Raw genomic sequence first — 144,179 nt, 5'->3', positions numbered from 1 at the left:
GGAAGATCCCACATGCTGCGGAGTGGCTGGGCCCGTGAGCCATGGCCGCTGAGCCTGTGCGTCCGGAGCCTGTGCTCCGCAACGGGAGAGGCCACAACAGTGAGAGGCCCACGTACCGCAAAAAAAAAAAAAAAAAAAAAAAGGGAGGGGGGAAGAAGGAGATAGGAATCTGAGAAAGAAAGAGCACGAAGGGTGGTGGGAAGGAGAAGGCATCTATCTGGTGGGTTAAGGTGTTGAAACATCAACACCTGTAGCTGAGTAGGTGTCAGGGCTGGGACAGTGCTGGGGAAAGATGGCCCAGTCTTTTGAGGCAGCAGAAGTCTAGGAAAGGGCTGAATGAACAATGGAACAGGGCAAAGAAGGGCCAAGTCTCTAAAGCTTGTTACAGAAAGATGAGTCACTGCAGCACACAAAATTCACTCGAGCATTTTGTCTGAAGAAAGACATGGGGAGGCACAGGTCCCCACAGCCCTGGTATCCATACAGGAACCTGTCACCTGGAGAGGAAGAAAGACAAGAGGATCTCTGGTTTGTGGCCTCCAAGTTCAAGTGTTTGCCACATAAGAGGTAAACAATAAATCTTTGTTGAAAGAATGAGTCCTTCGGGACTTCCCTGGCAGTCCAGTGATTAAGATTCCACACTCCCAATGCAGGGGGCACGGGTTTGATCCCTGGTCGGGGAATTAAGTTCCCACATGTCACAGTGTGGCCAAAAAAAAAAGAATGAGCGCCTCAACTAATGAGGAGAAAGAACACATTGTCCTGAAGAGTCAGGCAGCCAGGTAGGAAAGGATATCAAAGCCATGCTGATTGACATGGGCCACCAGTGGGCCATCCTCTCCCAACCCCTCATCCTCTTGGCACCAAGGCCTCCCGTTCCCAAAACTGCTACCACACACAAGCTCCAGGGGAATATTTAGAGTGCAATTGCTGTCCTCCCTGAGTATTTACGGGGACTACCCAAGGATCCAGGGACCCCCCTCAGCAAGCACTTTTTCTCCTGATAGGTCTACTGGTACAGTCAAGGGCCAGTGGCATTCCAGCACCAGATCCAGAGCACTCTTTTCTAACTTTTTAGGAAAACAAGCAAACAAACTCTCCCACACTCTCCGCTTTCGCCCCCAGGGCTCCTGAGAGAGCCAACTCCCTCAAGATCAGGCTGAAGGTCACCCAGGAGACTTCTCAGGCCCCACCTACCTTCGTAGACCTTCCTCAGGAAGCACTGCTGGCTGCCTTGAGTGTGGCAGAAGCTTTCCCTGTTCTCGCAAACCCCGCTGGCGTTGACTCGGTGACACTGGAAACATTCTAGAGCTGGAAAGTCAAAGCAGCATAATAAGGCTCTTCCGGCCCAGCATCCCGGCTGCTCAGGAGGGAGCACACCTGTGACCCAGGTGCGCATGGACACTGACCAGCTCCCAGCGCCTGAGGAATGTGCTGAAAGCAGGTCATTTCTCCGTGCTTGGCTTGCACCTGGGAGGAGGCGTGCGCGCCTCTAGGCACAAGGTCTGCACCTGAGCACTGAGGGCTCTGCCTGTCCCCCCAGGGATGGGCTGTGCTGCTGGAGGAATAAGGTCAAGCCCTTCACTGACCCCGCTTCTAGGGCTCGTGATCACTCCTCCTTCTGGGAACAGCCCACATGCACCACCCACAAAGAACCTTCTTTGTCCCCTCTCAATTCAAATGTAGGGCTCTCAATAAGAAAGGTTGAGGCATGGGGGAGTATCAGGGATTAGAACTGAGGTGGGAGGGAGGCAGAGGCTGAAGTAAAATGGGGGAGTGAGTAGGAAGAAGAAAGGGAAGAGGAGCAGAGTGGGGCCCAAAGTGGAAGACGCAAAGGAGAGAGGGGGTGGAGGAGGAAAGAGAGGGGTGGGGTGAGGCTGTGGTCACCTCCAAGGCTCAGGTTAGGTCCTTGTGCCTTTCTCCCCACTCCCCCATGCCCATCAATCCACAGCCCCCGTGGGTCTGCCTCACCTAGACCCAGTCCCCACGGTCCTCCCAGATACCCGGCAGGGGCTCACCTTGCAGGAGGCCCAGCAGCGAGGAGAGGCCCAGCAGCAGCAGCAGGAGGCGCGTCCGCATCTCCGATCGAAGACAAGGCAGTAGCAGGAGGTAGGGCAGCTGCAGGCGCCCGGACCCTGAGGATCTGGCTTTATTACCCCGGCAGGCACGGCAGCCAATGGGAGCCGAGGCGAAGGGCTGGGCTTCCCCAGGATGCGGAGTGAGCCAAGGGCCCGATGGGAGCTCCGCGCTCCTGGTACACAGGCTCTGCTCACCTCCACCTGTCCTGCTGAGGGAGCCACGTTCTTTCAAGGCTTCTTTTGCTCCCATTTTAACTAGCTTTTAAATGGGAGAATCATGTCTGCCTTACTCGGCCAAAGGATTTATGAGATCCAGGTGAGCTAATAACCCTGGAGGGGTGGGGCACACACCGTGATCTTCCGTACTTCGGAGACTATTTCCTTGAATAAGGTTTAAGACAAGATACTGAAATCTTTTGATTTCAGAGAAATTAGGGGACTTCCCTGGCGGTCCGCGCTTCCACTGCAGCGGGCACGGGTTTGATCCCTGGTCGGGGAACTAAGATCCTGCATGACGCGCAGCACGGCCAAAAAATGAAATAAAATGACAAAAATAAAAATTAGAAGAAGTGGATACTTGCCTAGACTGTTGCTCAGTAAAGCACTAAACACAAAGTAGCAGGTTTGGGTTTATCTTTCAGGCAGGCTGCACTACAGACTAGAGATTTTTGTTTACACTGCTTGACGAATGTAATTTAAAAACACTGATCTGGAGGGAAAAGTGTTGTACCTTTGGCTTCAGGCTCCCTTGCAGCCCTAGGCCCACCCCAGATCCTGGGTCCCCCCTTACCCAAACATCAGACTTCAAGAATGAACATATACCCCCGCCCCTTGGCTTTAACCTTCAATCCCAGCTTAAGAACAGGAAACCCACTAAAACGGAGGGCTTATTCCATAAGGGTATAATTATTCCCCAGCCCAGCTCTGAAGTCTGAGGAGGTTGTGTCACCTGCTTCAGCCCAAAAGAGCATGACTGACAGAACATGCTATGTACCAGACACAGTGCTAAATATTTGAACAATGTTATTCGATTTGATTCTCACACAACAGCCTATCTCCATTTTATCGATGAGAAAACTAAAAGGAAGCAGTTAGTCCCAGGTGACAAAGAGGATAACTGGCAGATTCAAACCCGGATCTGCAGACTCCATTGACCCTGTGACTTTGCCAGGGAAACCTGGCAACTCTTCTCGGTCCCAAGAGCCACCAAATTAGTGTCTGAGGACTGTATTCCTGCCGCCAGACACGGCTCCTTTAGACTCGGAAGGTCCCTAGCACCAGCGCCACATCATGAGCAAGAATGGATGTGTTTCCTCAGAAATAATTTTTTGTAATCTGCTAAGAATAAGGTTTTTAGTTAGTGGGTTTTTTTCTGGGACTCCCAGTTAGCCCTAGTCCTAGAATGCTCTGGGATTCTAAGGGGAGGAGGGTGGGCCCCGATGCCTAGCCCAGTCCCCAGGGATTCTCTTCTCTCCACTCCCTGAAGCTTCTCCCTGACCCTCCTTCCAGAGAGTCCAGCTGTCCCAGCCCCTCACCGAGGCCAGGGACTACCCCAGCTTCTGTTCACAGTCCTTCCTGCTGTGGAAAAGATAGAGAAGACCCATTTTAGCCTGAGGAGTGCTGAGGGACCCCACATTATGTATGGTGCATGAGTTAGGGGTGGGGACAGACAATGTCTGAACCTTAGGGTGGGAGGACATGTCATTTAATAAATATATGAATACAGTTAATATAATACACTCTATAAAAGAAAGTAAAACCTAATTGCTTTCTTAGTGTACACTGTACAAAGCTTGACAAAATCATCTTAGCCCATAGAGGTATCAGAAAGCAGTCAACCCCTTTCTCAGCCACCATCAAGGAGGTTTAAAGGGGGCCTCCTTAGGGTAGAGTAAGATTTTATATGTTTACCCAAAACGGTATGCATTTTTTTTTTTTAAGATTAAGAAACACTTCTCTGTTTCTTACAAAAGAAACACAAAAGACTGTAGACGTTGGTCTCCACCATTAGTTTCAATTATCGTTCCCCTTCTGGCTTCAGTCACAGCAGAATTCCAGTCTGTTAGTTTTAAAAGCTTTTAGCAGTTGCCCTGTCATAGATGAGTTCCTATGCTAAATAAGTTTGCAAGATTTCTGTGTTCTGAAGAGAAGTCGATCATCAACTTTCCTAGGTTATAAGTACGTGGGTTTAGTCCACTGGTGTGCTGGTAAATGTTTAACAACTGGCTTGTGGGGTGAAGGAGGTGGGGAGAGTCCTGATTTGTAGAATTTGTAGATTTACATGGTGTCAATGGCAATTTCAAGCTACCATCCTGACGTCACTGAATTAAGTTAAGAGATGTGCACATCATTTTACAGTATTTCTAACACAGAGATACAACAGAATTAAATAACCTTAACAGTGCAGATTAATAGTAAAATGTAGTAAAATAAATAAGGAGTGATGAGGTTTTGAGTATTTATCTTTGTTTCTAATATAGTTTGTCAGTTTATATGTTAATTTTTATTAATACCTGTGTTCAACCACCAATTTGTAAAATTCCTGAAACTCTAACAATCAGCTCTCATAAGCCAGTTGAAGCCAGCTCTCAGCACACCACTGGTTGAGTCACAATTATGAAAAGCCAGTGAAGGGAAAGGTAGAAATTGCTGTATCCTTTTACTCACACAATTCCCAGTGATAATATCCTTCCTCCCATCCCTGACTTGATTTGTTACAGAAGGGACAAATATTATATGGCCAGCCAAACAGAAGATTTCCCCCCTTTTGAACAGGCTGCTGCTTTTGGGTTCATGCAACCTGACGATGGAGAAGGCGTTGTCTTGAAAGGATGGTGCAGAAGTGTCTAACCATCTGTTTGCAGGCTGAGCTCCTGTGGGGATGTAAGGCTATGGCAGCTGAAGCTAGAGAAGCTCTGATCTGAGAGACCCTTATTTGGAGTTTCTGCAGAACTTTATTACTCAGGATTTTAGTTTTAGAAGTCAGTTTTGGCAACAGAAAAAAAGAAAGTTCTGATGAGGACAACAGAGGCCGAGAGGAAGTTGTTTCAGTGGTCCAGGGAAAAGGAGATGAGAGCCTGAACTTGGGTTATGCTGGTGGGAATAAAGAGGAGCTGATAAACTAGTTTGAGGTGAAACTGACATAATATGGAGGTGAGGGCAAGGGGGAAGTCAGTTACAGGCACACCTCGTTTTATTGTGCCACACTCCCACCCTTTATTGCGCTTCGCAGATACTTTGCTTTTTACAAATTGAAGGTTGGCAGCAACCCTGCATTGAGCAAGTCTATCAGTGCCACTTTTTCCAACAGCATTTTCTCACTTCATATTTTTGGTCACATTTTGCTAATTCTCACAGTATTTCAAAGCCTCCACCAGCAAAAAGATTATGACTCACTGAAGGTTCAGATGATGGTTGGCATTTTTTGTCAATAAAGTATTTTTAAATAAAGGTATATACATTTTTTAGACATAATGCTATTGCATGCTTAATAGACTACAGTATAGTATAAACATAATTTCTTTTTAATTGAGAAAGATTTTTTTTAAATTAATTTTTATTGGAGTATAGCTGATTTACAAGGTTGTGTTAGTTTCTGCTGTATAAACATAACTTTCATCATGTGACTTGCCCAGGTATACCTTGGAGGTTGTGTTCTGGATCACCACAACAAAGCAAACATTGCAATAAAGTGAGTCACATGCATTTTTTTGGTTTCCCCGTGCATAAAAACGTTATGTTTGTGCTATACTGTAGTCTAGCAGGCATGCAATAGCATAATGTCTAAAAAATAATGTACATTTCTTAATTTAAAAATACTTTGATTAAAAAGTGCTAACCATCGTCTGAGCCTTCAGTGAGTCGTAATTTTTTGCAAGAGTAACAAAAATCGCTGATCACAGGTTACCATAACAAAGTTAATAATAATGCAAAAGTTTGAAATAAGACAAGAATTGCCGAAATGTGACATAGAGGCATGAAGTGAGCAGACGTGGTTGGAAAAATGGCACCAATAGAGTTGCTTGATGCAGGGTTGCCACAAACCTTCAATTTATATAAAAGGCAGTATCTGAGAAACACAATAAAGTAAAGCACAGTAAAACAAGGTATGCCCGTACCAAGCTAAAAGTCCCAGGAACAGAGCTGGAGTACAAATGATGAATTCAGTATAACAAATGTTGAGTTTCAAATGTTCTGGGATATCCAGATAGAAATGTCCAGCTGGTAGTTGGATATATGGGTCTGAACTGGAAAGAGAGGAGTCTATGGGCCAGATTGGTGGATTTGGGGAGTCTTCAATTGGTAGGTGGTGATTGACATGGATTAAGACTTCCCAGGGAGTGTGTGAAGAGTTAAGAATGAATTCTTATCAGGAAGACTAGATGGAGAAGTACAGTTTCAGGAAGAGGGGGAGGAGAACCATGAAAATGCAGAGGGCATTGCATATTCAGAGAATAATTAGAAGTTGTGTATGGATGTGGCCTGTGATGGAGCTTGGGATGAAGGTAGAGAAAGGGAAGGGGAGGAGCGGAAACACAAGACAGAGAAAGTACATGTGGGGACAGATTGTGCAAGGTCTTGATGCCTTCCCCTGGCAGTAGCAGTGCACAGGTGAAGAAACATGCCTTCCATTTTACTGTGCCCCCTCTGACTTTCAGGAAACTTCAGAATGGTTACCACAGCTCTGACTCCTTTCTAGGTTTCTTAACATAGATCACTATGCTAGGTATCACATAGACCTCCATCCTGGCCACTGTGAATTGCATGAAAGACCTGTGTGGTAGCCTGGCATTAGAATTTTGTGCAAAAGGGATGAGAATGAGAGGTTAAGCCATTGAGATTTTCTCTCTTGAAAACTGAATGTCAGAGTCAAGAATGCCTATTAGGACCAAAGAATAGACAAAGGCACATGTCAGGGAAGTCAGGGGTCAGCATAAGCCGTGAATAAGCAGAAGTCATGAGTAAGCAGAAGTAATGAACATTCAGAAACTCTGAGTGAGCAAAAGTTATGAATCATACAGATGGCCAATAGACACATGAAAAGATGCTCAACATCGCTAATTATTAGAGAAATGCAAATCAAAACGACAATGAGGTATCACCTCACACTGGTCAGAATGGCCAACATTAAAAAGTCTAAAATTAATAAATGGAGAGAGTGTGGAGAAAAGGGAACCCTCCTACGCTGTTGGTGGGAATGTAAATTGGTGCAGCCACTATGGAGAACAGTATGGAGCTTCCTTAAAAAACTAAAAATAGAGTTACCATATGATCCAGCAATCCCACTCCTGGGCTTATATCCAGAGAAAACTCTAATCCAAAAAGACACATGCACCCCAATGCTCATAGCAGCAGTATTCACAATAGCCAAGACATGGAAACAACCTAAGTGTCCATTGACAGATAAACAAATAAAGATGTTTTACATATATATATATATATATATATATATATATAAATATATAAATGGAATGCTACTCAGTCAGAAAAATAATGAAATATTTCAATTTGCAACAACATGGATGGACCTAGAGAATATCATACTAAATGAAATGTCAGACAGAGAAAGACAAATATTACATGATATCCCTTATATGTGGAATCTAAAATATGATACAAATGAACTTATTTACAAAACAGAAAAAGACTCATAGACATAGAAAACAAACTTAATGGTTACCGAAGGGGAAATGGGGTGGGGAGATGGAGGGATAAATTAGGAGTTTTGGATTAACAGGTACAAACTACTATATATAAAATAAAGAACAAGGTCCTACTGTATAGCACAGGGAACTATATTCAATATCTTGTAATAAACCTAATGGAAAAGAATATGAAAAAGAACATATATGTGTATGCATGTATATAACTGAATCACTCTGCTGTATACCACAAATTAACACAACATTGTAAATCAACTATACTCCAAAAAAGAAAAATGTTATGAATCAGTAGGAGTTATAAGTAAGTGAAAGTCACAGCATAGAGAGTAGAGGAAAGTCAGTTTAGAACAAGAGCAGTAAGAACGTAGGCAGGAAGACTAGAAGAAAAAAAGGTCTACCAGATAGCTATTACTAGAACTGCTGTGTATCCAGAAATGTTTCAGGTCACAGACTGTGTTCAGGTCTCCATGAGGCCCAGTCTGAGTGGTGTGTATTCTGACATGTATATGTCTAATTCCCCATCGTTTAAGGTTAAGGTTAAGGTAAACCGAATGAGGCCTGGTATCTCTCATCTCCTCTGTACTCTTTTCTCTCTGTTACTTTCTCCCGGACTTCTCAGCTTACTTATCCCCCGTTTGGCCCCAAATAGTGGTCTCAGCACATGAGTCTAAATGACCTTTCAACTCAGCTCCCCATAGCTAATTTTCTCTGTCTCTCTGTGTTTCAACTGCATATTTCTAGGAGAAGACTCTGACTCAGTTCATCTTTTTTAACCAGGTCACAAACATTACAGGGGCTGAGTTGGCTAGTTCTTTGGTTCATTTGGGGCATTAGAAGTTGGAGCATTAACTCTTCTGGGCAGGACCCGGAATACCTCTGGATGTCTTAGCTCCAGAACTGTTCAAGTTCCATAGTGAATTCTCCATCACCACATGGGTGATGGAGCTCTATGATGAGCTCAGATACTCACAGGTTGGACTTTAAAGTGCCAGACTACTGGACACAGGGAGAAGATTCCCAAAGTGGAGCCCAGTGAAAGTCAGCCTGGGTGGGGTTGGGGTATAGTTCTGTAAAGACAACCTTAAGAAGAGGGAGGAAGAAGTTGGAGGATGAGGTTTAAGGAGAGAACATTCAGGCTTTAAGGTCTTATCTGTTAATATTGTCACTCCTGGGGAGGCGTGAGGCAGGGATGTCCCAGAAAGTTCTGATAATTACAAAGAGAGCTGCTGGCATACTCTAAACTGGTAGGTGGTATAGATAGCACCTCTTCCTTTCCACTAATTTCTACTGCTTCTATCAACAGAAGTCTGACTGAATGTGATCTCAGCTCCTAACTCACTCCACATCAAAAAAAGGAACTATTGATGGCATTCTGTGTCATGCCTTTCTCTCCTCCAGAGGAGTTGAGCCGCAGACCTGGAAATCCTAGTTTTGTCCTCCCACTCAAGCCAAGTAGGGTCGGCCTCTGCAACTTCTGATCCCTGAGGTCCTGCTTTCTCCCATTGACCCAGAATCTTCAGCCAGCCCACTCTAGGGGCTGTCTATACATCTTTCTCCATGAAGTAGAGTGAGGTCCAGAAAAGATAATTCATTTATTCCTTCATGCAGGAAAAATGCACCTGTTATGTGTCAAGCATGCTGTTAGGTAGTGAGGATACAACAGTGATCAAGACAGACTGAAACACCATTTTCAAGGAGCTTAAAGTCTAATGGGGAAGGGACTTCCCTGGTGGTCCAGTGGTAAAGAATCCACCTTCCAATGCAGGGAACACGGGTTCGATCCCTGGTTGGGGAACTAAGATCCCACATGCTGTGGGGCAACTAAGCCCACGCACCACAATTACTGAGAGAAGCCTGCACACCACAACTAGAGAGAAACCCAAGCAGACGGTGGGCTGTAACGAAAAGATCCCGCATGCCTCAACAAAGATCCTGTGTGCTGCAACTAAGACCTGATGCAGCCAAAAAAAAAAAATAATAAGGAAAATAAATACATAAAATAAATAAATATTTTAAAAAAGAAAGTCATCACACTTGCCTGCTATGTGTATTAAAAAAAAGTCTAATGGGGGAGACAAGCATTAAATAATTATAAGAGTGACAAATACATCTATTCTAGATCCAGCATTCAGTGGTACATGTAACAAAGTGGTCCAAGAGAGGTGGGCAGGGAAGAGGGAGGAGATGGGGGCTATGGTAGCTCTGCCACCCAATCCCCCAAAAGTTCTAGCTTAATACCAGGTGGGTGCTTCACTGCATCCATCTTCTCAGCACTTACAGCTCAAGGCACAGCTTTCAAATATGTCTTGTAGATCCCTTTTCAATGTCCATATCACGTAAATTCTCCTGTTACCCATTTGAGTTTGCCATCTGTTTCCTGCCCAAACCATGATTGATATAGGTCATTATGAAAATACTATTAGCAGAAGTGAGCAGGGTTAAGGAAAAAATATAATAAAGTTGGGGCATCCAGATTTAGCAACTGCAAGAAATCATCATCATTCCTAGGCCTGAGGGAGCAGGGGAAGGAAAACGTGTAACCATAGCCTGGTGGAGAGCTGAAGCCATGGAAGAGAGGACACCCTTCAAAAACTGTCACATCAAGACACATCAAGAACTGTGGCAGGAAGGTAATAGGAGGGATAAATACTTCCATCTCAATCCGTATGTATGTGTGTGTGTGTGTGTGTGTGTTCTCTTCTCCAATCTTCCATTGGCTAAACACAATCTAAAGCCAACCCCAACCAGCACTCAGGTGATCAACTCAAGAGAGATCATCCTTCTGGGGTCCAGGACCAAAAGGAAAAAAGGCTGATTTAGAGAGTCAAACAAAAAATAACCAGCTAATCACACCTCACTGTCAAGAACACTTTAAAAAGAGAGTAGATAGATTTTAAAATTTGTTACATAGAGTATATGTTATTTTGGTAATATGAGTTTTTAAGGTAGGGCAGAGAGCCCCAATATACCATGGTGCATGAGCCTTCACACTACAATTTGCCATGGGTTGCCAGAGGTCCAACCTGCCTGATCGGGAGACATGAGAACCTCAGAGCACAACACATTGTGATGAATCATGGATTGTTTCTGAGGTTCTAGAATCCCAGACTCTGTGGCTCAGCACTGGGAGCTTCTGCTCACAGTCTTTTTCACGGCTCTCGGGTGCCCCGCACCAGGGTGCCCTCTCTCCCAAAATCCAGATGAAGAAATGTCTTCTGCTAGTGAGTCTGTATCTGCTTGGATCTGCCAGAGGTAAGTCCTCTTGTCTTGGTTCTGGGTGGACATGTAAGAGGCACCTTTAAGGCATTTCAGCCCTTGAAGAAGGAAGGCCAGTATCTTAGTTACCCAAACTAATCTAACTCAGAATTAGGAGTAGCTGAACAAGTTCAACTCTGAGAGCTACTGAACCGGTGGTGGGTTCCTCCTAGTTATGGCTTCACCATCAGAGACTGGCTTAGCACAGTCTCGTTCCTAATACTTTCAGCCACTTGACATTGTATCTGATGCTCTGTGAAATGAGAAGATTGGTCTAGGGGTTCTGCAGAGGTCCAGTGAAGGTTTGCCCCCATGAACTGAGTGTAGGGGATCCTTGTGTAGTTAATGTAGGAGGAGAGACATGAGGAGATGGGAGTGTGGTATGCCTGGAAAGTCATCCGAGAACACAGCATGGCTCTGGGCCAGAGACCTTACAAGCCACTCTTTCATTGGTCTATCCATCCAGTGGTATTTCCTCTTTCAGGACCCCCATTCAGGGTGGGCTCTGTTCCCTCCTTCCTCCTACAGGAGAAGTGAGAGGCCATGAGCTCTGAGCTGCCTATTAAATGACAAAGTGTTTTCTGTAATGTCAGTTCTCAGAGATTTGTCTTTTGCTTTCTTAGCCTTTCAAAAGTTGACTGAGAAACGTAGCTACATAGCTACCAGATGGTAGTATGTCCTAGCCACTTTGTGAGGCAGTGAGTCATAAACTATAAGCATGACAAAGAAATTAGTGTGTTTTTCAAGCCTCCCTTCCGTATCAGAAATTTCTTTATTAAAACTTCTGTTAACTTTTGAAGGATCAGTCAAGAAGATGATATTTCTATAACAACTTTTTAAAATTAAAAATTCCTTAAAGCCTTAGTAAATCTTACCTTTCCTTTATCAACGTATTCTAATGCTAGCCTTTTGAAAGTTATTGATTGTAAGGTCTTCAAATCACTCAGAATACATACATACATACACACACACACACACACACACACAAATATATATATTTGCAGGATTCTTACAGAGCTAGAGTATTTTGGGGACTTAGGCCTCAAAGATCCTGTAATTCAGCTTTTGGCTAGGATTAATAATTTAGTCATTATAGTCTACTCACCGCCCTTCTCTAGGTTACTCAGTCTAAATCAGTTACTCAGTCAAAGAGTAATAATTTTTAAAAAAAGTAATAATCAAATTGTCTGCTTGGTGCTACACTTAATAAAATGAAAGTTGTATTTAAGGATATTTGTCTGACAGCCACTAATAAGCTGGATTAAATGTAGAAGAGAGTGGTCAGAACAGAACGACCAGCTAAGAGTTTTGTAATTCCAAATGCAAGGTCAGGAGGAGGGAAAACTAAAATTAGCTGAGCACTTGAGCAACGGACTAGGCACTTCACAGTTTCTCTTATTGAATACTCATGACAACTCTGTAAAGTAGGTGTAAATGATATGTCACAAGGAATCTCAATTCAGGGATATAGAAGCAAAGATTGTTTTTATCTTAATAATTAACAGCAACTTGGCTTTGTGTCCCCAACTCACATGGATTGGGGTTGAGTGTGTGAAAGAACATGAACTTGCCAAGTAAAGGTGTCTTAGTGCCTTCTGGTAATTTTTGTGGGTTCATTAGATATTTGTCATCTCTAGCTTAAAATTTATCTTGTCCAAAGTTTAAAATCTTCCACCCTCAGTTTCAGCTAGAATTACTCAGCTACTGAAACAATTTGCTTTCTCTCCCCCTTGTATCTCCATGCTTACCTTTCACCCACAGAGGAACTGGAGGGAGGCTAGTGGTGGACTTCTGATTACATGAATGATGGGACATTGATTTCCTGATGTTGGCTCTGTCAGGGAGGCACAGTGCTTTTGGTGCTGGGTGAGGAGGCCCCCATGTGCCCACTCAGGGTACACAGATCCACACAAATGTTGTGGATCTTAAAATTCTTCCCTTCAATCACAGAGGTGGTCTCTGTGTTTCCTTAACACCCCTGTCCTTCATGGTCTCCCAGGTAATTGGTTGACTGCATCCAACATCTGCAGTATCTTCAGAGCTTGACCTAGGCCCCCAGAAACCTAGGAACCCCACAACATTAGCCTTGCTCCATAGGAAAGAACTCTTTATCCAGACGTCCTCTCTCACCTTTACCATCTCTCTTCTGTTATTTCTCCATCTCAGGAGCATCAGGTCAATCTGATGAGCTTCCTGGCTCTCTGGACCATCAAGCTTCAGTTCAGCAACCTTCAGGTGACTACTTTTCACTTGAAAACCCTTCAGATGGTGAGGCTTTATATGAGACTTCTTCAGGCGAGAACACTTTGAGTGAGCATGGTTCAAGTGAGCACACTGCGGTTGAACACACTTCAAGTGAGCATGCTGCAGGTGGGCATGCTGCAGGTGAACACGCTTCCAGTGAACAACCTTCTGGTGAACAGCCTTCGGGTGAAAAGACTTCTGGTGAACGGCCTGCAGGTGAACAGCCTTCAGGCATCCCGCCTTCAAGCACAATTTCAGGTGAGCCACATTTGGATGGGTGCCCATCCTTGACTTCAGGTGGGAAGTAGGTAACACATACAGAAAACCAATTTTAAGGAGTTTAGAAGAAAGAATAGTTCCTACACTTCACAAACAGCTCTCCCAAAGAGAGCTGTTTACATTTTACATCTCTTTACATTTCTTTACAATAATCCCAGGTGGCAAGATCCAGGTTTTGTGGGGCCCTTTGGAGGTTAAACTGTTCAGAGGGCCCTCTTTAAGAAAAACTAAACAAATATAAAAGTACCAGCAGTCTCTCCAACTTCACTCTATGTAAGAAATTGTGAATACAGATGCCCACAGCTCCCCTGGAAGGGGCTCATAGAAGAAAACTTTGGTGAGCTTCATGCTAAATCTGCCTCTTAACAAACTATGTCAAAATGCTTTGCAAACCCTCTAAAGAGATGTCCAGCAGTGGAGCTGGTAGATCTTGGTTTTCATGTTTGAACACGGTGTCAATGGAAATAATAAACAATCAATAATAATAATAGAAAAGAGTTTTATTTGAGCCAAAGTGAGGACTACAGCCCAGAAGCCAGCTTCCCAGATTACTCTGAGAAACTGCTCTGGAGGAGCAGAGTTTTCAGCACAGTTCTATATCTTGTCAGAACAAAGAACATTAAACAAGTCAGGGATACATTTCTTCAAGGTTAAAAACAAACAAACAAACAAAAAGACCAGCACATACATGTACAGTGTGGCCTTGGCACCTGGGAAGGGAGTTTTATCATCAATGGAGTACTGGAACTGGCATCCCATGAAGAGGGGTATTTAATCTTTATTTTTAACATGGACATTTTTTACTTCTGGTTAATGTGACCTTTTCTCTAATAATTAAAGCAGTTGTTCAATAGGCCACAAAGAGGCTGTTCTAGTTAGCATAAAATTCAAGTTAACTAATGTATAAGCCAGAATAACTTCTCCATACCTCACTCAATATGTGAACATTTCTTTCATCAATGGAAAGTAAAGCATGCTGACACTTTTGTCTGTTAGATCCGGAAATAAGTTCCCAGGACAACTGCAATTCTTTGGCTCTTACTCCAAAGGGGTTCTTCAAGGAAGGAAAGCAAGATCCAAGTTTTAATGTCTCAAGTTATTACCAGACATAGACACTTTATATTTCACCCCATTACATAAGTAGCAGTATTCCAAATTTTCAGACGAGAGAAGTTACATCATCCGGCTAGAAAGTAGCAAACCTTGGACTCAAACTTAAGTCTGACTCCAAAGCCCATATTTTTTCCACTTTATGCTTCCTTAATTAGGGAATTGGCAGTGGAGGTAGAGAGGCAATATGGAATCGCTTCAAAGAGACTGTGCTTTGTGACAAACTGACCTGACTGAAGGTCACTTTGAGAATAGAGAATTGATGTAATGTTTGCAACATTACAGCATTCTAACACAGCTTATTAATCAGTCAGATTTCACTGCAAGTGTTTGTGCCTTGTGATAAGTGAGAGTATGATGGGGAGTAGGAAAGGGAGCCAGTCACATGAGGAGTTCTATTGCTCCTATTGAGTTAGACACGGCAGAAGGGCATCTAATGATAAATGTCCGGGAAGCCACTGGGTGATGAATTAGAATAAAAGTCAGTACTAGAGAGATAAATGTGGGATTCATCACTAATGAAAATCATAAATGAAGCAATAAGAATGAAGGCATTTCCTTTGGCACAGAAGAGAAAATATGCTCTTTCAGACACAGAGCCCTCACATCCCTAACAAGAACCAGGAAATGAAATGTGTTGTATCCACCTACTTGTTGCCCATCATCCCTCCCCAGATGAGTGACTCAAGGCTATACAACCTGGATCCTAAGGTTATTTCATCAGGCTGATCTTAAATTTTCAGGCCCAGTATTAAATTGCCACACATGCTCTTATATGAATGACCAAGGAATATGTCTTCAAGGAGAGGGAGTCTGTTCCACTCAGAATTCCCAGCAGTGCATGTTAAAGAAGATCTTTGAAGGTATGTGGGGACTTCATGAGCCAGTCTTTGCCAGAGAACACATCAACCAGCTTGAGTACTGATGGGGAGGAGATAGGGTGGCAGGGGCCGAGGAGGGAACAAGCTGTGATTCCCCAGAAACTTGGAGATCCAGGAGAACCTTATCCTTTCAAGAATCAAGAGCAGAATTCCAGCTATTGAGGGAGAGGCCCTTCCCAGCAGGCTTATGATGTCTTAAAAAGAGGCAGGGAGATTGGCTGTCTCTTCCTATTAAAGAAATGTGTGGGTTGCCCCTTGAGACATTGACAGTAAGCTCAGGAATGTGTCTATCTTGTTCACGGCTATATATTCCTAGCACTTAGCACAATGTCCAGCCCATGGTAGGCATTTAGTAAATATTGAATACATGAGTTAAGTAATAAACAGTTGTCCACCAGTCTGTGTTCACAGGTTGGCAGACCTGTATATGTGTCTTCCTACACCTCTCTACCCTTACACTCAGTCCTCATCCTCAAAATAAGGGATCTTGGTTACTTCCATCCCATGAACTTCCCTTGTGGTTTGTCTGGTCCCTCACTAGAAAGAGTGGGCAACTCATCAGGGGAAGGGCCCAGAAGAAGCAGATGGAAGGGAGGAAGGAAAGAATATACAAGTTGGAGGACCTGGTCGTGCCTACATAGGGACACTGGGAACCATGGATGAAAGCTAAGATTGGAGGAGGAAGCTTTCTGCTCATTACAGTCTGCCTCTGCTTCTTTCAGGTGGAAAACTTCAATTCATTGTCCAGGGCTGTGAAAGCATGTGCCCATCCATGAACCAATTATCCCGTGGAACCAGGATGCAAGTTATATGCTGTCGGAATCAATCTTTCTGCAACAAGGTCTAGAAGCCTGTGCCCTTGCTTCCTGCTCTGAGTCAGGCAGCAAAAGTCCTCCATCACCCTACTGGGCTCAATTTATATTTAGTTTCTTCCCCAGTCAAAAACTAATCACATCTTCCTCTGCCTGACTATCAGACAGGAAGTTCAAATATCTTTCCTCTCCTATCCATGCCCGGTTACACATTCTTCTCTGGCCTCCAACTTCCCTATCCCCTTACCCCATCTCTCAACATTCCTTTCTTTTTCAATAAATTCCACATGATTAAAGAATATAGACTCCAGACAGAGTCTTTTCCCATCAACCAGGGGCAGGGTCACTCTGAGCTTCCTTCTGCTCCACACAATAAAGTAGATCCATTTTATTTCTTTATTTTTCCTTTTTTTTTTTGGAATTTTATTTTATTTATTTTTTTATACAGCAGGTTCTTATTAGTCATCCATTTTATACAAATCAGTGTATATAGGTCAATCCCAATCTCCAATTCATCACACCACCACCACCCTGCCTCTTTCCCCCTTTGGTGTCCATGTTTGTTCTCTACATCTGTGTCTCAATTTCTGCCCTGCAAACTGGTTCATCTGTACCATTTTTTAGGTTCCACATATATGCGTTAATATACGCTATTTGTTCTCTTTCTGACTTACTCACTCTGTATGACAGTCTCTAGATCCAGCCACATCTCAACAAATGACCCAATTTCGTTCCTTTTTATGGCTGAGTAATATTGCATTGTATATATACACCACATCTTCTTTATCCATTGATCTGTCAATGAGTATTTAGGTTGCTTCCATGAACTGGCTATTGTAAACAGTGTTGCAATGAACATTGGGGTGCATGTGTCTCTTTGAATTATGGTTTTCTCTGTGTATATGCCCAGTAGTGGGATTGCTGGATCATAAGGTAATTCTATTTTTAGTTTTTTAAGGAACCTCCATACTGTTCTCCATAGTGGCTGTATCAATTTACATTCCCACCAACAGTGCAAGAGGGTTCCCTTTTCTCCACACCCTCTCCAGCATTTGCTGTTTGTAGATTTTCTGATGATGCCCATTCTAAAAGGTGTGAGGTGATACCTCATTGTAGTTTTGATTTGCATTTCTCTAATAATTAGTGATGTTGAGCAGCTTTTCATGTGCTTCTTGGTCATCTGTATGTCTTCTTTGGAGAAATGTCTATTTATTCTTCTGCCCACTTTTGGATTCGGTTGCTTGTTTTTTTAATATTGAGGTGCATGAGCTGTTTATATATTTTGGAGATGAATCCTTTGTCCGTTGATTCATTTGCAAATATTTTCTCCCATTCTGATGGTTGTCTTTTCATCTTGTTTATGGTTTCCTTTGCTGTGCAAAAGCTTTGAAGTTTCATTAGGTCCCATTTGTTTATTTTCATTTTTATTTCCATTACTCTAGAAGGTGGATCAAAAAAGATCTTGCTGAGACATGTCAAAGAGTGTTCTTCCTATGTTTACCTCTAAGAGTTTTATAGTGTCCGGTCTTACATTTAGGTCTCTAATCCATTTTGAGTTTATTTTTGTGTATGGTGTTAGGGAGTGTTCTAATTTCATTCTTTTACATGTAGCTGTCCAGTTTTCCCAGCACTACTTACTGAAGAGACTGTCTTTATTCATTGTATATCCTTGCCTCCTTTTTCAAAGATTAGTTGACTATAGCTGCGTGGGTTTATCCCTGGGCTTTCTAACTTCTTCCATTGATCTATGATCTAACAGATCTTCCATTTCTGTTTTTGTGCCACTACCATATAGTCTTGATTACTGTAGTTTTGTAGTATAGTCTGAAGTCAGGAAGTCTGATTCCTCCAGCTCCGTTTTTTTCCCTCAAGACTGCATTGGCTATTTGGGGTGTTTTGTGTCTCCATACAAATTTTAAGATTTTTTGTTCTAGTTCCGTAACAAATGCCATTGGTAATTTGATAGGGATTGCATTGAATCTGTAAATTGCTTTGGTTAGTATAGTCATTTTCACAATATTGATTCTTCCAATCCAAGAACATGGTATATCTCTCCATCTGTTGGTATCCTCTTTAATTTCTTTCATCAGTGTCTTATAGTTTTCTGCATACTGGTCTTTTTTCTCCTTAGGTAGGTTTATTCCTAGGTATTTTATTCTTTTTGTTGCAATGGTAAATGGGAGTGTTTCCTTAATTTCTCTTTCAGAATTTACAGCATTAGTGTATAGGAATGCAATGCATTAATTTTGTATCCTGCAACTTTACCAAATTCATTGATTAGCTCTAGTAGTTTTCTGGTGGCATCTTTAGATTTCTCTATGTATAGTATCATGTCATCTGCAAACAGTGACAGTTTTACTTCTTCTTTTCCAATTTGTATTCCTTTCATTACTTTTTCTTCTCTGATTGCTGTGGCTAGGATTTCCAAAACTATGTTGAATAATAGTGGCAAGAGAGGACATCCTTGCCTTTTTCCTGATCTTAGAGGAAATACTTTCAGTTTTTCACCATTCAGAATGATGGTTGCTTTGGGTTTGTCACATATGGCCTTTATTATGTTGAGGTAGGTTCCCTCTATGCCCACTTTCTGGAGAGTTTTTATCATAAATGGGTGTTGAATTTTGTCAAAAGCTTTCTCTGCATCTATTGAGATGATCATATGGTTTTTCTCCTTCAATTTGTTAATACGGTGTATCACATTGATTGATTTGTGTATATTGAAGAATCCTTGCAACCCTGGGATAAATCCCACTTGATCATGGTGTATAATCCTTTTAATGTGTTGTTGGATTCTGTTTGCTAGTATTTTGTTGAGGATTTTTGCATCTATATTCATCAGTGGTATTGGTTTGTAATATTCTTTTTTTGTAGTATCTTTGTCTGGTTTTGGTATCAGGGTGATGGTGGCCTCGTAGAATGAGTTTGGGAGTGTTCCTTCCTCCACAATTTTTTGGAGGAGTTTGAGAAGGATGGGTGTTAGCTCTTCTCTAAATATTTGATAGAATTCACCTGTGAAGCCATCTGGACCAGGATTTTTTTTGTTGGAAGATTTTTTTTTTCGGTACGCAGCCTCTCACTGTTGTGGCCTCTCCCATTGCGGAGCACAGGCTCTGGACACACAGGCTCAGTGGTCATGGCTCACAAGCCTAGCCGCTCCACGGCATGTGGGATCTTCCTGGACCGGGGCATGAACCCGTATCCCCTGCATCAGCAGGCAGACTCTCAACCACTGCACCACCAGTGAAGCCCTTGTTGGAAGATTTTTTATCACAGTTTCAATTTCATTACTTGAGATTGGTCTGTTCATATTTTCTATTTCTTCCTGGTTCAGTCTTGGAAAGTTATACCTTTCTAAGAATTTGTCCATTTCTTCCAGGTTGTCCATTTTATTGGCATAGAGTTGCTTATAGTAGTCTCTGAGGATGCTTTGTATTTCTGCGATGTCTGTTGTAACTTCTCCTTTTTCATTTTTAATTTTATTGATTTGAGACCTCTCTCTCTTTTTCTTGATGAGTCTGGCTAACGGTTATCAATTTTGTTTATCTTCTCAAAGAACCAGCTTTTAGTTTTATTGATCTTTGCTACTGTTTTCTTTGTTTCTATTTCATTTATTTCTGCTCTGATCTTTATGATTTCTTTCCTTATGCTAACTTTGGGTTTTGTTTGTTCTTCTTTCTCTAATTCCTTTAGGTGTAACGTTAGATTGTTTATATGAGATTTTTCTTGTTTCTTGAGGTAGGCTTGTATAGGTATAAACTTCCCTCTTAGAACTGCTTTTGCTGCATCTCATAGGTTTTGAATCATCGTGTTTTCATTGTCATTTGTCTCTAGGTATTTTTTGATTTCCTCTTTGACTTCTTCAGTAATCTCTTGGAAATTTAGTAACGTATTTTTTAGCCCCCATGTGTTTGTGTTTTTTATGTTTTTTTCCCTGTAATTGATTTCTAATCTCATAGCGCTGTGGTCAGAAAAGATGCTTGATATTGGGGCTTCCTTGGTGGTGCAGTGGTTGAGAGTCCGCCTGCCAATGCAGGGGACATGGGTTCATGCCCCGGTCTGGGAAGATCCCACATGCCACGGAGAGGCTAGCCCGTGAGCCATGGCCACTGAGCCTGCGCGTCCAGAGCCTGTGCTCTGCATTGGGAGAGGCCACAACAGTGAGAGGCCCTCGTACTGCAAGGAAAAAAAAAAAGATTCTTGATATTATTTCAATCTTCTTAAATTTACTGAGGCTTGATTTGTGACCGAAGATGTGATCTATTCTGGAGAATGTTCCATGCACACTTGAGAAGAAAGTGTAATCTGCTGTTTTTGGAGGGAATGTCCTATAAATATCAATTAAAACTATCTGGTCTATTGTGTCATTTAAAGCTTGTGTTTACTTATTAATTTCTATTTTGGATGATCTCTTCATTGGTGTAAGTGAGGTGTAAAAGTCCCCCACTATTACTGTGTTACTGTCAATTTCCTCTTTTACAGCTGTTAGTATTGCCTTATGTATTGAGGTGTTCCTATGTTGGGTGCATATATATTTATAATTGTTATATCTTCTTCTTGGATTGATTCCTTGATCATTATGTAGTTTCCTTCCTTGTCTCTTGTAACATTCTTTATTTTAAAGTCTAGTTTATCTGATATGGGTATTGCTACTCCAGCTTTCTTTCGATTTCCATTTGCATGGAATATCTTTTTCCATCCCCTCACTTTCAGTCTGTATGTGTCCCTAGGTCTGAAGTGGGTCTCTTGTAGACAGCATATATATGGGTCTTGTTTTTGTATCCATTCAGCGAGCCTGTGTCTTTTGGTTGGAGCAATTAGTCCTTTCACGTTTAAGGTAATTATTGATATGTATGTTCCTATTATTATTTTCTTAATTGTTTTGGGTTTGTTTGTGTAGGTTCTTTTCTTCTCTTGTGTTTCCCACTTAGAGAAGTTCCATTAGCATTTGTTGTAGAGCTGATTTTGTGGTGCTGAATTCTCTTAGCTTTTGCTTGTCTGCAAAGTTTTTGATATCTCCATCAAATCTGAATGAGATCCTTGCTGGGTAGTGTAATCTTGGTTGTAGATTCTTCCCTTTCATCACTTTAAGTATATCATGCCACTCCCTTCTGGCTTGTCGAGATCCTGCTGTGAAATCAGCTGTTAACCTTATGGGAGTTCCCTTGTATGTTTTTTGTCATTTTTCCCTTGCTGCTTTCAATAATTTTTCTTTGTTTTTAATTTTTGCCAATTTGATTACTATGTGTCTCGGCCTGTTTCTTCTTGGTTTTATCCTGTATGGGATTCTCTGTGCTTCCTGGACTTGGGTGGTTATTTCCTTTCCCATGTTAGAAAAGTTTTCGACTATAATCTCTTCAAATATTTTCTCGTGTCCTTTCTCTCTTTCTTCTCCTTCTGGGACCCCAAAATGCGAATGTTGTTGTGTTTCATGTTGTCCCAGGGGTCTCTTAGGCTGTCTTCCTTTCTTTTGTTTTTTCTTTATTCTGTTCCACAGCAGTGAATTCCACTATTCTGTCTTCCAGGTTACTTATCCGTTCTTTTGCCTCAGTTGTTCTGCTATTGGTTCCTTCTAGTGTAGTTTTCATTTCAGTTATTGTATTGTTCATCTCTGTTTGTTTGTTCTTTAATTGTTCTAAGTCTTTGTTAAACATTTCTTGCATCTTCTCGATCTTTGCCTCCATTCTTTTTCTGAGGTCCTGGATCATCTTCACTATCATTATTCTGAATTTTTTTCTGGAAAGTTGCCTATCTCCACTTCATTTAGTTTTTTTTCTGGGGTTTTAACATGTTCCTTTATCTGGTACATAGCCCTCTGCCTTTTCATCTTGTCTATCTTTTTGTGAATGTGGTTTTTGTTCCACAGGCTACAGGATTGTAGCTCTTGCTTCTGCTTCTGCCCTCTGGTGGATGAGGCTATCAAGTGGATGCATTTTTAAACAATTCCATATTCCTCAAAGTTAAGGGGTTCCCCAGGACAGGGACCATGAAGAGGAATGCAACGTAGGTGTTAACCTTTTAGGAGCTTAAAACAGTATTGCAGATCCTTCTCTCTGACCCCAACCTTTCCATCCCTGTAGATACCATACCCACTTCTACTTATCACGGTGTTCAGAACTCACCCCTTCTTTGGCTCTTGAGAGTTTTCAGTGAAACGTCCACTCAACATAATTATAACAATAAAATGACTCCTTTTAATGTATTTGCTACATAAACAGAGCAGGTCATAATTATCTTAATTAAGTCTTTTTCTCACACACAGTGTTATTGGTTCATCTCAGCACAGAGGGGCAGGTGGAAATAGTATAATAATCCCTCTTACTTTGTATTAGTGCTATGTTCTTCAAAGTGTTTTCAGATCTCATCCTCAGAAAACAGCCCAGAAAGGTAGTCAGGAAAGATAATATCATCCTTAATTTATAAGTAAGAAAGTCTGACACAGAAATGTTTTATTTATTCATACTCCATGTTGTTCCAAACTTGCCATGTTTACAGAACAACAGTGAGCAAGGGCCAGATTTCAAAACCAAATCCAGGGGCTTCCCTGGTGGCACAGTGGTTAAGAATCTGCCTGCCAATGCAGGGGACATGGGTTTAAGCCCTTGTCTGGGAAGATCCCACATGCCGCAGAGCAACTAAGCCGGTGCACCACAACTACTGAGGCTGTGCTCAAGAGCCCGTGAGCCACAACTACTGAGCCTGTGTGCCACAACTACTGAAGCCCACACGCCTATACCCTGTACTCCACCAAAAGAAGTCACTGCAATGAGAAGCCTGCACACCACAGTGAAGAGTAGTCCTCACTCACTGCAACCAGAGGAAAGCCCGTGAGCAACAACGAAGACCCAATGCAGCCAAAAATAAGATAAATAAAATAAAATAAAAGCTATTTAAAAAAATCTGCTAAGTCTTTTAGATACAGAAAAATATTTCTGGTAATAGTTCTCTTCCTGATACATACCCCCTTTCTAAATTCTTTTCGGCAGTTAAGGAGGAGGTAGAAAACTTTTCCTGAGTCTGCTTGATTGTGAATGCCTTTAGCTCAAAATAATTCACAGGACAAAGTGGCACATTTTGGCACATTTCTGCTCCCTTTTAACTTTTAAAAAGTAAAACATTTAAACTAGATTCCTTACTTCCCTAACATCTTTTATCTTTAAACAGTGCTAAAATTCTGTCGTTAACATTCCTTCCCAATGTCACATATGAAGAATAAAATACCCATGAAAGACATAGTCCTTCTCTAGATGGTGTCTGAGATGTTAAGGGAGAGTGATGTTATTTATGGGGATAACCTTGACCAGACTGTAATTCATAAAAAATGAATCATTCTCAAACTGTGGTATCTTAAATATTGTTTGTAACAAGTTACCTATAACACATCCCTATGACTGATTACAACACAAGCAATTTGTCACTTTTCTAGCTGAAAATCACTGGATTACAAAAAGTTGACCTTTTCAATGGATTTTCTAAAGGGTTTGTGCAAATCTTACATTTAAAAGGAAGATTCTTCTGTGTGTTATAAAATGTCATCATAATTTGTCTTCAAAAAAACAAAACAAGGGCTTTCCTGGTGGTGCAGTGGTTGAGAGTCCGCCTGCCGATGCAGGGGACACGGGTTCGTGCCCCGGTCCGGGAAGATCCCACATGCCGCAGAGCGGCTGCTCCCGTGAGCCATGACCACTGGGCCTGCGCATCCGGAGCCTGTTGCTCTGCAACTGGAGAGGCCACAACAGTGAGAGGCCTGTGTACCGCAAAACAACAAAACAAAACAAAACAAAACAAAAATCTGCATGATCTCAATCTGAGCTGTTTCCACCACACGATGAATATTAGCCAAAACGGTCCTTTCAAGACCAAAATCAAACCTCTGTCCTACACAAGCTCATTTCCTATCAGCTGTTGCTCTTCACACTTCTGTTTAAAAGCCCCTGAAGAAAATAAATAGATAAAATCCCTTGAAATCAGCTGGGTGGTCTTAACGGTGCCTTTTGCAGAGAAAAAGTCTTTAATTTTGACAAAATCCAATCTGTCAGTGTTTTTGCTCTGGTTTTTATCAAGGTTTTTTTTTTATGATTTATAGGAGAGATTTATTTGAAGAAATATTATGACATATAAAAGCTACATCACATCTTAATTTCCACTCATACAGCAGTAAATTTGATATAATGCATAATTAAAAGATTTTAAAATCCAGAATAGACCAAGCACTGCACAGTTTGATCACAAAGTCAAATTAGTTGATAAGCAAACCTCCCAGAACAGCTTCATGTCAGCCGTGGCTGCAAACGTCACGTACAACACACCTGAATTGACAGATTGTATGTTAAAAAGGTAGCAACATCAGTGCACGTTGGGGATCCCTGGGTGCCAGAAACAAAAGAAGAAAAACAAAATCCTACTAACACTGTAGACACTTTTTTTGAGGGAGGGGGATAAATATTAGCTAAATATATTAAATACAGCTAAATCTATCAGCTATATATGTTGAGGAAATAAATTCACGTATGTTGTTACAATTTAAGGGTAGGGAAGTTCTGGCTTCCAATAATGGTGGATTTGTTCGGTTGAACTAACCTTCCTTCAGATAACAATGATAAACTCTGGATAAAAAATTTAAAAACTATTGGAAAGTTCCTCAAAAGGAACTGGAGAGAAGTCACCCCTAAAAAGACCAGGACAGCACTGGGTGAGATTGACGTTTCCGTGGCTTTATGCCTCAGGGGACTTCTTAATTCACATATCATAGGGTGGCAAAAATCCACAGTTTACTGGTTCGAGGGTTCAAAGAACATAGGTGGCGGCTGAGCAGCTTTAAAATTAGGAGGAAATCCTGGAAAGAAGGGAACCACAGAGGGGATAAACTCCAAACCTTGAGCATAAACTGTGACCAAATTCTTGGCTGACACTGACTCCAGAAGCTCAACAGCAATAGCACATGGAAGCAGAAAGAACTGAGCAGAGATTTTAGCTGTTGTCTACCTCAAGGAAGACCGAGCTTGGAGTTCAAGTCAACCCAAGTTAACTACCTACTAGAACAAAAGTCAATATTCTTCAGAGGAACATACACAGTCCAGAATCTCTGAAATGCATCATTCACTATACCTATTATATAATAAAAATTATTAGACATAGAAAAAAACAGGAAAATGTAACCCACAGCCAAGAAAATTAAAAAAAAAAAAAGATATTGGCCCGAAGATGAATCAGACACTGAAATTAGTGAACGAAAGCAATAAACAACTATTTGAGATATGTTCAAGAACCTAAAGGAGAGAATTAAGAGGTACAAACTTCCAGTGACAAAGAAGTCATGGGGATGTAATGTACAGCATAGGAAATATAGTAAATAATACTGTAATAACTTTGTATGGTGATGGATATTAACTAGACTTATTGTGGTGATCATTCTGTAATATATAAATATATCAAATCACTATGTTGTACACCTGAAACTAATAGAATACAGCAAGTCAATTATACTTAAAGATAAATTAATTAAATTTTTTAAAATAAATTAATTAAAGCGGGGAGAAGAACCTAAAGGAAAGTAGAGTCATACAAATAAACAGATAGGGAATCTCAACATAGAAACTGAATCTATTCTAAAGAACCAAATGGAAATTTTAGAACTGAAAAAAAAAATCACCACATGTCTTTAACAGCATATTGGAGACCACATAAAGCCAGCAAATTTGAAGAGAGAGCAACAGAAATTATCCAATCCAAAACAGAGAAAAACATACTAGGAAAATTAACAAAACCTCAATGACATATGAGACAATATCAATCAATATAAGACATAAGTAACTAGAGTCCCAGAACGGGAGACAAATAATGAGACAGAAAAAGCATTTAAAGAAATAATGGCCAAAATTTTCCCAAACTGGGTGAAAAACATAAACTTACATCTAAGAAGCTCAGTGAACTGAAGGTAGAATAAATATAAAGAAGAACAGGCATAAAATAGTCAAATTACTAAAATTCAAAGATAAATAAGAAAAACTCAAAACTGGTCCAAATAAAAGAAACATTGTAACAGGTAAATAGGAGAACACTTATACAGACGTTGGCTGACTTCTTCTCAGAAATAATGGAGAGCAGAAAACAAGAGAATTACATGTTCAAAGCAATTTTTAAATTTTTTAATTAAAAAATACCTGTCATGGGACTTCCCTGGTGGTGCAGTGGTTAAGAATCCACCTGCCAATGCAGGGGACACAGGTTCAAGCACTGGTCTGGGAAGATCTCACAGGCCGCAGAGCAACTAAACCCGTGCACCACAACTACTGAGCCTGCACTCTAGAGCCCGCGAGCCACAACTGCTGAAGCCCGCACACCTAGAGCCTGTGCTCCGCAACCAGAGAAGCCACCTCAATGAGAAGGCCGTGTACTGCAATGAAGAGTAGCCCCTGCTCGCCACAACTGGAGAAAGCCCATGCACAGCAATGAAGACCCAACACAGCCAAATATAAATAATATATTTAAAAAAAAAACTTTCAGGCAGAATATAATAAAGACAATTTTCCTTCAAAAATGAAGGTAACAAAGACACTTTCATATAACCAAAAACTAAGAGAATTTACAACCAACAGACCTGCACAAGAAAAGTTACAGGAATTTCCTCAATCTAAAGGATAATGATACCAGATGAAAACTTTGATCTACAAGAAGAAATGTAGAGAACTAGACATAGTAAATATGTAGGAAAATTTAAGACAAGACATAGTAAATATGTAGGAAAATTTAAGACATACATACTATTTCTTTTCCCAATTTTAAAAGACATGCCTGAGTAAAGCTAAAATTATTTTTAAGGTAAATAGACCTAATATATTTGACAATAGCAGCACAAAGAACAGAGGGAGTAACTGGAACAATGCTTTTCAAAAGTTCTTATTTTTAAGTGAAGTAGTAAATATTAATGTTAATTCAACTGTGATAAAATACAGTAATCCTTAGAGAAAAATCATTTTTAAAATATAGAAAGGTACAGCTAAAAAGCCAATAGAAAATTAAAATGGAATATTTAAGATATTTGATTAACTCAGATAAAGGCAGAAAAGGAAGAAAAAAAGAACAACAATTGGTTGGGCCAAATTGAAAAATGGTAGACAAACAAAGAAGTATCGAATTGTAAATAAAAATCCAAACATCAATAATCGAGAAGGACACATCATAACTACAGTGGTCTTCCTATCAAAAGGAAATTAGGTATGTATAACTGGATCACTGTGCTGTGCACCTAAAACTTACACAATATTGTAAAGCAACTATACTTCAATAAAAAAAATTAGACTCCCTCTTTTGAGAACACCGGAATCACGACTAACTGCTGAACAATCATCGACAGAAAGGCACTGGAGCTCACCAAAAAAGATACCCCACATGCAAGGAGAAGCCACAGTGAGATGGTAGGAGGGGTGCTATTACAATAAAATCAAATCCCATAAATGCTGGGTGCGTGACTCACACACTGGAGAACACTTATACCACAGAGGTCCACCCACTGGAGTGAAGGTTCTGAGCCACACACCAGGCTTCCCAACCTGGGGGTCTGGCAATGGGAGGAGGAATTCCTAGAATATCAGACTTTGAAGGCTAGAGGGATTTCATTGCAGGGCTTCGGCAGGACTGGGGGAAACAGAGACTCCACTCTTGGAGGGCACACACAAAGTAGAGTGTGCATCGGGACCCAGGGGAAGGAGCAGTGACCACATAGGAGACTGAACCAGATTTACATGCTAGTGTTGGAAGGTCTCCTGCAGAGGCGGGGGGCAGCTGTGGCTCACCAAGGGACAAGGACACTGGCAGCAGAAGTTCTGGGAAGTACTCCTTGGCATGAGTCCTCCCAGAGTCTGTCATTAGCCCCACCAAAGAGCCCAGGTAGGCTCCAGTGTTGGGTCGCCTCAGGCCAAACAACCAACAAGAAGGGACCCCAGTCCCACCCATCAGCAGACAAGGGGATTAAAGTTTTACTGAGCTCTGCCAGGCAGAGCAACAGTAAGCTCTGTACACCACCAGTCCCTCCCATCAGGAAACTTCCACAAGTCTCTTAGATAGGCTCATCCACCAGAGGGCAGACAGCAGAAGCAAGAAGAACTACAGTCCTGCAGCCTGTGGTACAAGAACCACATTCACAGAAAAATAGACAAGATGAAAAGGCAGAGGGCTATGTACCAGATGAAGGAACAAGATAAAACCCCACAAAAACAACTAAATGAAATGGAGATAGGCAATCTACCAGAAAAAGAATTCAAAATAATGACAGTAAAGATGATCCAGGACCTCGAAAAAAGAATGGAGGCAAAGACTGAGAAGATGTAAGAAATGTTTAACAAAGATCTAGAAGAATTACAGAACAAACAAACAGAGATGAACAATACAATAACTGAAATGAAAACTACACTAGAAGGAATCAATAGCAGAATAACTGAGGCAGAAGAACCTGGAAGTGACCTGGAAGACAGAATAGTGGAATTCACTGCTGCGGAACAGAATGAAGAAAAAAGAATAAAAAGAAATGAAGACAGCCTAAGAGACCTCTGGGACAACATGAAACGCAACAACGTTCGCATTATAGGGGTCCCAGGAGGAGAAGAGAGAGAGAAGGGACACGAGAATATATTTGAAGAGATTATAATTGAAAACTTCCCTAACATGGGAAAGGAAATAGCCACCCAACTCCAGGAAAGGCAGAGAGTCCCATACAGGATAAACCCAAGGAGAAACATGCCGAGGCACATAGTAATCAAACTGGCAAAAGTTAATTAAAGACAAAGAAAAATTATTGAAAGCAGCAAGGGAAAAATGACAAATAACATACAAGGGAACTCCCATAAGGTTAACAGCTGATTTCACAGCAGGATCTCGACAAGCCAGAAGGGAGTGGCATGATATACTTATAGTGATGAAAGGGAAGAACCTACAACCAAGATTACTCTACCCAGCAAGGATCTCATTCAGATTCGATGGAGAAATCAAAAACTTTGCAGACAAGCAAAAGCTAAGAGAATTCAGCACCACAAAATCAGCTCTGCAACAAATGCTAATGGAACTTCTCTAAGTGGGAAACACAAGAGAAGAAAAGGACCTACACAAACAAACCCAAAACAATTCAGAAAATGGTCATAGGAACGTACATATCAATAATTACCTTAAACGTGAAAGGACTAATTGCTCCAACCAAAAGACACAGGCTCGCTGAATGGATACAAAAACAAGACCCATATATATGCTGTCTACAAGAGACCCACTTCGGACCTAGGAACACATACAGACTGAAAGTGAGGGGATGGAAAAAGATATTCCATGTAAATGGAATTCAGAAGAAAGCTGGAGTAGCAATACTCATAGCAAATAAAATAAGACTTTATATATATATATATATATATATATATATATATATATTTTTTTTTTTTTTTTTTTTTTTTTTTGCGGTACGCGGGCCTCTCACTGTTGTGGCCTCTCCCGCTGCGGAGCACAGGCTCCAGGTGCGCAGGCTCAGTGGCCATGGCTCACAGGCCCAGCCGCTCTGCGGCATGTGGGATCTTCCTGGACCGGGGCACGAACCCATGTCCCCTGCATTGGCAGGCGGACTCTCAACCACTGCACAACCAGGGAAGCCCAAAATAGACTTTAATATAAAGAATGTTACAAGAATAAAGGAAGGGAAATACATAATGATCAAGGGATCAATCCAAGAAGAAGATATAACAATTATAAATATATATGCACCCAACATAGGAGCACCTTAATACATAAGGCAACTGCTAACAGCTGTAAAAGAGGAAATCGATAGTAACACAATAATAGTGGGGGACTTTAACACCTCAATTACACCAATGGACAGATCATCCAAACAGAAAATTAATAAGGAAACACAAGCTTTAAATGACACAGTAGACCAGATAGTTTTAATTGCTATTTATAGGATATTCCATCCAAAAACAGCAGATTACACTTTATTTTCAAGTGCACATGGAACATTCTCCAGGATAGATCACATCTTGGCTCACAAATCAAGCCTCAGTAAATTTAAGAAGATTGAAATCTTATCAAGCATCTTTTCTGACTACATGCTATTAGATTAGAAATCAATTACAGGGAAAAAAACATAAAAAGCACAAACACATGGAGGCTAAACAATACATTACTAAATTACCAAGAGATCACTGAAGAAATCAAAGAGGAAATCAAAAAATACCTAGAGACAAATGACAATGATAACACAATGATTCAAAACCTATGGGATGCAGCAAAAGCAGTTCTAAGAGGGAAGTTTATAGCTATACAAGCCTACCTCAAGAAACAAGAAAAATCTCATATAAACAATCTAACCTTACACCTAGAGGAACTAGAGAAAGAAGAACAAACAAAACCCAAAGTTAGCAGAAGGGAAGAAATCATAAAGATCAGAGCAGAAACAAATGAAATAGAAACAAAGAAAATAGCAAAGATCAATAAAACTAAAAGCTGGTTCTTTGAGAAGATATACAAAATTGATAAACCATTAGCCAGACTCATCAAGAAAAAGAGGGAGAGGACTCAAATCAATAAAATTAGAAATGAAAAAGGAGAAGTTACGACACCGCAGAAATACAAAGCACCCTCAGAGACTACTACAAGCAACTCTATGCCAAAAAAATAGACAACCTGGAAGAAATGGACAAATTCTTAGAAAGGTATAAACTTCCAAGACTGAACCAGGAAGAAACAGAAAATATGAACAGACCAATCACAAGTAATGAAATTGTAACTGTGATTAAAAGTCTTCCAACAAACAAAAGTCCAGGACCAGAAGGCTTCACAGGTGAATTCTATCAAACATTTAGAGAAGAGCTAACACCCATCCTTCTCACTCTTCCAAACAATTGCAGAGGAAGGAACACTGCCACACTCATTCTATGAGGCCACCATCTCCCTGATACCAAAACCAGACAAATATACTACAAAAAAAGAATATTACAAACCAATAATACTGATGAATATAAATGCAAAAATCCTCAACAAAATACTAGCAAACAGAATCCAACAACACATTAAAAGGTTCATACACCATGATCAAGTGGGGTTTATCCCAGGGATGCAAGGAATCTTCAATATACACAAATCAATCAATGTGATACACCATATTAACAAACTGAAGAATGAAAACCACATGATCATCTCAGTAGATGCAGAAAAAGCCTTTGACAAAATTCAACACCCATTTATGATAGAAAATCTCCAGAAAGTGGGCATAGAGGGAACCTACTTCAACATAATAAAGGCCATATATGACAAGCCCACGGCAAACATCATTCTCAACGGTGAAAAACTGAAAGCATGTCCTCTAAGATCAGGAACAAGACAAGGATGTCCACTCTCACCACTATTATTCAACATAGTTTTGGAAGTCCCAGCCATGGCAATCAGGGAAGAAAAAGAAATACAAATTGGAAAAGAAGAAGTAAAACTGTCACTGTTTGCAGATGACATGATACTATACATAGAGAATCCCAAAGATGCCACGAGAAAACTAGTAGAGCTAGTCAATGAATTTGGTAAAGTTGCAGGATACAAAATTAATGCACAGAAATCTCTTTCATTCCCATACACTAATGATGAAAAATCTGAAAGGGAAATTAAGGAATAAAAATTTATTTTAATAAAATAAAATGCCTAAGAAAGGAAATTAGGCAAATTATATGAGATAACTGGCCTATAATCTTTTAAAATGTCAAGGTTAAGAAACAGAAGAACAGAGAATTGTTCCAAATTAAAGGAGAATAAGGAGATATGAAAACCATAGATGATCCTGACTTAAACATAACTCAAGGGGGAAAATTTTTATATAGAATATTATTGGGACAATTGACAAAATCTGAATATACTCCCTAAACTGTATGTTAGTATTAGAACAATGTTAAATTTCCTGATTTCTGTAAACTAAACTAGGTTTTCTATGAGAAAATCCTTATCTTTAGGAAATACATATTAAATTATTCAAAGGAAAAAATAACACTAACTGAGACTTAATGGTGGAAAAGATTATTTGGACTAACACTCACATTGAAAAAAATAAGTAAAAAACTGGAAAATATTTTAAATATCCTAAAAGACCCGAAGGGCTAACAAGATAGTATGGAATTGACACACCAGAGTTTGTTTTGTTTTGGTTTGGTTTGAGGTATTTTTGGGTGGTGGGCATGGTGGGGCATGATGAATGGCCTGTAGGATGTTAGTTCCCTGAAGAGGGATTGAACCCAGGCCCCTGTGAGTGAGAGCACAGAGTCCTAATCACTGGACCGCCAGGGAATTCCCAGCACAGCAGAGTTAAACAGAAAACAGAATCCAGAGAGTAAGTGAACAACTGAAGCCACTTTTTTCCTGTGAGCATTTGACAATTTTATTAAACTAGAACTTTTATTTTGATGGTCAAAGGGAAGGAAATTTAAACCCACAGCACACAAAGAAGGTAGAGACCCTCTACTGCCTATACCCCAGTGTGGAGGTGAACCAGAAGTAAACCAGCCCTCTCAGAACTGAAGGTCAAATTCCCATTTCCTGGAGAGTACAATAAACCTCAAGTATTGAACTTTATTTAAAGTGGTTCCAAAGTGTTAGTGCCCAGTAGAAGCAAATGCACATCTTCTCTGGATGACGTTTTCTTCATTTCATGTTCAATTTACTCCTAGGAATAATTATTTAAGGATAATGAGCAGCACATTGTAAAAGATAACCTAGCAGACAAAGAAATAATCACAAGTAACAGTAGAAACGACACACAGAAACAGATCCACAAAGACTTCAGGTTGGAATTTCAAACACACAAAACTGTGTGCAAGAACCAGAAAAGAAGAAGAAATTAACTAGAATGTAGCACAGAAACAAAAATAAGTGAGAGATCAAGAGACAGGAAAGACAGAAGATCTAAACAAGTTTAACTGGATTTTAAGGAAAAGAAGAGACCAAAAAATGGGCCAAAGGCAATATCTGATAAAATAATGACTGAGAGTTTTCCAGAATAAATTAAAGGCAAAAATTCACAGACTGAATATGTCCAATGAATCCAAGCAAGATAAATAAAAATAAATCTACATCTACATTTAGTACAGTGAAATTGTAGTTACCTCAGACAAAAAGAAAATCTAACACATCAACCAGAGAGAAAAAACAGAGTCCCTAGAAAGGAACAATGGTTAAACTTACAGCTGACTTCTCAACGATGATGGAATGGTAGTATCACTGAAATAACTATCAGCACAGAACTCTCTATAAGACAAAGCATATTCTTTAAGAATTAAGGTCAGGACTTCCCTGGTGGTGCAATGGTTAAGAATCCACCTGCCAATGCAGGGGACACGGGTTCAATCCCTGGTCCAGGAAGATCCCACATGCCGCGGAGCAACAAAGCCCATGCACCACAACTACTGAGCCTGTGCTCTAGAGCCCACGAGCCACAACTACTGAGCCCACGTGCCACAACTACTGAAGCCCCCGTGCCTAGAGCCCATGCTCCACAACAAGAGAAGCCACCGCAATGAGAGGCCTGCCCACTGCAAGAAAGAGTAGTCCCCACTCGCCACAACTAGAGAAAGCCGGCACACAGCAACAAAGACCCAACACAGACAAAACTAAATAAATAAATAAACAAAACTAATTAAAAAAAAAAGAATTAAGGTCAAATAGGGCATTTTCAGACAAGCAAAATCTAAGCACCTGCAGATCCTCGCTACAAGGAAATTTAAAAGGAAAGGAAAATGATCCCAGGTAGAAGACCCTAAGAAGGAATGAATAGGAAAAAATAATTAGAAGAAAAACATATGGCTGAATCTACACTATATGGATAAAATAACAATAATGACTTAAAGGATTAAAAAAATCACACATTTACATTTAAAACTTATTTACACCTAAGGGCTTCCCTGGTGGCGCAGTGGTTAAGAATCTGCCTGCCAATGCAGGGAACACGGGTTTGATCCCTGGTCCAGGAAGACCCCACATGCCGTGGAGCAACTAAGCCCATGCAACACAACTACTGAGCCTGCGCTCTAGAGCCCGTGAGCCACAACTACTGAGCTTGCATGCCACAGCTACTGAAGTCCATGAACCTAGAGCCCGTGCTCCTCAACAAAAGAAGCCACCACAATGAGAAGCCCAGGCACTGCAAGGAAGAGTAGCCCCCACTCACCACAACTAGAGAAAGCCCGTCTTCAGCAACAAAGACCCAACGCAGCCAAAAATAAATAAACAAAATTTTTTTTTAATGAATAAAATCTATCTTTCAAAAAACTTATGTACATCTAAACTGCTTCTGGGAGATGGAGTAAGCATACTTTTCCTTATTCCTCCCTCTGAGTACAACCCCTGGACATTATTTATAAAACATAAAAAGAATCCTTTGAAAAGGAAACAAAAATGTAGAGACCTCAGGACCGAAGGAACAACGCAGGGTTGAGTTCTCTGGGATTTTTTTAACTTCTTATATACCAGATAGAGAGCTGAAGAATCCAGCAACCCAGAAATGCCAATGGGCAAAGACAAAAATGCCAAGGAAAGCCTATCTCTAAAAAATGAATCAATTAAGAGGCAATTTGTCAAAACAGAAAACTTTTAGATGATAACCACTCCATTAGAGCTAAACGCCATAGAAAAAACTATGGCCTCACCCCCACCTGTGCAAGCAAAGCCAAGTGAGGAGGCTGCACTTCTACCCTAATGAGGCTACAATTAGGTGCCCAGCACCCCTCCTGGGGTTGTGTCAGAGAAGGTAAAGTAGGGAGCCAGCAATTTCATCCCACGGGTCAGTAACAGGACCCTTGCCAAAGAGTGTCAGTGGAGGCCATGGGGGAAGCCAGGACTTGTGCCTCCAGTCAGTAATAAAGGGTAGTAGCTTCCCACACTCACTGGAGCTAGATCAGAGGAAGTCTAGTGGGAGTCAGGACATTCACCACCACCTGGCACTAACAAGGCAATCCTCATTGCAGTATCAGTAAAGACCACATGTGGAGCTGAAACTCACACCCCTGCACAGCAGTAATGAAGAGCTCCCCAACCTGGGTGTCAACAGAGGCCAAATGGTGAACCTGGACATCTAGCTCTACCTAACAATAACAAGTTAATATCCCTTCTCATTGCTGGAGCAGTATCACACAAGGCCAACAAAAGCAAAAGTTCAAAATAAGATTCAGAGTACAGAACATAATTTTTGAAAATCCAAATTTCATTTGAAATTCTTCATCATATCAAGAACCAGGAAAATCCCAAACTAAATGAAAAAAGACAATCAATCAATGCCAAAGCTTAGATGACGGAGATGTTATAATTAGCTGAAAAAGATTTTAGCAGCCATAAACATGTTTCCATGAGGAATTACAAACATCCTTAAAACACGTGAATAGAAAGCCTCAGTTGATGAAATACCAAATGGAAATTTTAGAACTGAAAAATATAATAACCATCATAAAAAGTTCAATGGATTGGACTCACGAGCAGGATGGATGGGTGAGAGGAAAGAACAAGAAAGCCAGAAGATAGAACAATAGAAATTACTGAATCAGAAAAAAATAATAGAGATAAACAAACAAAAAGAAATGCAAAGAATAGAGACTGAGGTATCCATGAAATTTTAACAAAAGATCAAACATTCATGTCATTGGTGTCCCAAAAGAGAAGAAAGAAAGCAGGACTGAAAAAGCATTCAAAGAAATCATGGCTGAAAACTACCCAAATTTGGGAAGAGACCTAAACTACATTCAAGAAGCTGAGAAAACACCAAACAGTAATAATCTAAAGAAATCTACACCAAGAACCATTATATTTAAACTTCTAAAAACTAAAGACAAAGAAAAAAAATCTTTAAAACAGCCAGAAAAAAATGACACCTTATGTATAGGAAGAAAACAATTAGAATTATAGTAGATTTCTCATCAGAAGCAAGTGGCACAACATTTTCCATGTGCTGGAAGAAAAGAAATGTCAAAAAAGAGACCTATACCCAGCAAAATATCCGTCAGCATAAGGAGAAATCAAGAGTCTCATATTAAGGAAAACTAAGGGAATTTTTCACCAGTGGAATTACCCTAAAAGAATGCCTGAAGGAGGTATTCTAAACAGAAAGGAAATGATAAAAGAATGAATCTTGGAACTTTACTGTGGTAAGCAGGAAAAAGGTGCATATCTTACCCTCAAAACAAGCAAATATGTCACCTTACATGGAATAGGAAAATTAAACTTGTGATGGAATTTACGTTGCTAACTAGCTGGCTTTGAGATGGGGAGATTATTCTGGATTATTCTGTATGGGCCCAGGGTAAACACCAGGGTCTGTATAAGTGGAAGAGGGAGGCAGAAGAAAAGGTCAGAGCGATGCCATATAAGGACTAGATGGTCTGTTGCTGGCTTTTTTTTTTTAATTCATTTATTTATTTTTGGCTGTGTTGGGTCTTCAATGCTGTGTGCGGGTTTTCTCTAGTTGTGGCGAGTAGGGGCTACTCTTCGTTGTGGTGCATGGGCTTCTCACTGTGGTGGCTTCTCTTGTTGTGAAGCATGGGCTCTAGGCGCTCAGGCTTCAGTAGTTGTGGCACACAGGCTCAGCAGTTGTGGCTCACGGGCTCTAGAGCTCAGGCTCAGTAGTTGTGGTGCACTGGCTTAGTTGCTCTGTGGCATATGGTATCTTCCCAAACCTGTGTGCCCTGCATTGGCAGGCAGATTCTTAACCACTGCACCACCAGGGAAGCCCAGTGTTGCTGGCTTTGAAGTTAAAGAAAGGGGATAATGAGCCAAGGAATGTGGGTGATGCATAGAAGCTGGAAAAGGCAAGGAAATGCCTCCAGAAAGGACCACAGGCTGTGGCCAATACTTGGATCTCAAACCACTGAGACATGTCAGACTTCTGACTTATGGAAGTGTAACATAATAATTTTGTGTTGTTTTAAGCCATTTGGTTTGTGGTAATTTGTTACACCAGCAACAAACAGCAAATACAAATAGCCAGACAGAAAATCAGTGAAGAAATAAAACTCAAAAGACTATAAAACCAAAGGGATCTAATCAACATTTATACACACCCACACAGCAACAACAGTTAACATCCTTTGCAAGTTCCCACGAAAAACACAGCAAGATGGACCATATCATGGGCTACAAAACATACTTCAACTACAAAAGAATTGAAATCATGTAGACTGTGTTTACCAAACAAATGGAATCAAACTAGAAATCAGTAACAGAAAGATAAGAGCAGACAACAAGGGCACCTACCAGGCACCGGTAGGGGACCACGGACACCTAAGGGGACGGGAGGAACCCCCAGCGACTGGCTTGCAGGATCTTGGTTCCCAGGCCGGAGGTTGGGCCTAAGCTCCTTTGGTGGGAACTCCAAGTCCAAACTGCTAGACTAACAGAGAACCTCAGGCACCAGGGAATATCAATTGGAGTGAGGCCTCCCAGAGGACCTCATCTCAGCACCAAGACCCAGCTCTATCCAACTGCCTGCAAACTCCAGTGCTGGAGGCCTCAGTCCAAACAACCAGTAAGACAGGAATACAGCCGCACCCATCAAAAAAAAAAAAAAAAAAAAAGAAACAACAAAAAAATATGTTTCAGACAAAGGAGCAAGGTAAAAACCTACAAGACCAAATAAACGAAGACGAAATAGGCAACCTACCTGAAAAAGAATTCAGAGTAATGACAGTAAAGATGATCCAAAATCTGGGAAACAGAATGGAGAAAATACAAGAAACATTTAATAAGGATCCAGAAGAACTAAAGAGCAAACAAACCGTGATGAACAACACAATAACTGAAACTAAAAATACTCTAGAAGGAATCAATAGTAGAATAACTGAGGCAGAAGAACGGATAAGTGAGCTGGAAGGTAAAATGGTGGAAATAACTGCCAGGGAGAAGAATAAAGAAAAAAGAATGAAAAGAACTGAGGACAGTCTCAGAGACCTCTGGGACAACACTAAACGCACCAACATTGGAATTATAGGGGTCCCAGAAGAAGAAGAGAAAAAGAAAGGGTCTGAGAAAATATCTGAAGAGATTATAGGTGAAGACTTCCCTAACCTGGGAAAGGAAATATTCAATCAAGTCCAGGAAGCACAGAGTCCCATACAGGATAAACCCAAAGAGAAACAGGCCAAGATACATTAATCAAACTATCAAAAATTAAATACAAAGAAAAAGTATTAAAAGCAGCAAGGGAAAAGCAACAAATAACATACAAGGGAATCCCCATAAGGTTAACAGCTGATCTTTCAGCAGAAACTCTGCAAGCCAGGAGTGGCAGGACATATTTAAAGTGATGAAAGGGAAAACCCAACAACCAAGATTACTCTACCCAGCAAGGCTCTCATTCAGATTCGATGGAGAAATTAAGACCTTAACAGACAAACAAAAGCTAAGAGAATTCAGCACCACCAAACCAGCTTTACAACAAATGCTAAGGAACTTCTCTAGGGAGGAAACACAAGAGAAGGAAAAGACCTACAAAACCAAACCCAAAACAATTAAGAAAATGGTAATAGGAACATACATATCAATAATTACCTTAAACGCGTAAGGACTAATTGCTCCAACCAAAAGACATAGATTGGCTGAATGGATACAAAAACAAGACAGGTATATATGCTGTCTATAAGAGACCCACTTCAGACCTAGTGACACATACAGACTGAAAGTGAGGTGATGGAAAAAGATATTCCATGCAAATGGAAATCAAAAGAAAGCTGAAGTAACAATTCTCATATCAGACAAAATAGACTTTAAAATAAAGACTATTACAACAGACAAAGAGGGGCACTACATAATGATCAAGGGATCAATCCAAGAAAAAGATATAACAATGGTAAATTGATACAAACAGATGGAGAGATATACCATGTTCTTGGATTGGAAGAATCGACATTGTGAAAATGACTATACTACACAAAGCAATCTACAGATTCAATGCAATCCCTATCAAACTACCAATGGCATTTTTCACAAAACTAGAACAAAAAATTTCACAATTTGTATGGAAACACAAAAGACCCCGAATAGCCAAAGCAATCTTGAGAACGAAAAATGGAGCTGGAGGAATCAGGCTCCCTGACTTCAGACTATACTACAAAGTACAGTATTCAAGACAGTATGGTACTGGCACCAACACAGAAATATAGATCAATGGAACAGGACAGAAAGCCTAGAGATAAACCCATGCACATATGGTCACCTTATCTTTGATAAAGGAGGCAAGAGTATACAATGGAGAAAAGGCAGCCTCTTCAATAAGTGGTGCTGGGAAAACTGGGCAGTTACATGTAAAAGAATGAAATTAGAACACTTCATAACACCATACACAAAAATAAACTCAAACTGGATTAAAGACCTAAATGTAAGGCCAGACACTGTAAAACTCTTAGAGGAAAACATGGGCAGAATACACTATGACATAAATCACAGCAAGATCTTTTTGACCCACCTCCTAGAGTAATGGAAATAAAAACAAAAATAAACAAATGGGACTCAATGAAACTTAACAGCTTTTGCACAGCAAAGGAAACCATAAACAAGAAGAAAAGACAGCCCTCAGAGTGGAAGAAAATATTTGCAAACAAAGCAACAGACAAAGGATTAATCTCCAAAATATACAAGCAGCTCATGCAGCTCAATATCAAAAAAACAACCCAATCCAAAAATGGGCAGAAGACCTAAATAGACATTTCTCCAAAGAAGATATACAGGTTGCCAACAAACACATGAAAGCATGCTCAACATCACTAATCATCAGAGAAATGCAAATCAAAACTACAGTGAGGTATCACCTCACATGGGTTAGAAAGCCATCATCAAAAAATCTACAAATAAATGCTGGAGAGGGTGTGGAGAAAAGGGAACCCTCATGTACTGTTGGTGGGAATGTAAATTGATACCACCACTATGGAGAACAGTATGGAGGTTCCTTAAAAACTAAAAATAGAACTACCATATGACCCAGTAATCCCACTACTGGGTATATACCCTGAGAAAACCATAATTCAAAGAGTCATGTACCACAATGTTTACTGCAGCACTATTTACAATAGCCAGGACATGGAAGCAACCTAAGTGTCCATAGACAGATGAATGGATAAAGATGTGGCACATACATACAATGGAATATTACTCAGCCATAAAAAGAAACGAAATTGACTTATTTGTAGTGAGGTGGATGGACTTAGAGTCTGTCATACAAAGTGAAGTCAGAAAGAAAAAAACAAATACCATATGCTGACACATATAAATGGAATCTAAAAAAAAAAAAAAGGTTCTGATGAACCTAGGGGCAGGACAGGAATAGAGGCAGATGTAGAGAATGGACTTGAGGACACAGGGAGGGGGAAGGGTAAGCTGGGACGAGGTAAGAGAGTAGCATTAGCATATATACACTACCAAATGTAAAATAGATAGCTAGTGGGAAGCAGCTGCATAGTACAGGTAGGTCAGCTCTGTGTGTTGGGATCACCTAGAGGGGTGGGATAGGGAGGGTGGGAGGGAGATGCAACAGGGAAGGGATATGGGGATATACATATGCATATAGCTGGTTCACTTTGTTATACAGCAGAAACTAACACAATATTGTAAAGCAATTATACTCCAATAAAGATGTTAAAAAAACGAAAGATAAGTGCAAAATATCCAAACAACACATGGAAATTAAAGAAAATATTTCTAAGTATTCCATAGGTCAAAGTATCAAGGGAAATAAAAAATACATTGAACTGAATGAAAAGGAAAATACAACATGCCAAAATTTGTGGCACAAAGCTAAAGCAGTGCTGAGAAGGAAATTCGTAGCAATAAATGCACACTTTAGAAAATAGGGAAAGGCTCAAATCATTTTCCTAAGTTCCCATCCTCAAGAACTTAGAAAATGAAAACCAAAATAAACCAAAACTAAGCAGAAGGAAGGAAGTAATGATAAAAGCAGAAATCAATAAAACCAAAACCAGAAAAATAGAGAAAATCAATAAAACAAAGAGCAGGTTCCTTGGAAAGATCTATTAAAACTGACACAGCTCTAGCAAGACTAACGAAGACAATAAAGAGAAGATACAAATTGCCGATATCTAAATGAAACAGGGGATATTACTACAGACTCTGAAGACATCAAAAAGATAAGGACTACTATGAACAACTTAGATAAAATAAACCAATTCTTCAAAAAACATAAAGCACCACTACTTGCTCATTATGAAATTAATAACTTAAATAACTTTATAACTATTAAGAATATTGAATCTATAATCTAAAAACTCCCCCAAAAAGAATCTCAGTCCTTGATGGTTTCACTGGGGAATTCTACAAAATGTTTAGAGAAAAATTAACACTAATTCTATACAATCTCTTTCAGAAAACAAAAGTGGAAGGAACACTTCCCAACATTTTAAGAAACCAATGTTGTTACCCTAATACCAAAACCAGACAAAGACAGTGCTAAGAGAGAGAGAGAGAGAGAGAGAGAGAGAAACTGCAGACCAATATTTCTCATGAATATAGACCAAAAAATCCTGAACGAAATATTATTCAACAGAATTCAGTAACATGTAAAAAGAATTAAACCGTTAAACACCATAATCATGGGATTTATTCTGTGGATGCAAAGCCAACTCAATATTTGAAAATTAATCAATGTAACACATCTTATTAACAGGCTAAAGAAGAAAAATAACATTATCATATCAATTCATACAGAAAAAAATTACCAAAATTCATCATTCATGATAAAACTCTCAGAAAAACAGAAACAGGAGAATTTCCTCAGCTTAAACAAAGAAACTACAGGTAACAATTTCCTTAATGATGAAAGACCGATTTTCCCCCAACACTGGGACAAGGAAAAGATGTTTACTCTCACCACTCTTATTCAACATAGTGCTGGAAGTTCCAGTCTGTACAATAAGAGAAGAAAAGAAAATAAGAGTCATAAAGACCAGAAAGGAAGAAATAAAACTGTCCCTATTTGCAGATGACATGATGCACCATGTAAAAAATTTGAAGGATCTACAAAAACACTCCTAGCACTAATCAGTAAGTTCAACAAGATCACAGAACACACTCTCAATGTACAAAAATCAATTGTACTTCTTTATACTAGCAATGACCACTTAAACATCAAAACTAAAACTACAGTATTTTTTCCAGTGGCTCAAACAAAGTGAAATATTTAGATATAAATCTAACAAAATACGTATAGGCTGTGTAGGTTGAAAACTACACGATGCTGATGAAAGAAATCAAAGATCTTTGTTTAAATGGAGAGACATACTATTCTCATGAAATAGAAGACTCACCACAGTAAATATTTCAATTCTCCCTAAATTGATAGCCAGGTTTAACAGAATTCTTATTCAAAACTCAGCAATAAGGAATGACATTAGCAAGATGACGAACTAAGTAACTCCAGGCCCTCATTCCCCCATGGAAACATTCTTAAAAAGCAATTAGAGACTTGCTAAAATACCTTTATAGGAGCTCTGGAAAACAGTCAAAGGTCTATAGCAAACAAGTGAACATCCAACCAAGAAAAACCCACATTAAAAATGATAGGAAATTTCATGGCATTTTTCACTTATCCCTGCCCCATCCCCTTTTCCAAATGGTATAGTCAGGAGGAAGCAACAGCCCACAGCCAATACACGCCCTCCAATGTGAGTGAGCAGAGCAGCCCTTATCGGCAAGCTTCTAACCTGTATGGGGGCTGCCTGAGGGACTGCTCTGTTTCAATCAACTCCAGAGCTCAGGTAGGAAAAAGCAGAATAGCTCAGATCTCAGGCTGTAAAAAAACATGGGAAGCAGTAAGCACTGCTGGTGAAAGCTGCAGAGGGACTGCAGACTAAGAGATGCCTAGGCAAGAAATTATGAGTGGGTGGTAGGAATGTAAAATGGTGCAGCCACTATGGCAAACAATATGGTGCTTCCTCAAAATATTAAAAATAGAATTACCACATGACCCAGCAATTCTACTTGTAGGTATATATCCAAAAGAATTAAAAGCAGAGACTCAAATAGATATTTGTATACCCTTGTTCACAGCAGCATTACTCACAAAAGTGAACAGGTAGAAACAAACCAATTGCCCATCAAAGGATAAATGGATAAACAAAACATGGTATATAAAATAATGGAATATTATGCAGCCTTAAAAAGGAATGAAATCTGTTACATGGTACAATATGAACAAAGCTTGAAAATAAATGCTGAGTGAAGCAAAAACCAGACACAAAAGGAAAAATATTGTATGATTCTCCTTATGTGAGGGATTAGAAGCACTCAAATTCACAGAAACAGAAAGAGGAGTGGTGCATGCCAGGGGATAAGGGGGAAGGGGAAATGAGTTATTTTCTAATAGGTATAGAGTTTCATTATGGGAAGATGGTTCTGGAAATTTATGATGGTGATGACTGTACAATGGGAAGGTACTGAATGCCACTGAACTGGACACTAAAAAATGGTGAAAATTATAAATTTTATGCTCTATGTATTTTACTACAACTAAAAGTAAAACCCAGCAAGATAAAAATAAAACCCAGAAAAGATTATTCTGAAATTTATATGAAAAGGCAAAGGACCAGAACAGATAAAATAATTTTGAAAAAGCAAAATGGAAGGAATCAGTCTACCCAAATTGGTATTAACATATACACACTACTATATATAAAATAGATGATCAACAAGGACCTACTGTATATCACAGGGAACTCTACTCAATACTCTGTAATAACCTATATGGGAAAAGAATCTGAAAAAGATGGATATATGTATATGTATAACTGAATCACTTTACTGTACATCTGAAACTAACACAACATTGTAAATTAACTATACTCCAATATAAAATAAAATTAAAATTTATAAAAAATTCATATTATATAGGTATAGTAATCAAGACTGTGAGGTATTATTGGATAGACAGACATATACATCAATGGAACAGAACAAAGAACACAGAAACAGTACTACAAATATACCCAAATGATTTTTTATAAAGGTGCAAAAGCAATTCAATAGAGGAAAGATAACCTTTTCAATAAATGGCAGTGGAACAACTAGATATTCAGAGGCAAAAAACTTACACTTGACCTAAGGCTCACAATTGAGCCTAATTTTTGAATTATACAAAAATTAACTCAAAATGTGTAACAGTCTTGGGCTTCCCTGGTGGCACAGTGGTTGAAAGCCCGCCTGCCGATGCAGGGGACACGGGTTTGTGCCCCGGTCTGGGAAGATCCCACATGTCACGAAGTGGCTAGGCCCGTGAGCCATGGCCACTGAGCCTGCGCGTCCAGAGCCTGTGCTCCGCAATGGGAGGGGCCACAACAGTGAGAAGCCCACGTACCAAAAAAAAAAAAAAAAAAAATTGTATAACAGTCTTAAGTGTAAAATGAAAAACCATAAATCTTAACAGAGGAGAAAATCTTCAAGATCTAGGTCTAGACTCTGTCTAATAAATACCAAAAAAAAAAATCCATGAAAGGAAAAATTAATAATTGGGCCTCATTAAAATTAAAACCTTTTTCTGTCTTCAGACCTGTTAAGAGGATGAAAATGCAAGCTATAGAATGGAGGACATATTTACAAACCACATATTCCACAAAGAACTAGTATCTAGAATATATAAAGAACTTCTACTACTCAATATTAAAAAAATCCAATTAGAACATAAGTGAAAGACATAAAGAAATATTTCACCAAAGAAACAGAGATGGCAACTAAGTACATGGAAAGATGTTCAACATCATTAGCCACTAGGGAAATGCAAATTAAAATCACAATGAGATATTACGACACACCTATCAAACAGAATGTCTAAAATAAAAAGTAGTGAAAATACCAAATGCTGGTGAGGATGTGAAGAAACTGTACTGCTCATATATTGATGGTGGAAATATAAAATGGTATAGAAAAATTTGGAAGTTTCTTCAAGAGCTAAACATGGAACTACTATGTGAATCTGCAGTTGCACTCCTGGACATTTATTCTAGAGAAATAACTACATTCACACAAATATCTATACACCAGTGTTTATACCTGCTTTATTCATAACAGCCAAAAAAGTAGAAGTAACCTAGATGTCTTTCAACAGGTGAATGGTTAAATAAACTGTGGTACATCCATACCATGAAATACTACACAGCCATAAAAAGGAATTAAGCTGGTATAGGATAACAGCCTGGGTGAATCTCCAGAGTTATGTTGAATGAAGAAAGCAATTCCCAAAAGTTACAACACTGTATGATTCCATTTATATAACATTGTTATAATAATAAAATTATAGAGATGGAGACTAGATTAGTGGTTGCCAGAGGATGGGAGGGAAGTGAGTGTGGTTACAAAAGGGAAACCTGAGGGATTCTTGTGGTGATGGAAATGTTCTCATGACTGTATCAACGTTAACACTCTAGTTATGACATCGCTTTACAAGATATTACCATTGAGAGAAAATGGGTAAAGAATAAACAATATCTTTCTGTATTATTTCTTACAACTACAATTTTGAAGCTACAATTTTCTCAAAAACGTTTATATAGACATATTTACATACAAACACACACATAATACTAAAATACACAACAACAAAGTGTAAGGTCTCTTGATTATCCAGAGTACTTGGAATTAATGTCAGACTTTACATAATTCTGTAACCCCCCAACCCCCAAAGTAGAAAAGAGTTATAGTTTCAATCTAGGAAAGGAGGAAAAAATAAATGATTTTAAAGAAAATACCAAGCAAGACAAAAACAAGACAAAAAAGGGAGAAAATAATATAAATACAGTGGGACAAAAGTAAGGTGGTAGAAATAAATCCAAATAATTACAAGTAATTATAAATCCAAGTAATCACACTGATGAAAATTAAATAAGTGTGCTAGTTAAAAGACAAAGATTGTCAGATTGGATTTAAAAATAATCAAAAGAAGTATACTTCAAAAGAAGAATATTTTACACACGATTTAGAAAAGTTAAAAGTAAAAGGATGAAAAAGATATGCCATGCAAACATTAACCAAAAGAAAGCTTGTGATGCTGGATTTAGTTATTTATTTAAAAACCTTTTTTTGAATTAACATTAAAAAAAAGCTTGTGAAGCTGTATTAATATCAGGCAAAACACATTACCATATCTATAAAGTGGGTCACTTCTAAATAAATAAATGATTTAACTCACTGAGATATGACCAGTTTGCACCTGTATGCAACCTAAGCACATAGCCCCAAAATATATAAAGCAAAATTAATAGAATCAAAAAGATAAATACACAAGTCCACATAGTGGATTTTAACTTACTTCTTCAGAAATTCATTGAATAAGCAATAAGGATATAGAAAATTTGAATATGATTACCTGATTACAGATATATATATATAGAAGTCTGTCCCCAACAACTATACATACCATATTCTTTTTAAGCACAGATGGAGTTTTTACAAAAATTAACTATATTCTGAACCACCAAGCAAGACTCAACAAATTTCAAAATACTGAAACCATACAAAGTATGCTTTATGACCACTTTTAGCTTTTTATTGAGCTAAAAATCAATTTAAAATGCTCATGAAACCATTACCACACAGGAATTCTCTATTAGGGATATACCCAAGAGAATTGAAAATGTATGATCACACAAAGACTTGTACAATAATGTTCACAGCAGCCTTATTCATATAGACAAAAAGTAGAAGAAACCCAAATGTCCATCAACTGATGAATAAACAAAATGTGGTATACATGTACAATGGAGTACTGATACATGCTACAACATAGATGAACTTTGAAAACATTAAGTAAAAGAGGCCAGACACAAAAGGTCACATATTATACAATTCCATTTATTAAGAATCTAGAATACGCAAATCCAGTCATACAGAAGGTAGATTAGTGTTTCCCAAGGGCTGAGGGAATTAAAAATGGGGAGTGACTAAGGAAGCTCACACAGCACCTTAGATAGCCTCATCCACCAGAGGGCAGACAGCAGAAGCAAGAAGAACTACATTCCTGCAGTCTGTGGAACAAAAAACACATTCACAGGAAGATAGACAAAATGAAAAGGCAGAGGACTATGTACTAGATGAAGGAACAAGATAAAACCCCAGAAAAAAAACTAAATGAAGTGGAGATAGGCAACCTTCCAGAAAAAGAATTCAGAATGATAGTGAAGACGATCCAGGACCTCAGGAAAAAAATGGAGGCAAAGATTGAGAAGATGCAAAATGTGTTTAACAAAGACCTAGAAGAGTTAAAGAACAAAAAAAACAGAGATAAACAATACAATAACTGAAATGAAAAATACACTAGAAGGAATCATTAGCAGAATAACTGAAGCAGAAGAACAGATAAGTGACCTGGAAGATAGAATGGTGGAAATGACTGCCGTGGAACAGAATAAAGAAAAAAGAATGAAAAGAAATGAAGACAGCCTGAGACCTCTGGGACAACATTAAACACACCAACATTCACATTATAGAGGTCCCAGAAGGAGAAGAGAGAGAGAAAGGACACGAGAATATATTTGAAGAGATTATAGTCGAAAACTTCCCTAACATGGGAAAGGAAATAGCCACCCAAGTCCAGGAATCACAGAGAGTCCCAGGCAGGATAAACCCAAGATGAAACACACCGAGACACATAGTAATCAAATTGACAAAAATTAAAGACAAAGAAAAATTATTAAAAGCAACAAGGGAAAAACAACAAATGACATACAAGGGAATCCCCATAAGGTTAAACAGCTGATTTCTCAGTAGAAACTCTACAAGCTAGAAGGGAGTGGCACGAAATATTTAAAGTGATGAAAGGTAAGAACCTAAAATCAAGATTACTCAACTCGGCAAGGATCTCATTCAGATTTAACGGAGAAATCAAAAGCTTTACAGACAAGCAAAAGCTAAGAGAATTGAGCACCACCAAACCAGCTCTACAACAAATGCTAAAGGAACTTCTCTAAGTGGGAAACACAAGAGAATACAAGGACCTACAAAAAGAAACACAAAACAATTAAGAAAATGGTCATAGGAACATACATATTGATAATTACTTAAACGTGAATGGATTAAATGCTCCAACCAAAAGACACAGGCTTGCTAAATGGATACAAAAACAAGACCCATATATATGCTGTCTACAAGAGAACCACTTCAGACCTAGGGACACATACTGACTGAAAGTGAGAGGATGGAAAAAGATATTCCATGCAAATGGGAATCGAAAGAAAGCTGGAGTAGCAATACTCATATCACATAAAATAGACATTAAAATAAAGAATGTTACAAGGGACAGGAAGGACATTACATAATGATCAAGGGATCAATCCAAGAAGAAGATATAACAATTATAAATATATAGGCACCCAACATAGGAGCACCTCAATACATAAGGCAACTGCTAACAGCTCTAAAAGAGGAAATCAACAGTAACACAATAATAATGGGGGACTTTAACACCTCATTTACACAAATGGACAGATCATCCAGACAGAAAATTAATAAGGACACAAAAACTTTAAATGACACAATAGAACAGATAGATTTAATTGATGTTTATAGGACATTCCAACTGAAAACAGCAGATTACACTTTCTTCTCAAGTGCACATGGAACATTCTCTAGAATAGACCACATCTTGGGTCACAAATCAAGCCATGGTAATTTAAGAAAATTGAAATCATATCAAGCATCTTTTCCGAACACAATGCTATGAGATTAGAAATCAATTACAGGTGGAAAAAACATAAAAAACACAAACACATGGAGGCTAAACAATACATTACTAAATAACCAAGAGATCACTTAAGAAATCAAAGAGGAAATCAAAAAATACCTAGAGAAAATGACAACGAAAACACAACAATCCAAAAACCATGGAATGCAGCAAAAGCAGTTCTAAGAGGGAGGTTTATAGCTATACAAGCCTACCTCAAGAGTAAACAATCTAACCTTATACCTAAAGGAACTAGGAAAGAAGAACAAACAAAACCCAAAGTTAGAAGAAGGAAAGAAATCGAAAAGATCAGAGGAGAAATAAATGAAATAGAAACAAATGGTACAGATGAACTGGTTTGCAAGGCAGAAACAGAGACACAGATGTAGAGAACAAATGTATGGACAGCAAGTGGGGAAAGCAGGGGGCAGGGGGGGAGGGGGCTGGTGGCAGTGGGATGAATTGGGAGATTGAGATTGACACATATACACTAATATGTATAAAATAACTAATAAGAACCTGTTGTATAAAAAATTAAAATAATATAAAATTCAAAAAAAAGAAAAAACAATAGCAAAGATCAATAAAACTAAAAGCTGGTTCTTTGAGAAGATAAACGAAATTGATATACGTTTAGTCAGAGTCATCAAGAAAAAGAGGTAGAGGACTCAAATCAATAAAATTAGAAATGAAAAAGGAGAAGTTACAATGGACACCACAGAAATATAAAGCATCATAAGAGACTACTACAAGCAACTCTATGTCAATAAAATGGATAACCTGGAAGAAATGGACAAATCCTTAGAAAGATATATCCTTCCAAGACTGAACCAGGAATAAATAGAAAATATGAACAGACCAATTACAAGTAATGACATTGAAACTGTGATTAAATATCTCCCAACAAACAAAAGTCCAGGACCAGATGCCTTCACAGATGGACTCTATCAAACATTTAGGGAAGAACTAACACCCATCCTTCTCACTCTTCCAAAAAATTGTAGAGGAAGGAACACCCCCAAACTCATTCTATGAGGCCACCATCACCCTGATACCAAAACCAGACAAAGATACTACAAAAAAAGAAAATTACAGACCAATATCACTCATGAATATAGATGCAAAAATCCTCAACAAAATACTAGCAAACAGAATCCAACAACACATTAAAAGGGTCATAAACCATGAACAAGTGGGATTTATCCCAGGGATGCAAGGATTCTTCAATATACTTAAATCAATCTATGTGATACACGACATTAACAAACTGAAGAATAAAAACCATATGATCATCTCAATAGATGCAGAAAAAAGCTTTTGACAAAATTCAATACACATTTATGATAAAAACTCTCCAGAAAGTGGGCATAGAGGGAACCTACCTCAACATAATAAAGGTCATATATGACAAATCCACAGCAAACATCATTCTGAATGGTGAAAAACTGAAAGCATTTCCTCTAAGATCAGGAACAAGACAAGGATGTCCACTCTCACCACTATTATTCAACATAGTTTTGGAAGTCTTAGCCACAGCAATCAGAGAAGAAAAGGAAATAAAAGGAATACAAATTGGAAAAGAAGAAGTAAAACTGTCACTGTTTGCAGATGACATGATACTATACATAGAGAAATCTAAAGATGCCACCAGAAAACTACGAGAGCCAATCAATGAAGTTAGTAAAGTTGCAGGATACAAAATTAAAGCACAGAAATCTCTTGCATTTCTATACACTAACAATGAAATATCAGAAAGAGAAATTAAGGAAACAATCCCATTCACCACTGCAACAAAAAGAATAAAATACCTAGGAATAAACCTACCTAAGGAGGTAAAAGACCTGAATTCAGAAAACTGTAAGACTGATGAAAGAAATCAAAGATGACACAAACAGATGGAGAGATATACCATGTTCTTGGATTGGAAGAATCAATATTGTGAAAATGACTACCATACCATGTGAAAATGACTACTATACTACCAAAAGCCATCTACAGATTCAATGCAATCCCTGTCAAATTACCAATGGCATTTTTTACAGAACTAGAACAAAAAATCTTAAAATTTGTATGGAGACACAAAAGACCCCTAATAACCAAAGCAATCTTGAGGGAAAAAAAGGAGTTGGAGGAATCAGACTCCCTGACTTCAGACTACACTACAAAGCTACAGTAATCAAGACTATATGGTAGTGGCACAAAAACAGAAATATAGATCAATGAAACAGGATAGAAAGCCCAGAGATAAACCCACACATCTATGGTCAGCTAATCTATGACAAAGGAGGCAAGGATATACAATGGAGAAAAGACAGTCTCTTCAGTAAGTGGTGCTGGGAAAACTGGACAGCTACATATAAAAGAATGAAATTAGAATACTTCCTAACACCATACAGAAAAATAAACTCAAAACAGATTAAAGAGGTAAATGTAAGGCCAGACACTATATAACTCTTAGAGGAACACATAGGAAGAACACACTATGACATAAATCACAGCAAGATCCTATTTGACCTACCTCCTACAGAAATGGAAATAAACAAAAATAAACAAATGGGACCTAATGAAACAAAAGCTTTTGCACAGCATAGGAAACCATAAACAAGACTAAAAGACAACCCTCAGGATGGTAGAAAATACTTGCAAATGAATCAATGGACAAAGGATTAATCTCCAAAATATATAAACAGCTCATGCAGCTCAATATTTAAAATAACAAACAACCCAATCAAAAAATGGGCAGAAGATCTAAATAGACATTTCTCCAAAGAAGACATACAGATGGCCAAGAGGCACATGAAAAGCTGCTCAACATCACTAATTATTAGAGAAATGCAAATCAAAACTACAATGGGGTATCATCTCACATCAATTCAAATGGGCATCAGAAAATCTACAAGCAGCAAATGCTGGAGAAGGTGTGGAGAAAAGGGAACCCTCTTGCACTGTTGGTGGGAATGTAAATTGATACAGCTACTATGGAGAACAGTATGGAGGTTCCTTAAAAAACTAAAAATAGAACTACCATATGACCCAGCAATCCCACTACTGGGCATATATCCAAAGAAAACCATAATTCAAAAAGACACATGCACCCCAATGTTCATTGCAGCACTATTTACAATAGGCAGGTCATGGAAGCAACCTAAATGCCCATCGACAGATGAATGGATAAAGAAGATGTGGTACATATATACAATGGAATATTACTCAGCCATAAAAAGGAACAAAATTGGGTCATTTGTAGAGACGTGGATGGATCTAGAGACTGTCATACAGAGTGAAGTAAGTCAGAAAGAGAAAAACAAATATTGTATATTAACGCATATATGTGGAATCTAGAAAAATGGTACAGATGAACCAGTTTGCAAGGCAGAAATAGAGACACAGGTATAGAGAAAAAACATATGAATACCAAGGGGGGAAAGCCGGGGGTGGTGGTGGTGGTGGTGGTGGGATGAACTGGGAGATTGGTTGACATATATACAGTAATATGTATAAAATAGATAAGTAATAAAGAGATAAATAAATAAAAATGGGGAGTGACTATTAATCCATATAAGGTTTCTTTCTGGAGTGATGAAAACGTTCTGGAATTAGATAGTGGTGATAGTTGCACAACTTTGTAAATACACTTAAAGCTACTTAAGGCTTTAAAAGGTGAATGTTATGGTATATAAATTGTATCTCAATAAATGTTTTTAAATAAAAACAATTCCCAAAGCTTTGGAAACTCAGAAACATAATTCTAAATAATCCATGAGTCAAAAAGTAAATCATAAAGAAATTAGAAAAAAATTTGAGCCAGATGACAAAAATACAACACATGAAAATTTGTGGCATGAAATAAAGTGATACTTAGAAGGACATTTTTGATTTTAAATACTTATATGCAACACATATAATTGACACAGGACTAGTATCCTGAATGTCTGTATTTACAGAAAACACACAAGACAGATGAAAACATGTAGAAACTGAACCACAGTGATGCAATTAGAAATTCAGACTAAAGAAAATTTATACAGTAAACCAGTTGGATTCTTCTACCAATAAACTGCAAGGGGAAAAAAAAAATCAGAGAGAGGGAGGATGAAAGGGGGACTTACAGACCAAAAGCAACTTAGACACCAGTCAATTGCTAGTATGGACTTTATTTGGACCCTGTTACAAAACATAATGTAAAAAATAAGAATTGGAAATCTGAACACTAGATGTATATCAATGAGCAATGAGAAAAGGATAATCTTTTCAATAACCAGTGCTAAGTTAGATAGGCATATGGGGGAAAAAATGAAAATGGATTTCTATCTAATATTATACACAAAAATCATTTTCAGGTAGATTGTAGATCTAAAGGTGAAAGCCAAAACTATAAAGCTTTTGGAAGATAACATACAAGAAAATCTTCATGATCTTGAAGTAGGGAATGAGTGTGTAAATAGGAAACAAAAGCTGCTAGCCAGCGGAAAGTCTTAATTGGACTACAAGACTACAATCTTAAATGGAGTGTGAAACAATAAGCCACAGAATGGGATACATGCAACACAGAACAAAGAACTAGTATGCTAAACATACAAAGAACTGAAATCATTAAGAAAAAGCAGTAGAAAAATGAGCAAAAGACTGGAACAGGCACATTGTAAGTTACTCAACCTCATTTAAACTTAAGAACAAGCAAACCAACAACACACTGAGATATTATACACCAACTACTTTGTGAAAATTCCACTGACAACATCAAATGTAGTTGAAAATTTGGAATACTACCATGAAAATTCCTATGCTTTAGTACATCATTCCAAACTGTTTTTCTAGCAATGGCAAATTCTTTTCCTATGGCAATATAAGTTGGTACAATCACTTTAGAAAACAGTTTGCCATTATTCTACTGAAGCAGAAAATATGCATATCCTAAAACCCACCAATTCCACTTCAATACATACAATAGCATGAATATAAAGTAAAAGCAACAGACAAAAAATACATACAGCCCCATTTTATTTATATAAAGTTGAAAAGGGGCTTCCCTGGTGGCGCAGTGGTTGAGAGTCCGCCTGCCGATGCAGGGGACACAGGTTCATGCCCCGGTCTGGGAGGATCCCACATGCCACGGAGCAGCTGGGCCTGTGGGCCATGGCTGCTGAGCCTGCGCGTCCGGAGCCTGTGCTCCACAAAGGGAAAGGCCACAACAGTGAGAAGCCCGCATACCGCAAAAAAAAAAAAAAAAAAAAAAAAAAAGTTGAAAAAAGGGAAAAACTAAACTGTATCATTTAAAAATGCATAAATAGGTGAGAAAACTAAAGTAAGTCAAAAGGATTACTATAAAAATAAATTTTGTGATTACTTTCAGGGGGAAGGAGTAGGTTATGATTGGGAAGAGGTACATTAGAAGGCTGCTGAGTGTCTCGAAATGATCTTTCTTCAATTGAATTGTGGTTAAGCAAAGGTTGACTTTACAAATGCTTGTTAAGCTGTACATATTTTATGTATTTATATTTATCTCCACAATCACACACACTGCACACACCAAACTACACACACACACACACACACACACACACACACCCCATAATGGATCTTTTCATCAAAGTTTTAGCTGCTATAAATTCTTCTCCCCACATTTCCACACTCTGCAAATTTTCATTCATAAGCAGCTATTACTTTTCATAATGGGAGTAAGTACCTTCTCCCAATAGCATAATGAACACTGCTGAAAAATTATGGCAGCTAATGTTTATTGATTACCTTTTTATGCAACACAGTATACTACACTCTTCATATACATTAACACATTTAAGATAAAAAACAACTCTAAAAGGTAGCTATGATCAGCCTCTTTACGGAGGTAATTGCCAGTGTTCACATAATTATAAATGTCAGAGTTAGTCAATCTGAACTGAACTTTTCCCACCATTCTACACAAAGTCCAATAGTTGACAGTTTACTAACCCTTCATTCACCTTCCCCTTACAATATTCTGTGGCATTTTCCTCATCTGATATTTAACTACTTCATTCATTTATTCAACATTCATTCATTTATTCAACACATTTATTTAGTATCTACTATATTCCAGGTACTGCTCTATATACAGGATATACAGGGGTGAAAAGGAATGACAAAGTCCAAGCTTATATTTTAGTGGGGGAGGCAGACAATAAACAAAAATTTCAGATAGTGATCAGTTCTGTGAAGAAAATAGAATAATGTGATAGTGATTAGGGGGTAGCAGAAACATTTGGGCTGAGATTTGAGTGCTAAATCAGCTATGCAAATTACTGGAAGGGGTTCCAGGCTGGGGACGCTATAAATATCAAAGTCTTGAAAGGGAAATGAGCCTTGGCATATTCAGTGAAGAGAAAGAAGGCTGCTCTGCCTGCAGTAGAGTGAGCAAAGAACACAGAGAGTGAACCATGCAGGGTCAGGTCAGCCAGAGCAAGGAACTTAGATTTCATCTTGATGCAGTGGGAAGACATTGGAAGCTTTTAAGGGAGTGTCACAGAACAATTTACCTCTAAAAGAAAAAAAAATAACTTAGGACCTATGTAAAGCAAAGACTGTTGGGGTAGGGGGTGAGGGAGTACAGGTGGGAAATGACAAGAGTGGAAGTGGGAAGATATTCGTTTTTATTAAGAAACCCAGGGAGGAGATGAAGGAGCTTGAACTAGAGGGGTAGCAATAAAAATGGAGAGAAGTGTTCAGCTTCCAGACATATTTTGAGGGTAGAGCAAATAAACTGAATGTCTATTTCTTTGTTAAGTATTTATTGCATGCTATAATGTACAGGCACTGTTCTAGGTGCTGGGGATGCAGAACTGAATAAGACAAATAGGGTCCCTGACCTCAAGGAGCTTATATAGTACATATTCCAATGGGAGAAATAGACATTTAATAGATAAATAAAAATACCCCATAATGTCAGATAATAAATGCTATGATGAAAAATAAAGGAGTGTGGCAGAGGTGGGGTAATATATTACGTAAGTCAGGAAAAAGACTTTGCATAGGAGGTGACACTTAAGCAAAGACTTAAAAGTGAAGCACAGGCCACACAAATACTTTGGTAAGTACTCCTGGCAGAGGGAAGAGCAAACGAAACGATTACCTCAACGATCTTGAGGTGAGAATGTACCTATGTTGTGAGCAGAAGAGCAAAGCCAAGGTGGCTAGAGTGGGATGAGCAAGTAAAAGTGGCAGATGAGGCCAAAGAGAACATATCCCATAAAGCCACGTACGTCGTAGAGAATATTCTGAATTTTATTTGAAGTGTGACAAAAAGCTGTGAGAGTTGAGAGCAGGAAGGGATACTTGATTCACATTTTAGAAGGACCAGTCTGACTGCATTTCTGAACTACTGAAGGACAAGCAATATGAAAAGAGAGATAACGATGGCTTTGATTAGAATGGTACTATTAGAGGTATTACATTTGCTGAATTACATAGGAGTTGCTGAATTGAATACAAAATATGAAAACCGTGTCGAGGATGATTTCTAGAGTTTTGGCTTAAGAAAACTAGGGAGTGAATATAACGTTTACTGAGATGGGGGAAGCTAGGGAGGAATAGGTTGGAGGACAGGGATCAAAAGTTGTTTTTGTTCATGAGATGACTATTAGTCAAGGGGAAATTTCAGGTAGGCTGTGGCTATAGAAGTCTGGAGCTCAGGGGATAGGTCAGAGACAACTTTGTTTTTGAGTTACTAATGGCTGGCTGACAATTCTCAGGAACAAAATTTCTTTCATATTTGAGAATGTACTGGCTCAATTCTTAGGAGCCACCTATAAGTTCAATCGTATTCCTCCTATGGGTATACTGCAGTAATATCATTTACCAGGATATACTATATATGATAAACTCTATAAAATTTCATGTCCTTGGCTTCCTTTTTTTTTTTTTTTTTGGCCACATCACACGGCATGTGGGATCCTAGTTCCCTGAGCAGGGATCAAACCCGTGTCCCCTGCAGTGGAAGTGTGGAGTCCTAACCACTGGACCACCAGGGAATTCCCTGTTCTTGGCTTCAGACTAAGATAATTGATTAAGTTTTATAAATTACCAAGAAAAGAGAATACTGGGTCCCAATCTAACATTCAAAAATTAATATAAATTTCATTGAAAGAACAAGGTCTTACTAAAACTAATAGGTAAAAAAAAGCCAGGAATCAGATCTATGTCCATCATAGCTTCCTTACATCCCCCGCGCCTTCTTTCATGCCTTATCACCTAGAAGCTTAGTCACCAATAAGTTCACAGAGTTAGCTATTCATTTTCAAAATAGAATTTATTTCTGTAATAAAGAATTAAAATATAGCTGTGAAAGTAGAAAATAATATAGAAAAATATTTAAAATGTGCAACAGTAATTTTGAGTAAAGGTAGTTAAGCACTAGAGGTTATGCTCAACTTCTACTTGAAAGACCAATCATATATATTATTACCTACACCAGAAAAAACATACCTACTTGCAATTTTAATTAATAATTATAATTCAAAAACAGGTTTACACACCTGGTCAGGCCCCTTTAAAAATATAATATAAATCTTGAGGATATATTTTTTGAAGCTGGCTTCACTTCACAGACAGATAAATCTACTGTCCCAAAATCACAAGGTTGTTTTTACTAATTCATCCATGTAATCAAGCCAAAGTGGAGGAAATATGTACTTTTTGGATGAAACCTAATGTTTTGGTAAAAATGGAACAGGAGTATCATTTTTCATTATGTTGGTATAAAAGCTGGTAAGCTCATGTATCCCCAGAGCTTGGTTTCCACCAGGTGGGTCTCAAATTCAGACACTAAATGCAGATGAAGAAATATCTAGTGAATTCTATCTATCCCTTCCCCAAAGTTTTACTTACAATTAAGATATAGGTATTATTTGTATGAAGAACATACAAAAAGAATTGGAAACTGTTTGGCTAGAGGGAAGACAACTCTTCAGGGACTACTGTTTGCAGTTTGCAGAACAGGATAATCTTCTCTAGGAAGAATAATGTCCACATAGCAGCACTATATTCACCAGGAATCCCAGAGCCAGTGGCTCTATCATGTAGCAGGAAGCCAAACCTTCTGGCTGCTCACAACATCACTCAGCTTCCCTTTAATCTTCAGGAAGTGTCTCTTGAATTCCAATCCATCACCCTATATTAGGAATAATATCCAAAACTAATGTCAAAAAAACAAGAAAAAGAGACTATGCCATAAAATCAAACTTTCTTTAGGGGTAGTTAGAGACAAACATCCATGGATATGTCCAGATACAGTTATCTTCCGGTCCTCTTATGAATACAAAATATCTTGGTAGAAGAAATGGCTACCTAAATAATTCTGACTTGACTTTGGGCACATCACTGCTCCCACCACCCTGGGCCCAGAGAGCAGAAACAATGGCATCCTGTCCATTTCAAGGGTTGGTATCTCTGTACCTATGTCATTGTTTTTCATAGGTGTTTATAAACTAAAAATAAGCTACACAACTATGCTTTAAGTCCTGCCACAACAGAGCCAGTGATTCAGTTATGAGAAGGGTTTCTCTATACTAGGATCTTAATTTAATTCCATACCAAGCATCTGGACAATAGCACTGCAGCAAATCTCCAACATAAAGAATGTGACCAACTCCTCCAACCTCATTTAGAGCCACATACAATCTTTCGGTAAACAGAGAATATGCTCTTTTGGTCTTATATGTCAAGGGCTTTCAAACTGTAACCTCAGAACCAATAAGTTCTAAAGAAAGAATCAGAAATGTGAACAAAACTCCATGTATATGAGTATTAATCATAGAGTAGCTTGTAACAAACAGATAAAGGTTCATTAATTATAATGTGCAAACATTTGGACAAATCATAATTTTTATGAAAAAATATTAAATACAAATTCAATAAGAAAAAGCTTAGAATGCTACAAAATATTAAGGGTAATTATTTTAAGGACAAAAATAATTTAGGACTATTTTTATTTTTTTGTTATTTATTTACACATTCTACAAAAAACAAAAACTTTTATAATAAGGAAAATGTCATTTGAAAAAACTGTTTTAGAATAGCTAATGACAAGAACAAATGTTCATAATATTAAATTTAAAAAACCAGTTACCATATATTTATAAATATAATGCCATTAAAAAAAAATCTACACAGAAGAGTAATTCCATAGAGGATATATTATAAGTAATAGTAAGGTTATTGTAATACAATATCAAAAATAAATCTGTATTCTCTTTGGATGACAAAATTAAAGTTGATTCTTATCTTCTTTATACTTTTTTGTGTTTTTAAAATTTCTAAAAGGAACATGTAATACTTATTTAAAAATAGCAAAACAAAGTTTTTTCTTTTAAAAAGTGTTCTATTCTACATACCTTAGAAAGCCGGAAGTCGACCAAGATCTTCTCATCCATTTCTACCAAATTCACTTTGAAAATGAGTTTATTGTTTCTTCTATCAGTTGTTGATACAGTAACCTAAGACAATGAAAATAAGGTCAAACCAGATGTGTGGGCAGAAAATACTCTAAATAAAAACTATAATCTTAGTTCAGTGATACTACTGGGATAAAAATTTGAGAGACGCTTTTATAACAGGAGCTGTGCCAGCTGAAAATCCCACTCCTTCTAGGACTTTCCTCTCCCAATGGGTATGTGTGTGTCCAACCAGACCGACCTGTAAACAGGACGCAGCTCCGTTATCGGGGATTGAGTCTATGTGAACTCTTAGCAACAAAATAAATTTAGTATTTTACCAAGATACAACCAAAAGAGGAAACAATTGAAGAGAATAAAAACGAGGGACTTCCCTGGTGGTCCCGTGGTTAAAACTCCATGCTTCCAATGCAGGGGGTGTGGGTTTGTTCCCTGGTCGGGGAACTAAGATCCCATGTGCCATGCAGCATGGCCAAAAAATGAAAACAAAAAGAAAGAGAGAGAGAGAGAGAGAGAATAAAAGCAGACTGAGAGGAAAAACAAGATTATTAAAACATAAAGAGAGGCCAGATTTGTGGGTAAAAAGCTATAGTGGCAATCAGAAGATGGTGAAGGTCTTAAGAGGCCTTTCAACTTCCACTTTCAGTGTTTTAGAAGCTCAGGCTAGAAGAGTGACATGGAAAGAAAGGCCAGGCCAACAGCCAGCACCAAGACCCCAAATGTGGATGAGGCTGGCCTGGACCACAGAAAAGTCGTCAACTCCAGTTGGATGAATGAGCCCAAGCAAGATCAGCAGGTTTGCCTAGTTGAGCCCAGCGCAAATTACAACAACATTTTTAATAATTCTCACCTCAAGAAATGACTATTAAAGAAACACAGGTGTACCACAATGGTGCAACACTGGAACAACATTATGTTCTGGGAAAACACAAGACACTCAGCACATCTGAAGTAGGTTATTAAACTTCAAAGACAAAGAAAATTCTCCAAAGATTCAGGCAGAAAGAATTAATTGAGGAGTAATGTTGGTAAAAATGGGAGATTAGGAAAATTCAAAAGCCCATTAGCTCCACAAAAGCAATGAAAAATCTGGCAAAAACTGTCAGAATCAACTTTTTCAGAACACTGAAAACTAACGAAAAGCTTGCAGCAACACAGGGGCACTCATACAAAACAGACGAGCTTTCTCACGTTGTAACCACCTTATTCCCAACTCCCACTCCTCAGCTCAGTAGTAGCCTTGAAAATAACCATCCACATTCCAGGTCCAGGTACAAATGCAAGAATAAACCTCATTCATAAACTGTCTTAAGCTGTTCTACCTTCCTGGAAGACCTGCTCAACACACTTGTCTTTATTTTGCCTGCCTAACTACACAGGACTTGTGTTAAAGTTGCCACCTGGGGAGCATCTGTCAAAAGTACCTACAGGCAAATGCTTTAACCCTTGCTTACTGGGGTAATGCAGAACAGTTGGGACAAACAGATTACCTAAAAAGGCTGAAAGGAAAGGTTTAGGAGTGAGAAGTTTTTGAGGGATAAGAGTTCTGAAAATCTCTCACATATTCCTGGGACTGTAAAGCCTATACTTATGCCCAGGGCATTGTACGTGCTCAAGAAAGGTCTGAGAAGGCTCTAAGCTCTGCCTCTGGCTGACCATGAGGCACCACACAAGCAGGAAGTGAAGGCTAACGCAGAGCTGTAAACTGCCTGGCTGGGTATTGACGGCATGCCCCAATACGCACATAGAACCCCTCTGCAAAAACTAGCTTTTGCTTCCAGGAATTTAATGTTTAATCATTAGCCGACCATTGAGCTAACAGAACAAAGATTTCAGAGATCACACACAACAAAGAAGACAGACACTATAATATTTGATCAGAAATGTCACTAAACAATCAAAAATTACATCAATTGTCAATGATAACAAACCCTGGGAAGAGGGGAAAATCTATTTCCAGGGTTGTCACATTATAATATTCAAAATGTCCAGTTTTCAATAAAAAAGGATAAAGCATACAGAAAAATGAGAAAATATGGCCCCCACACAGGAAAAAAGAAGTCAGTAGAGAATGTTCTTAAAGAACAGAAAGAAGAATGAAGAAAAATGAACAGAGTCTAAGAGACCTGTGGGACATCATCAAGTGTATCAGAATATGCACAATGTGAGTCCCAGAGAGAGAGGATAGAATGGGGCAGAATGAAGATTTGAAAAAATAATGGCCAAAAACTTCCCAAATTTGATGAAAAACAATCCCATCCAGGAAGCTGAATGAACTTCAACTAGGATAAAATGAAAGAGATCCACACCAAGATACATCATATTCAAACTGTTGAAAGACAGTGATGAGAGAATCTTGAAAGCAGCAAGAGAAAGTGACACATCACGCGCAGAGATCCTCAATAATATTAACAGCTGATTTCTCATCAGAAACCACGGAAGCCAGAAGGCAGTGGAATGACACAAAGAGCTAAAAGGAAAAAACTGTCAAGAAGTCCATATCTGGCAAAACTATCCATCATAAATGAAGAAATGAAGACATTCATAATTAAAATTTGATAGAGTTTGAAACTACCAGACCTGCGCAAAAAAGAAAGAGTAGGTAGGGGCTTCCCTGGTGGCTCAGTGGTTGAGAGTCCACCTGCCGATGCAGGGGACATGGGTTCGTGCCCCAGTCTGGGACGATCCCACATGCTGTGGAGCGGCTAGGCCTGTGAGCCATGGCTGCTAAGGCTACGCGTCAGGAGCTGGGGCTCCGCAACGGGAGAGGCCACAACAGTGAGAGGCCCGCGTACCGCAAAAAAAAAAAAAAAAAAAAGAAAGAGTAACGGAAGTCCTTCAGGCTGAAATGAAAGAATGCTAGATAGCAACTCAAATCCACATGGAGAAATAAAAAATACTGGTAAAGGTAATTTACATAGATAAATACAAATGACAATAATAATCAATTTTGTTGTTTGTAACATCTATTTTTTCCCTACCTGATTTAAAAAGACAGACACATAAAGCAATAATTATAAATCCATGTTGTTGGGTACACAATGCAAACTATAATCAAAACAGAACTAAAGTGGTATACTAACATCAAACAAAAGACTAACAAAAATTTTTGCAAGAGACAAATAAGGACATTATATAATGTTAAGATGATCAAGAAGATATAGCAATTATAATCATATATTTATCTAGAATCCAAACTCCAAAATTTATGAGGCAAAAACTAACAGAGTTAAAGTAAGAAATAGAATTCAGCAATAACAGCTGGAGAGTACAACATTCCACCCTCAATAATGGATACAAAAATTAGACAAAGATAAACAAAGAAATAGGGCTTTCCTGGTGGTGCGGTGGTTAAGAATCTGCCTGCCAATGCAGGGGACATGGGTTCAAGCCCTGGTCTGGGAAGATCCCACATGCCACGGAGCAACTAAGCCCATGCGCCACAACTACTGAACCTGCGCTCTAGAGCCTGTGAGCCACAACTACTGAACCCGCATGCCACAACTACTGAAGCCCACATGCCTAGAGCCCGTGCTCCACAAAAGAGAAGCCACCACAATGAGAATCCTGTGCACCTCAACAAAGAGTAGCCCCCACTCGCCACAGCTGGGGAAAGCCTGCGCACAGCAACGAAGACCCAACACAGCCAAAAATAAATTAATTTAAAAAATAAATTAAAAAAAAAAGAAAAACAAAGAAATAAAAGACATGAACAACACTATAATGCAACTAGACCTAACAAATATGCCTAGAACACCTCACCCAACAACAGAATCTACATTCTTCTCAATCACACCTGGAACATTCTCCAGTATAGACCATATGTTAGGCAACAAAACAAGTCTCAATAAATTTTAGATAATTAAAATAATACTAAATATCTTCTCTGACCACAATGGAATGCAATCAGAAACCAACAACAGAAAGGATTTTGAAAAATTCACAAATATGTGGAAATGAAACAGCATACCTAAATAATCAAAAAGGAAATCACAAGGGAAATTAGAAAATACTTTGATATGAAAAAAACTGAAAACTCAAAATATCAAAACTTATGGGAAGCAGCAAAAGCAGTGCCCAGACATACATTTATACCTATAAGAACTTACACTAAAAAAGAATGATATCCAATCAACAACTTAGCCTTCCACCTTAAAAACTAGGAAAAAAAAAAGAGCAAGGTAAATCCAAAAGAAGGAAATGATAAACAGTAAGGAGAAGAGAGAGATAAATTGGCAAACCTTTAGCAGACTAACCAAAAAAAAAAAGAAAAAAAAAGATTCAAATTACTAAAATCAGGAATAAAAGGATGTTACTACAAACTTTACAGAATCTAAAAGGACTATAATACTACAAAAAATGGTATGCCAACAAATTGGATAACCAAGATGAAATGCACAAACTCCTAGAAACACACAAACTCCCACAAATGACTCAAGAGGAAATAGATCTATAACAAGTGAAGACATTGAGTCAGCAATCAAAAAATTTCCAACAAAGGAAAGCCCAGGACCAGATAGCTTCACTGGGAATTCTACCAAACTTTTGAAGAATTAATATTAATCCTTCTTAAACTCTTCAAAAAATAGAAGAGAAGGGAATACTTCCTAACTTGTGCTACGAGGTCAGTATTACCCTGATACCAAAGCCAGACATCACAAGAAAACTACAGATCAAATCCTTTATGAACACAAAAAAAATTTTCAACAAATACTAGCAAACTGAATCTATCGAACACACTAAAAGAATTATGCACCACGATCAAGTGGGATTTATCTCAGGAATGCAAGATGGCTCAAAATACAAAAATCAGGGCTTCCCTGGTGGCACAGTGGTTGAGAGTCCGCCTGCCGACGCAGGGGACACGGGTTCGTGCCCCAGTCCGGAAGATCCCACATGCTGCGGAGCGGCTGGGCCCGTGAGCCATGGTCCCTGAGCCTGTGCGTCCAGGACCTGTGCTCCACAGTGGGAGAGCCCACAACAGTGAGAGGCCCGCGTACCAAAAAAAAAAAAACAAAAAACCCCAAAAAATCAATTAATGTAATATACCTTATTAACAAAGGAGAAAAGTTTAGCCAAAAAGTAGATACATCCCAGATGTCCATCAATGGATAAATGGATAAACAAAATGTAGTCTATCCACACGATGGACTATCATTCACCCATTGAAAGGAATAAAGTATTAATAAATGGTACAACATGAATTAACCTTGAAAATATTATGTTAAGTAAAAGAAGACAAACACAAAGGGTCACATACTATACAATTCCATTTATATGAAATGTCCAGAATAGGCAGTTCACAGAAAGTATATTAGTGGTTGCCAGGGAGGAAGGTATGAGGAATGACTGCCAATTGGTATGGAGTTCATTTGGGGGGCAGTGGAAGGTTCTAGATTTAAATGGTGATAGTTGCATAATCTTGTGAATATACTTAAAACTACTAAATTGTACCCTTTAAAATGGTTAAAGTGATAATTTTTATAGCATATGAGTTTTATCTCAATAAATCTACCTAAAAAAAAAAGAGTGTATTATCTATACAAATGAGAGGAAAATCAGGCTGGCCTCAGATTTCTGCACAATCATATTTTTCCCTAACTTTTAATTTTGAAAGCTTACAAATCTACAGAAAAACTGGAAGAATTGTGCAATAAATAACCACAAACCCTTTATTGGTCTTATCAACCTAGATAGCATGTTTACTTTTCTTTTTTTATGTGATTGTCTTTTTTTTTTAGCTTTTAAACTAAGTTATCAACGGCACACACTTCACTATGTGCCTCCTGCAAAGACATTCTCCTACAAACCACAATATTATCATCACACCAAAAATCTGACACTGATTCAAAAACATTATCTAATATAAAACCCATATTCAAATTTCCCCAACTGTTCCAATAACATCCTTTATAGCTTTTTTTCTTTAAATCCACAATCTAGTGAAATATCATGCATTGCATTATTTATCAGGCCTCTTTGGTCTCCTTTAACACAAAATATTCCTCTTTTTGTTTTTCATGATATTAAGATTTGTGAAAAGCCTAAAGACAGGTTAGAATGTCAATGTTATAAAAATGCTACAATAACATAAACAACAAAAATTGGTAGATGGGAGCAGGGAGATGGAGGAAATATGGGATTGTTCATGGATCCATCTTTCATAGAAGGGAGTTGATTGTTAACTGTTACAATTTAAGTATAGTACATAGTTTTAAAGAAAATGACTTGAGTCTCTTAGTGTCTTTAATAACCTTAAAGAAGTCTTTTAAGAAATATTATTTCTTAAGATAAAGAACATTTTACTTAAATTTCTTCAGTTTTAACGGTTTCTTTTTCAAATTAAACTAATTATATTTTTAAAATATACTGACAATGATAGTTTTTTATTCAAATATTTAAATTTTTCTTCAGGAAAAAAATGTAACGAAAATCAATGAAACATACCTGATTCATACAACTTTTCTTCCACTGATAGCCCAATTTCTCACAAGTCTCTTTCAGGCATTGGTAAGATTTGTCAGCATCCAATTTGGTAAAAAATCGTGTCATTCTTTTGACCAGGCGCTGCCAGGGGTTCTACATGTCAAACAGAGGAAAGCTGAATAAATCATCAGATTTATCACAAAAGCAGTCATATCATAGCTATTTGGTCTGAAAATTTTTTTCTCTGACTTAAGATTCTTATACATCAGAGTCTTCCCTAGGAATTCCCTGCTGGTCCAGTGGTTAGGACCCTGCGCTTCCACTGCAGGGGGCATGGGTTTTATCCCTGGTCAGGGAACTAAGATCCCATGTGCCATGATGTGGCCAAAAAAACAAACAAAAAACAAAAAAATCTGTATCAAGTTTTAATATTATATTTCTTAGATTTATATATTAAAAGAAAAAAAAAGACTTTAAGACAATAAAAAATAAAGGGCTGCCATTATTTATTTGAAAAACTTTACCTGTGAGGATCCTGGGGTGCCGAGCAACTGACTGTTCAGAAGCATATGATCAGGACATGTGGGCTGGGAAAAACTGATCCCTTGTACCAGTTTATCAATGTATGAAGGGCTGGTGTCCCATAAGGAAAGACCTGTCCGTGGTTCTGGCTGAGAAGTGGAGTACTTCACATTTTCTTCACTGCAGCATTAAGATATGGAGAAAAGTATATCTTTAAATAAAATTCATCAGGCCTTTCTTATATCACATTACCATTCTCACACTGAAAAACATATTCATCATAAGAAAACAATATATACTTGTATTATTTTTCATGGGGACTATTATATCCAACAACTACTTGATTTTTTATTAATCAGTCTTACCTAGAAGCACTGTTTACTGGAGAGAAGTCCAAATTCGACTGAATATGCTTAGAGAATCCGCCAGGAGACTCTGATACACCACCTGAAGTGACTCGGGGCCTCTTTGCCCCTAAAAAAGAAAACATAAATACAAACGCTTTCAAGTTTTCTATGCAGATATTTTTTAATTAACCCAGCTGACAACTTGAAGAAGTAAAACCATATCTAAATTCATTTATTTAACACAAAATACTTATACGACAAATAGTGGCTCTTCCTACATGATTTTATGAGAAACGTGGTCATTAGGAACTTAGTAGGACTCACTTGCCAAATTGTATAAACTACACATTTCATAAATCCTGACCTCTAAGTATGTTCCAAGTGCAGGCCATAATTTTAATGGTACCATTTATAGTAACAGAATAATGTTTGATGAAGACTGAGAGACCCAGCTAAGGCATCAAAAATTTTTAAAATAAAAAATAATTTGTGATGATGACAATGAACATTATGAATCTGCTCTACCCAATCTTCTTTGCTCCTCTAGAAAAGCTTTACCTAAAATAATCATTATATAGAATATGATGCTACTATAAATTCATGGCTACTACCCTCAGCTGGATCCTCAACCTGGACAGTTAGTCCTACGTTTCTCTAGTCAGTTTCCTCTCCTTTTCCACAATGATTCTTTCAAAACTTCTATACTCCTGTCAGATTAACCAAGACCACCCTCCAGGACCTCATTACTTAGCATATGATACCATCTCCCATTTCACAAAGAAAATAAAGTCACTGGAAACTCCCTCAACTTGCCACTACCAAATCTGCTAACTTACTTGCATTCCTACCCATCCTCTCCCCTTCCATCCTCCCATCAAATGTCCATCCCTCTACTTGTAGTTGAGCCCATACCCTCCTTTCTCCTCAGGGACCTTGATGCTCTTTTATTCCCTCTCTCTTAGACTTTGAGCCTCTTCCTCTCAACTGGATCTACCCCCAAACCATTTAAACACGCTTAAGTTTAACCAACCTTTTTATTTATTAATCCATTCATTCAAATATTTTATTAAGCCTACTATGTTATCAGGCAGTAAGATGGGAGAAATGGCATGTTGTTATGCTGATAAGAAAGATCCAGTAAAGAGGGAAGAGTTAATAATGAAGCAGACTGAATAAGCAAAAGAGAACTGCATCTAGCGCTCAAGAGAAAGGGCTGGTTTATATCTGGAGCAATTTAGCCAGAGCAAAGGGAGAAAGCAGAGTATACGAGCACAGAGGCAGTTAATCAGGTGGGTAGAGATGGTGGTAGGAGTTTGTGGGAATTCCTTTGTTATTGCTTCTGTTTCCCAGCGAAATAGGAAGCATTGTCACCAACTGAGAGTGAGGATGGAGAAGTTGAAGAGAAAATGAAAGGTATAAAAACGTGATTTAGGAGAGTAGCGTTGTGAAAGAAGTGGGGAAATGCATTATGATTGCCTGGAAGGATTAAGGGCCCACTTGAGATCAGTGATCTTGAATTTAAAGCAGACAGTGCTGCATATTTTTCTCCAGCTGCAATCAGCTGTGGAGGTATAAGTGTAGAGTAGGTACAAAACAGGATTAAACTTAGGTTAAGTAGACTTGCTCAGTAAGTATGAGTAGACTTTCTCAGTAAGTATGATGAAGAGAGAATGGGCAATGGACTTCCCTGGTGGCACAGTGGTTAAGAATCCATCTGCCAATGCAGGGGACACGGGTTCAAGCCCTGGTTTGGGAAGATCCCACATGCCGCAAAGCAACTAAGCCCGTGCGCCACAACTATTGAACCTGTGCTCTAGAGCCCGCGAGCCACAACTGCTGAGCCCACGTACCACAACTCCTGAAGCCCATGTGCCTAGAGCCCATGCTCCGCAACAAGAGAAGCCACCGCAATGAGAAGCCTGCACACCTCAATGAAGAGTAGCCTCCACTCGCTGCAACTAGAGAAAGCCCGTGCGCAGCAAACAAAGACCCAACACAGCCAAAAATAAGTCAATAAAATAAATAATTTTTTTTTTAAAGTGAGAATGGGCAAGGAAGTTGAAGATAAATGTAAAGAAGTCATTACAGTGACTAACCTTGGGATTTAAAATAGTGAGGATGGAACTTGGGACCGAGAAGAGGGCAGATAAAAGATAGTGAAAAGGTAGTAGAATTGATGGACTGCAAGTCCAGGTGGGATCAAAGTGTTGCTGGAGTCAGGGTACTAGAGAGGGGAAACCAGAAAAAAATATACTGGTGGTCCAAGCAGGATGCTTGAAGACAAGATCGCTAGAGGAGAGAAAGTCAAGGAAATGTGAGGTGATGACAGTGGAAGGACCATCTAAATGAATATTTAAATTACCAAGAACCATGACAAAAATTACGTTAAGAGCTGCGTTGGAGAGAGTGACAATGTGGCAGGAATTTTAATTTGAGGTTCAGAAGGTGATTATTACGAGGGAATAGTGGGTGGTGGAGTCTGATAATAGGATTCAAAATGACGGGCAGAGGAATATGAAGAAAGAACAAGGAGGATGCCTGCTCCACTCCCAGATCAAGGGTATGAGGGTGCAGGAAAGAAAACACCTACCACCTGAGAAGAAGCAATGTCCTGAGAAGAAGCAATGTCCTCAGGGGAGAGCTGGATTTCAATTAGAATAAGGTGAAAGGTTAAAGAAATATTCAGGGAAGAGTTAAAAATTCCTCATTCATCTCTAGCTATTGTTCTCTCTCAGCCAAACTTCTTTACTGAGCTGTCTACACTCTGCTTAACTCTCTTTTACACTAGAATCCCTGTACAATAGAGTTTATTCTTTTTTTTTTTTTTTTGCAGTATGCGGGCCTCTCACTGTTGTGGCCTCTCCCATTGCGGAGCACAGGCTCTGGACGCGCGTGGCATCTTCCCAGACCGGGGCACGAACCCGTGTCCCCTGCATTGGCAGGCGGACTCTCAACCACTGCGCCACCAGAGAAGCCCTAGAGTTTATTCTTAACTCTCCACCAAAACTGTTCCTGCCAAGATCATGAATAACTGCTGTATCATGGAATCCACAGGACAGATTTACTCCACATTCTTCTGATGTCCCATCTCTCTGGCTACTTTTCTCTGGCCTCTGCCCATCACTTAAACACTGGCATTCCTTAAAATTTCATATACTCAATTTAATTTACTACCACAGTTTAAATCACCATCTATTTACAGAAAGCACCTAAATCGACATCTCCAGCTTAGCCCTGTTTCCTGAGTTACACACATGCATGCACACAAGCACACGCACACACACACACACTCCTATGAGACAGTTTTACTTAACTTCTCAAATTCAAATAAAATGTCCAAAATCGAATAAAATTTCCCTGCAAATCTGTTTTTCCTTTTGAGTTACATCCAAGTAAATGGTTTCACCATTTACACAGCTGTTCAAACCAGAAAGGAGACATACTTTGACTCCTCACTCTCCTTCATTTTCCACATATAAACAATCACCAGTATTATCAACTCTAGTTCTTAAATTTCTCTGGAATCAACTTCTTCTTTCCAATCCCACTATCACTAACCTAGTCCAGCCTACCATCTTCTCACATCTAGGATCAAAAACAGTGAAAAAAAGTAGCTAGAAAGATCTTTCAAAACCAAACACATAAGCATGTCATTTCCTTGCTTAAAGTCTCTCAAAAGGTTTTCCCAACAGCCTTCGGTTAAAGCCCAAGATCTTTAACGTGGCTTACAAGGTCTTCCACGGTTTGGTTGCTATCTACTTTTCCAACCTCATCTCAAACCTCTCTCTCTCTCTCTCCCCTTCTCCATTCACTTACTTTCTCAGCAAACATTTACTGAATGCCTGTGATGGACCACACACTACGCTAAGCACAGGTGATGCAATGATGAACAAGCCAGACATGGTCCATGCCATACTGGCCTTCTCTCCAGTTCCTCAAATGCACTACTTTCTAACCTCCAAGACATCCCAAATGCCGCTTCCATGTTCAGAATCTGCCACTCATCTTGCTACTACTCTTCTGGCTAGCTCCCCTTTAATCTTCAAATCTTAGATTTAACGTGATTTCCTCAGCAAGATAAGTGTTCTTTGTCACTTAAGACTTGGTCAAATTCTTAGCTGTAGTACCCTGACTTTCCACTTTATAATTATTAATGAGCTTAAAATTATTTTTTCTATTTCTGGTTTTTGTACTAGACATTATAATCTTCATGAGGACAGAGACCACAGCTCTTTTGTGTTGTTGACTTATACTGACTTTACAAGTACCTTTTCTTCACAGAAAAAAAATACTTGTATTTTAAGGATATATTACCTTTCTTGAGTGGTTTGTTGTACCATCTATCTTTTTTGATGTCTGGGATGGTAATCCTTACTGATGGATTCTCAACTAGGATTTTATGCAGCAGAGCTGAAAACAAAACATTAAGACAACATTTATAAAAGACTCAAATAGATTAGAAAAGCCTACAGCTTGTGGTGTAGAACACACATCCTCTATTGCTTTCCTTATGTCCAAATATTATTTCTGGGGAAGAGAAAGAATAAAGCTACTGAATTTTTGCTTTAATTTCATGCATTCTTTGCTACTGTCTATATCTCTGAATATTCTTCCCAGAGCTGACTCTCAGTTGTTTGCAAATAAATAGAACAAGAGCTAGGTGGAAATGTTTCTCTTCACTTGATATTTATACAACGATAGCAAAAAAAAAAACCCCTTTTATCCATTTTCAATACCAAACTTCACTGTTCCAATATGTCATATTAAGTCCTCGTTCACACAATTTTACAAGGGAAATTTACTTTCCAATAACTTTTTAAAAAATATTTATTTATTTGGCTGCGCTGGGTCTTAGTTGCGACACATGGGATCTTTGCTGCTGCACACGGGATCTTCACTGCTGCATGCGGGATCTTTAGTTGCGGCATGTGAACTCTTAGTTGCAGCATGCATGTGGGATCTAGTTCCCTGACCAGCGATCGAACCCAGGCCCCCTGCATTGTAAGCACAGAGTCTTAGCCACTGGACCACCAGGGAAGTCCCTCCAATAACTTTTTAAGAGACAGTAATAAAAGCAACCATCATCCTAAGGTACCTTAATTGTATTGATAAAGAATTCATTCATCTCCCAACACTAGTTTTCTAATTTTCTAATGGACTGAAGATTTAAATGAAAAAAATAAAGCCTTAAAAACATAAATGAAAACATAGGTAACTTTTTTCTAATGCTGAGGGTAGAAACATGATGATATAGTCAGAAACCACAAAGGACAGGTACTAGATTCAAATAAATAAAAATATAAAACTTCTGGGGACTTCCCTCGTGGTCCTGTGGGTAAGACTCCATGCTCCAACACAGGGAACCCAGGTTTGATCCCCGGTCAGGGAACGAGATCCGCATGCATGCCACAACTAAGAGTTCACATGCTGCAACTAAGAAGCCCACATGCCGCAACTAAGACCCAGTGCAGCCTAAATAAGTAAGTAAATAAATAAATAACTACTTTTAAAAAAAAAGTTAAGTTTAAAAAATATATATAAAACTTCTGCATGTCAAAATAGCATAAACAAAATAAAAATACATGACAAACTGTCAAAAATATTTGTAACGAATGCAAAGATCTAATGACATTAATATGTTTTTCAAAAACCTCATATAAAGTAAAAAGAAAACCTCCTACCAAAAATGAGCAAACTAGACACGTTCACAAAAACAGACTAAAAGCTAATAAATATACAATGAATATACAACTTCATTGGTACTAAATTTAAAATAAAAATAAAAAACAGAGGGGCTTCCCTGGTGGCGCAGTGGTTGAGAGTCCGCCTGCCGATGCAGGGGACACAGGTTCGTGCCCCGGTCTGGGAAGATCCCACATGCCGCGGAGCGGCTGGGCCCGTGAGCCATGGCCGCTGAGCCTGCGCGTCCGGAGCCTGTGCTCCACAACGGGAGAGGCCACAACAGTGAGAGGCCCACGTACCGCAAAAAAAAAAAAACAGAATACAGTTCTTATATGTAGGCCTATTAGATTAGTCAAAAAAAAAAAGTTTAAGGGACTTCCTTGGCAGTCCAGTGGTTAAGACTCCGCACTCTTCCACTGCAGGGGGCACGGGTTCCATCCCTGGTCAGGGAACTAAGATCCTTCATCCCGCACAGCATGGCCAAAAAAAAAAAGTTTAAATGTAAACTAGTTAGACTGTGATGAAATGGTACAAACTTTCCGGAAAACAATTTGGCAAAGTAAATAATAATAATTAAAAACTGTATACATCTTTGACCCTGCAATTCCACTTCTGGGGTTTTACTTTAATTAAATAATTTAAAGGTATGTGCAAAGATTAAGTTATTTGGATGATCATCATATCTCTTTCACAGCAGTGAAAAATTAGAAAAAATCCTGAATCTCTAAAAAGGTGAACTGGGTAAGTATAGTAAGCCATGTCCATATAGCAGAATACCATCACAGTCTTTAAAAACAGTGATGTAGACCTACAATTATAGTCATGAAAAAATGTTCACAAAGCACTAACACACAAAAAAATACTGGTTACAAAATAACATGTATAGTGGGATGTCATTTTTTATGAAAACACACATACTTATAAATAATATACATATATAACAAACACATAGTTTTTACTACAAAATATAGAAGCACATATCAAAACATTAAAAGAAGCTATTCCATGGGAGGGAGGGAGACGCAAGAGGGAAGAGATATGGGAACATATGTATATGTATAACTGATTCACTTTGTTATAAAGCAGAAACTAACACACCATTGTAAAGCAATTATACTCCAATAAAGATGTTAAAAAAAAATAATAAAGAAGCTCTTCCTGAGTGCTGGGATTATAGGGTTGGATTTTACAATTTTTTAATTTATTATTCTTCTACTTCATCTGTAAAGATCATGGATTATTTACATAATGATTTAAAAGTTAAAAAGAAAAAAAATGTAAGAAAAAAATTCAAATAGCACTAGGCTTCATTACCCAAGAAATCAGTACTTTATATCAAAATAACCCAGTTACCTAGAGGAGCAGAATCGATTTTTTTCCAAGGGTTGAGGTATGTTTTTTTTTCTTTCCAATCACAATATTCCTGACAACTATCACTAGGCTGGTCCCACGGCAATTCTGAAAAAGAAACAAGTCCCAGTTTTCTGAGTGTTCAAATAATTATACAATTTTAAGGGAAAATAATCAATGACACAAATCCAGTAAAAGTTTCCTCCAAATTAATTTAATATGGTTTCCAAACTAAGAATGCCAACTCTAAGAAATTTTAGAGGCACTTCTAAGATAGATAGTCCACTTCCTGCCTTACTCTCTTCCAAAAGTATTCACATGAATTTTAAAAGAGAGAGCTACTGTGATATTTCATTTAATAGCTATACATACTTCATTTTTAAAAACCTTTGGGATTAAAAGTTCCAAATTAGTTATAAATAAGTTAATATTAAAATACTATCACATAAATATGGATCCCCTTGATTCATTTCATTTATTTTGGTATAAGAAACCTGGCTTTCCTAAGGACAGGAATTTTATCATGATTAAAAAACTCAAAGCTGCTGCATAGCACAGGGAGATCAGCTTTGTGATGACCTAGAGCGGTGGGATAGGGAGGGTGGGAGAAAGGCTCAAGAGGGAGAGGATATGGGGATATATGGATACATATAGCTGATTCACTTTGTTGTACAGCAGAAGCATACACAACATTGCAAAGCAATTATAATACTCCAATAAAGATGAAAAAAATTACGCAGAAAAATAAATAAATAAATAAAAAGCTCTTACCTCCAGCCAACATTGCAGTAAGTACTATTCCACAGGACCAAACATCAACTGGTTCTGCATGAAATTCTTTTCTCTTTAGAAGTTCTGGAGCAACATACGGTAAAGTACCACACATCTTGTTCAATAAACGCTCTCGATTATTATGCCGAAACACTGTTGCCAAACCAAAGTCAGAGATTTTGAGGTTATCTAAACCAAAGGAAAAGAGGATGGCACTGGATAAAAATGTTTTGTAAATAGATATACTTAAAGGAGTTGAGTTGTATTGGAAAACCACTGGTGTTATGACCAAAAAGAAATGTTAAAAAAGAAGAAATTAAAGACATTATCATATAGTTAAAACTAGAAAAAGGCCTCATGGCTTCTATTAACTTAAGACAAATATTGTCAATACACAAACAGTATGGACCAGATTAAAGAAAGATCCTGGAGTCAAAAGGGCCTTCTAGAAAAGAGCACTCCAGACTTAAACACTGAAAAGAGAGCCATGCCCTCATCGGGTTGTGCAGAGGGCAGGAGGGAGACATCAATAACATACTAGGCACGACTTTTCCAGCAGTGGACAAACCCAGCTGGCTGGACCGAAACTAAAGACCCACAAACCACCAGAACTTCTTGTCAAGGTGGCTAAGTTTAGAAAAGGAGGACGAACTCTGTACAGAAAACAAACCAGAAGAGCAAATTTCCACTCTAACTTCCCGTCTTCAGCACACACAAGCTATCGGCAGAACTTTCACCTTAACTACACTTAGTGAATATCTACCGTAACTGAGTGACACTGTGCTAGCCATGTAGGTAGATAAATTACTGAAGACTAACAATAACAACTGCTGTCGAGGTTATGAAAATACAGAACATTACAAGATCTTACAGAAAGGGAATCTAACCTAGTCTTCAGAGATAGGGGAGACTCCCCTATTCTTAGGTATCAACTGGTAAAACTATTTTAGAAAGCAATCTGGCAAAAGATGCCAAAATTTGAAATACTCCTGCTCTTTGAACTAGGAATTCCCACTTCTAGGACCATACCCACAAAAATACTTCCACAAATTCATAAACATAAGGATATCCATACCATAACAATACTGTTTGTAAACAACCTAAATGTCCATCAATAAAGAAATGATTAAATCTTATAGTACACATGTACAATGAGATTATGTAGGTAACAAAAAACAAACAAAAAAACACAAGGTATATCTATATGTGCTGACATGGAATCAGGTATAAATGGAAAAAACGGCAAGTGCCATAATAAATCTTCATTATGACATGACCTAATTTTTATATTGGCCTGTGCATTAATTTATAGAATAGTCATCACCGCCTTATATTTTTTTAAAGCTAGAAACAACTTAAATGTTCCAAAACAGGGGACTGACTCTTTAAAAATCAATTACATCCACCCAATGTAATATGTAAGCCACTGATGTTTACTTCTATGACTTGAGAGGTGGCTACTGTAATTATCCTTTTAACAGCTATATATGACACAATCTTGACAAATGACTGAGATTAGGAGTTCCAAGTTACCTATAAGCAATAATCACTGAAAATACTAATGGATGACCACAATATTCCTTACAGTCTGTAGTTTCACTATGTCTGTGACATAATACTTAGAGAACTGTATATAATAAATTTTAAATTGAGGAGTGTGGTTACTTCTGAGAGAAAGAAAGGGGCACACATTTGGAAGGAATACAGAGGAGGACTTCAACTATATTGTTAATGTTGTATTTCTTTTTAAAAATATATTATTATTGAATAGAAACAAAAGATTATTTATATAATATGCAAGATATGAAAAATCATTATAATCAACATCCACTCACCTAACACCTAGTTTAAGTACACTCTATTTTCTTTGAAACCTCCTATAAATCCTTCCCTTTCCTAACTGCAATTCTTCCTTTCTAGAAGATTTTATGTAGCTTGAAATCTATTTAATAAAAAAAGGACTTAATTTGTATATGAGGAATGGGAAGAATTGATTATAATACCATCAAAGCTATTAGTATTCAAAAAGTAATGGACATAGAATGAAAAATAGAAGCAGAGGGAAGTCTCCCAGCTTGTGCTCTCATTTCTTGGGATTCATCAACAGACCATTCTACAGTTCCTTTTGCCAATACACCAAATTTTTTGAATATCTACAATTTTGCTACATACTTTATGGAACAACTTGCAGAAGGCTAAATAACCAAAGAAGGGTCTTAAGTAGCTAGGTTAGTAGATGAGTTAATAAAAAGCTACCTAAAAGATATTAACCAAAATATTATCACTGGTTATAACTGACTGGTGAATTTCTGGTGATTTTTTAACTTTCTTTTTTATACTTTTGATCTTATTTCATGATTACTTTTATCTTTATAAAGAGAAAACAGTATTTTTAGTTTGGGAACAAAGTTTTCACATTCCAGATATTACATACTCACATCTCCATTATTTATATAAGCTGGCTTAATTTATCCCCTTGTATGAAGGTCAATTACAGAGTTCAGAAAGAGGTAGAAGAAGGCTGATAAGAACATACACTGGTACTTATGATGGGGCACGATAATGCCAGAAACACTAAACCTCAGGGTTGGACAAGATATGAAAATTACTTTGGTCCAACCAGCCAGGCAATGTTTAAATTCCCTTTACAATATCCCTGATAATTAATAATCCAGTGTTTGAATCCCCTGTTAAAAACCTACTACAGGGACTTCCCTGGTGGCGCAGTGATCAAGAATCCGCCTGCCAATGCAGAGGACATGGGTTTGATCCCTGGTCCGGGAAGATCCCACATGCTGCAGAGCAACTAAGCCCGTGCGCCACAATTACTGAACCTGAGCTCTAGAGCCCATGAGCCACAACTGCTGAGCCCACGTGCCACAACTACTGAAGCCCACGTGCCACAACTACTGAAGCCCACGTGCCTAGAGCCCATGCTCCGCAGCAAGAGAAGCCACCGCAATGAGAAGCCCATGCACCACAACGAAGAGTAGCCCCTGCTCGCCGCAACCAGAGAAAGCCCATGCTCAGCAATGGAGACCCAAGGCAGCCAAAAATAAATTAATTAAATTAAAAAAAAAAAAACCTACAACAAAGCAACCTATTAAGTTCTGGGGCAGATCCATTAATGAGGGTCATCTTTGTACTAATCCAAATTGCCTCCACATAGTTTTCACCCACATACTGTGAAGAACTGTATTTAACAATTAGCAAATTTCCCTTGAGTTCCTCAATTATGCCTTATTTTACATAGTTTCCAGCCCTTTCAGCATTCTGGTCACTCACCTATAAAAGTACTTCGGTAGTCTGCATGCCTTTCACAGTACTGTCCCAAACACCTATTATTCCCGCCATGGCCTTCCAGAGAAGTGCTGGACTGCTGCCTTCCTCATTCTCACTTTATCACCTTAATTTTCCAATGATCAAATTACATGGGTGACTAATATGAAGTCTGCTGCCTAGTAAGTCTTTTTAAACCTTCTTTGCTGCCAAAGACATGCCATTAAACTGTACTTATTTCATTAGTTTTTTTCAATCCAAATACTGAATTGAGTAACGATCCAGTATGTGTTAAATCTGACCCACCTCTCTGGTCTGCTAAATTCATTCATCTAATAAACATTGTTGAAAACCTACTATTTGCCAGGCACTATTCTAACACATTAAACAAAACAGACAAATATCACTGCCTCATATGCAGTGGATATTTGTCACCTTTTTCGATCCTGATTCTATAAGCTAACACTAACACTGTCCATCCCTCTCAGTTTTTATGACATCCATAAAATATAACTAAAAGCCCTGCATCTTTATCCAAGTCATAAATTAAAAAGAACAAATACGTCAAGGCTAAGGTCCAGGGTATTTCAATTTCATATTTTTTGCCCTGAAATTTCGGTAATGGAAAGCCTTGATCCTGCCTTTGTATGGCTGTACTAAAATGATTAGGTAGCAGCAACAAAATGCTAAACTTACCCCTTTCATCCAATAGGAGATTTTCTGGCTTAATATCCCTGTGAGTTATTCCAATACCATGCAGATAAACCTAAAAGAGAAGCAGAGGAAAGCATACCAGAATAGGGTAACTTACTTCACTAAGACTAATTTTAAGTAAAAGTTAGAGACAACTGTACCTACCACCCCTGCCATGAGTTGATGGAAGAACCTCTGAGCATCTTGTTCAGGCATGCCTATGTCTGGCTCTATAAGAATTAGTTACGAAAGTTAGTTCACCAGGTAAATATAATCAGTCATCAACCACACAGTCTCCTAATTCGAAAGTTAAACATTTGTGATTGTACTTTAGCAAAGAGAATCTAATGCTAACAATGAAAAGATTCTGGAGTCCACTAGTACATATAGTACTTAATAACTCACATTTCCCCATGTGTTAAGTGGCAAAAATAAATTAACATCACAGGAAAAGTACAGAGAAATAACAAACTATCACCCAAATCAAGAATGAAAGCCGTACCTTGAAAGCCCCTACTTATACTAACCATGATTTATTTGGTATCTTTCAAATTCTCCCCTAATTTCTTCTAAATCCTATGCCAATAGGATTGTAATTGCCGAAGTGGAAGCCTACACAAATCTAAGTTGATTTCACTAAATACTTAACAACAAATTTAAACTTCATATAATTTCTCGCACTACTACAAAACCATGAATTCCTGTGAAGTTACTTCAGGAAATACAGTTTTATTAAGAAAGGTTCTATTGTCAGTTATCTTTTTATATTTTTATCTCCCTCATTAACTTTTGATTTATTTTATTCTCAACTTTTCTGAGATAGATACTGAAGATTCTAACAATCACTTTTTAACTGCTAATACAATAGCTCTAAATAATAAATTTAGATCCACAGAATATATTTTATGTACTTCTTACTGTTCTTTAATATCAAGACTTTGAATCTACACAGAAAATTTAAGCAGCAAGCACAGATTTTACTTAATATATATAAAGCAATCATAGAAAATTCTCAATTTCACTTATGTAACAACTTGCTATTATTTTGGATTTGTAAATGTATGCAATGATTTCATGAGACTAGAATGTGTACAAAGAAAAAAAACTTTTTCTGCATATGCATACATCACACTTATGATTCTTCACCATGAGACCACAGTTTACCATTCTTAAACTCTACATAATAGCAATCCCACCCCAAATCACTTATACAACTTGGGAAAAAAGTTTCTTTGATGAGTCTACATATGTATCCAGTGTTTACATAAGTTGCAAAAACAAGAAAATTTACTCCAATTCACTATTGCATAAGCAAGTCTGAATGGACAATGAAGAAGCAGCAGTCCCAAGATTAAAAAACAAATTTAAAAACTTATTTAGCATAAGAATTATCTTCAATCTTTTCCATACCTATTCTATCAAAAAGTTCTCCCCCACTACAGTACTCCAGAAATAGATACTGGATATTGCCTTCTCTCCTGTGACCATAGAATTTCACTACATTCTCATGATTTAACATTTTATTGATACAAATCTCTTTCTTAATATTTTCTGGACAGTCTATGGCACGCTTCATGTCCACAATCTTCACTGCAACTGCTTCTTCAGTTCTTCTATTCACAGCAAGTTGAACTCTAAAAAGAAAAAGGAAGAGTTATAATATTCCAGACATTTGAATTATATTTCTTTTAAAACTTCAAAAGGCTAAACATAACTCATCCAAATCTATTTTACCTTTATTAGTTTCTCCACCTGGGAGAAACCATGGGAATGGTTTATGCCATGTTCTCAACAGATACTACTCCTTTCTGTGAAATGTGAAGTATGATAGCTAGTGTTCCAAAGAAGTCATTATGCTGTACATCCAAGTCATTTAATAAATTCTTAATAAACTAAAATGGGATAATAGCAATTCTAGGCCACATCACATATTCACATGCTCTATTCATTTAACTTGTTTTTCTTCCACTTTTACTGAGCTATAGTTGACATAAAGCACTGAAACGATATCACAAGTTTAGTGAACAACCATAATTTCATATAGATACAAAATTTTAAAAATCAAAAAAATATATATTTTCCCTTGTGATGAGAACTTAGTATTGACTCTTTTAACTTTCATATATAACATACAGCAGTGATATTTATATTTATCATGTTGTACATTACATCCTTAGTACTTATTTATCTTTTAACTGGAAGTTTGTACCTTTGGACCGCCTTCATCCAACTTCCCCTCCCCTACACCGTGCTTCTGGTAACCACAAATCTGATCTCTTTTTCTATGAGTTTGTTTGTTTTTGAAGCATAATTGACCTACAACACTATGTTAGTTCCTGTTACAACATAGTGACTCGATATTTCTATACATTTCAAAATGACCACGATAAGTCTAGTTAGGATATGTCGCCTTACAAAGATATTACATAGTTCTTGACTATACTCCCCACACTGTACATTTCATACCGGAGACTCATTTATTTTGCAACTGGAAGTTTGTACCACAGGTATGTCTCTCCTCCCCAGCACCATCCTCCCCTCTGGCAACTACCTGTTTGTTCTCTGTATCTAACTCTGTTTCTCTTTGTCGTTTGTTCATTTGTTTAGTTTTTTAGATTCACCCTATTAAGTGAAATCACGCAGTGTTTGTCTTTCTCTGTCTGACTTATTTAAACTTAGCATAATACCCTCTAGGTCCATCCATGATGTCCCAAACGGCAAGATTTCATTCTTGCTCTATTCATTTAATTGTAATAACATTACCTAGCATTTATTAATCCGATACTATATGTGTCTACAGTAACTGTTCTAAGTACTTGTGGGATATGCCATTTTACAGAGGCACACAAGGACATTAAGAAGCCTGCCTAAGAACACAAAACAATGACCAGCAACGTGACTCCAGAGTCTGTTCATTTGCTCATTGAACCACTATGTTTGAACCCCAGGAAGGAGTATGTGGGAGGAGAAACTGACTTCAGAAGTCTCCTCTAGCTCTTTAGGAAAAGAATGTTTTTGTTTTGTTTTGTTTTTAAAAGGAAGAAAAAAAAATAACCCTTACAAAAGATTGTGTAGCTTCAGTTCCCCAAAGTTTTAGATTTCAAATGCAAAGATCTGTTCTCCAAAATAACCAACTTGTACTCAAAGGAGACAACAGAAAACTAAAGCAAGTGTGAAGTCGGGGTAAAAGGACTCAAACTCACTCTCCATAGGCACCTTCTCCCAGGGTTTGCACCAAGTCCCAGTCTTCCACAAAGGGCACTGCCATGACTCCACTAAGTCCCGCGGCTGTAAAAGCAGGAACCCAGAAAAGACGGTGGCTGAGGACACGCTTCAATCATCTGTAAAGCCGCTGGGCTCCGCCTCTTGCCGTGATTCTTCAAGGTGAATCACAGCTCCTGGTTTCCCCTTACACCTCATCCATATTTTACCCAAGTCTTTAAAGCACAAGCAACTATTCTAAACTCTGGCATTTCGTTGGTAACTCACAAGCCCCGTTCCCACGCAAAGCGAAGGCTGAAACGCCGCCTTCCAGGCGGCCGAGGAAACGTACCAGTGGCGCGGAGGAGTTGGGGGACCAGTGCTTTACGGTGGGGGACTGGGGAAGGGGGTGAGAGGTGAAGCGTCGGGCTAGAGTAAGGGGATGTGGGCTAGCAGAGGAGGAAATAATCGCTACGAGGACCGCAGCCGCTCCTCCCGACCCGCTCACTCCCAGTTCCCACCCACGCCCCGTCCCCAAGGCCAGGAGGAGCTCGGGGCGGAGCCAAAATGCCCCAAGAAGCGGAAGGAAGGGCTGGGTGACACGCGGACGGCTGGGGCCCAAACCTCGGGTGCTCTCGGCCTGCAGAGGAAGTCTTCTCTCCAGTCCCTGTACAACGGGGTCCGCCTGGCACCCCACTCCTCCACCCTCCGAAACCGCCCCTCCGCAGGAGTCTCTCCGATCCTCTAGGCTCGGCGCTGAGAACTTTCTCTCGCTGTGCCCCTCCTAAATCATGTAGCCCCCGAACTCCGGCTCCAGGAACTTTTCCCCCTCTACCGGCCGCCCTTCCTCACCAGGCCGTCCTTTGCCCGCCACCACAGGAATCCAAATGCGGGGCTTTTCCCGCCAAAACTTGCTGGCGTCACATTGTCGCAAACGCACGCTCCCTTGCCGGAAAGCAAGGAGGCGCGCGTTCCTGGGCCGGCTGCTCTGCAGATTGGGCCGGCCAGGGCCTGGCGCCTGCATTCCCCGCAGGCTCACGCTGGCCGGGGCCGGGTTACTTTCAAACCAGGAGGAGATCCTGGCTGAAGAGGTTTAAGAACTGCCAAGTGCATCGGTGTGAATGACCCCCGGGCCCAAACGCGAAGTGGGACCCGGCGTGTGACCTCGGCCGGCCGGCTGGCTGCCCGTCCCCGCGCTCCCGGGGAGAGCACCACTGCGGGGCTAGCTACCGCCGCCCCGGACCCCCGAGCATCTCGCCCCGCTGCCTGGCAGGGTAGCGAGGATCACACTCCGTAAGTGCTGTCTCTGTAACTTTAAAGCGCGGCCCAGATAAAACTGGAGCCGAGAAGCCAGGGACAGCTGTTGAGCATTGATCCTTTTTAGAATGAAAGGAACTTTGTGATAGGAGCGAGAAGCATCAAATACTGGCTGCACTGTAATGGGGGGTGGGAAGGCATCGGGATGAAGAAAGCTACTCTTCTGTAGCTGGAGGTAATGTCAGGATAACCAGTTTTAACCATGTCTCGTCCGAACAGGCACCAAAACAATACCTCCACTCAACCTTTTTGAAGGAAGTGCAACTGCGTAGCTTAGTTCTACCTGCTCTCTCTTTAATGTGTAAGAAACGGGCAGGTAGAGGCAAAAACGCTGCATTTTACAATGCAAATTTTAAAAGCAGAATAACCAGTTTAGGTACGAAAGTAAATTCTGAAAAAGGGACTGGCTAGAGAAAACAATGTGGAAAAACTGAAATAGATACTCCCTCTCAACAGTAAACTAGACTGGGAACTCAAGGCGCAGGCAAGATCATCTATTCTCCAATTCTTAAAACTGGGCCACATACAATAAGCATAACTAGCTCTTGATTGTGATACTGGTAAAATAAGTGTAAAATATGTTACACAAAAATGCATACATTTGTTTAAAAGACAAAAAACAAGACCAGAACACTTCGAAATGCTTATGTGAGAAGTTTTTAACCGTGACATCACTGTTTAGGTTTCGTGTAATAAAGTAAGTTTTCCAGATCGTTTACTCCATTTTCTCTAGTTTCTGCACTGCATGCTGCAAACAAAGAATATGAAGAAAGGAAGAGGAGGACCAGACCGGCACAGTTCCTTTGTGTCTAGATAGAATAAAGGTATCTTAGCCTGAAAAAAATAAGGCATACACATCTCAGGCAGAGTATCAGTTAAAGAATAGATGCTCACAAAAACCTGTTCCCTTCTGAAACCTTACTAAAATAGTAAATTTTAAGAGTAAATATTAAAATAAATTAACTTAATAATGAAATATTAAATTTACTATTTTAAAATAGTAAATGTTTAAAAGGCAATAACCCACAAACACAGAACATGAAAAACAAAATTTTTGCAAAGTGGGAAGTCTTTAGATGAATGGTAATTTAGATGAAAGAAAGATGAATCCTAAAGCCAGCAATGGGAAAGCAGAAAAGCAATTTGGTTTACATCGTAGAACTCCCTAAAGGCTCAAGTTGAATTAGTGACAACAGGTACTGAATGAGGTGAAGGTGGGGCTAAAAGAGGGTGAAAGACTATGTATGAAGCGAATAGACCCTTGGGTCCTCTCCCTCTTCTGTGTATACAAGGAACTGCCCCTCCCCGAAGCTGGTACTAGACTTGAGAGGGTAAATACATGGTTATCTGAACTGGATAGCAGCAGGCACAGTTAAGGGTTAGGTACCTAACTGAAACCAAAAGGATTAAGTTTATGCACTGAAGGTTGAACCTGTGAGCCTTCTTTCCTCACTTTACTCCCAGAAATCCGGCAGCCTGGCTTGTATCCTTCAGAGGACATAAAAGCCTTCTCAAGGGAATCTTACCTATATAGAAGAAAAGATCTAAAGATACCAATATCAGGGATTTCATAATGTAACAATGCAGCCAGATCACAGGAGAATGAAGCCCACATTCAATAAGCCCCACCCCAAACCAAACAGACCTTCCAGTCATCTTTTTAGGGTCCCACTCTTTAATAAGAGCAAACAAGCAAGACTTTGAAAAGGCCTTTAATATGAAAGATGTCCAAACAAAGGAATATTCAAACAAAAAGCTCTTGGATATTAAAAAAAATACATGATAGTAGAAAAAAGTAAACAAAATAGATAGGTTAGGAACAAAAAGTTTAGGAAATCTCCAGAAGGAAGAATAAAGATGGGAAACAGAGGATTAAATATAAGAATATTGGGAGACTAATCTAGGAAGTCCAAAATCCAAGTAACTTATTTTTCACAACAAGAAAGGGAGTCGGGGGAATCCACAAATGACTCAAGAAAATTTCCCAGACAAAAGAACTTGACCTTCCATACTTTTCCCATACTTTCCATACTTTACTTTTCCAAGGTTAAAGTACCCAGCTTCTGAACACATCATTGGGAAAATTTCAAAATAGTACAAAGAGAAGATACTAAGAGGTCTGGGGAGGGAGTGAGAGGGAATGGACACATACAAAAAAAAATAAGAATCAGAATATCATTGCATTTCTCAGCATTTAGAAGAAAACAATGGGCCAATGCCTTCAAAAATAATTCTAAGGAAAAGTTAATCCCAACCTGGAACTCTACACCTAGGCAACCTATGAATCGTGTGATGACAGACACTCAAGACCTCAAGAAATTTATCTCCCACACACTTTCTTAGGAAGGTCGTGGTGATAAATCAAGAAAGAAGTCAGGGGATTAACACACAATATAACAGTGAAAGGATACACCAACCCAAGAGGTGTGTAGCAAACCTAGAGAGTAAACCAATCCAAACTGGAATATACCAAAACAGACGACATCTCTAAGAATGAATACCTAATGAGTTGAACATACTAAAAGGAAGCTGGCACAAATGAAGGTGAGTCTGGGGAGAAATCAGTGACGAGTACAAAACACAAGTGAAAAAACTCCCTTCAAAAATGTTATGCAGAAAAAAAAAGTAGTAACATTATATATACCACATGGCCTAGTTGTGAAAAGCCTTAAGGTAAAAACTACTGAGTTAACCTAAACCATAACTATAATAGAGCCTTGAGATGGTAAGAATATGTGTGTCCATGGGAAGAGAAGGATGGTGAAAAAGAACCAAATCCTCAATTTCCACACCAGAAAGTCAACAGATGATACCTAAAAGTGAAAAACCAACACATAGCAAAATAAAGCAAGTCATTTAATGATATGGAGGTAAGTAATATGAGAATCAGCTGAGTTGAAAGTGGGTACCTCGGGGGGGGGGGGGGTGTGGAAAACAGCGTTGTTGCTTTTTAGAATTATTTGATTTTCTTTTACTGTAACGATGGAAATTAGAAGTGCACTGTAACGATGGAAATTAGAAGTAAATTTTTAAAAAATATAGCTTCATGTAGCCTAGAAAGTAACAAAATTAAAATCATAAGAGTAACAAGTACAGTGATAAAGGGTTATCCCATTCCTACAGAGGTAAATCACTAATGATCTCTAACTGGTATTACTCATATTGGTTAAAAAAACAAACAAAAAACCCACGTCTGAATAACCTCTTCCACTAGGGAGGAATTCTGTATATAAATCAAGTCATGTATTTACATATAGTAAATCAAATCTTACATCAGATCTAAATCTCACCCACAGTTGAAGCACGTGGTACATAAAACTGGTTTGGAAGGCTGCTTCCTGGGTACACAGGTAGACCCGAGCATACCTTTAGGAGCACCATTTTGACTTATCTGAAAGTCACGTCATTGCTCCTGTTTCTTAAACAGGTAACAGTAAAGAGTTACCTTGTATTTTTTTTTTTAATAACTAAGGGTTTATACACATCACTGACATATGTCTTAAAATACATAAAATACCCTATTGTAACTGAACATAAGGCTGTTTGTCCTGACATTAAATATAGATGGAACTCCTGTGCTTTTTGTAGCTAATTTGGCAAGGGCTTCAGAACCAGATCATGGAGCTTGTTAGTGATATATAATAACAGAGGCTGAGACTAAGGGAGAGAGAAGCTCACCTTTAAATATTCACAACAGTTTTAGTGCATGAGCTAAAGGAAATCGCTAAAGGACAAGTGAGAGTACTGAAAAGCTAGATTTCAGATAGATACGTATGGTTACAAATCAGCTAATTCAAAAACACCTACTGACCATCAAGTTCTATACACGATGTTGGAGGAGTTTCGTCCTCTCCATCGAGAATAATTTCACTGTTTGCCTTAAGTCTTCAAAACTACTGATTTAGTATCACTGGATTTACTCCTGCATAAAAACAAAAACACCTAGCTAGTCCCAAAGAAACTGGTGAGATCAGGTCTGGCTAGCCACCTTCTGTCCCTTGTAGTCAAAGAGCCTCTAAGGACAAGAGATGTTGAGAACAGAGACATGATGGCAATGCAGCTACCTTTCCTGCCCAGAAACGGCACTCCTCTGGTCCCACAAACTTTTATTCATTCAGTAAAAGCTTACTGAGCACCCACTATGTGCAAGGCATTGTGCTAGGTACTGCAGTTTTTGAAATGACAAAACTGTTTGTATATGTAGGATCTGAGCTAGTCCTTGATAGTTCTCCTGATTTGAGAGAGAAAGACAGAATGCCCCTATGTGGCTCATTTAGGGAGCCAAGAGCACAGATGAGGTCTGTTTTCTGTCCTTCTATCAGCCCAGCATAAACTTTAGGCTTCCTCAAATCAGTCATAAGTCAAAACAAATAAGGCACATTTTTAAAAAAATTCCCCCCTTTAATTGACCAAAGTAAAGCCATGACATTTCATTTGGTAACCTGCTCAGAATTATAAAGATCATTCCATTTGGCTCAGCCCATACTGCCCAGGACAAAACCTCCAGACAATTCTAATCTCGTCGTGCTCTGTTCTTATAAACTGCATATTTTTAAACCATCTTCAGCGCCCTAAATGTGACACACTCAGTGCGAAGCAGATCAGAGCCGAACGGACGTTAACATTTATGTCCTTGACAAGCCACGATTATCCAGGTCCTTCACCTGCCAACAGAAAGGTATCAGTTTAATATTTACAATCATCAGGTCAACATGGGAGAGCTTCTCTACTGAGCTGGGTTCACCCAGATGGGGACAGATTATGTTGGATTATGCTGCCTGGTTTGGCTCTGGTGTGGGACTAGCTACTCTTTCAAATACAGCAAGAGTTCTCAACCTTTTCTTACGTAAGAGGTATAACACACTTCTATGTGACTCTCTATGCCATAAGTTCTTCAGTGGGAGAGAAGAAAATGTAGTTCGCAAACACACACACACTCTCCTTCTCTCCCTCTCTCCCTCTGTCCCTGTCTTTCTCTCTCCCCCCACCGCTCCAAGACTGACAATCACTAAAACAGATCAAGTCTGGCTCCAACTGGAAAAATATCACTGTAACCACTTCCAGGATGACAGAAGACTGGAGTGTCTACTTTCTAAGAACAATCTAAAATAAAAATATTCTAAGTGAGTCGCAAGCTACTTTTTAGACATTAGAAATATCCCTATTTTATAAACATGTGGCCCCGTTTTTAAGCACTAGAGCTGCTTTCTCAGTGTTACATCTGCTCACCTTGTATATCCTGACCAGCCAATGTTCTGTGGTATATGCTTCCTCCAGGACATCAAGCTCAAAGTCTTTATTCCCAATCTCAGCATTCCGAACACGGTCATAGCCTAGTGGACGCTCTAGAGAGTGACAAAAATGGAGACACACATCTTTCTACAGTGCTTATTTCCTACAGAAATACTAAGTCAACTTGATTAGTCATCCCACTGGAACATTATTCCCTAGCATGCAATTTGTTTAGAGAGTAGGGCTTGCAGAAAAGGACATCAGTTAGTAAGGGCAAATCAAGTGTTACCCTAACTCACGTCCTCTCCGAGATGATGCTTGGCAGAGTGCATGGAGATTATCTCTTCTAAGAGACAGAGGGCTGACTTCCAAGCACCTTTGTTCCTGAGGATTACCACCCATGGCCTCTGTGATACACTAGCAACCCTTCTGAACCTATCAGATGTCACAGGCCTGCATCTAATTCAAAAGTAGTCCCAACTGCAGAACTAAGAAAGGAAAGAAGTCAGAAAGAAAGACTTAATCAAATTACTTTCAATTTATCTGAAGAAATGTAAAGTCCTTTATCTCGCTCTATCACCTTTCACATTCCTTTCTCCACTACAATACCGTTTACTGAGAGGCAATAAAAAGTAATGGGCAAAAGCACAAAAGCTAGAGCCAGACTGCCTGAGTTTAACCTGACCCTGCACTAGTTATGTGCCTTTGGGCAGTTAAGGAACCTACTTGTACCTCAATTTCCTCATATATAAAATGGCAATAATATTAGTATCAACCTTTTGGATTGTTATAAGGATTAAATGAATTAGTAGATATAGAGCACTTAAAGCAGTGCCTGGCATATAAAAAACACTGTATGGGGCTTCCCTGGTGGCACAGTGGTTGAGAGTCCGCCTGCCGATGCAGGGGACACGGGTTCGTGCCCCGGTCTGGGAAGATCCCACATACCGCGGAGCGGCTGGGCCCGTGACCCATGGCTGCTGAGCCTGTGCGTCCAGAGCCTGTGCTCCGCAACGGGAGAGGCCACAGCAGTGAGAGGCCTGCGTACCGAAAAAAAAAAAAAAAAAACACTGTATGTGTTAGCTATTACTGTTGTTACTGTTGTTATTATCAGGAATCACTCACTGGCTTCTGTGTAGACTTGTCCAAAGCGGTAGTAACACATCTTGTACATGAGGCAATTGAGCAGCACTGGAGAACCCTCACGGTCCACACGGAATTCCCCAGTTGGAGTATAATAATCATGTTCCTTGATATGTTTGCCTGTATCTGTGCTCCCTCCAATCCGGACCATCCACAGAAATTTGTTGATGTCTAGAAAAAAAAGAAAAAGAAAAACTGCTGTTATCACAAAGGTTGCTGGAGCTAAATCACCTAATGAAAGGTCACTATGTCTAAGGAAATTCCCCCAAATACTTTTCTAATGGGGTATAGTACCATTTAACTCTAAGTTATAAAAATAACAAAGCTAATGTATGGTCAAAACTTTTTTCCTCAAAATATACAGCTTTTCCTATAGATTTTCCTGTAGACTCCTAAAATCCTACGCTATTGGCCCAGACTTGGGTCATAACTGAAGTTAGTCCCAAGTATTAGCTAGGGCTAAGCTGTCCAATATATTAGCTATTAGCCACATGTAGCTGCTGACACTTGATATGTGGCTAGTACAAATTAAGATGTGCTGTAAGTATAAAATACATGATGGATTTCTAAGACTTAGTCCAAAATAAAACAAAAAAAAGTGGGTAAAATATTTTGGTTACACATTAATGTTTTAGATATATTCAGTTTAATAAAATTATTTAATTCATTTTCCCTGTTTCTCTTTACTTATTTTGATATGGCTAATAGAAAAAAATTTTTTTTTAATAAATTTATTTATTTTATTTATTTATCTTTGGCTGTGTTGGGTCTTCGTTGCTGCGTGTGGGCTTTTCTCTAGTTGCGAAGACCAGGGGCTACTCTTCCTTGCGATGCGTGGGCTTCTCGTTGCGGTGGCTTCTCTTGTTGCGGAGCACGGGCTCTAGGCATGTGGGCTTCAGTAGTTGTGGCACATGGGCTCAGAAGTTGTGGTGCACGGGCTTAGTTACTCCACAGGATGTGGGATCTTCCCGGACTACGGCTCGAACCCCTGTCCCCTGCATTGGCAGGCGGATTCTTAACCACTGTGCCACCACGGAAGCCCCGCTAATAGAAAATTTTAAGAATACATACGTGGATCCCACATGTCATTGGACAGCAATGACCTAGGGAGTAGCAGCTTTACCAAAAAGGTAGAGAAGAGAGAATGTGCTCCCTCTTGACCTACAGTTGCAAAGTTACAAACTTCTAAAGCACATGTATGAGAAGTCAACATTTCTATGTCAAACACACTACCAGGCTCCATAAATACTGACAGCACCATCAACTCAGGTTATCTCTTAGAATATGTCACTCCCTGTATCTCCCCCAAAGGCTTTAGGGAAATAGACGATTAGTATAAGATGAATCATTGATCCGTAAGAAAAGATTCCTACTGCTACTAAAAGGGGTTCCAGGGAATATCACAGTGGTGAAGAACACAGACTCTGGATCTGGACTCTGGATAAACTGCCTGGGTTTGAATTCCCACACTGCCAATTCTAGGTGGGTGACCCTGAATAAGTTACTGAACCTCTCTGTGCTTCAGTTTCCTCATATGTCGAATTAGAAAAACAAGAGTATCTGCAACGATAGGGCTGCTACAACATTATAAGTAAAAGCATGTTACCTTACATATTGTTTGTCACATAGTAAGTATTCAAGAAATAATATTATTATCCTCATGGAATGTCTGCAATCGTACCTCCATCTTTCAAATGGAAAACCTGAAGCACAGCGACTTGCCTAGACCACACAGCCAGAAATAGGACCAAAAATAAAACCCCAGAGCATCAACTCAACTATCTTAGAGTACTGATTTTATAGCTCCCTGGCAGGTATGTTTGAAGCAAAAAGCTGACAAGCTTTGAGAATGGAAGACTGCACAGCAAAAGAAATGATCAACAAAATGAAAAGGCAACGTATGGAATGGGAGAAAATATCTGTAAACCATATATCAAATAAGGGGTTAATATCCAAAATATATAAGGAACTCATACAACTCAATAGCAAAAAACCCCCAAATAATCCAATTAAAAATGGGCAAAAGACCTGAAAAGACATTTTTCCAAAGAAGAGATTCAAATGGCCAACAGATACATGAATGAAAAGGTGCTCAACATCACTAATCATTAAGGAAACATAAAACTACAATGAGGCATCATCTCATACCTGCTAGAATGGCTCTCGTCAAAAAGACAAAAGACATGCTGGTAAGGATGCTAAGAAAAGGGAATACTTGTGCACTGCTGGTGGGAATGTAAATTGGTACAGACACTACAGGATCAGTGGGGAGGTTCCTCAAAAAATTCAAAATAGAACTACCATGTGATCCTGCAATCCCACTTCTGGGGATATATCCAGAAGAAATGAAATCAATATCCCAGAGAGATATCAGCAGTCACTGCAGCATTATTCACAATAGCCAAGACATGGAAACAACCTTAGTCTATCGACAGATGAACAGATAAAGAAAATGTGATATATATATATATGTATCATGGAATACTAAAGATTTCAGGGAACTATCCATTTCTACCACATACGTGTGTACATTTGCACATATCAAAATACATATGCAAACAAACATACATACATACACAAATACTTTTCTGTACTATTTGGATAAATTATTATTAGCAAGAAAAAAACCTATAATCACACACAACCAAATGGTGCTGAAACAATTGCTTGTGAAAGTTCAAATCCATGGGACCACATCCCTGCTATCATCATTCTTCCTCTGCTTGTACAAGACACACCACACATAGAAACTAGTCTTATTACTTTATACTGACACTTTACATATACTATCCAGGTGGATTTGTTAAGTCTGTCTATATCAGAAGCCAGACATAATCTAAAATCTGAACATCTCTAAGAAGCAACCACATATTCAAAGAAAATTGAGACAGAAATATGAGGTAATTATTAACTGCAGAGAACAAGTTATTCTAGATAAGAATGTAACCATGGTGTACAGGTTGACTCAGCAGTAAATAATATTTACTTAGTCATGATGAAAACACTTTATCTGGATTTAACCAAAAACTGATCATTAACTCTACTGAGAAGATGCAAGACAGAAAGGGGGAGGGGATCATACAAAGAACTAAACTCCTTATCTACCTTAATAAGAAGTTGACACAGCGTATCTAAAATGATCGATCAATGAATAGCAGGATATACGTATTATTTAGAAATATGTACATAAGTACTAGAAGAAATAACTGAAGGAATAATTTTCCTGGGAACTGACGTTATAAAGTAGTTAAGGGGCAGAGGACTTTTTTTTTTTTTTTTTTTTTTTGCGGTATGTGGGCCTCTCACTGTTGTGGCCTCTCCCGTTGCAGAGCACAGGCTCCGGACGCGCAGGCTCAGCGGCCATGGCTCACGGGCCCAGCCGCTCTGCGGAATGTGGGATCTTCCTGGACCGGGGCACGAACCCGTGCCCCCTGCATCGGCAGGCGGACTCTCAACCACTGCGCCACCAGGGAAGCCCTACCATTTTTATTATAAACCTTCAGAAGTATTTAACATTTAAAAATATAAACAGGTATTGCTTTAATTTTTTTAAGGCAGAGAACTATATTTGGATGATTCTTCTAAACATACGATTTTGCTAATAATCACAGGGAACATGGTTAACATATGCCATATAAATATATATATATAAAACATTTTAAGTTCGCAGATGATTCTATGGCTTAAACCCACTAAAAAATGTTAATTCTTAAGCTCATTTTCAGAAGCCTTATATTCTCTGTTGTTCACTGGTTGTGGAACTACTCCTAAGTCTTTAGACAATTATAGCATGCCATATCTACATGAGAAGAATTCTTTATATCTACTTACTACCTGTTGCAAAATAAATAAATAAATAAATAAAAATAACCAAATCTCAAGTTGCAAATACTTAAAAACTTCCCCAACTAAGAAAATATGTTGATATTGGTAAAAGGATAGAAAAATAAAGAGATTCATCTAGTTTTCTTAGAATCTATGCCTTGTAGCTAGAAGTAGAATCAAGTACATTACCATCAGAGGAATACCCAGTAAGGCCTCCAAAAATGACCAGCACATAGCTAACATCAAGCTCCCTCATGATCTCATAGGCTTTTTCTTCTGTGGATGCCATTGCCTAGAAAAACACACGCACGTTTCTCAGCGCAAAATTCCAGGCCATGTGACCCCTCATGGAGAAGTATTTCCCACTAAACCCTGTGCATCAAACACTCAAATGACCCCTTCACCTTACCTGCCCTACTCGAGAAATATGGGTATTATTCCATGTGTTGTTATCCACTAAAATAGTCCGATTCGCCATAGCTGTAATCTGGTAGCCATAATCCCACCATGACATGACCTTCGCATCCTGAAAGAAGAATGGGAGATGGAAATAACAAGCTTCTCACTGCCTCCAAAATCAAATACAAGAGGGGTGGAAGGGCATCTGACAGGAAGTGAGATATTGCTAATTAATGTTTCTTCACAGAATAACATACGCCCAACAACAAAATACATCTTGGTACCTGGTCCTACATTTACATACAATCATGAAATCTCAACCGCAAATTATACAACCCAACATTGCCAATACTTTCATCCCAGATCATCTTATACAAACAAGCATAATGGTGCGGGAGGTGTAGTGGGCTGTGCAGTATTTCCAAATAAACAGCCTGGTGTCATCAGATAACCGTATTAAATAAATGACCAAAAACAAAGTCACAATAATCAGTTACTAAAAAGAAGGGGGGTGGGGGAGGGGAAACAAATCACAGGATAGGACGAAAAAGGATTAAGAAATTCTTATAAGAATCTAACTCAGAAGTGCCATTCCCAGCAGCTATTGGAAAGAAAATCACTTCAGATTCTCAAATGGTATAAACCAAAATGTTAAAAGTGGTTATCTTAGGTGATCCTTTATGGAAAATTTATGTCTCCTTTTTCTTTTCTTCGCTTCTATTTTCGGATTTTTCTACAATAAACATGCATTATTTATTAACTATTTTTCTTCTTTTATAATTGGAATGGCCTACCTCATGATAAAATCACCATGCTGTCAATACAAGTGTCCAAGCAGAGTGCAGATAATTACCAGTAAAGGTCGCTTACAGAAAAAATCCTGAATTGAATGGAGGTTGACCTTTAAGGCTCATTCAACACCAGGTTCGATAGCTCCAATTTCTCCAAGCTTTCCACCCATCTAAAAGCTATCTGATTCACTCTAACATCAAATGTCTCTCCCTTCCTCCTACCGCACAATCCCACGCCTCCCAAATCTTCACCTCTGGAGTATTGTGACGAAGCCAATAGTACGCTTCTCGGAAGTCATCAAAAATGATCCTACTACCATCCCCACCACGAGCAGACAGCACAATGGACGGAGAAGAGTAGGCCTCGCTGGTCACCCAGGTTGAATGAAAGGTGTAGGTGATGAGAAAGAAAGCCATGACGAGTATCATGCCACTTGCCACCTAGACAAGGAAGAACAACTGTGCTGTAAACCAAATTAAATTTATGTAATACAGAACAGCTTCTTACACACAGTCAGTAATATAGATGAGATGACTCAGAATAAATTAGAGGCTATGAGTTCATTCCGAGCTCTTGTGACAGTGCTCTACTTTACTCCCCCTCACTCAAACAAACAAACAAAATACAAATGCAAACACACACACAAAGACGCACACAGTTCCCCAAGCCAGTTCTTTGCGTTGCTTAATTCTTACTTCATTCTTAATAGGGTAGGTAGAATCCTGTTGTTTCTTGTTCTTCTTGTCTGGTCTACTTATGTCCAAATTCTTCATATAAGTGGACAGCACCTGAGAGACTCCAATGCCAGAAAGAATGCACATAACAGGCGCCAACACTAGCATCAGACGCACCTAAAAAAAAAACGGACGCAAGATCACAATCAGTGTTTTACAAATTACAGATTTCAACCTATTAGTAGATGATGACATCAATTTAGGGGTTTTCAACAAACATGATCTGTCAGTGAAATGGAACAAAAATAGAAGAGAAAATACTTGATACATCTATTGTAGAATATATATATTTTTAAAGTTTGTTTTTCAGGTCTACATGTATATATGTATACCCTGAGCAATGATACGATATAAAATGTATTTCTTAACTGTGGTTTGGGATCAAAAAAGTGTGAGAAGCACTAACTTAACTGCAATATATAAACTCTCTTCTCTCTTTTAACAACCTAGCACTCAGAACCCAGGCCTTTAAGAAAAAAACATCATCTCCCATTTTAAGACACCAGAAAGAGAGGGGAAGGAACCCACCCAGGGTCAATTTCTCCAACAAGTGACAAAGTGCCTCTCCCTAACACAAGGGTTATGAATCCAAGGAAGGTGGGCCCCACAATCAGAATGTATGAGTGCCCCATACATTCCTGGGAAGGATCAACAACAGTGAGCAGCTTTACCACGCAGCCCCTCAAGCGCTCAGAGGGAAGCCCCTGCACAGCATCAATACTGAACCTGCCATGCAGGGGTACGAAGAAAACCCTCAGAGCTAGGGGTGGAAAGGTTCGCTAAGACTGCAGGCATTCATTCCTCACCATCACAGCTGAAAAGTACATGCTGGTCACACCATACATGATGATGAAAATCCGGGCATCAGACAGGTTGCTAAAGCAGTAATAAAGACCAACTACAAAAGTAAAAGTAAAAAGAAGTGAAAAGCTGAAAAAACAATCATAGATACATGCAAAGATGTTACTACGGCACTCTTTAAAACAGCAAAAAATCTGAAACCACATAAATGTCCAACATTAAGGATGTAGTTAATTACAGAATATTTATAAAATAGAATAAAATACATCAATTAAAGTACTGCTGTGGAAGTTTATGGACCATATGCCTTCCTCTTTACACACCTCTGTACTTAAAAAACTAACAAATGATATATCTTATATATTATTTCTCTAAAGTAATACTAAATAACAAATTATCGTGATTATGAAATTTTAAGTCAGAGGAAAAACTCTATCATCTGACTTCTAATCAATAAATAAATGGATGAATATATATCAAAGCGTTAACAGTAGCAACAGGTGTGTGGTGAGAACTCCTGAAATTTTACTTTTTGAAATATTTGTCTATATTTTTACAAATGACAACTTACTTTCATAATAAGAAAAAAAAAGTTACTTTAATAAAAAACAAAGTCCCTACCACTGGTAAATTCTAAGATATATCTGAATTGGCCAGAAGATAAGTTAGATGAAGAAATTTTACAGTCAGCTATGCCTATTCTCAAAATTCAATACTGCCAAGAAGATAAATGGGGAGGAGTCAGGGATGAGGGGTGGGGTATACTAGAAGCACTCAAAAACCCTGAACTAGGGCTGAACTGTAACTTATGATACAAATGAACAGAAAACTGTGAGACTCTGAACTTGCCAGTATCTGCAATTGTTCAACTTCTGCTCTGCTTCAAATATTAGAAAAATGTGCTTAGCCATCCTCTGTACTGCATAGATAAACAGGCAAAAACCAAAAACAACAACAAAAGCACAAGGATGAGGGTATTTTACTTATTTTGAATCAAATGATGATTCTTAGAAAGAAGACCACTTCAGAACAAGGCAAACAGACCTGGAAACATGAAGACGAGAAGCTGCAGGTCGAAATAGTACGAAGACCAGGTCGTAGGCTGATGCTCAGACACAGAGGCGATGATGGGGATGTTGTTCTTGGCATAAGAAGGATCCAGCAGTGAGTAGAAACGGCCTGTCCAGGGAGATATTTTTCCTGGCAGCAAAGAGGCAACAAATATTTCACAATTACTTCTGAAACAAAATAACATGTGATCCTAACTAATCACAACTTTCCATTTAATAAGCTTCTCTGAGACAGAGGACTAGGTTTTTGTTTAAATGCCACCAATACTTCGAGAATTTCACTCCTTCCTTTCTTTCAAACTTGAGAGTATTTTTGTCAGCACAGTCAGTAGAATAAAGTCAGGTTGTATATAAACTCAGAGAGAAGGGAGGCAGAGATACTTCCTAGAAGGGTTTTAGGACCAATCTGGTCAAACCAAGGCCAATGCTATAAACTAAGTCACTCAGCCCTCCAGTGGTGCTCTGAATACACAGAGTCTTGGGCAAAATCAAATCAGACTCTGAGAAGTGTACGTGAGGAAGATGAAGAGAGGAGGAAAACATGGCATGCTACCCAAACTAAACAGTCACGGTTTTGTCATATGGGATTAGATGAGGCCACGCTGTAGGGCAAGCAATGTTAGGATTTCTCCCACCCTACCAATAGGAAAGAAAAGGACGGACACACACACACACACACACACAGAGGAGAAAGATTAGCATGGTAAAATACAGTCCTGTCACCAAGTGTAGGTCTTCTGAGATTAAGAGCTGATCTAATATGATTTTCTTTCTATGCTGAATCCAGACACTGGCTGACAATAGGATTGAATGTGCAGAAGTTGGACTTTATATGCTTGAAATCAAGAGAAACAGGAGGAAAGAATGAATCTTTCTGTGGCCAGAAAATAACCCATATTTTTGGAGTTTATTCTATGTTCATACCCATTTACACTTAATACTAAAAGCCTTCCCTACCTGTCAGCATGAGGAGAGCTCCCACGGTGAGAAGGACAAAGCCTACCAGGGAGATGACACTTCGGAAAAGAACTTCAAATTGCTGTGGATTCAACTTGCTGCGTAGATAATCCACAAAGGCATGGATCTGGCAGAGACCAAAGACCCCAAAGGCTGCCATGTGCTCTGATGAAAGGACCGGCTGTAGGTGAAAGCATATGTATGAGATTGTTAGGAAAAGAACGGGTCCAGCCTTGACCTGAATTATCCTGACCAAGTTCAGACCAAAGGGTCCAATGAGTTCTGAGGCCACCAAGGAATTAGGACCAATCTAGAGGAGGGTCTAATTCACCTACCTCATTTTTCAAAGAATATTTAGAGTCCTCCAAAGTGTACCACACTCTATCATTATCACATCTCTGGCCTTTGCTCAGGCTATTTCTTGAGCCTCGATTGCAATTCTCACTTTCCCAAAATTTGCATTCACAGAAATTCTGATCATTCAAGGCCCAATGCAAATACCATTTCCTCCTAACCTACCAAACTGAAATTCATCACTCTCCTCTATATTCCACACACTTTAGATCTCTTCCATAACTTAGACCAATGGTCTCAAACTCCACCAGGCATAATCATGGCAGGGGACAGGAAGAGGGGGGGTTTAGACAGACTGCTAAGCCCTACCGCCAGAGTTTCTGATTCAGTAGATCTGTGGCAGGTCCCCAGAATTTGCATTTCTAATGAGTTCCCAGATGCTGCTGACACTGCTGGTCCAGGAACTACATTTCTAGAACGACTAGACCACAGACTAGTGGTTCTAGAAGCGTGTGCTTCTTTCCCAACAAGACTGTGACTTCCTTAAGGACCAGAACCACATTTTTACTTTTAACATTTCCCAGGTATTAGCAAATTGCATATAGCAGATGATCAGTAACGAAAAACTTGCTGACCTGAATAAGGGTTCCACTTTCGTAAGAATTTTACATGACAAATCACACATACCACATTATTCTCTGACTTAATAGCTGTCTCTTAACCCTGTGGGGTAATGTGGTTAAAAGATTCAGGCTTTGCTTGCTAAAGAACTTTCACTTGGGCCCGATTAAGAAGTTCAGGGGTCATTACTATTAAATCGAGTCATTCGCATTAAAAAGGACTGAAAAAGATAACTGTGATCACTCACCTTAACTCAGCTCAACCAAAATATCCCTCCTCCTCCCATAAACCTAAGCCAAGTTAGGAGTCATTAAATTCAAACTTCATGAACAAATATTAACACACTCCAGGAGGCAGACTTTAATGACCAATAACTCTGTTGCTTCAGTTAACAGAAGCAGTGTTAGCAAGGTCAGACCTGTGAATAAGTTTTACTATCCTCACCAGAATCCAAGATAAATCAATTTAGTTGGAGCTGCTTAGAAAAAGTGGAAGCAGCTAAAAACCTCACTCAGTCTAAGGCTCACCTGGAAACCCACAAAGGAGATCTGCATGGAAAGGATGGTGCCCAGGCAGTAAACAGTACAGTAGGCCACATAGATCCGGTGGGAGAAACGTCCTGTGAGCATCAGCACCAGTACATGAAGCGGGATCAAGTTGATCAAGAACACATAACCTCCCCATGAAGAGACCTAGGACAGGATAAAAAAGAAAAGTTCGTCTGAGCACTCCTCCTTGGATCACCACCATGTACCTTGGGATGTTACCTGTGACCTTTTTTTTTTTTTTTTTTTTTGCAGTACGCGGGCCTCTCACTGCTGTGGCCTCTCCCGTTGCAGAGCACAGGCTCTGGACGCGCAGGCTCAGCGGCCATGGGTCACGGGCCCAGCCACTTCGCGGCACGTGGGATCTTCCCGGACCGGGGCACAAACCCGCGTCCCCCGCATCGGCAGGTGGACTCTCAACCACTGCGCCACCAGGGAAGCCCTACCTGTGACCTTTTTAAAGAACATCTCTTTACAGTAACCAAAAACTTTATTTACACCAAGTGGTTTAAAGAGTTTAAATAACTGACTCTTTAAGTAGGAAAATCAAATTAACACCCATTACTGTAACTCAATCCTCTGTTTGCTATGGCTCCTGCCATCACGATCACAAAACAAGAGGCCCCCAACTCTCAGCATTAATCTGGATACACCCTACGGTAAGGTCACACAGAGGATTTAGGGATTCAAGGGAAATGTGATCAAGTGGAAGCAGTTAAGGAAAGAAGTCTCGTTGTTTACAAGATTGAACAGAAAAAAATATACGTCAGGAAAGGAAAAATTTAAGGGGAACACACCAGAAAAGAGAGTTGGCCAACCAATATGTACCCATAGGAAATACAGTATCTGGAAACCTTTAAAAATTAAAAAAATTATCTCTATCTTGCTATTATACAATGGATATGCCTGCCTGCCTTGGATTAGGCTTTGTATGGACACAACAGACTATATAAAGACTTTTAGCCTCTAGTTCATGGTCTCAAAGCCCAAGAGCTACTTCCAATTTATATCAGTTGATCCCGATAGGTATTCAGACATAGAGAGACTCCTGAAAGTAGGGAGTGAAGAGTTACCATGTAGAAATAAGCAAGGGCACACTTGGCTGCCCAATAGATGGAACCAGTCTTTACTGCTTTGATCCACATGTAGTAGGTGAGTAGCATGCAGAAGATGGCAATCCCTGCAGAAAGAACACAAAAATCCAGTAAAAGGCCATGCTGGAAGAGTATTTCATACTGTTCTGGAACAAACTACCTGGATTCATATCTCAGACCTACTACCCATTAACAGTGTAATTACTCTACCTCCCTTTGTCTCAGTTTCCTGTAAAAGAGTCCATAATAGTATCTACTTCATAAAACTACTGTGAAGACAAATTTAACTATTGCATGTAAAGCACTTAGAACAGTACCTAGCATGCAGCAAGCACTCAGTAAGTATTAGTCATTATTACTACTATTCTTTCCAGGCACTAAATTCCCTGCTGTTTCAGTCCTAAAGATATCCCGTACTATCAAGCACCAGCCTGCCTCTACATCTTACCACAAGCTGGTCCATATGCCCTGACTGCCTCTCTCCTTAATATCTGCCTAACGAAGTTCCAACTTCAGGGCCCAGTTCAAATACAACTACTTCCAAAAAGCCTTCCGTGATTCCCAAATCTGAATTAATCTCTCCTCTCACCACGTTCCCAAAGTACTCTGCTCACCCTTCTCTCATGGCACATAATACTATCTGCCCATTATTATTAATTTTTATAGTCTGCATTAATCTGTGTTAATAGATTATAGGCCAACATAATTTTATTCATTATCTAACCCTATAATTCCTTAATTATAAGCCAATACTCCTATTCATTAACTATCTTTATAATACCTAACACTGTTTTACCAATAACATTCTATAAATACAGGCTGAATTGGAAATAAGTCAATAAAAGTCACCATAGTTTTAAGAATATCCATTCCTCTCATCTAGGAAAATAAAGCAAATGTTTACAATGTTAAAACAACAGTACCAACCAACACTAAAACTTAACTCTACTTTTAGGAGTACAGAGATGAGCCAAAGGCCTTATATAAGGAAAATTACCAGCTACCTTTCTAGAGGAAATGACAGAGAGAGAATATAAACTTGTCTGAGGTCCCTTCCTGCCCTTTTTTTTTTTGGATGTGGACTGTTTTTAAAGTCTCTATTGAATCTGTTACAGTATTGCTTCTGTTTTATGTTTTGGTCCCCTGGCCGAGAGGCATGTGGGATCCTAGCTCCCCGACCAGGGATCAAACCCACACCCCCTGCACTGGAAGGCAAAGCCTCAACCACTGGACCACCAGGGAAGTCCCTTCCTGCCCATTTCTCATCTTCTCACCCAGACACCATTTTTGCTATCACTAAACAACAGATTTGAACCCAGATTCTACTGCACTTCATGAAGCTCTACTAGATAATGAGGTGAACAGATCCTCTTCAGCCCTTTAAGTCTTACCTTCATTATCATAGGAGCCAGCTACAGATCGGGAGATATAGCCAGGAACTACAGCAATCATGGCTGCAGCAAGAAGTCCAGCTCCTGCATCCTGTAAGACAAGAGGGGTAACAGGAAGTTAACACCAATACATCTATGAAAGAGAAGAGAGGATCCACTAGTCCATTCTGCTTACAATGGGCCCAGGGAACAGTCTGACACTTTCCACGGTAGATGTGATGCTAGAAATGTTTGCAGCACAAGAAAGCTACATACTTCACAACCAATTCCCTGCGATGATGGCAAGTCTGAAACTGAGTACACACATGTTAAGAACACACAAATCATGTAAGCTGTCAGATGCTGCCCCAGAATGGGCTGTTTGGCTGGAGTATCCCCAGATTTATGAGTCCCTACCCCTAACAATATCTGCACACCACAGGAACACCAGTCACCCCTCTACAAGCTATCCAAGGACAACCAAAGGAAGACCATACGTATTCGAGCTAAAAAGCCAACGAAGACAGGTGACAATCTCTCTGGACTAAAGATGCCAGGATCTTAGATAATAAAGCTGGAATATTCCTAGGCAATCTGTGAACTCAGGAGAGAAGAACAACAAAGTATAACCCACACTCCAAAAAAGGAAGGACTTGTCTGTTCGTAAGAGTCAAATTTGGAACAAGGGCAGCAAGGAGAAGGATGAAAACGTTTCCAAATTAAACTCAAGCCCTCCTACTAGTTTATCACCTCTCAGGTATCTCCCTGACACCATAGCCACAAACTAAGAATAGCATGCAAGGAGCCAGGGTCAGCAATGCAGAAACCTAGAAGAAGAGAGTCAGTATTATGGAGTCTACTACAAAAGCCAAGTGGTTTAAGAATTTTTAAATAAACATTTGAAAAAAAAAATTAGCAAATAATTGCTAACTGTCCATTTCCAGTAGGAAGACCTAACCACTTCAGAACGCTTCTTGTAGTTATTTTTCCTCTCCCTTAGATTGTGAGGAATTCAAAATCTAAACCTCACTTTAAATATTTTTTTTCCCGTATGTAGCAATTTATATTTGACCTTCATATGTTCTCTTCTAAGGATAAACAGTTGCTAATGACAAGAAACCACATATTCTCGGGAGGGGCTGGGGTGAACTCAGGAATTCGGCTCAGCAAAAGCGGGCTTTAGCCTCTGGCTCCCTGCCCTTCTAAGGCTCTCAGTCCCCCACCCTTTAGCATCAACTTGAGAGGTTCAACAACATTCATTCCCAAGCCTCCTGTCACCCCAAATCCTTCACCTTGAGTTCTTTGGTAAGGTGGTACGTGACGATGGTGGTGAAGGAAGAGAAGAGAGGGGCCAGGAACACACAGACATTCCGAATGTCGATGGTGATGTGGAAAAAATGGAGGACATGGTAGATTGCAGCAGAGGTGATCATTAAGCCTGTAACCAGAAGAAGAAGGGCCAATAGGTTATCCTAGTAAGACAAAGACAAGGGAAAGAGAAAGGGAAAATCCAAGTATCAATAAAGGGATAACACCGGTTTTGACAAACCACCAGAAACACTAATACAGCAACTGCAGGAGGCCTATAAATTTCTCTCCTATGGATTCAAGCAGAAGTCCAGAATTTACGGAAAACTACCCATTCCCGCTCTCCTATACATGTTCTGCCTTCTATATAAGATCTACTTTTAGGAATCTGCAAGCAGAATGAAATTACAAGTGTCACAAAACGAAGATATTAGAAATAAAAGACACTGTTCCATAATATAAAAATATCTTACTGCTGCAAAGGAAAAAAATCCTGTTCCCCTCACCTGGGTAAATTGTTCCTCCAATGATTCGTCCCAAAGGGTACCAGGCCCGGTCATCAAACCAGTTATGGAATTTATAAAATCCCTCCTCAGCCAGGAACCGGGTAGTCCGATAATTAAAGTACCTATATCAAGAAAGAAATGAATTGTGTCTCCTCCTCTCCATACCCAAACACTTGCCTCAGTTTGCAGTGACTTTTGCTCCTCAGGTTACACCACTGAGGAACTTATCATTACTCCAATAACAGTCAGTTTGGTACCAAAAAGTATTTCAAGCATGAAAATCATTTTACATCACCATAAGCCTCCTCATTTATAGCTCCATGCTTGTCTCAGTTAAAGCACTGCTTCTCTCATAAGGAAATGCAACCGTAGTCTAACCTTATAAGAAAACACTCAAGAAGGATGCTTCACCAGGCTGGCATGTAGTAGGCATTAGCCCCAGTCAGGAAATTCAAACACTCCAAGGACAGGACAGCTGAGATGTGGACACCAATAAACTTGACTCTTTTCAAGTGACAGGAACACACAGAGGAATATTTCCATACCACAGGCAAGGAGACAAGGATAACTTTAGGTGATGAGCATCTCTAAAGATGTGGGTGTAACACCATACGCAGGATGAACATTTTTTAGTCCACTCCATAACACAAACTTCTTAATAAGTGTTTAAACTTGTAATTAGATCTACTCATGTTGTTATCCAAAATAGGTCTGAATGCCACCTCCATGGTAGCATAAAAATACAGACTACATAAAAAATACTTGACATAAAATGCTTACAGTTATATACGGACACAGTTCTTTAGGTCCAAGCTATGTAACCCCTTCTCTTAAGTTTCTCATTTAAAAAGAAATAAAAAAGACAAAAATATATATGGAAATAATAAAAATATAAACAAATAAATAAAATAAAGGGAGCTGTTTAATCACTAAAGATAATCATTACTAACCATCTTTCCTGCCCACCCCTCTAACCCCATTTCCTCGTTGGTCAGTCAAGTTTTAGCAGCTGAAGTAAGTAAAGTAGCAGATGGCAGAAATCTCTATCCTTCTGGTTGTTGCTGATGAATGTTATTTTGGTAACTGTCAGGGAGACAGAAGGGATGGGGGTAGAAGGCAGTCAACGTGTGTCAGAATCATGTCCTTTACCTAACAGTAGGAGAGGCAGAGTCACACAGAGGAAGTGCAAGTTAGTGGGAAAAGGTCTGGCCTGGGTTCACACCCTGGGCCTCAGTTTCCTGCTCTGCAAAAAGAAGTGTCAAATCACATGATCTGTACAGTCCCTTTCATCTCAACAACTACAGAGCAGATGCTCTTGCTTTCCCTGACCATCTCATCTCAGTGTTTGCTCATCTAGAGGGTCTGAGAAAAAGCCCTAACAGACTGGTGATCAAGAAACAAAAGGATATAAGTTTCCTCATTCATGAGAGAGAAAACAAAAAACAGAAAAAACTGATTTGGGAGGCCCCAAAGAAAAGATCTGTATGCCTCCAAAGTGCTTTCAAATATCTACACAAAACAATACGACAAATCTGTAAATACATGCAGGTATTAAACTTGAATCCATGCTCCATAAACTGAATATGCTATTTTTAAGATATCAATGATGTTTCAAGAACCTACGATTCTGGTTCTCCAAATTTTTAATTAAGCCTTAACGCTAGGTAATATAATATAGTTACTCCAGTGTCTAGAAACAGACAAACGTAGATTCACATCCTGGCTCCTCCATTTACTCTGTGTGTAACCTTGAATGGTCTCTGCCAGCCTCAGCCACATTTGTGGAAAGGAGACACCACTACCTCCTTCTCGTAGGGTTATTGTAAGGATTTATAGATAATCTGTAAAACAGTTCTTGGAACAAAATGAAGCTCAGTAAATGTTTTTCACCTATGCCTCTTTTTATCTAATAAAATCTCCAATCCAACTCACAGCTTTAAATTTTCCTCAGTGTCTTACAACTTAACTGATAGGCCCGATTTCTAACATATTCACTGTTAAACAGAAAAAAGTCACAGATCTCAAGTTCATGACTTATAATTTTTCTTTTGAACCTCAAACACACACCAGGCCCAGGCCCCTTTCCCTCAGTCTGCACCATTAACTGTCTACCAAGCTGAGAAGCCAGGCTTCTCTTAGCTTAGCCAGATCTTAAGTGATAGGCACACCAGCAACGCCTCTCTCATTTTTTAAGAGTTTGAGAGACTCGCTCAAATTCCAACAGAAATGTTTCAAAAGGAGACAATTATCTCCTTTAGAAAACTTGAGAGTTTTCCCCCCAAAATGTATAGAAAGTCCATCTCCATTACGGAGAGCTCACTGGAACGTGAATCTGATAACCATGAACCTAAATGTTTCCCAAAGGAAATACCAGACCAAGCAAAGGTACTCACGGATCAAATTCATGGATGACACTTTCAAATCTCAGGACAGCAAAGAGACGAGTGGAGAATGCTGCAAAAACCAGAGAACTATTATTTTAATGGTAATGTACCATGAAAAACAATAGTAGGTAGTAATATTATAGAGGTAATAGTATTATCCAGCACACAAGTCACAGGAAATACAAAATGATGCTGAATAAAGTATTTATCCATTCCTCCCACACAGAAGAAACAGAGAAGTTCGCCTTCCCCTGACAATGACACCTACATTTCCACTTAAGTAGGACACATTTAACTACTTATTGTTAAGGCCTATGACAACACATTCACCTACTAATATTGCACCCAATTTACATGGTCATCTTGTATATATGTTGACCTCCCCTCCCCACAACCTTACCTCCCCAAACCTTAGTTTGAAGCAAACTAAGAGGTAAGGAAATCAAGACTACTTATGACTCATGAAGAGCTAGAAAAACCTAAGAAAACAGAGTAAGTTCTGGAGAGATTTTCAGAAATACTAAGGCAGGCAACCACAGAAGACAAGTATCTTTTACAAAATTCAGTATCTCAGAGTCCCCGGTATCTCTTTCAGTCCTAAGAGAAAACAGAATTAGTACAGCGTGTTTCTCATTCTTTCCCAGATGATCAATAGTCCCAACTTTTATAATCCTTGTGTTTCTTTTATTTTGCTTTCGCAAAATTCTACTGATTGAGAACAGTAAAAAGAACACATTGCAATCTGCTGGGAAAAAACAAGGCATTTAAGAGAGCCATTGTTGATTTTTCAAGATTTTCTCCTTTCCATATCTGAAGAAAGAGAGGTCCACATGCACACTCACATAACACAGCAGCCATTGACAGAATTAGAAGCTTCAGAAGTGTGTCCTGCTTCTCATAGGACAACCGTAAAAATCCCAGCTTGGTCATCTTGACATCAATGGGTGGCAACAGATGACACTCAAATAGCTAAAATGGAAAAGTCAAGACCATAAGATATTAAACACCTTCAACTTACCTAATTCAGTTTCATATTTTATGGTGGTAGAGAAACACAGAAACAGGAGTAATGCGCACACCAGAGAGGGTCAGGGCTAATACTAATACCCAAGTCAAGCCTGAATTATGACCAACTGGCAAGTAAGTAGGCACGTCAGGTCTGTGAGTCAAGGACGAAAAGGAATGAGACTCTATCACCACAATTCTGCTTCCCAGTCCTTGCAGCTAACGAGCACATAAGCACAATTGGCAACAGTGTGGTACAACAGGAGTAAAGAAGAAACACAGAAAAAAGGGGGTTGGAGGAAGACATGCAAAGAAAACAGGAAAGACTGGAAATACAGAAAAGAATAATTAAATGGAGAAACAGAGCATTCAAGAAAAGGCAGGAATGTATGAAAGAAAGCAGGGAATGAGCACAGAAGTGAAAGCAGAAGGCTGAGAAATAGAAGTCATGACTGAATCAGCACAGTTTACAGCCCTAAATTTCAGCTTCAACTGACTGGCTGCAAACTTTCTGTTCCCAATCCCAGTGGGGATGCAGGGTCAACTAGAGAGCATGACTGCTCACTCACTAATGCAGGTACAGTCATGCACTCAGAAAGAGAGGAAGATACACATAGATCACTGCACTTTCAATCGCTTACATCGCACTATAACTACTGCTCAGATCTACACCCACTTCCCATCAGCTGTCTCAAAGCATCCTGGAATTGACACTGCTGATTTAAGCCACTAACCCCAGAGACAGCTCATGGAACCAGATGACAATCTGGAAGGAAAAGAGAATACAATTTTCCTACTAAAGCAAAGAAAGGTTGGGCTGGGGTAAGGGGTGGGGGCGTACTATATTAAAATAAAATGTTGAGGGAAGCAGGCTGTAGACCATTCAGAAGAGTGATCACTTGGCGGACAAGATTTATCAGCACTAATTAGGAGGTTAGCTATTTCTGTTTAAGACAGCACTGCCTTCTTAAACCATAAACTGGTCAAGGACTAAGTGACAAAGAATATGATAATAAAGCATATGCAACACTGTACAAGACTGCAGGGGAAAAAAAGGAACCTGGATCCTTCCTGATCTTTCTCCCACTATTACTAGAGGAAAGGAGTGGAAAAAATAACACTGGACAGGGTGGAAGGCATGAAGAATCATATATTTCTAGCTCCAACTGTGGGAAATCAAGCATCTTTTCCATAACTGTCCCAGAGGGGTGGTTTTACATTTAATCCTAATCCAAAAGGAAAACCTTATCTTGAAATCAAAACTAAACACCTAACTCCAGGAAGTCCCTAATCCAGCCACATCCCTCAAGTTTGTACTTGTTTTCTCCCACGCCTGAAACAGGAAAACTTACCACCGCTGAGCTGATATGAGCCACACGCCTAGAAGACTAAGCGGACGAAGTGAGTACTAGAACCTCTACCTGAAAACTGAGTAAAGAAGCTGGTAATTTAGGCCAGGACCTTAAGGGAGTTTCCATACTGTGCTCTCTGGTCGTGTTCGCACACCGCTAAAGCAAATAAAGGCAAAGTCACTTTCCTTAAAGCACCTGGCATCTGTCCTCCACCTCGCCTGTGCCGGCAAGCTGTGGCCCCCTGTCCCACCCTGGCTCTAGTTCCGAAGACGGCAACTTGCCCACCTGCTGGCTCACACTAGCCCCACCCTCCCCCACTTCTGCTCACTCCTGCGCGTCCCTCCTCCCTCCGTCTCCCACCTTCACGAAATGCAACACCCCGGACACCACCCAGCGCCATCCCACCGCCTCACCACCCCACCGCCTCAGCATCCTGAGCGCCAACCCCTCCAGGACTAGTCCCAGGGTCCGATCTTTTCCACGCCCTCCTAGCCTAAGCGCCCGCCCAATCCTAGACCCCCGCCATCCTTCCATTCCAGGTCGTCCCCCACACGCCACACGCCCCCTTCTCTGCAAGGCCTCAGACTCTGCCCGCGCCCGCGCCCACGCCCACGCCTGACGCCGTTAAAGCCCCACCAGCGCCTTGGACTGCACTTGCCCCTAACCCTCAAGTTATATCCCAGGGTCTTCTCACCTGACCCGAGTTCCTAAGGAATCCGCTCGCCTCCCGCTGCCATCCGTTCAGCGGCGCACCCAACCCTCGCAGCGTCGGGTCCGCCTCCCGGACCTCTCCCCATTGGTTGACTCAGGGCCAATACGACACTTGAAGAGAGCGGTAGGATGACGGAACTGTCTGTCAGACTCGGAGGCGTGGACGAAGCAGCGCTCCCACTTTTTAACTGGACAATACAGGTATCATTTAGTAGCCGGAAGGCGGGACTTCGTGCAACCGCCGAGCCATGATAGGCCGGCTCAGGAGAGCGAGAGCGCGGAAAGAACACACTCGGAGCAGTTTGGTTGAGGGCCGAGCAGTGACGTGTCAGTCTGCTGGCCGCGAAGGAGTCGCGAGCGGAAGGTGTGGCGCGTTTAGCACAGTCACGTGACAAGAAGCGGAAACTACGCGAAGGAATGGGCAGAAACTACAAATCCCGAAAAGCCGGGCTGAGGTCGCTCGCCTCCGTTTCTGAGAGTTTCGTTTTTTTATAGGTAGAAATTGATGTTGCCTAATATAAGGTTAAAGGAGAGGTGGGAAGAATTTTCTACCTATTCTCAATGAAACCTCAATCGTTTCCCGGTCCAGACCTCTACATCTTGTGCAAGATCTTGTCTGACAGTTCGCTCAAGAGCTGTTTGACTTTGCTCCGGTAAACTGCGATGTACAAGAGCCCTGCAAATGTCACGAGGCATTTATTTCCCTTTCTTAAGCCCCTGACCTCGTGAATGAGCATGCCTAGGGCTAAAGAGGTCGTCGGGGTTCGGTGGGAAGAATCTACGCCGCGGGCTGAGTCCCACACGGTCGCAGAGGCGGTCCTCCCAAAGCGTAGACAAGCTTCTTCCTGGAACCAGCTTGCAGCCTGGCGGTGCTTTGCTCACCCCTTTGTAAGTAACCTGCCAGTGACAGCTGCCTTGCCTCTCTTCCCCTTCTCTCCTCACACATAAAGAAACGTTGCTTGAAGGCACGGAAGGGGGCGAAGTTTCAGCAGCCAATTCCATCATCTCTCGGACACGCACTCCCACTCCCTACACATCTCAGTGAGCGCGAGCCACACCGACAAAAATGGTAGCATCCGGCAACTGTTCAAATTTAGTGCCTGCGGCACTCCTTTCTCTTCGCGGTTACTCTACTGTTGAATGCAACCGACTAAACTTACTGAAAGCATATTAAATCAGTACTTCAAAATCACGTGTAGTTTTCAAAATATACACGACCAGGTTCACCCCAGGATGAGTCAATAGATCTGCTTTTTCGTTTTGTATTTATAATGTGTTCAGTGTAATTTTATTAACAGAAGGAAAATGAAGCTGAACCTGAAGGAACTGCAGAACTTCAAGCAAATGCTTCTTCAAAACGAGTTTTTCTTTAAAAAAAAAAAAAGGAATTAAAATTAGAAAGATTCCTTTACATAAAAAAAATACTGCTTCAAGAACATTTAAGATATCGAGGTTCTTTTTTTTTTTAATTACTAAACCTGTTTCTTAAAGGGATATGTTTGACTTTCCAGGTGGTACAATTAAGTCAGCTTTTTCAGAAGTCAAAATATACTACTAAAGAATACAGTTCAAAATCTAAGCCAAGAATCAACTGTACTCCAGTAACAATTTCTAAAAAATCTAATGCTATTTTTTAGGATGATTCTTTAATATCAGTTGATAGGGAAAGGCTTATCTTACAAGTAAAAGTCTGGATGGCAAAATCATGGGGAAAATTATAGTTATTATAAACCCAGAGATTATACACGAACATTCAGGGTATCAGTTAATCTCTCTCCCTCCTGACTTATTGGACCAGAAGTTTTGATTTGGTTCCGAAAAACTTTTTACAGTCCTATGAGTTGCTTAAAATAATGCTATTTTTAGCTTGCTTTATAGGAGTTGTCATTCATGTGGAGCTTTTAGTCTTTCCGGAAGTGTCTACTTACCTTTTATATTATTGATCGAAAGAAACATGTCTTCATCTCACCTGGAGCAGACCAGAGTAACAGTACGTTTTCTTCTTGAAGATGTTCTCCCCCGAACCCACCTTTCCAAGTATGCTGTATAGCTGTATTATCAAGATTTCTTCTCAATGCACTCTGATTCCACTGTTTCATGTTGTTTGGTTGGGTGTTTGTTTTAATTAGTCATTTATTTCTTGGAATTTTCACTTCGATAGATTCAAGTAACTTTTCCAGAAAAGCTGAATGGAAAGCAAACAATGCCTTTATTTTGTCCTTGATAGCATAGCTAGGTTTAGAGTTCTAAGAACGAAATTGGGACCCACCCATCCCATATACAGACAAGCACACATAAAAGCATACTTTCAAGGCACTACAATTTTATCTTCTATTACTCAGAGTTGTTCTTGAGAAGTCTAATAGCAATGTGAGTCAGTCTCTTGGAGGTAACCTATTTTCCTGGTGTTTCTCCATAGAGATCCCATCTGGTTTTTTGGTTTTTTTCTTCCTTTCATTGCTTTTCACTTGGCAATGAAAAGCATCTATATGAAAAGTCCAATTTTCATCGTTTAAGTCCCGAAAATGTCCTGATTTTATTGTCTCCATGCTTCTGTTCTCATTTTCTGAAACAAATGTCAGATCTGATTCTAGGATACCTCCACGATTCTTAACTTTTTCCATGTCTTAATCTTTTTGCTCTTTGTTCTGAGAAATTTCCTCAATTTTACATTGTAGTTCTCTAATTTAGCATCCTCGGCATCACTTCTATAAGCCATCTCATTTTATTTCCACAACTGTTTTAACTTCCAAGAACCTTCCTATTCTGTCCCCTTTTCACAATCTGTTCTTACTTCATGGATGCAATAGTTTACCAAGTTTCTATGAAAGTAGTTATTAGAATTTGTTAACTTTTATTTCTAGAATTACTTAAATTTCCTCCAGGTCCAGGTGGGACCTTAGAAAAGCTCCTGAAATGATGCTGCTGTTAACCCATGGTTAAGAACTACTTATCTAAACGATCAAATGGTTACTCTTTGTCCCACAGGTCTGAAGGTACAACATTTAAACTTGAAATCAGAGAATGAGTCCAAGGATGGAAGCCTGAACACATGGCATAATCTCTTTTCCTACTCAAAGATTCTCTGAATTCCAATGTTTTATCCAACTTTGAGACCTATGGAAAATAATAGTTATTTGAACACGTAATTCTTAAGAATTTGATCATTTCTCAGTCTCCTACACAGTATCGTTAGGTCCAAGAGGACAGCAGTCATCTTTTTGGTTCACCCTTGAATCCCCAGTGCCTTGCAGAGCCTGACAGAGAAAGCGCTCAAACGACTGTTACGTACTTAAGTCATCTGTTCCCCTCACTTGATCCTTTACTGGTTCTATGGACTCGCTTTAGGTTTATCCAAAATATTTCACTGAATGTACAGCTCTCATTGTTAAAAAGACCAAACTTACACTGACCTGGAGTCAGCTTCCTTATAGCTTCTGTGGGTTGAATGATAGCACAGGAGGAATGTTAGGGTGGGGGCAAAGAAGGGGGTTGGTGAGATGACTGCTGAACAGCCTTCCATCACTACTGAAGAACCAGTAACATCTACCAGAGCAACCTCCACACAGGTAACCACGGAGCACAGAAGCTGAACAAATGTACTACTTCTATAATCAGAAAGTAAGTGGATGGAAAATGAACAGTGAACAACTACAGTTGCCCTTTTATTCCCACAGAAGTTATCCTTTAAGGTGGTTCACAAACCCCTAACCATTAGTTGCCCTCTTCTGGGTTTATTCCAGTTTGTCACAATTTCTCTTAAATTTTCTCTTGGCCCCTTACCAAGTGCAGAGCAATGAACAAGTGAGTGCATGAATTTGTCCATTTAAAAGTTTCCAACAGACTTAACATACTCAGGTCTAGAAAGCATTTACTTTGTACAGTTACTATAATGGACAACTCAGCTCTAGATAGGATAAAAGGGTCATGTTTTCAACACACATACCTGTCCAAGCTGTGATGTCTGCCCCTGAAGAGAGATTTGTGAACATGATTCCTTAGATCCTCCTGGCTGTATGATTGAAACTCAAGCTCTCACTTTCGTCTGTAGTGATGTGCCCTCCCTTATTTTCAGTTACTATTAGTCTGCCTTAAACTGCCATTCTGAACTTGGCAAAAACAGAGCCTACTCTCCCTTTGATCCCAATTTCCTAATCGCTGCCCTGACTGCCCATATGCTAGTGAAAAGAGAAGTTTACACTGCTTTTGTGTACATCTCATGAAATTAGGAATACCTACAACAATAGACATTTGGTAATCTAGCCTTTGTACAGGCCTGGCCTCTCAGTTACACTAATAAAACTTTACAGATTCCTCACATCCAGTGACTTACAGCATTTTCTATAGCCAGGCACAGTGCTGGATAATATCACTTGCCTTCCTCTACTCAACTTCCCTCACCCTTCTAAGACCAGCTTAGCTGACACAAATACAAATTTCAGGCAGCAAAGATGCGGCCATTTTAATCTCATTTTAAAAACTACAACAACTAATCTTAAGTAAGGCAGTCGCTGATCAGTTGCAAGCTGATGAAATCCTGAGGTCTTCTTCAACCAACCCCTCGGCAACCTGGAAGTAGTTCTCTGCAATACTACTGTCAAATGACCAGGGGGATACTGAAAATAAATCTTAAACTGTCTTTTACAATTTTTTGTTCATGAGCTGGAAACACCTACTTCCAAAATACCCACTATTTTAACACCTCTATATTCAAATTTGGTTCACATCTGCTGGCAACGATTTTTAAATCCTTACTTTGTCCTGTACATAGTAAAGGTTTCTGTTAACCAAATGTCTAATCTCTTCCCTAATGAGAATGTTCAATTCTTGAAGTCTAGAAGGCCCTCTCTTCCTTCATGAGTACACAGGACGGATGCACATATAGACTTTAAAACAACTCAATCCCAAATTCTTTCACAAGATGTTAACATGATTATAATCACATAACCCAAGCTTCTTCAAGGAACATTTTTCAGAACTAATCTTCCAAATTATCCAAGACAAGTCCTGGGTTCCATGCATATGTTTCTTGAAGTGACTTGTAAATTTCAACCATTACACATTTGTGGGAAACAAGCTCACGTTTGTGATGTCTTAAAACTGTACAAGTGCTTTGACGCCTGCCCCTCCCCTCACATTTAGTCTCTTTAAAATGACAGGAAAACACCAACCAATCACAGGTTTAATGGGTTTAATAAGTTTACCCCTTCAGTTCCTATTTGCAGCACCCAATATTCCTTTGAAATACCAGACAGACCCAGCAGTGACCAACAATAAAGTTCAGACCTCCAGAGTTTAAAAGTTCAGGTTCTCTGAGCATTCTGTGTTGCAGTGGCACTTGTCCAAAATTGGTACCTCCCTATAGCTGGGGGAGCTTTAAATGTACCAGTGAAAAAAGCTTTTTCCCCTTCAAGGGGAAGAAAGAAAACCACTCCTCAAAACCCAGCAGATCTGGCTGTGAGGTCTTTCCTCCTGTCCCATCTCTTCAGGCTTGTTTTTTTTTGCAGTGGAGCAAGAGACCAAATCTAGCCTGAGTTATAAGAAACAAGACAGTGATGGCTGTAACGGGAGTGACCAGGAGCAGCAGAGTCTCCTTTACTTCCCACGTCCAATAAGTGTGCTTCACAGAAAAACCAAAACAACAGGTCCACAAAATACAACAACTAGAATTACAAAAATCCATTCATCCAAGGGTGGTGGAAGGCAGGAAGGGGAGGTGGGAGGATAAATGGCACAGGGAGAAAAAGTATTCAAATCAGTCCAGGCACGGGGGCTGGCAAATGCTAGAAAAGAGCTGCAGAAAAACCTGTGGTCCTTTCAGACTCACCGGTGTTTAAAATCCATACTGGTGTCAGGACGATTCTGCCTTACGTGCACCAGACAAAAATCCCGATTCCTCAGAGAGAAGGTAATATGCACAGGGCCCTTGGCAGAGTGGGTCCTGCCTTCCCTGGTCGGGGAGGTGAATAAGAAAAAGAGCTGACGCGGCATCCTTCCAATCCCACCCATCCCCTCTGGGTGGCAGGCGACTCAGTGGCCCTCAGCAGCCTTCAGTTTGGCAGGAGATGGGTGTGGTGAGGGGAACTTCTCTGCAGAAGTTGAACTACTCAGGGCAGACTGCAGGTAGACCGTCTTGTGGAAGAGTCTGTTGCTTAAGAAAACCACCAAGGAGAACAGGCGCAATTGGAAAAGGCTAAAAGGCAAAAGAGACCCAACCTGTTAGACACCCCCAGTTGAGCAAAATTGTTTTAATTATTTGACAACTTACTTGACTACTTTCAATTTAAAATGATACAGGGGAAAACAAGACACCAGAAATTTGACCAAGCATGTACAGAGGTTAGACACACAGATTAAACAGGCAGCAACTAAAGAATGCACTGGGTCCTGTCAGAAGTGCAGTAGTATCACCATTTGCAGTATCGGGGCTTAGAGGAAATAAAGTTCTATTTTAGATTAATTCTGATTCAAGAAGTACCTTTCTAGGGTACAAACTTCAAGCTGTGTCTGAAGATATCATATGCTATGTGTATTTCATTTTCAGGAGAGCTTCAAGAGAAAGTTAGTTACGTTAAGATACACACTTAGCATTTACTGGATAGCAAGAACATGCAAGAACCCAAAGCAGATTGGAAATTTCTAATAAGTATATCCTCACTGACTTAACCAAAACTGATCAAAAGATTGGGCTTTTCTCTGAAGTGATAAAACTTTCAGAGTGCTAGTGTTACTAAAGATTCATTTTAAAATACTTTGTTTTACTGTCATTATCAATAAACTCCTGTAGCCAGAGCACATGGCCCACTATTTTTATAAAGTTGGCCATTCTTACAAAATGAGCTCAACTACAGGTATAAGTGCCTTATTCGGTGAACTGTTACATTTTAAGAATATGTATAATAGCAGCAATTTCTGAAACACATATGTGCACATATGCATGGGGAAAATTTTGGGATACATCCCAGAAGTGTTTCTCTTGTTGAACTGTATATTAATAGTTTCCTGCAAAGTAAGGTTATTTTTAAAAAACCTTAACAAAAATGTCTCATTCACATGATTGCAGTGTTATGGCCCCAACACTTTAGACCAAAAAAACTTAATACATTTTAGCTAATACTGGCTAATACTTACTATGCTTTGCCAGGGGTCTTTGCTTCATTGGCGCTGATAATGAATAAAGGAAAGAGGATAGAGAATAGGCAGCCACTGTTTAAAAAAAAAAAAAAGAAAGAATTAGTCACCTTCAAAACAGCCATGACTTTGAAGATATTAGAAGCCCAAAGTTCTTTGCCTCCAGTGCTAAATATCATGGCTTGATGGACCCTTAATGTATCAAACACATCTTTAAAAAAAAAAAAAAAAGGATTTTTCTAAGCGCTGGCTATGTTTAACATTGTTCAAGGAAGCAAAACAGAAGAAAGAATATGGCATATATGATCATGCAGACTATATTTTAATGCTGAGAATTCCCTGGCAGTCCAGTGGTTAGGACTCTGCACTTCCACTGCTGGGGGCACGGGTTCAATCCCTGGTTGGGGAACTAAGCATGCCGCAAAACGGGGCAAAAAAAAAAAAAAAAGCTAACTGACAAATGTCTATGACTATCTGTCAGGGAGAAAAAATCCTACAGACCTCCTGATGGCCAAATAAGAATGCAGAATGCCTAGCACAGAACCAGGCATACAGAAGGTGCTCCCTACACTGAGTATTTTTACCAGTCCCCTTCAAGTCCCTATAGTCAAATTACCTGACAATGTAGGAGGACTGCATTGCTGTGAGGAAAGCCAAGGGCAGACCGAATCCAAAGTAGTAAGGCCAATTCCTTTCTATGTTTGACAATCGCTGGTGCATTTCAATTCCTAAAACAAGGAGCCAATACAATTAGGCTGCATATTTCCTTTTAGTCAAATGACTAAATATGGTAGACAATTTATTTGAGGTTTGAGTTGTAGGTACAGACCTGCCATTTAGAATACAACTAAAGCATATAAATTAGAATTGTCCAAATCTGATAAAGCTTCTATGCGAAGGTTTTACAAATGAACAATCACAATTTCAAAACTGGCAGGCTAAGTGAATTCTGAATTACAACACCAGAATCCTTTGTAAGTATTAGTCTTGAACAAAGCAAGAATCAAAAAAAGGCAGCTATCCTCTAGGAATCAATTAACCCCTTTCAACCAACCACACCCAAATATGCCAAGGACTTTCAAAATATCCCCCAAAATAATCTGTATGCACCAACGTCAAATTAATTTCTCTAATTCAAAATAACTCGTGCTCATTTATGCCATCTTATGGCTGTCAGAGCTACGTGACATTAAGCTCCATAAGGATGATGCTACACTGCTACATTCCCCAGCAACAAAGTTAAGGGTTAACCCCCCCAAGCCAAATCTAAGTCCCCTCTTGCCAAAAAGGCTGCTTCATTACAAAGACGATTTGCCAAGGGCCTAAGTATTGAAGAATTTAAGAAGTCTACTTAGCAGCACCATTTCCAAATTGGGCCTCCAAGTTCTGAGTTTCTTTAGACAGGCTTACCTTTATTGAACCAACGATATTCGAAGCAGTATAGTGAGTAGAGAAGAGACATATGCAGGAGACTAACCAGCTGACCAACAAGATGGATGGGAAAGAGACTCACAAACATCCCCTGAAGAACAAGTATGGAAAATCTTAATTCCAAAGCTTCAGAGACCTGACACTGTTCACCTGCCACTCTGAGTCATCACTCTCTACCCAGATAGCCTGATAGTTGCTTCTCAAGTTTCTAAATAGCAGGAGAGTGAAGAATGCTCAGGGTGGCAGGGAGGAGCAGGCAAATTCATGTTTCTTTACCATTTTATGATTTTAAGTCTCTAGTTGTTTCTGTGAAAAAATGATTTACAAATCATTGCCTCCCATAAACGTATCTGCTGGGTATAAATGTGACACCCTGTCTTTGTGAAGCTCCCTCTAGTGAATCTTCTTTTCTTAATCTGCTCCATGTGCCCAGAAGGCCAGTCTCACCTGGAGGAGGAAAAGAGCCTGCAGCAAAAGGTTGAAGAGCATGTCAGCAATTATTTTGCTGACACTAGGGAATGGGTGAGGCTTCCTCCCTGATACCTCGAAGGCCAGGTCAGCTATATCCTGTAAGAGAGAAAGGAGCTCAGCAAAACATGAATTAAGTGGCCTCAATACCCAGCCCCAAAGCTAAGGCCACTGATCTGCCATGAGACCTGCCAGGGGAGAAAAGCCCCTGGACATCTGGCCATGAGATGCTCTGGTGACCTGAGAGGATAACTCCATTTTACAAGAGCACAGAGATCACCCACTGGCTGCTTGACCAAGAAAAGTTAAGGCGGTGAAATCGCTCCCTACATGGCCACTAACTTCGCAGGCTGAAACCTGCCACCTGGCGATCCATTATGCCATAAAACCCACACTCCATTCTGCCCTGGACCTACCTGAAACCAAATTGCATTCACAACTTTGCTAAGCACAAACAGGGGGAGCACCCAAAGAGCACTGAAAATTGACGTGAGGAAAAACTCGAGCCACGACCAAACATCCCCATGTAGTGACGGGTCACCTAAGAAGGGCGGAAAGCCTTGTTAGTTTAACTGGAGAAATGGAAAACCAGAAGACCAAATATGCAACCCCTACTCCACACACGTACATCTTTGCTTCCTGCCAGCACATCACTGCACCTATTTCAGAGAGTCTTATTCTTCATAGACACACCAAATTCTGGCCACAACTCCAATTCAGAGTAGCCACGGAGATGTGCTGCTTACCTTGAGACGAACCTGCTTACCGGGTGGTGACTGATATGTCAGTGACCAGCAGTACACTGTATGCAGGAAACCACCCTGGTTCAAATCCCAGCTATGCCACTTACTAACGGTTTAACCTTGGTAACCAATTTCCATTTCCTCATCTATAAAATGCTATCTGTAACAATACCCAAAGGGTTGTTGAGAGATTTGAGTTAAAAACATCTAAAGCTGCAGGTACAGAGGAAGTATTCAATAGAGGGAGACACAGGGAAACACCTCCCACCCCGGCAATGGACATACTTACCAATAATTTGGGCCGTTACTGACTGAAGCACGGGAATAAACACTCGATAAAACAAAAGGAGACTGAACTAAAGAAGAGAGGAAATAAGGTAAACATTAAAAGCCCTTCTTTAAAACAGGAGTTCCAAGCTTCAGTGTAATTATTTTCCAGATGGAAGTGTCTTTTACAAATTAGGAGCCCTGACGTGGTACCAAAATTGGACTCAGTTCTATTTCCCAATTCTCCAGCTGAGGAGTACAAACCTGACACTGCCTACGAAAACAGTAAAACTTCTGGGGGACTAGAAGAACATTTCAATTAGTAGTCACACCAAACTACAGGCATATACTAAGTACACAGTCATATTTTATTAATTAAAGCTAACACCTAAAAACATCTGTGAAATGTTTAGATTAACAAGTTGAATTATACTGAATTTCAAGTCCAAGAAAATACTTAACTATTTGTTCTTCAAAGTACTCAAATTTCACTTAAGCCTGTGTTGGTTCTCAGTCAGCTGTAGGCAACCTTCTGGTATGAGTTTCAATAGTAATCAATTCGAGGACATTGCTATGACCAGACAAAGGGAGAAGCTTGCCCATATCCATCTCTTTCCCCTCTGAGCCCTCATAGTTGCTCTTAACCAAAATGTCCATACAATGTCACAAGAAATTGTTACCTATTAACATTAAAACTTGTAAGTCATTTAAGAAAAAAGTGTATATTCAGGGCTATCTATTCCTGACATTTACATACAAGTTTTCTCTGAGTGGGAATAAAATGAGTGAAGGTGCACAGAATCCTGAGTCGTGGCCTTAAGCACGTATCAGCAGGCGAAAGCTACCTGTCTCAGTTTCAAGAAGACAGTTGAGAACCATGAACACCAAAATAATCTGAATAAAGATGCTTATAAGGCACCTGGAATTTGACGAAAAAGTACTTACCCAGAATACTCCACCATTCCAAGCGCAGCACTGAAAAATTCTACTAACAATACGTGGTTCACTGGAAAAGACCACATGTATTTAGCTTAAAAGGCATACAGGCTATTTCCATAGTATCATTCAGTAGCTCTCCTTTTTACATCTTCTGCTGACATTTTATTTTTCCAGCACCTACTGTTATCCCAATGTTCTCTCCTAATGTCAATAAGAAAAGGCTAAAAATATTTCAAGAGAAGCAGTTTTTCTTAAAAAAACCAAACACACAAAAAACTATATTTTCTAAATTCCAAGACTGGAGACTAGAAGAGGATGTCTGAGCTTCTTCTATCAAAATCCACACAGGCACTCCTAGAAGTATCCACCAATCCAAGTAATTTTTTTATGGCTCTCTATTCACCATCCTGATTTCTTTTAAACACCACGACATTTTGAACGAGGATTACTGCTAGACACCAGTTTAATTCAATGTGAGGGGAGTGGGGGGAAATCACCTGTAACTTTTTTTTGGAGAGAAAGCACAAAAGACAAATAATGGGGTATTGAAACTCCAAGTCACTATGTAGTGTCTGAATTCTATACTAAGTTTAATCACTTCCTAAAGTGCCCACAGAAGGGAATTCAGATGTTTTCTGACATCAGCCTCCACTCCTTACCTCTCTTGCTTCCTCTCTATACTCTGGGCTCTCCTCTGAGCCAGGACACTGCTTGCCCTTCTTCGACGCTGCTCCTCTCTCTTTTGCTGAATTCGAGCATCTAGCTTTGAGATGGTACAAATTCCCCAGATGGAGTCTTTGATTCCCTATACACAAGAGTATTACTTTTAAAGAGGGAAGATTTTGGATCAGAAGACTTTCCAAAGTTACATACAGGAAAGTGATGAAATAACAGTGGAAATCATGGTACTTAGTTTGCTACAAAGCTTAGCGGACCCTTGATACTTTTGTATTTTGAAATAATTCCCAATTTACAGAAGAGCTACAAGAACAGAGAACTCCCTAATACCCTTTCTCAGGATTCACCAGCTATTTTGCCACACTGTTATTTATTCTTGTTTATATATATATGTATGTATATATGTGTGTATATATATATATATATGTATATATACATTTTTTAGATCATTTGAGTAGGTTGCTGTGTCATGCCTCTTTACTTTTAATTGTTCAGTGTATATTTCCTAAGAATAATATTGTTCTTAGGAAATATATAGATATAGTTATCTATTAAAGAAATTAAATATTGAAACAGTTTAATCTACAGTCCATATTCCAATTTCCCCATTTGTCTCAGTAATGCCCTCTATAGCATTTTTACCCCTCAAGTATCAGACATCAGTTCAGAATCACATGTTGCATTTAGCTCTCATATCTCTTCAGTCTCCTTTAATCAGAAACAGCTCCTTAGTGTGTCTTCCTTTATGAAGTATACAGGTCAGTTATTTTACGGGATGCCCTCAATTTAGGTCTGTGTCCTCATGATTAGGTCCCAGGTTACATATTTTTGGCAGGAATATCACATAAGTGATGGTGTGCCCTTCCAGATATTACATCCAGAGGCATGTGATGTCTGTCTCACCTTGCTGGTGATGTCAATTTTACATATTCAGTCAAGGTGTTATCCAGCTCCATTGTATGGTTGCAAATTTTTGTCCTTGCAACTAATAAGTAATCTGTGGGCAGACATTTCTGAGACCAGGCAAATATCCTGCTCATCAAGTCCTCTCCCCTAGATTTAGCATCAATTAACAATTCTTGCCCAAACCAATCTTGAATAACATGGTTGCAAAATAGTGGTTTTCTACTCCCTCTAACACTTACCGATACTATAAAGCCAAGTTATTGCCCTCCTCTATACTCTTCCAATATCAATCTAATGTCTACAAGTACGATCTACATCCTGTACTAAACTAGCAATACTAGGGTAGATTAAACACTGGTCTCAAGAAAGAACCAGGGCTGGACCAAGGCTAATGGAAGACACAAAGAAATAATCACTGTAAAAGTGTGCAAAGGGGTAGGATAAGAGCATGCCACATAAGACAGAAACAACATTGTAGTGTAGCTGGAGAAGAATGGCTTTAAACAGTGTATGCTGAGGAAGAGGGCTGTTAAGCCTATAAGTCACTGACGGGGGCACTTGCCAATGACTGGAAGAGCCCCAATGGCAGAAAGATTACTGTTATTACTACAAACATCAGAACTGCCTATTATCCAGTTCAAAGGACTGCACTCATTTATCCACCCACTCCCATATTGAGCATCTTCAATGAGCTAGACAACATATGGAAATGCTCAGGAAACTTATAACTCAGCAGGAAAAGTACACAAGTAAACCAAAAGAAAAAAATAAAGAAATAAAAATGTATAGTTTAGTAAGTACCACAACAGATTTATGTCCAAAGTAGAGTGGGAAGGACTAGGGTATTCAACTTCATCAAGAAGCAGAAAAAAGGGGACTTCCCTGGTGGTCCAGTGGTTAAGACTCCACACTTCCAATGCAGGGGGTGCGGGTTCGATCCCTGGTCAGGGAACTAAGGTCCCACATGCCACGCAGCCAGAAAAAGAAAAAAGAAAAAAAAAAAAGCAGCAGCAGAAAAAGGCATTCTGGAAGCCATGGCCAACCTGGATTTAAGAATGGCATTTTCACCTATTGTTATGAGCAAAACAAATTTTAGAGAAAACTGTCAGGATACAGAGAAATGGACAAGTTTATGAAGTACCTGCCGATAGGAGCATAAATTGGCAGCATGCACCTACCTGGTCTTTTATCTATGAGTAATGTTTAATCTTATTTTGCTTTTTAACTTCTAAATCTTCTACAAACAGTTTAAAATTAAGATAGTTAAGTTCAAATGGCTTAGGGCCTAGTATGTGCTAGGATGATGACAGCATCCCCACTTCTGAGATACTTACAGTCTAGTGGGGCAGAGAGACACACAAAGTTCACGTTGTACAACTGATCCAGGGTTGAAATTTTATCACACAAAAGGACATAAGGTATTAAAAGAAGATCACATGAATTCTCTTTGGCCCTTCTAAAATATTCCTTCAATTCCCCCCTCTTTGATTCAAAGATAATAAACTTTTAAACACTTCCACTCCCCGTCAGAACTGGCCTCTCTCCTGCTCCCGGGAATAGAGCTACAGGGGCTACAACTAGGGCATTAGACCTCAGACAGCCACTATAATGGAATGTTATGCTACTGGTCATGTGGGTGACTACATCCTGAACAGATCTCTATGGGACGTTTTTCCAGAGCATCATCATCTCCGCCTTGTAGAATGGGAGAATAAGACAGGTCCTATAATGTAGATCCGGACAAAGTAGTTCAGGTAATAGCACTGTACCAATGTTCACTGCTTGGTCTTCAACAACATACCGTGGTTACATACGATGTTAACATTAGGAGAACCTGGTGAAGGATATAGGGGAGTTCTCTGTACAGCCCTGCAACTCTAAAAGTATTCCAAAATCGAGTTTAGGGAATTCCCTGGCGGTGCAGTGGTTAGGACTCCACGCTCTCACTGCCAAGGGCCGGGTTCAATCCCTGGTCGGGGAACTAGATCTCATAAGCCATGTGGCATGGCCAAAATTATATATATATTGATAAATAAAGTTTATCAAAAAAAAAAAAGAGGGTCTGGGGCCAAGCTGAACAGGGTTTCAATACTACAGACACTCACTAGACAGTTCTCCCAAGCTTCTGTGAGATGCAGGATAATACCTCTCCCTCGAGTAGTGTGGATTAGAATGAAAACTTGTAGGTGAAGAACCCAACAAACATAATAAAAATTTCAAAAATACCTAAAGGATTTTCTAGTCAGTTCCTGCAGCAAAAGGGTCAAAAGATGACTTGACGTACTCACTCTGGCAAGGTCCTGCAGAAAGGTTTTGACACTGTCAGCCATCTCTTCACCGCCCAAACTATCAACTACACAAAGGAGAGAGAAGTGTCCCCAAATGTCTCATCATGAAGCACCTGGAAACAGACGGAGCATAAGCGGGGAAAAATATTTATCTTCAAGTTACTCACGCACATTTCTACATGCTGGCGTTTTCCACATACTTCTCTAATAGGAGTGCAGCAGATTCTAGCACTTAGGTAGATACTAGCACTGTTAACTAAGTGAAGTTACACCTGTAACTACTGAAAAACCTGAAATCAATAAATTTTTAAATCACTTACCACCCTTTCACTTTTACATGGACTAGGAATCCCTTCTCTGGGCCTTGATGTCCCTAACTATCCCTCCTACACGTCCCAAGTACTTTTGAGATTTGAGATCATGAGATGGGTGATAATTACACTACAATATCCTCCTAAGCAATATCTGTGCTTGATGTTACTTGAATACAAATACAGGAGCAAAAGGAAAGTTCTAACAAAAATTACTAAATATGCACTTCATACACAGGGCCCTCCAGCACACAGATAAGTTCAAAGTATGATGTGAAATTTCCCACCAAGACCCCCAAATATGCCTTCCCTGTTTTCCAACTTTAAATGTATACATATATGTACAATTTCAACAAGCATGCAGGAAACAATGAATTTTAAACTAGGCCAAAACAAGGTTAAGTCCACGTGTATAAACATTCTTTAACACACTACAGCTTTCCCATTTTATTTATTTCTTAGGTGAATGAGAAATCTAGCTTCATAAAATAATAACTCGAAAGTTCACGTGTATAAGTATTTTTAAAATACTACGCTCCCATGTAATGTCTAAGATGAATGCAAAACCCATTTTCAAAAATTTAATTTAGGACTTGGGATTCTAAAATTCTCAAACCTGACTAAACCAATCTAGGGTATTCTTAATTTAAGAGATAGACCATAATGACAATTTCACAGGCAGCTTCTATACACCTCGAATTTCAAAACATAAGCACACTTTCCCTAATGACCACTTCACCAAACTGTACCTTATTGACCCAACTGGACTACTGCCACCCAGAACAGGAAGAGCAGGGAATACAGCAGAGGGAAGGCAACTTGCACAACACTGTATGTACCATCTTCTCCTTGGGTCAAATCCTACCCAGATGCACTCACTTCAGGTAGAGAAGTTTCTAGGGTAAGAAACTTTTGTTAATGCTCCCACTTAAAAACAAACAAAAAACACCTGAGTGATAGGATACTCAGTGACAGGTGAATAGTTAATGCTCAATGATGATATATAAGACACTAGTTTCTAAAGATTATCATGGATTCACTTTTAACCATCTACTTCCTCATCTATGAATTAAGAGTATTAAAATTTTTCATAGGTTTTGAGTACAAAGTGCAGTAACATGAAAATAAAAACTTAACTTCTACATAAACATAATCCCACTACAGAATGAGCTAATGTGGGAGTTTAAGGAAGCCGATTAGTTAGTCTGGGTTTCTCACAAGGTGCTGACACAGCTGGAAGCATGTGGGTCCTAATCCAAGGAGAGGAGCTGTGTTACCTGAACCATGGCCATTAACAACTGGCTTCTGCAAGTACCAAGTGGCAGGTTACCTACTGATCAACAGTGGCCTGTGAAGGACAAGTCACTTCAATTTTATATGCAGATCCTATTTGAATTATCCGGAATATCCAGAAATATTATCCGGTTTGACAAAAAGCTCAGGCAGGGAGAAAAGCAACCTGCCACGATTTGAGACCAGAGACTGTATAACACGGAGGAAACCCTCCAACTGTGGTGGACGTAAGTGAGATGCATCTGGTTCACAGCATTTCACAGACGGAGGAACTGAACCTCCAAAGTTAAATGGCTTGCCCAAGATTACAGCACGTGAAAGGCTACAGCGAACTTCAAAACCCCGGTGTCTGAACCCTCAGTCGGGGCTTTTTACTCAAGTTTTGCGATGAGGATTTTTGTTTAACCCGAGCATCCCATGGACAAAATGTCTCGTAAGCCTGTAAATACAACTGGCCATTAAATTCCTAAACAGTCATGAGAACTTATTAAGCATCTACTGCGGCACGGTCCTGTACTTTCTAAGTCACTAAACCCAGAAACCCAAGTCCGGAAGACAGGAGGCTGTCACATCCCACTCCAGTTTCACTAAAGGTAAGCATCCTCACATCCCACCGGGCTCCCCGGATGCTCAGAGCCCACAGGTCCCTTCGGACCCGTTTCCCCCCCAGCTCCTTGGCAAACCCGACTGGAAGCTGGTCTCCCTCCGCCACCACAGCCGTGCACGAGGCGCGGGGCACGCTCACATCCCGTCACGCGCGGAGCTAAAGACAGCCGCGCCGCACCTGGGCAGAGGCTCGCCGGCTACCGCGGGCTGCGTCCCGCGCCCCGGCCCTGCCCCGCCGCCGCAGCACCTTCCCGCCAGGCGTCCCCGCGCGCAGCCCCCACCCGCACCTCCCAACCCCGCGCTCGGGCCCTACTGCCCTCACACGCCCTCGCCGCCCTAGCCACCGGGGCCCCTGCCGCGCGCGCAGGCTGCGCGGCGCCAGGGCCTGGTTCGGCAGAACTGCACCTACCCGGCAGCTTTGCCCCCGCGGCTCCGGCTCCGGACCCTGGCCCACCGCTGGCCCGCTCGGCTCCTCCACGCCCCTCCGCACCCCTTCGCGCCCGGCCACCCACTCGCGCCAGGGCGCTCCCAGGGCCGGGGCCGCTGCGCCCACACTGGGCATGCCCGGGCCGCACAGGGCCGCTGGGAAGTCGGGCGGGCGCAGAGTCCAGCCGCCCGGGCGGAGGGGGCGGGGCCGCGGCGGCGGAGGGGGCGGGGCCGCGTGGTGACTGAGCCTGGGAAATGCAGTCCGTCCTCTGGGCCCACCCGCGCCGCTTCCGGGCTTGCCGTCCTTCCTGATCCCATATCGTGTTCTTTGCTCTCTCCCATTTACTTCTGCAGGTTTGCTTGTCTTTCTATTATGAAGCCTAACAACAGAACAATAAAATGCAGAAGTATCTTGGTCTCTTTGGTTGGAGACTTCAGTAACCAAAGGGTACTAAGCAATGATGGGTTTAAATCAAGTCATAAAATAAGAATAGGTCAAGCTGCCATGCAATTCGGCTGCATTAGGCGTGTTCTCTGACAGCAAAGTGTTGGCTGAGATTAAAGCGATCAAGTAAATAGAAATGAAACTGTTTTCATCTCTGTCCCCAGCAGTCCGTCTCTACCCCAGGGACGGCAATTTCTTGGCATCGAACCATCAAGCCTGACCTATAACTTTTTCTCCCCTATTCCCAGCCTCTTATATCTCTCATTCCCCATTTTTTCCTCTTTTCTCCACTTCCTATTTTCCTTCACCTCTAGGTGTGCTTAGAGCTGCTCTGCTCAGGCCACCTATAAAATCAGATTTTTACAACTGGAAGCCCTTTAGTATAACCTTACATAGTGTGAGCCCAGGTATCAACTGACTTACTCAAGGTCAGTGGCAGAACAACTACCCAGACCTCCTGACTCTCCTCTAGTTAGTTCAGTGGGCTGGGAGGGTGGGGTCGTTGACCTCTTCTACCCTGCCCAACTTCCAGCCCCATTCCAGAACAGACGAGTCCCCTACTCTGAGCCTGTGGAAACTACCTTCTCTTTCAGGAAGAGGGTCATGAAGTCGAAACTAACACTATGGGAGAAGAGAACTAAGCATTCAGAGTAGCAGAAGCCCTGAAATAAAAGGTCCAAACTGAGATTTATATATGTAAACTCCTTTGGAGAGGGGACCTCTTTCTTATTTATTTTAGCCTTGGCAATAATCTCATTTTCACTGAGACCAGATCTATGAATACCCACTGGTTTCCTTTTCTTATAAATCTATTGCTTGATTTACTCCACGATTAAAATCATCACAAAGAGGAGACATTCCTAAACTTCCTTTTTGCCCCATATGAGTAAATATCTTCGACTATTTATTATAAGGAACTACATAGAAAAGATTTTTATTTCTTTTGGAATTTTGATTAAAATAAGCAGTTTGCTGAGGCTTAGATATCTTATTATAAAGAGACTAAGTGGTTTAATGATAAACTGATTATTGTAATTATTAATTACAACAGCAGCAATTCCTCCAAACTCTATCGTTTCTCAAAAGTGTGAATTTAGGGGACTTCCCTGGTGGTCCAGTGGTTAAGAATCTGCCTTCCAGTGCAGGGTACATAGGCTCAGTCCCTGTTCAGGGAACTAAGATCTCACATGCCACAGGGCAACGAACCCTGCCACAACTAGAAAGCCTGCGCATGGCAACCCAATGCAGACAAAAATAAATAAATAAATATATTTTAAAGTGTGGATTGAGGAAGAATTTATTTTCTAACTTGCTTGATGGAAGGACATCTTACAAATCCCAACATGTATAATACAGTCCAGGTTTTTAAAACAATAATAATTATACATTGCATTTTTAAAGAGCTCTTGCATACTTATTAAAGATTAGATGCCATCTGTGAAACAACTAGGAGGGGCATTATTTTCCTAATTTTACAAGTGAGGAAGCTGTGTGGCAGAGCATGAAACTCAGAAAACTTGATCTCCAGTCTAGCTATGAGCCTCAGTTTCTATAGCACAAGGCTGCTAAATGGGACCTATATGAAGGTCCCTTCTTACTCTATGGTTCTTTGATTTAGTGAATTGGTGACAATACCAGATCCAGAGGCCAGATATCCTAGTTTCTAGCCTTAGAATCTTCCAGGGGAGAGAGATGCTGTGGTTTATTAAGTATCTACCATGTACCAGGGCTTTCCTATTTATTATTTCACAACAACCATCTAAGTGTTGTAACTGATCAAAAAAAATCCAACCAGGTTTGGCGGATTCCCAGAACCATGCCTTTTTCTTTACCATACCTGCCTTCCGTTATGGATCACAAGGCCACCCAGATAAATTTAGGCTTTGTATTATCACCACTAAAGAAGCACTCCTCAAATTTTAATGTGAAAAACAATCACCTGGAAATCTTGCTAGGTTCAGATTCTCATTCAGTCCATCTGGGGTGAGGACCAAGGCTCTGCATTTCTAACAAGCTCCCCAGCAATGTACATAAGCATTCGCCTAGTGCCTGTTCTCTACCTACCTTGGCTAGACGTTTGGAATACTTAATGCCCTCAACTTGCTTCTCTTCAGTGGGAAAACAGACAAGGTAATGCAATGTGATAAAAATGAAGTCTTGAGGAACAATGAGGAATTAGCAAAGAGAAGAAAGGGTGGGAAGGGAATTCTACTCAGAGGAAAAAACACAAGCAAAGCTACCCGGCATATTTAGAGCACTGTTATTTGTTCATTATGGCCAGAATAGAATAGGAGGAGAAATGGCAAGAGATAAACTTCCAATTTACTGAGTGCCCTCTATTTGCCAGACCCTTTTCATATAATAGGATTTAGTGGTAAGCAAGACAGACAAGATGTCTGCTTTAATGGAGTTTACATTCAAGTAAATAGAATAGAATAAATAAGGTAATAGTGATAAGTGATTTTTAAAAACAAGCATGAAAATGTCATAGAGAACGGCTGGCAGGGCAGCTGCCATTGGCTATTTGAAGGGAAGGAGCTGACTTGAATGTGTTGAGATTTGAATACAGAGAAGAAGCCAGCCTTGTAAAGGTCTGGGGTTAGCAGAGGGAACCAAGTACATAGCCCTAAGGCAAAAACGTGCTGGTATGTGGCAGGAACAGAAATAAGGACAGTATGGCTGCACATATGATGAAGTCATAGTTGCCTGCCTCTCCTTCACCTCCAACATCCAATCAGTTACCAAGTAGTTTTGATTCTACCCCCTAAAAAATGTGTTCAAATCCACGCCCTCGATTCCATCTCGACTGCCACCATCACCTTTCACCTAAATTATTGGAAAAGTCTTCCTGCTTCCAATCAGCTACCTCTAATCCATTCCCTACACAGCAGCCAGATAGAGCTTTAGGAAATGGAAATCTGATTCTTCTTCTTTCTGCCTAAGAGCCTTCAGTGGCTCCCATTCCCAACAGAATAAAGTCTAAACTCTTTATCATGATTTATAAGGGCTGTGGGTGTCTGGGTCTGCATACCTCTTTCACCACATGCCTCTCTGTACTCTTTCAGTCATCATTCCTAAAATACACCAACTTCCTCTTCCTTCTGAGTCTTCTTATGACATTCCCTCTACCTTTCTCCATCCTCTCCACGCACACACCTTTCCCCTGGCGAGTCCTCCTCATCCAGCATGTCGGCTGTGAAACCTGCCCCAACTACCTCCCTGCTCCTCCTTTGAGCTCCTGGAACACCCTGAACTTCTCTTATCAAAGTATTCACCCTGCTAAATTGTAATCACTTATTTAATTATCTGTCTCCCCCATTAGACTAGGGGAAGACCATCACATTCTTCTGTTTTATATCCCCATGCCTAGCACAGGGTCTAGCATTGGAATAGGGACTCAAAAATTTGTGAAAGAATAAGTGAATAAATTAATGGAAGTTGAGATAGGCAGTTAAGTGATAGCTTTAAGTCATCACATAAAGTTTGGACACTATCTTGGTGTCAGCAAGGACCTACTGAGAGACTTCAAGGCAAATGATACGATTATATTCGTATGTACAAAAGACTGCTCTCGTAGCAAGGAGACACATGGATATCAGGTGAATGAGATTGGCAGTAGTGAATGTAGAGGCTAGAGGCTGGTTGTTTCCATTATTCAAGGGAGAAATGATGAAAACCTGAATCTGCAGAAAACAGTTTAGAGAGATGGCAAGAAGGAAGAAACTTAAGGACCTGGTGATTGGGTGAGGTGGTAGAGAGAAAAAGGGCTCAAGACTGCACTTATATTCCTAGGTTGCCTAACTTGATGGATAGAAATGTCATTCCCTGAAACTGGAACTATATGAGAAGTAGAAATTATGGAGGAAGATAAATTATGTTTTAGATATGTTGAGTTCCAGGTACCCGCCATATGTACAACTGGAGACATTTTAGGAGGCAATTGGATCTGGACTCAGGAAAGAGATCAGTGCATGCATATGAGGAAACTACTCAAGTCTGAGGAAAAGTCACCTGAAAGGCTTAGAGGAAATAATCCCTGAACCTCACAAAGAACTAGGAATACTTCGTGTTGCCACCAGCCACAGTGGGAAAACCGATGATAATTAAAGGACGTAGGGTATAATAATGCCTGGAAAAATATTGCCTCAGTAGTGGGAAAAACTAGTTCCTACTAAAGGCTGCTCTGACAAAGCAGCCTACCTTTTTTGTCCTCCATGACAATGTTTAAATGCTATCCTCATCCTTGAAAGTACTAAAGTGTTTCATGGAAGGTAACTACATCCCAGGAAAAAAAAGCTCAAGAATATGTATATTAATCCAAAAATAGCCAACTCCCAGCAAGGAAATATTCATAGTGTTTGACATTCAAATAAAAAATGACCAGGCGTGCAAAGATGCAGGAAAATATGATAATAAGAGTAACTGCTCAATAGAAACGTCCATGAATGACACAAAGGATGGAGTGAGTCAATAAAGGCATAAAAACCTATTGTAACTGTTACCTGTTCAACAAGGTAAAGAAAAAAATTGAGTAAGTTGACGCAAGAAGATAACAAAGAGGTCCAGATCAAACTTCTAGAGGTTTAAAATACAATGTCTGAGATGAAAAATTTTTGAAGAAATAATGGCTGAAAAGTGTCCAAATCTGATAAAAACTATAAACCCACAGATAAGACCTAAATCAGAAGAAACATGAAAAAAAAAGTACAGCAAGACACATCATAATCAAATCGCTTAGGGGGAATTCCCTAGCAGTGCAGCGGATAGGACTCCGCACTTCCACTGCAGGGGGCACAGGTTCGATCCCTGGTCACGGAACTAATATCCCGCAAGCTGCGTGATGCGGTCTAAAAAAATTTTTTTTAATAAAAATTGCTTAAAACCAGTCAGAGACGAAAAAGAAACATTATGTTTGGAGAATCAAAAATAAGAAAGACAGTAAACTTCTCATCAGAAATAAAGCCATATGAGAATGTAGCAGCAACTTTAATTTTTTGTTTTTTGGCCTCCGGGCATGTGGGATCTTAGTTCCCCGACCAGGGATGGAACCCAGGCCTATGGCAGTGAAAGCTCAGAGTCCTAACCACTGGATCCCACAAGAAATATTAATGGAAGTTTTTCAGGAAAAAGGAATATCACAGCAGATAGAAACCCATGTTCACGCAAAAGAATGAAGAGATCTAAGAAAGGTAAATATGTGCGTATAAAAGAGTTTTTTCTTATTTCCTAGATCTCTGAAAAACAATGGGATGTTAAGAGCAAAAATAATAATATATTGGAGGTTTATAGCATATGTAGAAGTAAAACGAATGACAACAATAGCATAAAGTCCAGGAAAAGAGTAATGAAAGAATACTGTTTTAAGGTTCTTATCATATACACAAATATAATATTACTTGTAGGTTGAACTGTAATCAGTTAACGATGTAAGCTATAAACCCTAAAACAACCAGTAAAATAACAAATCGAAGAGCTATAGTTAATAAGCCAAAAAGGGAAATAAGATAGAATCATAAAATATAGTTAATCCAAAAAAAAAAAAAGAGAAAGAGAAAAAGGGGAGAGAGACAGATGGGACAAATAGAAAACAACAAGATATTAGATTTAAGTTCTGTCATATCACTAATCACATTAAATGTAAAAGGCCTAAACACCTCAATTAAATGCATACATTTAATGAGAAAATGCATTGTAAATTGTACATCAGTAATATTTTGCTAGCTGCCTCTTTTGCCATTTCTGGAAGCAGGTATTCTAGGAGTCTTGGCCACATGGTCTGTAGATAGATAGTTAGAAGGAGCCCAAATTCAGTTGGCAAAGATCCCCTGCACAAATAAACCAGTGAAAATATATTTTAGCAACTGAAAGACATTATGAATAATACATTATAATGTCCTATAAGGCAGTGATTTGCAAATAAAATAGTAGAAGCCTTACTTTATTCACTTGAACTAAAATATTCAAATAAATTATTGATCATCATAACTGCTATTCATTGAGGGCTTCCTACGTACGTGGCAGAAACTGGGCTTGTATATACGTACATTACTTAACGTAAACCTCAGCCAACTCTATATAAGTGTTGTTATCAATCGTTTCTCTCCCAGCTAACAGATAAGGAACTGAGATTTACAGAGGTTAAGTCATTGCCCAAGGACAGGCAGATAATAAGTGGCAGAACCAGTCCAAACACAGATCCATGTTACTCCAAAGTTTATACACTTAACCATTGTTCTATGCTGTCTCCTGAAATTGAAGAGGAGACTTCTGGTTCAAGATGGTCACTGATACCAAATAATTTATCAAACATCTGCCTTAGACCCAGTCCTGACACAGATGCTAAGATACACAGGTGTATATATACTGCCTTAGACCCAGTACACACTTTTTTTTGGATATCAGTTATAGCTGAATGAGTTCATTGAACTTAGTTTATGTGTCATCATCGGTCTGGGCATGGCCTTGCTTGTTTTGTCTGTTTGTTTTGTAATTGAAGTATAGTTGATTTATAATGCTGTGTTAGTTTCAGGTGTACAGCAAAATGATTCAGTTATATGTATACATACTTTTTCAGATTCTTTCCTTTATAGGTTATTACAAAATATTGAGTATAGTTTCCTGTGCTATATAGTAGGTCCTTGTTGCTTACCTATTTTATATATAGTAGTGTGTATATGTTAATCCCAAACTCCCGATTTATCTCTCCTCCACCTTTCGCCTTTAGTAACCATAAGTTTGTTTTCTATGTCTGTGGGTCTATTTCTGTTTTGTACATAAGTTCCTTTGTATCATTTTTTTTAGAGTCCACGTTTAAGCGATATCATATATTTGTTTTCATTTATATGTTCCCCTTTATCACAAATAAAGGTGGTCAGGGTGATTCTCCCCTTCTTTTCTCTGTCCTGTCCTACATAAATGTTCCAAACTGTTTGCTATGTATCATTCTCTTTGTATTTGTTCTTATAAAATGTGAATTGTTTTATTGTATGTACATAATTTTACTTGCCCTAAGTGATGCGCTAGGGCTCTCAGCCTGTTTCTTTTTTCTGCCCAGGTCTGTTATGAAGGTGGCACCATGTTGATACTAATTGACAGCTAACCCTTTACCTCTCCTTGCTGCCTGAGGAGGTGGTTTAATCTTGTCTTTTTTCTGCAGACCCAGAGGTACCGTTCAGACATGGCTTTGAAAGTCAGATGTTTGCATACCCTGTGACAGGCTGAGCAGGATGGACCGGGTGGAGGAGGTTGTTACTCAGGTTCAAGTGGTTGTCGCCATCTGGCAATGCAACCAATGTTGCAAGATCATCACATTCAGTGAGCGAGGCCAGAAATCAAGATTTTCACGTGAAATCTCCTGATTTCTTAAATGTTGGAAAAACTGAAGGCCAAATCAAATACTTCTGCAGGCTGGGTTCGGCCAAGAATTGCCACAGCCCGACTTGTACAGTAAGACATCAGAGAAGGAATGAGATCGGATTTGTGTTTCAGAAATTAAGAGGAGGATGACATAGAGTAGAAGGCAGGACACTGAAGATTATGACTTGAGGTTTGAATGTGAGTGAACTGAGGGGCTTATGGAATGAAATTCTGACACGTGCTACATGGAGGAACCTTGAAAACATTATGCTAAGTGAAAGAAGCCAACACAAGAGGATAAATATTGTATAATTCTACTTAAATGAGGTCCCTAGAATAGAGACAGAAAGCACAATAGTCGTTACCAGGAGCTGGGGACAGGGGGAGGCTGGGGAATTATCGTTTAATGGTTATGAAGTTTCAGCTTGGGATGATGAAAATGTTGTTGAGGTGGACGGTGGTGATGACTGCAACAGTAACATGAGTGTACTTAGTGCCATTGAACTGTACACTCAAAAAGGATTAAAATGGCAAATTTTATGTCGTGTATATTTTACATACACACACACACACACACACACACACACACACACACACACAAGTTTACTCCGAAACCAACCTCTTCTGTCAACAGGAGAAAGATGAGTTTATTGCTTAGGACAGTAAGGGAGAATACCAGCTGGACAGAACTTCCACAGTATCTTAGAGGGCAAGGTTAAGTCAAAATTTATTGAGAATTCGAAGTTTGGTTCAAGGCAATTCTTTCCATACTTGGGGACTTGATTGGGTAAGACTGAGTAAAAATCATGATAGACTAGGAATGATAGAAAAAGCAGGGTGAGGATTGAGAGCAGAGATTTAAAGGATCTTTTTTAAAAAACAGCTTTATTGAGATACAATTCCCATACCATACAATTCACCTATTTAAAGTGTACAATACGATGGTTTTTAGTAACTTCACAGAGGTGTGCAACCGTCATCACAATCAATTTTAGGACATTTTCACTAACCCCCCAAATAAACCCCCTACCTGTTAGGAGTCACTCCCCATTTTCCTCCAACTCTCCCCATCCCCTCTGTTGGGAGAAAAACCTTTCCCTCTGCTAATTTAGGTTCAATAATGGGGGTCTTTGAATTAACAATAGATGAATAGGAGAAAGGAAAACAAGTCTTATTCATAGGCATGCAGGACCGTTCAGATGAAGAGGCTCTCTGAACTGCTGTGGGTAGAGGTTTATATATCAATTTAATAGAGGAAGGAGAAAGGAGAGAAAGAGAGCTTCTGTGTGAAGTACAAAAGGTTTGGTGTTTTGGGGTTTGTTTTGTTTTAAGAAATACAAAAGGGCTTTTAGGGAAACAAATGCAAGACAGTTTTGTTTGTGGGTTTGTTTTTTGCGGTACGTGGGCCTCTCACTGTTGTGGCCTCTCCCGTTGCGGAGCACAGGCTCCGGACGCGCAGGCTCCGGACGCGCAGGCTCAGCGGCCATGGCTCACGGGCCCAGCCGCTCCGCGGCATGTGGGATCTTCCCGGACCGGGGGCGGACTCTCAACCACTGCGCCACCAGGGAAGCCCTGCTTCATGTTTTTTAAATTGTGGTAAAACACACATAAAATTTACCATATTAACCATTTTTAAGTGTGAAGTTCCATACTGTTAAGTATATTCACATTGCTGTGCAACCCATCTTCAGAAATTTTTCATCTTATAAACTGAAACTTTACACTCATTAAACGACAACTCCTCATTTCCCCCTCTCCCTAGCCCCTGGCAACCACCATCCTGCTTTCTGTTTCTGTGAATTTAATCTAAATACCTCAGAATTTGTCTGTGACTCGTTTATTTCGCATAACGCAATGTCTTCAAGGTTCGTCTATGTTATAGCATGTGTCAGAATATCCTTGTTTTTTTCAAGGCTCAATAATATTCCTATTCCATTGTATGTATACACTACATTTTGTTTATCTATTCATCCATTGTTGGACACTGGGTTGTTTACCCTTGTCTATTATGAATGATTCTGCTATGATCATGGGTGTGTCAGGGAGGAAAAACTTTTCCTCTACTCTTTTAAGTTCAGTGCCTGGAGCCTGAGAATTAAACTGACAAAAGAATAAATAACAGGAGAAAAGGCACTTAATTTTTTTTTTCATTTTTATTTTTGGTTGTGTTTGGTCTTCGTTGCTACACATGGGCTTTCTCTAGTTGTGGCGAATGGGGGCTACTCTTTGTTCGGTGCGCGAGCTTCTCATTGCGTTGGCTTCTCTTGTTGTGGAGCACAAACTCTAGGCACGCGGGCTTCCGTAGTTGTAGCACGCAGGCTCAGTAGTTGTGGCACATGGGCTTAGTTGCTCTGCAACATGTGGGATCTTCCTGGTCCAGGGATCGAACCCATGTCCCCTGCATTGACAGGTGGGTCCTTAACCACTGCACCACCAGGGAAGTCCCAAGGCACTTTATTTTTATAAATGTTCATGTGCACGGGAGGTGACAAAAAAGAAGTAAAACTCAAAAAAGTGTTTACACTTGGGGGGTAGTTTACCCTTTAACAAAGGAAAGAGAGTTTGTGCTTCAAGGGACAATAAATTCTGGGGAAGTGACTAGGAAATATAGGAGGAACTGATGGAGGATAAGGACTATTTTAGTAAGGTCTGTTTATGGAAACTCATCTTGGTGTCAACTCCCTATCTTCAAAGATAAAAGTCTCTTATCCCTCAAAGGGAAATTTACCCAGTTTTCAGGCACAGAAGGTAACTATGTTTTTCTGAGGAGCTGCCATTTTTTGTTTGACAACTGATAGAAGCAGAGAGAAAATTCACCATAGCAAAATCTGAATAAACTAAATTGTATTTCAAAAATGATGTTCGACAACTATGTAAGACAAACCAGCAACAACAAACCTGTATATTTTTAAGAGAAGAAATAAATATTTTGACTTTGGAACTGTGAATGATTTTTTCTTATTTTCTTTATTTTTGAATTTTATATTAAAATCCACTTCTTTATATTTGAGAGAAAATATTGGTGTTTATTTAAATAAAAACCAAACAAACAAACCTGGTGTGGCCTACGATAGTCAACCCAGGGAGGAATACCGTAAGGAGAAAAGCAGATTCTCAGACAAGAGAGCCAATGGTCGAGACAGCAGAGCATGTTTTGCATTTTGCCATTTTCCTAGCTAGACAAAGAGCCCGGATGTATTATTGTATTTACATATTAGCATGATCTTCACAATGTGGTGTCTATTTGGACCTCACACTAGGTAAAACAATGGACTTGAACTAGGGCCAAGCGCCTCTCTCCCTAGGTTTAGGGAAGAGAGAACTTGAGTGGAGGTAGCAGGATTTGGTCCAAGGTCCAGCCTGGAGACATCAAAGATAAACAAATCTGTCTTCCAACATCCGCTGGACTGAGACCCCTTCGGTGCCTTTTTATTTTTTTCCCCCTTGGGGCCATACTGGTCTCTTTTTCTCTTTTGTTAGGTAGGTGCTGCCTATGGGAATGCAGCAGCTTTTCTTAGTAACCATGGGAACCTTATTGGCATGGCAACCTGGCAGCCCGAGGGAAAGGCAGCAAGGGGAGGAGGGATGGGAGTGGTGGGAGGTAGTTCTATGGAAGAAGGGAGTGGGTAAGCAGGCTTCCTTCCTGCTGAGGAGAGAAAAGGAGGAGGAAAGATGCCCAGCTCTGTAGATGGCCTCAAGGAGAAGCCTCTGATGAGTTTAAACCTCACTCCATAGTCCAGTTCAGGAGGGGCTTGGGGCAGAGTTATAAGCCAGACTGGACACCAGGCCCTAAATCTACTGACCTTTTCTGTCCTATGGCATGGCTCAGCAGCAGCAGGAGAGTCATGGGGCTGGGGGCTGGGAGACACAGAGTGAAGCATCTTATAACATGAGAGCATATTCTGACCTTAAGGTTGTTTTTGTTTGTTCTTTGTTTTTAAAGTTTTTATTTAAACAGCTTTGATGCAGTATAATTTACATATGCTAAAATGAATGTATTTAAAGTGTGCATTTTCATAAGCTATGACCTATGTGTATACCAACGAAACTATCACAGAAATCAAGGAAACAAACGCATGGATTATCTCCAAAAGTTTATTAATGTCCTTTGTCATCCCTCCCTCTTTCACCTCTCCACCTTACACCCTCCCCCAGGCAACCACTGATCTTTCTGCACTATACATTAGTATGCATTTTCCAGAGGTTTATATAAATGAAATCAACTGTATGTACCTCATTTTGAACTGACATTAAGTTTTGATTGCAGGCAAAATACCATGCGGAGCTTTTGTTGGGCTCTGAGAGTCCAAGCACCTTTTGTTAAAGACGTCTAGGGCTGAGGAAATTTCCAAGCAGTATCTAAAGCAAGAAACAGATCTATGCAATAAGGTTGAGGAAAGCTGAGAATGTAGTAAAAACAAAAACAAAACAAGATCCACTAGGGAGAAGGTACTTCTACTGCAGAGGAAGGAGTGAGCAGCAAGGAAGCTGGCAGTGCCCTGATGGTCCTGTTTCTAGGCTGAGCTAGAATCCCTGGGTTTCTGGGTTTCTCTCATGGACAGGTGTGAACTGGGCTATCCTGGGCTGTGGAGTCAGATGCTGCCCTGCCCCTTACTTACCTGTAGAAGCCTCAAACAAATTAGTCTCTTAGAGTCCATTTCCTCTTTTCCTAAGACAGAGGATAATAATACCCTATAGGGCCATTGAGAAAATGAAATGAGATTAAAAACTTTAATAAACAGTAATAGTAATCAAAGCTCCTTGCATGATAGGCACACAAATAATAGCTACTCATTACTTTGCTGGCTCTAGGAATGGCTCTGTTTGGCTGGTTCTGTAGCATCGACTGAGATTTGACCAATTTTTTTTTTTTTTTTAATGCATTGACTTTAAAAAAAAAAAAAGTTTTGGGCTTCCCTGGTGGCGCAGTGGTTAAGAATCCACCTGCCAATGCTGGGGACACAGGTTTGAGTCCTGGCCCGGGAAGATCCCACATGCCGCGGAGCAACTAAGCCCATGTGCCACAACTACTGAAGCCCACCTGCCACAACTACTGAAGCCTGCACACCTAGAGCCTGTGCTCCACAATGAAGAGTAGCCCCCGCTCCACGCAACTAGAGAAAGCCCGCACCCAGCAACGAAGACCCAAAGCAGCAAGATAAATAAATAAATAAATTTATTTTAAAAAAGCTTTATTGAGATATAATCATATATCATAAAAGTCACCCTTTTAAAGTGTACAATTCCATGGATTTTCATATAATCACAGAGTTGTACAACCATCAGCATCATCTGATTTTAGTACATTTTGATCACCTCAAAAGAAACTAAAGAAACTACACACCCATTAGCAGATACTTTCCATCCCCGCCTCCTCATAACCTCTGGCAACCACTAATCTACTTTCTTTCTCTATGGGTTTACTACTCTGGACGTTTAATATAAATGGAAGCATGCAATTTGTGACTTTTTGAGTCTGACTTCTTTCACTGAACTAAATGTCTTCAATGTTCATCCAAGTTGTAACATGTATCAGTACTCTCTTCCTTTTTATGGCTGAATAACATTCCACTGTATGTTCTTTATGCCTTCATCTGTCAATGAGCATTTGGGTTGTCTCCACTTTTTTGGCTATTATGAATAAAGCTGCTGTGAACATTCAGGTACAAGTTTTTGTGTATATGCACTTATCAAGTTTTAGTTTATGGTTTATCAAGCCCCATGGCCTACATATGATCGGATAAAGAAATGGTCAATATGAAAAACAGGTTGACATGATTATTTCTTTTAAAATTTCCCCCAGACTGTACTGTACTTTACTCTTATTCCCCTCCTTACTCTTACTCTCATCTCTCCACATAGAACAGTCTAGTCGATCTCATGCATATTTCCAGATATGGCAGCTGAAATGTTCACAAAGGATGTTTCCCCCCACAAAACATATTCTTGAAGTGTGGAAAGGGGAGAGGCAGAGAGGGACAATGATATGTAAGCCAGACATATTCAAGAACAATGAAAATATCATTTAGAAACATTGTTTTAAACTTTATTGAGATAGGCTATCCATTCAAAAAGTGTACAAGTCAATAAATTATCACACACACAGCACCATTTAGGAATTGCCTACCTTTACCAAAGTGAGGCTAGATATAGTGTTCTCAGAAAAAATATGGAAATACAGAGTGCCCAGTTAAATTTGAATGTCAGATAAGCAATGATTAATTTTTTAGTGTAAGTCTATTCTATGCAATATTCATGACAGTTTTTTTTTAATCCATTGTTTATCTGACATTCAAATTTAACTAGGTGTCCCATATCTTTCCTTGGAAAATCTGGCAATCTTAGAAGGGGAAATTAAAGACCATCCAACAAATGTAAATCAGTTTTATGACAGGGTAGCAACTGAGGTTTGGTTATAGGAAATCTCAGAATAAAATGGAATTTGGAGTTAATTTGTAGATTTAATTTACTTTGCTCTCTCCCTGGTTTTTGTTTTTTTTTTTTTAGGATGCTTTTGGCTGCTTCCTCGTCCCTGGGGTTTTGTACAACTAAGTGTTGTGTCATCTTTCTTTCTTACAATATCTCTATGAAACACCTAGGAGTCTACACATGGAGAAACAAAGGCAAAGGTATTTAAAGACACTCCAAGATCCCTCAGTGAGTTTGGGGTCAATTTAAACAAGTGTTGCCATTGGTGCTTGAAAGAAAATATAGATTTTAAGACAGAAGTGTGGGAGGGATAAATTGGGAGACTGGGGTTGACACATACATGCTACTATATATAAAATAGATAAGTAATAAGAACTTATGATATAGCACAGGGAACTCTACTCAGTACTCTGTAATGGCCTATATGGGAAAAGAATCTAAAAAAGTAGATATACGTATATGTATAACTGATTCACTTTGCTGTATACCTGAAACTAACCTAACATTGTAAATCAACTATACTACAATAAAAATTAATTTAAAATATAACTTAAGAAATATAGATTTTAGATTTATTAAATTTAAGAGCAGGAAAGGATTTTATTAGAAGCCCTTTATATTATAAAAGAGGAAACTAAGGTTCAGAAAGCCTAAATAATTTTCCCTAAGTCACAAAGCTTACTAACAGTAAACTTGACCCTGAAATCCCAAACTCTGGACTCCTAGTTTATGGAGCTTTTCCCAATGTAAACTAAATTGGGTCCCTTCCCTCTAGTTTTCCTCTCCTTTAATGTGGTCTGGATAATCAGATCAGCCATAATCACACAATTATGTGAAACACTAAACTGGGAATTCTTCTTAGATCTTCCAAGTAGTGGTAGAGCACTAGATTACTTAACAGGGAGCAAATATTTTCCCAATATTTGGGAAATTAATAAATATTTATTTACAATAAATATTAAATAAACAACAATAATAAATAAACAATAAATAAACAACAATAATAAATAAACAATAAAACAAATATTGTTCTAAACAAGGGTTTCCTGAAGGATTTGAGAACAATTTCTATTCATTTTTTTTTAGCTGCAAAGAGCTGACATTATCAGATTTGGGGGTGATCTTTCTTTTCTAATAGGCAATGAGTGAGATTCCTCTGATTTATATATTTTGCATTTTATCCATGTCCAATCGTTATACCCAACGAGCAAATTCTTACCTCATAAAGAAGCTGGATTTGTCTGAATATGCAAATCTAAAAAAAATCAGCAGATTTTGGAATGATCATACATTGCCAAGCCTCTCAAAGCTTCTGGTTTTACATTCATTCTATGTCCAATTGCTTTGTGTGTTTCTAAGACAACAGTTAGTACTTGGCCTCATCAACTTCTTCTCACACGTTCCAGGAATCTGATCGATATCCAAGAGTGAAGTTTTCCTTTCACAGCTCTACAAAGCTCAGTCTCAATGCCACGCCATGTCAAGGATCTCGCAGGATATTTTTTAGTCCGTGTATTTCAAAGGGAGCAATCTTGCCCATCACCAGCCCAGCATACCTCTTGGTGTTCAGTGTGGTTAATCTCTCATCTTGTAGGACATGACGACTAGTAGAGACTGGCTTATTTGAATCCTGGCTACAATGACTTTGTGAAAAAGACAAACTGTTGAAAAGAGACTTTGGGGAAGAGGTGAGTTTTTTTGCTCATCATTTTCACAGGGTTGAAAACGCTTTGTGACCCAGAGTCCTGCCTTAGAGAAGACAGCTGTGGCCTAGAGCAGGATTTGCAGAGCATGCTGGGCTCTGAGGGTTTGCTGGTGAAGTGATTTTTACATGGCTAGACTGGTGCAGTGAAATGGCAATTTTTTTTTGGCATTTTTATTCCCTCAAGTTTGTTTCTGAATCATCTCTGAATACCAGGGCATCCTGGAGATAGCAGAAAATAGAGAAGATTTCCTGAGATTAGGGGGGTGGGAGTCAGTCTTCTGGGGTTTATACAAATGATGTCCCTGCTTGGACTGGGGAGGGTCTCTCTTAAAGAACCAAACGTTAACCTAAAAGTGCGCTGGTGGAGCTGAACCATGTCATGAGTGGTCTCCCCTCATGACATGGCTTCTAGGCTCTGTTTCCTATTGTGAGTAGGTGACAACAATAGGCCTATTCTCTCCCCATTCACCCAGGACACATGCTGATCTGCGCTGATGAATCCCTTGGCAGCCACCGACTAGGGAAGATTAATGACCTTTCTTTTTTGACCACTGTAGATCTAAAACCTTCCCCCACACTGGGAAACCTCATTTTCCTTTTCCTGGTAAAATCTGTGGTTCTCCTTTCTTGAAATCTTCCATTCTTTTCCTATATAGAAAAAAAATTGTCATCACATTTACACTTATGGAATTTCCACTGTCTTAAGAGACCTCATTCTTTATTTGCCAGTAGCTCGTGTATTTGGTCGTTTTTCATCAGAAAACAGAGGTGACTATTCTGGAATTTATCATTGTTCTTGGGGGTGATTTACTGTCAATTTTTGTAATACTGCTTATTGTTTTTGAAAGTAATATGGTCTTGTTCTCGATGCGTGTACTTTGTGGTAGGGAGTCGCTACCTGCTGACTAGATGGCTATGAATGGAACTTGAATCTTGGGGAATATCCCATTTCCCTTCTGGAAGCTAATCAGGGAGTTTAATCAACCGTGGAGCTTGAGGACTGAGATGCCGGATATAGGCTTGAATTGAATGTTGGTGTTCAAGAACTACCAGTGATAGAAAAATCAAGTCGTCTTACAAGGTTAGGAGGTATGAGCTCATCTTTATTTGCTGGGCTGTGACTGAAGTAGGTTTTCAGTAAAGATTCAGCAGTTCATTTCCAGAATTTCATGGAAAATGGGCTTCTTCGAGAAGGATCCTTTTAAGGAAGATAAAACAGGATGAGCACAATACATAGCATGTTATCACTGAATTTCTAAACTTAAAAGGTCATTTCTAGCCTTGAAAGCCATTTTTAAAAAATGGAATGGGCAGCCCTGTGATGTCAAGTTTCTCATCATGAGAGGCGTCTAAGTAGAAGCTGTGTGTAACATAATCTAGGAAGGATATTGGTTTCTGCATCAGGTGGGTGTTTAGACTAGATGACCTTTAAATGCTCTGTATACTCTAAGATACTTTGGTTCTATCAAGTAGATAAGTTCAGTTCAGGAACTAAAATAAGCCATGTTATCAGTGTAATTCTAGGAGTGATTGTCTACCTGTACTGCCAACAACCAGTGGTTTGTACCGTATA

At 39.5% G+C, this 144,179-nt stretch overlaps 4 protein-coding genes across 8 annotated transcripts; 1 reads left to right on the top strand and 3 right to left on the bottom strand.

Moving 5' to 3' along the window:
* Positions 1 to 10,941: 10,941 nt before the first annotated feature.
* ACRV1 (acrosomal vesicle protein 1) lies at positions 10,942 to 16,683 on the top strand (the record flags this gene model as incomplete). The annotated part of the gene is made up of 4 exons (XM_079930453.1): positions 10,942 to 10,993; positions 13,163 to 13,498; positions 15,373 to 15,492; positions 16,233 to 16,683. The coding sequence occupies 4 exons, from the start codon at positions 10,942 to 10,944 to the stop codon at positions 16,355 to 16,357; spliced, it is 633 nt and encodes a 210-aa protein (XP_079786579.1). The 3' UTR covers positions 16,358 to 16,683.
* Positions 16,684 to 57,072: 40,389 nt separating this feature from the next.
* On the bottom strand, positions 57,073 to 82,622 carry CHEK1 (checkpoint kinase 1). Of its 2 annotated transcripts, none has more exons than XM_079930251.1 (13): positions 82,577 to 82,622; positions 81,727 to 81,811; positions 79,934 to 80,157; positions 78,689 to 78,753; positions 78,527 to 78,596; positions 74,552 to 74,740; positions 73,784 to 73,888; positions 71,063 to 71,158; positions 66,767 to 66,875; positions 66,404 to 66,581; positions 65,901 to 66,032; positions 59,394 to 59,495; positions 57,073 to 58,171 (listed from the first exon to the last, which is right to left on the bottom strand). In XM_079930251.1, the coding sequence occupies exons 2-13, from the start codon at positions 81,789 to 81,791 to the stop codon at positions 58,076 to 58,078; spliced, it is 1,431 nt and encodes a 476-aa protein (XP_079786377.1). In that variant the 5' UTR covers positions 81,792 to 81,811; positions 82,577 to 82,622; the 3' UTR covers positions 57,073 to 58,075. The 2 variants fall into 2 exon arrangements, with proteins under 2 accessions (XP_079786377.1, XP_079786378.1); XM_079930252.1 differs by lacking the exon at positions 82,577 to 82,622 and adding an exon at positions 82,349 to 82,423.
* A 2,113-nt stretch (positions 82,623 to 84,735) lies between these two features.
* Positions 84,736 to 109,363, bottom strand: STT3A (STT3 oligosaccharyltransferase complex catalytic subunit A). The gene is made up of 18 exons (XM_079928138.1): positions 109,168 to 109,363; positions 106,959 to 107,085; positions 106,126 to 106,186; positions 103,733 to 103,854; positions 103,211 to 103,356; positions 101,940 to 102,030; positions 100,528 to 100,634; positions 99,437 to 99,601; positions 97,995 to 98,175; positions 97,012 to 97,167; positions 95,973 to 96,064; positions 95,128 to 95,283; positions 94,684 to 94,872; positions 93,651 to 93,767; positions 93,431 to 93,533; positions 89,399 to 89,587; positions 88,271 to 88,386; positions 84,736 to 87,705 (listed from the first exon to the last, which is right to left on the bottom strand). Exons 2-18 carry the CDS (start codon positions 107,044 to 107,046, stop codon positions 87,667 to 87,669), a joined length of 2,118 nt encoding a protein of 705 aa, XP_079784264.1. The 5' UTR covers positions 107,047 to 107,085; positions 109,168 to 109,363; the 3' UTR covers positions 84,736 to 87,666.
* Positions 109,364 to 114,360: 4,997 nt separating this feature from the next.
* Positions 114,361 to 126,851, bottom strand: EI24 (EI24 autophagy associated transmembrane protein). Of its 4 annotated transcripts, XM_079929129.1 has the most exons (12): positions 126,655 to 126,851; positions 125,096 to 125,242; positions 124,036 to 124,148; positions 120,823 to 120,968; positions 120,170 to 120,230; positions 119,247 to 119,313; positions 118,631 to 118,755; positions 118,194 to 118,313; positions 117,726 to 117,837; positions 116,932 to 117,043; positions 116,316 to 116,390; positions 114,361 to 115,377 (listed from the first exon to the last, which is right to left on the bottom strand). In XM_079929129.1, the coding sequence occupies exons 3-12, from the start codon at positions 124,075 to 124,077 to the stop codon at positions 115,215 to 115,217; spliced, it is 1,023 nt and encodes a 340-aa protein (XP_079785255.1). In that variant the 5' UTR covers positions 124,078 to 124,148; positions 125,096 to 125,242; positions 126,655 to 126,851; the 3' UTR covers positions 114,361 to 115,214. The 4 variants fall into 4 exon arrangements, with proteins under 4 accessions (XP_079785255.1, XP_079785257.1, XP_079785256.1 ...); XM_079929131.1 differs by lacking the exon at positions 125,096 to 125,242; XM_079929130.1 differs by lacking the exon at positions 126,655 to 126,851 and having other exon boundaries at positions 125,096 to 126,383.
* Between the last annotated feature and the right edge of the window lie 17,328 nt (positions 126,852 to 144,179).

This window comes from Stenella coeruleoalba (assembly GCF_951394435.1).
Source record: "Stenella coeruleoalba genome assembly, chromosome: 8".
Lineage (NCBI taxonomy): Eukaryota > Metazoa > Chordata > Mammalia > Artiodactyla > Delphinidae > Stenella > Stenella coeruleoalba.
Note: the sequence above shows the minus strand (reverse complement) of the source record. Positions and strands in the feature narration are given on the sequence as shown.

Coding starts and splice junctions, on each gene's coding strand:
- CHEK1 (XM_079930251.1), bottom strand. CDS start 81,791: ATGGCAGTGCCCTTTGTGGAAGACTGGGACTTGGTGCAAACCCTGGGA. Junction 78,597..78,688: donor ATCAACTCATGGCAGGGGTG/GTAGGTACAGTT, acceptor CTTCTCTTTTAG/GTTTATCTGCATGGTATTGG. Junction 66,582..66,766: donor CCAGTAAACAGTGCTTCTAG/GTAAGACTGATT, acceptor TTAATGCTGCAG/TGAAGAAAATGTGAAGTACT.
- STT3A (XM_079928138.1), bottom strand. CDS start 107,046: ATGACCAAGCTGGGATTTTTACGGTTGTCCTATGAGAAGCAGGACACA. Junction 98,176..99,436: donor TCTCCTTTGTGGGTTTCCAG/GTGAGCCTTAGA, acceptor TTTCACCTACAG/CCGGTCCTTTCATCAGAGCA. Junction 88,387..89,398: donor ACAAGTCTACACAGAAGCCA/GTGAGTGATTCC, acceptor GTCACTCTCTAG/AGCGTCCACTAGGCTATGAC.
- EI24 (XM_079929129.1), bottom strand. CDS start 124,077: ATGGCTGACAGTGTCAAAACCTTTCTGCAGGACCTTGCCAGA. Junction 119,314..120,169: donor GGAATGGTGGAGTATTCTGG/GTAAGTACTTTT, acceptor TCTCTTCTTTAG/TTCAGTCTCCTTTTGTTTTA. Junction 118,756..119,246: donor AGTAACGGCCCAAATTATTG/GTAAGTATGTCC, acceptor CGCCCTTCTTAG/GTGACCCGTCACTACATGGG.